This window comes from Pseudorasbora parva, chromosome 6 (genome assembly GCF_024679245.1).
Source record: "Pseudorasbora parva isolate DD20220531a chromosome 6, ASM2467924v1, whole genome shotgun sequence".
In the NCBI taxonomy this organism is placed as follows: Eukaryota; Metazoa; Chordata; class Actinopteri; order Cypriniformes; family Gobionidae; genus Pseudorasbora; species Pseudorasbora parva.
In genome coordinates, this window is record NC_090177.1 from 25,976,087 (window position 1) to 26,120,265 (window position 144,179).

The window sequence follows — 144,179 nt, forward strand, 5'->3', positions numbered from 1 at the left end:
TGCACCGTGGCCCGTGTTAAAAGTTTATTTTCACTAGCAGACGTAAACTTATCTTCCCATCCCCTCAACAATACGCGATTGGCTAAACATTACTACTAAGCTTATTGATTGGCTGCTGCAATAAGTCAGTTATATGAAAATGTTTTCGCTCTACAGTAATTATTTTTTAATAGGGCTGTCAATCGATTAAAATATTTAATCGCTATTAATCGCATGATTGTCATGAGTTAACTCGTGATTAATCGCAATTTAATCGCACATTTTTAGCAATTGTAAATCTAAAATTAAGTTTTTAATACTCTAATCAACATGAGTATGCTATGCATGCTTTATGCAAATGTACATTTATTATTAGTGAAACCATACTTATTCAATAATAATCAATACAGCATGAAGATTAGACGTATCAAAGGTCATAGATGTTTATTTAAGAAATTGTTCATGTCTCTTAAGCCTAAACTTAAAAATTAAGAGTAAGCAGTGATTTTTCTCATTTTAAGAATATAAAGGGAGTCTTTACACTGGCAGTTTAATTCAGAGCAGGGCACAGTTCGTATGAAAAATTGGTAATGTGTACCAGTGAGCGCACCAGATCCACACCATACCTGGAGGAGGTCCATACTCCACGAGTAGGAATATAGTGCGGCCCCTTTAAGAGACGCGCGCTCCCTATTGAACTGCCGGTATTTTGGGTATTTTGCGTGTGCACGCCGAACTGGGCCGCGATTTACGTGGACAGTGTGAAGAACATGGACTCGGGAGCGCGCTTGTTCAGGGAAGTAACCTGTGCATTCGTTTTAGCCGATTGTAATGTATTTAGTTCAATAAAACAGGTGTACTGTAAGCGGTGATGATGTTAATGATTTACCTCAGACATGAGCGAGAGTGAGCTGCAGTGCATCGCGCTCAGACTGCAGAGAATGTGCTCAGTGAAAAAAACGCACTTTTCTTTCTGAAGTCTAATAAAAGTTAAACAAAAAATGTGGTAGCTTAGGCTATGTGGTAGCTTATGTAGGCAATAACTGCACTTTTGGTTTAGAATATTAATGTCAACCCTTTTCTTTCCCTATTAATGTTTGCTGCTGCGTCTGACTGCTCTCACTTTTTCCAACTACGGGCTATGCCACGGATCAAACAGAAAATGCGCGCTGCGTTAATAAATTTAGTCCTGTTAAAATGAATTTGCATTAACGCGTTATTAGCATATTTGACAGATCTATTTTTTAATGAAACTTTTTGTACGTGTTTAAGTGATTTGTGTTGTCACATAGGCATATTATTTTCTGCTATCACAATTTTTTTTTTTTTTTTTTTGTCTGTTCTGATTGGGTGGGCCAGCCGTCAATCTGAGTGGGCCAGTGCCACCCTGGCCCTTATGTAGCCTCGCCCCTGCTACAGATAAGTCATTAGCACATGACTGCACACGCGTGCTGAACGCTCACACTCAACGTGTTGCATTTGAAAACGAGACGCTGCGCAGTAGATGGGAAATGACGTTTAAAAAAAGTTAGACGGTGCATGTACATATAAAAATAACAAAACAGCATAGCGTAGCGGAAAAAAGCCATTCTGTGTAAACCGGCCATTACAGTTCCAGCAGCAGGTGTATGCATGTGTGTGTGTGTAGGCTACGCGACGGCCATTGTTTGTTTATCGCCCAGCTATTGCGCTTACCCATTCATTCCCTTTTGGATTGGCATAAGCATCAGTTTTATAGCTCATCTGCAAGAGCATTAAATAGATTCATGACTGTACTTGTGTTTGTGTGCAGAGAAAGGGGGGCTAGTAGTCCGCGAGCACAATGCAAGGTCATAAGAGAAGCATTTCATGGCCACAGAGAGGGAATATTAGGAATGAGAGATGGAACAAAACGGGAGGGGGGAAAGAGAACAAGACAGCATATTCATATCCATCCCTGTATTTATAGTAAGCCTGCGGGGAGGGGGGCGAAGAGGGCGTGGCTTCGGTTATGACATTCTCTCTGATTGCCTGAGAGCGGAGGAGACAGAGAGAGAGAGAGACAGAGAGAGAGCGAGGGGCTGTGTTTCAGCATGCGCGCGTGGTGTGGTGTGCATGCATGTGTGTGTGAACCAAAGAAGGGGAGCTGTTTTCTAGCTTGCATGCCTGTGTGTTTGTGTGTGTGTATGCGCGCTTCCACCTTATTTTGAATGCACTCCTGAGAGAGAGAGAGAAAGAAAGAGAGAAAGATAGAGTCGTGTGTAGAATGTGTCAGAGGGGGTGAAATCAAGCTGGCTGCATGAAATCTGTGTGACTCAAACGCAGTGTCCAGCGAGAGACAGAACCTAGGAGAATGAGGTGAGACATGGGCTTTCTTTATTATTGATGACTATGTTCACTGTGTATTCCACTCAGCATGACTGCTTGTATGTTCTCCCTCCATCTCCTCACACACGCAGTGGAGGCTCACTGACACGTTTTTGTGTGTATGACAGCGAGTATTTCGTAGTTGCATGCATTATCCCCTCAATAGGATGATTGTGTGTTTTTGGCAGATCCGTCCGAACGCGTCCACGCATAAGCTTCGTTCTTTTGCATACATGGTTGTGCGCATGAATGCCACACAGCGAGAGAAAGACACTAACTGACGGGCTGCTTCCTCTTTCAGGGTGTCTCAGCAGCATTGATTGTTATCAGGCAGTCTGTCCCACCTCTTTGCTTCAAGCTTCCACCTCATCACATCCCCTCTCTCACCTCCTCTACCTCTGTGGTGTTGTCATTTGGCTGAGGGTTTCCCTGTCTGCCTCTCTCTCTCTTTCTCTTCCTCTTGCCTTTCATTTCAAATCACTTCATATCAACCTTAAAGAGATAGTACACCTTGAAATGAAAATTCTGCCATTGTTTAGTCACCCTCATGTTGTTTCAAACCTGTATGATGTTTTTCTTCTGTCACGTAAGGAGATGTTTGGCAGAGTGTTCTGCCCTTTTCTACACAGTGAAATAAAATAATGACCAGGGGTTTTTAGACATCAAGTCTATTTAAACTATAAACATATCATAAAAGTAGTCCATATGACTTGTGCGCTAAAGTCATAACATCATGAGAGCCTTTTGATAAAATCCACGCAACCCTCGCTCTCAAATCTCAGTTATGGGATTTAAATATTCAAATATTAAACACATACAAATATTCAAGTCTTATATTCATATTCAAATTTTCCGTCACAACTTGTTACAAGACACACAAGGCCCAGTTACATTTTGCATCACTGGTGTCAAACCTACATGTACATGAATGAAATTCATGTAGACAGAAAATTCATCTTAAAATTATACTTCTATCTGTTCACCCTCATGTCATTCCAAACCTGTGTGATTTACTTTCTTCTGCAGAACACAAAACAAGATATTTGGATGAATCTCTTGTCCATGCCATCAAAATTAATGGGGTCGAAAATAGCTCTGGATTGTATGGCCTTAAAAAAAGCACTTTTCTAATTATTTTCTTTTGTGTTCCACGGAAGAAAGACAAACTGAAATGACATGCGGGTGTTTTGAGAGCTAAATAATGACTTGTATTTCTGTCTGTTTTTCACACAAGCGATTGTACGATATGTCTTATAAGACACATGAGTCATATGGACCGCTTTTTTGCCATTTTTTGTTGACTTTGACTGTCTCTGGGTATTATTCACTTTCATTTAATGGAAAAGAGAAGTATCATAATTCTGCTAAACTTCTCCTTTTGTGTTCCATTGAATAATGGAAATTATACAGGTTCAGAACAATGTAAGGATGAGTAAACAATGACAGTCGTTATTTTGGGAAGAACTTTAAATGCTGATTTGTAGTTGGGACAGATGCTCCCTAGAAAGGCCGATTGAAGGATAGATGTGTGTGTCTTCAGAGGTAAAACTTGGCAGATAAGCAAGGATGAAATGGAGGGAGATGAGATATTTGTCTTCCTTGACCTGTACCCAAAAAGAACATCACAATGTCAGACTTCAAAGGAAATGCAGGAAAGAATACAGTGACTCGAGCTTCTTAATTTGGGATTAGAGAGACTGTGTGTGTGTGTGTGTGTGTGTGTGTGTGTGTGTGTGTGTGTGTGTGTGTGTGTGTGTCCGTGTGTATTTTTATGTACACATGCTGAAAAGGAGCGACACTGCAGGAAAGGGAATCGTGATTGTCAGATAAGCAGTCTCATCTCAGCATGAACTCTACTCAGCTCCTACATTTACTGCTCTGAGCTGTCCATCAAAGCTCTGCTATCTATCCATTGTGTCTAGAAAAAACTTTTTCAGTTTTACTGTAAGTTTTACAAAACATTTCTATTCCAAATAAATGTTGTTCTTATGAACATTCTCTTCATCTGAGATGTTCAACAAAAATATTAAGCAACATGTTTTCAGCATTGATGATAATAAGAAATGTATCTTTAGCAGTAAATCAGCATGTTAGTATGATTTCTGAAGGATCATGTGAGACTGAAGACTGGAGTAATAATGCTGAAAATTTAGCTTTAAAAGGATAGTTCACCCAAAAATGAAAATTACCCCCCTTACTTACTCACTCTTAAGTCATCCTAGGTATATTTGACATTCTTCTTTCGTATGAATACAATCGGAGTATGTCCTGGCTCTTCCAAGCTTCATAATGGCAGTGAATGCCCAAAATTTGAAGCCCCAAAAAGTGTGTACATCCATTATAAAAGTAATCCACATGCTTTGGGGGTTAATAAAGACCTTCTGAAGTGATTCAATAGGTTTCTTAAAATAAAAATACAGACCGTCTTCCGTATTAAAATTACAAATAAAGCACAACTGTCCCGACGAGGATGTTGCACATAGCGTAGCGTAAGAGTTTTGAACTGTGAGAGGCGCTACATTTTGTCGAAAAGCTGAATTTCTAGAATATGTAAGTTCATAAATAAATAGTTCAGCCAGAAGCTAGATATTTTACTTTGTAGCGTGTTAAATATGGATTTTTTTTATACTAGTTAGTCCAGTTATCCAGTTTCATCCACTGTTTTATAGAGGGATTTATTCAGTAAAGTGTTTCCATTGTATATGTCTTCTTATCAGATAAGAAAATAAATGCGTCTCAATTGAGCACACTTTTTTAATGTTTTTTTTTACGCATCTTAGCATTTCCATCCAGTTTTTTTTTTTTTTTTTTTTGTGATATCCCAAAATGTGCATAAAAATAGGTGGATGGGAACATATTGCAGTGGTCTCTTCTGAATCTCCAAATGGGATTACTGCCAGATAATAATTTTTGGTTTCCAGAACATTCTGGGAATGTTAGTTTCTGGTTCCCAGAACATACATCTGGGAACTCTATTGGTTCTCTATTGGTTTGCCAGGAATTTTTTTCGTTTGGTAAATAGAAAGTTCCCAGTTGGTTTGGAGAATGTTCCCCTAACCTTCCCAGAATGTTCCAGGAACGTTTCCCTAACCTCTTTACTCTGATATCATTTACCCTATAGAGTAATCAGTAATCATCCAGCACTCCCGCATCATAAGCGCCATGGAAGATGGATGACGTCCGTACAAAAACACAACCAATAGAGAATGTTCCCAGAATGTTCTTATTTGCCCCCCCCCCCCTCAAAAAAAAAACAAAACAAACGGCAACAATATGGGGATGTTAGGGGAACGTTCTGTGTTTACTGGGTGGACCCTTTCCTCAGAAAATAATAGGAGAAAGGAGTTCACCCAAAAATGAAAATTCTGTCATTAATTGCTCACCCTCATGTTGTTCCAAACCTGTAAGACCTTCGTTCATCTTCGGAACAAAATTAAAATATTTCTGATGAAATCCGAGAGCTCTCTGACTCCATAGATAGCTGGCTAAAAGGTCCAAAAAGATAGTAAAAACATTGTTAAAATAGTCTATGTGACTCCAGTGATTCAACCTTAATGTTATGAAGCGATGAGTACTCTTTGTGCACAAAATACAAACAAAAATAACTTAAATATAACTAAGAGAAATTTCTTCTCTTCTGTGACAATCTCCTACGCTGTGTAAATACCCTGCAGCGCTCCATCAGCACAGGGGTCTATAAAGATCTATGGAGGGGTCAGAAAGATCTTAAGTAAGATCTTAATTTGTGTTCCGAAGAAGAACCAAGGTCTTACAGGTTAGGAATGACATGAGCGTGAGTAATTCATGACAGAATTAACATTTTTTGGGTGAACTATCCCTTTAATCACATTGCCGACTAGGAGAAACCATTGAGATTCTAAAGATCTCATTTATGAAAATTATGATGTATCGTCCCTAATGGCTGCCATCAGAACAAGGCATATCAATTAACTTATTAGTCTCAGGCCATATTCGCAAATTGCTTTTGCAGAAATGCACTTTATTATAATCCATAACATGTATGTTCAGAATTATGCTCACTTTATTGGTGCTTGGTGCATTTGATATAATTTACTACAATACTCATTTGTAGCTTCACGAGATCATGAGTGGGAAGATTAACTGTGTGACGGATGTGGTATGCATTATCACTGGTCACATCACATGAGTTTCTGTACTGTTGTGTAGGTATGATTTTGTGGTTTACTGTTGTGTAATTAGACATGTCAGTTTGTTGTTTCCATTTTGAGTGGTGTTTAATGTTATGGGCATGGCTTTCACTTCATAGTGTGACTTGAATATGGTGCAGGAAAGCGTTTTTCCCAGTTCTGCTGGGAATATAATGCCATTTTTGTACAAGCTAATATGATTCTTTAGTGTCTAAATGAAAACTTTGTAATATACTTTAATTAAAAATTCTCATTAGTATTGTAAGAAAACACTCATTTACAGCTCTGTTTTCACCAAGCCATTTCAGTGCAAACGGCTTAAAATGACAAATGACCCCGCCCCTCTGTTCTGTTGGCCGGCACGTGGAGCTGTTGCCTTTGACTGTAGAGGCGAAAGAAAGTCTTTGAGGACACATCTGTGCAACTTTATCAATTTTAACCGGAGTAGGTCCCGGAAAAAGATGACAGCTCCAACGAAATTGAACAATTAAGGCTAAATAGGACGTTTCTGAATGGTTGATTAATGTAATGTCACTTTGATCTGTCTTTATGTACTGGCAGGGTAATGTTAGCTTAGTGAGATACTAATGCTATGTGTTTACTGATGTATATGTTAGTTCATTGACATATTGTTACAGCGGTTCGGCTTTAGGAACATCAGAATGACTGCTGTGTTCATTATTACACCCAAGAACAAAACACTACAATCGCTTATACGCTATTCTGCTCCAGCGCATCAACAATGGTGGACTGTGATGATGATGACAGAGCTCGCTCAGAGCGAGTCTGAGGTGAAACGCTGCTGTCAATCAACAATCGTGGGCGGGGCATCTGACCGTGTGACGTCACATGGTCGAACAGCTTGATTTGAGACAGGGGAAAACATATAAGGAGATTGAAAAAAAAACATTGGATGGATTTTTATCATTATAGGATGGTTGTGTACAGGCACTGCCAACACACATTTCCATACAATCAGCTTGTAAAAGTGCATGTACCATATATAGTTAACTTTAACTGTTTCTTTTATATGTCCACAACCTTTCAGTTTTTATGGTCATAGAATTTTTGAGAAAAATGAATGCTTTTTATTCACGTGAATTACTATTCAATTGATCAAAAGTGACAGTACAGAGTTTTGCATCGTAACTAATGATTCTCACCACCATCATGCTTTTTTCCCTTGGAATACAAAATGAGATATTCGGCAGATTGTTGAATCTGCCCTTTTCCATGTTGTCAAAGTGGAGGTCAGATGATTACATAAAAACATAAAAACAAACGAGGACCATTAAACTAGTCTATGCACCTCATATTCTATTAGCAAAGTCTTTTGAAGCCATACTGTAGCTTTGTGTAAGTTGTCTATCTGTCAAGGCAAAATGTGCCTTGAAAGTCATATTTGACAACCATGGTTACCACTTACAAAAAAGCAAAGCATAGACATTCGGAAAGAACGATTTAGAATGAGTGTAAATGTATTTAATCATTCATATTATGCGAGCTATCCCTTAAGATAAATATTGAGTGATCATTACATTCAGCCTTTAATATTTATGCCTTTGTCTGGGGGGCAGGAGCATCACTCCATGGCAATGAGAGAGCACAGCGGTGTGTGTGTCTATGTGTGCGGGGTCCCTGTGGTCCTCTGCTCTGAGAGATAAGACCAGAGCTCAGCTTCTTCCCAGCCTCCACTGGGAGCGTAAAACAGGATTGATCCCATGGATCTCCAATTCCCCTCAGTTTCTTTAACTCAATACCAGCAGACAGATCAAGTTTAAACAGGCACATTCACTCAGTCAGGACACCGGAGTGGTTTCACACAGGCATTCCACTTCTGGATCAATATATATTCTTACTTATGTGTAGCTGACAGATTTCAAGGGGGCCCACTGTAACAACCTGCATTGGGGCCCTGGATACCCCAGCTATGTCCCTGCATAAAGGCCTATATAATAGATTTGCTCAATTGTGAATAACTATGTACAATTTACAATCTGATGACTGGACGACACCATGTTTGTTTTATTTAGTTTTTTTAAAATATATATATAGAAATGCAGCCTTGAATTTTTTTGCGTGAAATATCAGATTAGAGTTAACTATTTAAAATGTTGCAAAATTGAGAAACCACTGCCAAGGGCATATATCAAAAAATCACTGGCATTTGGCAGTGCTGGCATACACTAATGCAATAGAATTCAACCCCATTGTGCACAAATCCGATTCAACTCTTGTGAATCAATAATAGCATTATCATAATGAAGTCTCTGCTGAGCTCTGATTGGCTGGCTTAGGCTTTTGACCTCTAAACACTGAGATGGAGGAAGTGAAGAGCAGACTGTCATGACCGCTCAATGACTGAGAGTGCATGATTTGCCTTTTACATGGAATCAGTTGATGAAGAAATGCGTTGCCTATAAATAATATTATACTATTTGAATTATGGGTAAAGTGCAATATTTATTTATATATTTTTTGCCATTGTTACATAAAAAAAACGCTTTGTGCTCATGTGATAGGGCTAAAAAAAGAAGTGGTTTAGGATTTACTTTGAAACATTTGTAATGATTTGTAATGAAAAGCTAATAATTTATTAAATGATAAAAATATACAATAAAAAAAAGTCAAAGTGAAAAATCAAAGTAAAACATTTGCTAAAAAAGATGAAATATTTTACGTTTACGTGTGTGTCATGCGACCATTAACGACATCGGAGAACTGCGAACATGGAAATTAAATATTAACTTAAAATCTCAAAGGGTACTTCAAACAGTTTGGCTTACAAAGAAGTTTGCAAAAACACCAATGCACACCAACACATCTAAATACATAAATGAGACAAATTACTTCAAATCTTAGAAGGCCCATTTTTTAAAGGTATGTACATTTACTCAAAATGTGCCGAACTGTTCTTTTTACGTTTCTCAGGTTACATGTAAAGAAATTCACAGTGATGTGTGGTACTCTAAATTCTTAATGCACAGTGTTGGAGCTGCACTCCCTGGTCTGACTATGACTGTGTGTGTTTGTGCCGAGAGCCATGATGACTCAGGTCCCTCCACCCTCTCGTAAGACCAACGGCCATCACTGGCGCAACTCACAGGAACCCCTGCGCAGTTCAGGCTGCCATCCTACAGCAAACATTCAGTCACGTAGCTTGTCTTAGCCCGAGTCAGAGCTATGTCAGATCTTCTAAAAAAAATCTGATGTGTTTAAGGCCTTTTAATTTGAGTTATTAGCTCAAGCTTTAGATTAGTGGTTCTCAGCTGGAGGGTCGCGACCGAAAAGTAGGTCACGGGTTTGTCTGATGAGATTGCACACAGCATTCAAGATGCTAAATGCAAAAAATAAAATGCAACTAACCACATAATTGTTCGTAGTTAGGATAGCCAAAAAAACAGGCTTCCAAAAAAAGAAGAAGAAAACAGTTCCTATAATGTTTGTTGTTGATTTCAAAGGCTTTTTGATGCAAACTGATCTGTCTTTGGTGGAAACCGCCAGATTAGGCAGGTGCCAACATGGACAGGATGCATTGTACAAAAATAAATGTTTTTTGGCACTCTGTTGGGTTGACATTGAGATCCAGTACTTTAAAACTTAAGTAGAAAAACCTTCTAAAATGTGTGGATACTTATCTTAGGATTGACAGGATGTGTTCATGTGAGATTCTTTTTGAATCACACACTCTATAGAAGACAAACAGGATGTGGGCAGGTGTGTTCTTTTTGCTTAACCATTTTCGTCTTCTGGAAGTGCCCGTGACACGTCATATTGAACTTGAAGTAACGTTTTTCTGTATCTCTCTTCCTCTCATGCCTCTCTCTTATTGTATTTACTTCCGTATTCCATTTATGGTTTGTTTCTCTCTTGTATATTTGTCACACCTTCTCACCAAACTTCTCTTCCTTCTGTCTCTCTCTCTCACGGTCTCTTCCAGGCAAGGACAATCACATTTAACCACTGTCTCAGGAAACAGAACTGGTTAACTATCAGGCCCCTGCAACGTTCTCTGCTCTAAAAACAAATCTTTAAATGCACAAGCTCAGTGCTGAGAGAGAATTGCTTGGATTGGAACACCCTCCGTGTTCACAAACATACACATGCACACAGAGACTTGCCTGTTCCGTTTCTGCTGAGGATTGAAAAAACCGAAGAGAGTGAAAAGGTTTTTCTTTAGTAGACCAGTATGAACTCAAGACTGAACATGACACGTCTGTCTATAATGGAAATATAAATAATTTTGCTAAATAAAAACGCCAGTCCGGAATTAGAGTGTTTTCTTCGTGAAGAGGAACAAAACCTGTGCATGATCATCCCAAACTGTGAGCCACTGTGAACAAGTCAACAGGAGCGCTACACCACCAAAGGAGGCCATGACGTCACATGGAAAACTGAGAAAGGAAAAGGGGAGTCTGGCGGAGTATGAGACTCAAATTAAAGGTAAAGGAAATCAATTTGATCTCATGCTCTCTTTCTTTCAAGTGCCTAGGTGGTACAGACTAATGTACTTCACAAAATGTAATATGTGGTTTATGTGTGAGATGCAGGCCTGCACTGTGATGTATTTATAGGCAGTATTAGGTATGCTGTCTTCCCTCATCCAATCATCTTTGAGCTCCAGCCCAGAGCCACTAGTGCAGGGGGGGATATAAAATCATTAGTTCATACCTCTTTTTGTGCTGAAAACCATCCATAAATGTTTTCTTTCCCTTCTATATCTTTGCTCAGAGGTGCGTGGTCAGCTATCAGAGCAGCTAAAAATCCTAGATGCGCAGCTGGAGGTCAAGACACAGCAGCTGCAGGATCTAAGCGAGTACCTGCGCAGACGGGGGGAGATTGAGGCAGAATATGCCCGTTCTTTGGAGAAACTCAGTGAGAAGTTCACAGTGAAAACCAAGAGGTACCCACTTTTAGCACTGACGGGTAGATGAATGGATGGATGGATTGTTGGTAGGGCTGTCAAAAACTAAATAAAAATGTATACTTGAATATTACTAATATTTTAATTATATAATCACATTTAAAAGGCGTAATTTCAGTTAGTGGGATAGCGCTTTTGGCTTATCTCCCGGGGCCATAAAAGAGCGTAATGAGCAAATAACATTACTGCCTTTACAAAAAAAAGTGCATAATGTTTAAACTAGCATTTATAAATCAAATATAATTTTGTAAATTGCATAAATAATTATGACCAAAACTGTATCACAGACATAGTTTAAAACAAAGAGCCGAAGTGCCAATCATATACTTTTTTGCGTTTAAAAACATGAGAAGCAGTGGAATGGAAACCCCCCCCATAAAGTCTCAAGAGTTGAACTTGTTGAACTTCTTTCAACTTTTCACGGCTTTTTAAACATGCGGCTCTTGTGAGAGATGTGAGTGCAAAGGTCTGTCTAGTCGGTTTACTTAGAAAAGCAGCACAGAATATGTTCTGTATGAACCGCTTGGGTAACGGATTTGACGCAAACAAGATCTTTTCCGTATTGAGGTTCCCTGTTTGTGCAATGTTTAAAGGAACAATACAGTAGCACCGCATAAAGTGGGTTCAACTAGATAAGAAACTAGATAGAACTAGCTAAGAAAAAACATTCAAATGAAACCAATCTTAAGTTATCATCCCATCTCGTGTGCCACTAATAATGTTGCCTGAAGCACACCTACAATAGAAAAGCACCGTTTTTGCATTTGAATGTTAATTTTTATTTTAAATTTGACAAATATTCAAAATTCGATTTTACAGCCCGGATGGATGGATGGATGGATGGATGGATGGATGGATGGATGGATGGATGGATGGATGGATGGATGGATGGATGGATAGATAGATAGATAGATAGATAGATAGATGATAGATGGATAGATGGATAGAGTGGCTGTTCGTATGAGTGAGTCTATGAAGCATTCATGCAGTTATTTTTTCAAACACACCATTTCATTGAGTAACCAAATAAGTAAATGTGTGAGTGAGTCATTGAATCGTTCTCACCATTTTTTTCCAGAACACTGATCCACTCAGGAACACCACTACTGTGTTGTTGCTCTGAGATGTGTAAAGGCTGCAGCTTCGTTCTGAAATATTTTCTTTGGCATGGCAAAAGTAACTGGCAATATTGTGTCTAAAATGTGAGCTACTCAATACTGACTGTTTGTTTAATTGTGTTCCCATGTAAACGTGCGCTTTATGGACGACTTTGACCATTACGCCATATCTTAAATAACTGTGTATCATTTGTAACCTCTTGATGTTATTTCTGTGTTTTACCATCAGACCCCTGCGTTGTGCGGTGTGTTTTTACGACTACTCCGCTGCATTTTTAAACTCAAGAATGCATTCTATATATAAATATATGCATTACTGTGCAGAAGCCTTAGGCACATTAGTATTTTCAAACAAAAAAAGCCATTCAGTATGAAAATTAGTAACCAAAAATTCCAGACTTTACTTTTGTTATTATTTGTAATAATCCATTGATATGACTTCTGTCTGTATAGCAGACTACTCCAATCATTAGTCCATCTAAAACTGCTCATTTCTAACAATCAACTGCAAGCTCACATTCAGAGCTGCCTTCATTCAATCATCAAGCCACTGATAGAACCAAGTTCCTGCTTTCCCGGCATACTTTTTTTAGTATTTCACATATTGAGACATACTTCGTTTCACACTGAAGTACGTCACAATATGGATGCAAAGGTCTATTGCTAGTTCTTTTAGATTGCGACTTTAACCATCTCTCTGCTCCTGTCTTTTGGTAGGAAGGAGCAGTTAGACCTGTCGGTGGCTCAGTGCTGGTCTGTTCTGCTGACCCAGACCAGACAGGAGAGTAGAGATCACAGTTCACTGAGTGAGCTCTGTGGCAACACACTCACGCAGCGGCTCTCACACTGCATAGAGGACACACACCGCCTGGCAAAGCGGGTACAGAGTCCCCACTATATTACCAGCTACGACATCTAATTTTTCCCTCTTTCTCGTTTCCTGACAAGAAACACTCCCACACGAAACACAGCCAAAAGAATCTTCCTTATTTGACACACTGACTCCTATTCTCTGTTTCAGAGCAAGGAGGTGGGACTCCAGATGCAGGATGAGCTCTTGAAAGTCACCACAGAGATGCAGACGGTAGGTCATAGGCTGTTTTGCTGTGAAAATGCTAAATTTACACTGAGCAGCATGCTCTAGTGAACTGAAATAAAGTCCAAATGGCATCAGCTTTGAATTACATAATCTCACTGCGGCCAAAGACAGCATGATTAAACTTTACTAAATACCACATGATGCACATATTCGCTCATGCATTCACGATCAAATGTGTCTGCATGTCTTTCTATAGACCTTAGTGCATTTTGGTCTATCCTGTAGCCCAAAAAGCCCATGTGCTTCCCCCCTGCTTTACAGAGCTACTTTTTCTAGCTGTGCTTGGGGTCAGAGCTGCAAGATCAAGCCTACTGACCTTGTCTGACAGCAGCTGTGTGCTCTCTACCCTCCAGTAGACAAACAGCTTGCCTACCACAAGTGTCTTGGCTCTGTGATATTTTTTTGTTTGCACGCATGTCTTTTTGCAGTCTTAGAAGGTATTTAATGTCTCTGAAAATAAATGCGCTAAGCTTGATCATAAAAATAAAAATAGGGCTTCATAAGAGTGTGTAAAATGGGACCTAACTGACTGTCACATTGGCAAGCAGTTTTTTTAAATCTTCTTTTATTTATAAATCAAACATTAAGCTTAAAATATATACCCCTGGTTTCATAGACAAGGTTTAAGCCTAGTCTCAGACTAAAATGCATATTTGTGTGCTTTTAGAGCTTGAGCTGTTTTAACTGACAGAAACTTGCACTGGCATATCTTAAAATATGCCCGTGCCATTGTTTTGTCTCAAGATTATAATTTTTTTCTAAGACTCTTTTATAAAAGCTACTTAAATGTCCTAATAACCTAATTGAACTAAGGCTTAATCCTGGCTTAATCTAAGACCTGTCTGTGAAACCGGGCCATGGCTTATTATGTTAAATAATACAAAAAGATTTGCCCATGGAGTAAAAATAATAATTATTATAATTTTCTAATAAAATCTATTTTTATCTATAGATCTAACAATAACCTTCAAATGTCTGGCTTATTATGTTAAAAACAATAACTGCATTTTTATGGCCATGAATAACACAAGATATTATGTTATCTTGTTTTACTCATGAATCTAACAATAAACTTAAAATATCTTGATTATTACATTTAAATCAATAAAAAAAATTGAACATGGATGATTTATTATTATTGTTATTATTATTATTAAATAAAAAAAACAATCTTAAGTTACACTATTTTCTTTCTCAAGTAAGTTGACCTTGTTATAAAGATGTTTAGATATTACTGGAAAATGAGTGACAACAATCTGTATTTTTTTATTTTCTGTACATCTCTTACAGGCTTTGAAAACTTATCACCAGTATCACATCGACTGTCTGGCTGCTGAAGGGAAGCTCAAAGAGGCCACGCGACTGGAGGAGAAACAGACGGGCAAGTCATCTGACCTCGGGCTCAGCCAATCAGGGGGGCAAAGGCGCAGCTCTATGAAAAAAATGGAGAGACTGATGGAGAAGGTAAAAGCGGTGGTTTGTGAAAATGTAACATCCGGAGCTTTGCTCTGTGAAGATGGCACAGGAAGAGCAAGATCTCACATTATCTTTAACCCCCCAGTTTCCACTGTACATGTGTGTTCTTTACAGAGACAAGGGAAGGTACAGGAAACTCAGCTGAAGTGCACTAAAGCTCGTAACGACTACTTGCTCAACTTGGCAGCAGCCAATGCCTCCATGAATAAGTACTATCTACAAGACATTTGCACTCTGATTGATGTGAGTCTAACACACTGCTGTCCCATTACCATCTGTCTAGACACCCTTTAAGACGTGGTTGTATTAGTTCCCTTTTCATTTTGAATTGACCTCTTACCAAAAAATAGCACAGACCATTCTGTCTAATGTATTTACGGTATGCAGAATGTATCCATTGAGAGAACACTAGAGAAACACTAGACACTAGAGAACGTCTACACTACCAGTTAAAAAAAGTATGTACACACTTGACTGATTTATGTTTCTCATGGTCTTTAACAGCTTTTGATCTAAAGATTTATGCTTAAAAGCTTAGGGCCTATAAATTTAACACCTCATGAAGTCACTAGATAATTACCACACTTCCATTTGTATTATTTCATAGTTTCAATGACTTCACTATTGTTCTACTTTTTGATAGCTTGTGTGCATCTTTTGTAGCACTGTTATCTTCAGTTCTCAAGTCAGCTTTGAAATATGTCACATGATTTGTAAATCCCATTGCCTGAGGCACATTGTAGAATATGTGTCGTCAAAAACATCGCAGCAGGTTTAGTCAGTGAGCGTGAATCAGAACATTCATGTTTGCTCAAACAATGACTGTATTTTCCTCTTTTTGTTTGTGTCTTGCAATCTGGCTGATGTTGAATGCAGTGTACAGATCTGGGGTACCACCTGTCTGTGTCCCGGGTCATACGCGGATATCTCTCCAACAGAAACCGAGCCCTCCAGAATATGAAAAATGGCCTTCAGCAACTAGACACAGCAGTGACTGGACTCAACCAGAGCCAGGATAGAGATGCTCTGCTTCAGGCTCACAACACAGCATTTTGTCTGCCCTTCCGCTTTCAGTACCAGCCCCATGAAGGAGACCAGGTAACGCATGGGAATGACTATATGTTTTAGTGCGGCTTTCACTAACTCTTGAATGAATGAAACCCTTCAAAATCCTTTGCTTTGGTAATATAATATATTAAAGGAACACTCCACCAGATATGTGGGCAAATGCATTTTTGTCTCAGTGCATGCATTGTTTTAGTTTGGCAGGGCACCGCTAGCTTAGCTTAGCATAATGAATAGATTCCTATGTTGCCATAGTAAAAGTGATCCAAAAAAGAAAAAACCCACCTTATTACTTCTTGTAGCCTTTGTATTCACGACGAGTACAAATAGCGATGCAGATTAAGACTAGGCGATTTCCTAGGCAGATATTGACTTGGGACTATTTTATGGGGAAGCACAGGCGAAGCACTGCTACTTATCACAGCTCTTATCTTCACGTCCTCTGGCTGTTGAGCAAGCGCAATGTGTTGCGTGATATCTCTGCGCCCAAGTAGCAGTGCTTCGCCTGTGCTTCCCCATAATATAGTCAATATCTGCCTAGGAAATCGCCTAGACTTAATCTGCTTTTTTTGTGATCACTTTTACTCTGGACATGCTAGCTGGCAACATAGGATTCCATTCATTATGCTAAGCTAACCTAGCGGTGCCCTGCCAAACTAAAACAATGAATGCACTTGCATTTGAGACAAAAATGCATTTGTCCACATATCTAAAGGTAGGAAAGAAGTTGAATAAGCCCTATTTCTAAAAACGGTGGAGTGTTCCTTTAAGAAACTAAACTTTAAATCAGGTGTTACTAAGATAAAATAAGCAATATTGTGCTGGTCATGTGGCCATCATGAGGAGCCAGTGTTGTGTAGAATAAAAACATCTGGTGTGTGACAGGTGTGTGAGGTGAGTGCAGAAGGCCAAGTGAGGTATGAGTTTGAGACAAGATTCCAGCAGCTTCAGTCCAGGCTGGCATCTGTTACCTTGGAAACTGATGAGGTAAATTCTATGCCCTGCTCTTTTTTTTATTTTAATGCACTCCTCCAGAGATGCTTATAGCAGCAGTATGCTTATTTCTCACATTGCTGTTTTCATTTATCATGCGGATCTTTGAACAAACCTCTGTGCCACTCGCATATCTCACGCCCGTGAAATTCCTTCAGGTCAGTAAGACACTTAAGACAACACACTCAAACCTTCTGGAGAGCATCTGTGATGATGATTGCAACCCAACTCTGGACGCCTCCGCCACCCCATCAGTGGAGGGCACGGGTGACGGGACGGGAGCCAAACCCAGCCTTGCCAAACGCAGAGCCAATCAACAGGACACGGAGACCTTCTATTTTACAGTAAGATCTCTTCCCAGGGACTTAAGTGCCATATGACCAAAACTACAGGGAGTGCAGAATTATTAGGCAAGTTGTATTTTTGAGGATTAATTTTATTATTGAACAACAACCATGTTCTCAATGAACACAAAAAACTCATTAATATCAAAACTGAATATTTTTGGAAGTTTTAGTTTTTAGTTTTAGCTATTTTAGGGGGATATCTGTGTGTGCAGGTGACTATTACTGTGCATAATTATTAGGCAACTTAACAAAAAACAAATTTATACCCATTTCAATTATTTATTTTTACCAGTGAAACCAATATAACATCTCAACATTCACAAATATACATTTCTGACATTCAAAAACCAAACAAAAACAAATCAGTGACCAATATAGCCACCTTTCTTTGCAAGGACACTCAAAAGCCTGTCATCCATGGATTCTGTCAGTGTTTTGATCTGTTCACCATCAACATTGCATGCAGCAGCAACCACAGCCTCCCAGACACTGTTCAGAGAGGTGTACTGTTTTCCCTCCTTGTAAATCGCACATTTGATGATGGACCACGGATTCTCAATGGGATTCAGATCAGGTGAACAAGGAGGCCATATCATTAGATTTTCCTCCTTTTATACCCTTTCTTGCCAGCCACGCTGTGGAGTACTTGGACGCGTGTGATGCAAGGTTATTTTCGTAAACGAAAACTGAAACTAAGACTAAAACTATTGGTCAAAAAACATTTTCGTAAACTGAAATAAAATTTAAAAATCTGAATAAATAAAAAACTAAAACTAAACGAAACTAACCACTCTTACTAAAAAACTAACTGAAATAAAATAATAATTAGCAAAAATAAATATTCGTTTTCGTTGTTAATAAGCTCTCTTTAATGTGGTGGAAAATCTGACTGTGGCGGTTGAGGGAGTGTCTATTGCGCAACTGCGCGTGAAGTGAGCTGAGGAGATTAACCGCTGTCCTGTGACGGACGCGTGCAGACAGGCAACACATCGCCAGTCCTAAACGGGAGTTCACAAAGAATCAATGCGTCCGTGGCAGTGAAAGGGGAAATAACACAAGGTAATGAGATGCACGTTGAACTTCTTTTAAGCTCACTGTTTTAGAATGCCGTTTCTTACGAGACGAGAGACGCAGGCGCAAAAGTCAGCAACTATAAACGTTACTAGCCTACTGTGCGTTTGAGATTTCATGTTTGCATAATATTGACAGGCTCAAAGGTGTTATCATAATCATTTACTACTAATAATATTATTATCTGTGTGGAGACATTTCCCCACAAAGTAGGGAATGCCAGGACACACACACACACACACACAGGTTTGTTTCACTATATAAGTGAGGACATTGCATGGACTTCCATTGATTTTATATCAGGTTAATGATATTTTAAATCCCCTAACTCAATTCCTATCCCTAAACCTACCCATCCCAAGAACGTGCAAAACAATAGATTTAAATAAAAACATGTTTTGGCCGATTTATAAGCCTTTTTAACTAGTGAGGACCAGCCAAATGTCCTTACTTATCAGTTATCATAATATTTTACTAGATAAGTGAGGACATTGGTCCCCTTTACAATTATAGCACAACAAACACACACACACACACACACGCACGCACGCACGCACGCACACACACATGTCTGGTGCGCTATCTTTGTGGGGACTTGCCATATAGACGGTTTTTATACCATACAAACCATATATTCTATCCCCCTACACTGCCCCTGCCCCTAAACCTACCCATCACAGGAAACTTTCTACATTTTTACATTTTCAAAAGAACTCATTCTGTATGATTTATAAGCTTTTGTACCCATGGGGACCTCAATTTAGGTCCCCACGGTGACACGAGTCCCCATGAGTCTGTGTGCATTCAGTTTGAAGTCCTCACCAGGCTAGAAAAACATGTACACACACACACACACACACACACACACACACACACACACACACACACACACAGAGCAAAACAGTGTGTAGACACTGCTAGCCTACATTGTACTACTGAAGAAATTAAAATAAGCTTTTAATTGTTTAACAATATTTCATCTGTTATGAGTGAGTTTGTCTGGAATTTATAATTTTTACTTTTATATTTTACGTTGCATCTATTTTGTTCTTTAAGATAGATCCTGTATAGGTCATAGTTTGACTCAAGCTTTTTTGCTCAAAGGTGAAGACCCAACTTTATGCATGTTTTGTAAGACCGTCCTGGGTTTAAACAATAATGCTCGTTTATCAAGTTATTTCACTTAAGGATGTTTAGTAAGATTAAACTCTAATCTGTTAATTAAACTTTGCTGAAATTAAAAACCTTGATTTGGTCTCTACACTTCATTATGGTAACTCTGCTAAACTATAATTACTAAAACTAAAACTGAAACTAAATAAATAAAAACTAAATAGAAATGTATTTGCAAAATAAAAACTAAACTAAAACTAGCAAAACCATTTGTAAAACTAACTAAAACTAAACTGAAATTTGTAGCAAAATTGAAAACGATAATAAAATAAAAACTAATTTAAAAAAGCAAAACTATAATAACCTTGGTGTGATGGAGCATTGTCCTGCATGAAAATCATGTTTTTCTTGAAGGATGCAGACTTCTTCCTGTACCACTGCTTGAAGAAGGTGTCTTCCAGAAACTGGCAGTAGGACTGGGAGTTGAGCTTGACTCCATCCTCAACCCGAAAAGGCCCCACAAGCTCATCTTTGATGATACCAGCCCAAACCAGTACTCCACCTCCACCTTGCTGGCGTCTGAGTCGGACTGGAGCTCTCTGCCCTTTACCAATCCAGCCACGGGCCCATCCATCTGGCCCATCAAGACTCACTCTCTTTTCATCAGTCCATAAAACCTTAGAAAAATCAGTCTTGAGATATTTCTTGGCCCAGACTTGACGTTTCAGCTTGTGTGTCTTGTTCAGTGGTGGTCGACTTTCTGCCTTTCTTACCTTGGCCATGTCTCTGAGTATTGCACACCTTGTGCTTTTGGGCACTCCAGTGATGTTGCAGCTCTGAAATATGGCCAAACTGGTGGCAAGTGGCATCTTGGTAGCTGCACGCTTGACTTTTCTCAGTTCACGGGCAGTTATTTTGCGCCTTGTTTTTCCACACGCTTCTTGCGACCCTGTTGACTATTTTGAATGAAACGCTTGATTGTCCGATGATCACGCTTCAGAAGCTTGGCTATTTTAAGACTGCTGCATCCCTCTGCAATATATCTCACTCTTTTTGACTTTTCTGAGCCTGTCAAGTCCTTCTTTTGACCCATTTTGCCAAAGGAAAGGAAGTTGTCTAATAATTATGCGCACCTGATATAGGGTGTTGATGTCATTAGACCACACCCCTTCTCATTACAGAGATGCACATTACCTAATATGCTTAATTGGTAGTAGGCTTTCCAGCCTATACAGCTTGGAGTAAGACAACATGCATAACGAGGATGATGTGGTCAAAATACTCATTTGCCTAATAATTCTGCACTCCCTGTATGTGGACACTTCTAGTTAGCAATGATTTATCAAAAGCCCCCTGAAATCCAAATGTAAGTGATTTAGCTTTTAGTATGAATATGTTAGCCTTAAGTTTATGAATAAGCTAATGTGCATAAAAATGACGACAAAATTCGTATTAAGAAGATATAAGCATTCCAAACGTAGTCTCTCCCTTACGCTAAAATGGATCACATATTTTTATGACATCACCGCGGACTTCAGCTTCTCGTCACATCTTTTGTCCAATCAAATGCTCTCTAGAATTTGAAGCATCGCGCCCCTATATAGACACTGAAGCTGCGAATGAAATCAGTCACTTTTACTATTTTCTGCATGGTGAATGGCACATAGTGCACTATGTAGGGGATAGGGAACGATTCAGACGAATAATTGTATTTAAATTTCTATTTTAAATAATATCAAAATGTCAAAAAAATCTACTATAAAAAATATGAAACTGCATAACATTCATAACTGTTTTCAACATTGATGATAATAAGAAATGTATCTAGAACAGCAAATCATATTAGAATAGTTTCTGAAGGATCATTTGACACCGAAGACTGGTGGAATGATGCTAAAATAATTCAGCTTTGACATCACAAGAATAAATAATATATATTGCAAAATAAATAATATATTGCAATAGAAAAAATGGTATTTTATGTACTGTATTTCGGATCAAATAAACATCTCAGCTGTATACAGCTGTATAATTTTGGCTATATAATATCCACACTAATCTTACAGCAGAAAAGTAAATACCTTGATGACGAACATGGACATGGTCATTGATTTATTCAATGTATTTTTTTTTATTTTAGAAAGTGAAGGAGCATGTAAGCGGCAGCTCTCTGATCTCGAAACTCGAAGCCAAGCACGACCTACTTAAAGAGGCCATACAGAAAGGTAACTAACCACAACTAGTCAGTTCTTTGACTAAAAATGAAAACGGTAAATAAAAGAGGAAAGAAGGAATCGACATGCATGTGTGAAATTGGTTTGTTGCTGTGCCATCATAAAATATAGAGTAAGATGGTGTAAGATGCCTCACCACAATAAAAGTTGCAACAGTTTGGTTGTAGCAACAGTGACTTTAGTAACTATGTATTCTGCCAAAAACTGTGAAGGAGGAACTGTCAACTCTCTATTCTCATTTTCTCTCTCTTTCTCTTTTGCAGCTGAGGCCACTGATAGCGACCCCTCCAGGTACGTCTCCCATCCCATCTGTCTCTCTGTGACTATGTGCTGTTCACACAGTCAAGTGCTGACAACATTGGCCGCAATCCAGCAAACATCTGCTCTTGTTTCCTGGCCGACGGTCTTTGCGTGTTCAGCAGAAATTTAGATGGCTCTATTGAGAAATGTAACGATCAGTGTAAATGACTCGAGTGATCGAACAGAACGCAATCAATTTCATAATGAGGCTAGAACATCTCATTGTGGGATAAATAGAGTGTGTATTGACCCCAGACAGTGTGCATGCTCTAGAGTACATTTCTGTTGTGTTGTCTGTTCTGTGTGAATTACTGTTATGTTAGCATGTTTGCATGAGTACACTGATGCCATAGTGTCACAGTGGAGTGCCGGTGTATATATTTCCCAGAATGCAGCCTGGTAGGGCAGTGCGTGTGCGGAAAGCCAGGCCCTGCTCCCAGTACAACCACAAACTCTTCTCTGGAGACATGCTCTCCTTCATTCAGGTATAGCCCTGCGGCTGACAGCCCTCTGCTCTGTTACAGATAGACTTCTGTAATGTTCTTGCTGTGTTCCTCTAACTCCATTCCCTCCATGGCTTCCTCAACACTTGTGCCTCATTTTTATGTGCTTCCGATCATGTGTGTTGCATTTGTACAGTTCTGATATGGCTTTGAGCATGGCTATCCCTCTGTCTGATTATTGCATCTAGTTTAATGATTACTTGTGAATTTTGGGGTGACCATTTGTAACCGATTTTAAATAATGAGAACATGTATGGAGATAATTTGATCACTTCATGCTCCCCGAGTAATGTTGGAGAAAAAGGTTGGCGCGGTTTGCACGATTGTGTTACCGAATCTTATTTGAAATGACATGCTACGTTATTTCCATAAAGTGACATGACCGCTTATTAAATCGGGTGAGACAAACGCTCTGACAGTTTTCTCTCCAGGCATCTGTGCAGCCAAGCAACCTTAGTTGTTCACCTGTGTGTGTGTGTGAGTGAGTGAAAGCATGCATATTTTAGTGCATGTGTGTGCTTATAAGACCCCCTTGGCTGTTCTCTGAATACTGCATCATTTCAAAAAGTTATCAAAGCCCCTTGCTCAGTGCAGTGTTTCTTGATGCTCGTATTTAATGCCTCTTCCATGTTATTATGGCATATAAAACAACTTGTCTTGCTTCTCATTGAAACTGCTGGCAAAAGTGCACCACAGTGGCTGGCTGTTTTTTAATAGCCTTGGTTCTGGAATTCCTTCCTTGTTTTCTCCATAGGGATTAAAAAATAAAAACAGAGAATGAACTACAATCCCATAAAGCATTATGAATGACCCAATCAAATATAAAATCCACATAGTGTAAATAGAATCTAGTTGCTATTTTCACTAAGTGAAAGATTAGATTCTCTTTACTAAGTGAAAATAGTAATATATTCTATTTACACCATATAAAAGTAGCAGTTCTTTGCCATATAAATAGTAATTACATTTAATGATCATTTATTTTAGCAGACACATACTATTTGCACCTCAGTATTGTTGTACATTAACAGGATGCAATAATAAGTGTAAATTATTATTTTTATTTAAATTATTAAATGAAAATGCCGCCTTAAAGGGACAATAAAAGCCACCCTTACACTTCTCCCTAACCCTACCCAATAAAATTTGAGCTTCAGCTCATGCAGTTCAAACAGCAACGCGCCACTAATAATAACTATGATTGGGACTGTCAACCCTACCCTTTATTATTATTATTATTATTATTAAACATTTTGTTTGGCGCTTTATTTACACATTTAGAACATTTGATTTATTTTTATTTAAAATAGATGCCTTTCTGATGTGATTTGAGATGAGAGAAGAGAGAAGAGCAAGCTTTGCAAAAGGCGGATTTGACGCCGTGTTTGTCGCAAAAAAACGTGATCTATTAGCCATGCATACGCTTTACTGATTTCTCTAATGAGGATGTTGAACTACGGCCGTTTTTTTTAAATGTGGTTTGGCCAGGTATTATTAGCCGGAGCTAGTGCGAATAGCACTTGCCAGCAAGGCACGCTATTTTCACTTGGTGTGAATAGACACTCTGATTAAGATATTGGCAAATTTACATAAATAAATATGTGTATTTATTTATAAATGTGTAAATTCTTAATAGATATATGTAAATGTACATTTAAATGAAGGAAAAATTTGGGGAAAATATGAATATATATTATATATATAATATAATAATATAATATATATTTATCATTATTTGTAAATATAATTAAGTCATTATAATGAATTAAAATAATATAAATTAAATCATTCCATTACTATTATTTATGGTTATTAAATATTCAGATATGTACCAGTTTTGTTTATTTACTTCTTGATTACATCTTACTTATTCTTTGAGTGGGTTGCTTTTCTTGAACTCTTTTGTTGCAATTTCTTTTTCCGTGTGATTGGTGGAGATTTCTGAGTGCTATAGTTCTTAACTGCAAATTCACAAATTAAACGTATTTTATCTAAAAAGGAATTTAAAATGACACTTGTGGCTTCTACAAAAGTATAAATTGCTTTGTTGTCCAAAAATCTATATGGAGAAAACGAATGGGATTTAATTAGCATCATATGATACCTCCTTTGGCTAACTCTCATTTGCTCTGCTGGCTTAGTGTTTTACAAACTGACTCGGTTTCGAGATGTAGTCCTCTGATAGCACTGGGGAGCTCCATACTTAACACGTTTTGAGCTTCTACCCAAGGTGCTACCATAGAGCTCACAACAGCTAGTGTATAATGCCAGCTAAATTCTGCACCATCTAAGAGCTGTCAGTCCTGCTTTCTACCTTATCTGCACTTGATATCCTTATTAGCAGCATCCTAAGGAGACTACCGACACCAGACCCCCCTGCTGAAAAGACCAGCTTAGACCAGCATGCATTTGGGTGGCTGAAAAATAATGTTATTGTTAAAATTTTAACTATTTTTAATCAATATTTAGTCTGCTTTTCACTTAAAAGGGTAGTCCACTCTGAAATGAATGAAAATCATTTACTCAGCCTCAATTTGTTCCAAACCTATATGAGTTTCTTTTTGATCTTTTGAACACAAAAGAAGATATTTTAAAGAATGTTGGTAACCAAACAGCATAATATTTTTTCCCCCATACAATGAAACTCAATGACTACCGCCAACTGTTTGGCCACCAACATTCTTTAAAATATCTGAAAGATGAAAGAAACTCAGGTCTCAGTTTTTGCAGTGTGACAAATCAATTATAAACATACAATATTTCATCTGGTCTCTCAGTTAATATGAGGCCATAATTACTGCTTGATAATTATGTCTACAAATATAGAATGTCTGCTGTCACTGCTTGAACTTTTTTTTGGTGTCAACTTTCCATTTCTAAGCTCAAGGGTGATGTAATGTCGGTCTGAGCATAACAAACATCAAACAGAGGTCAAATTGGTCAACCAGCATGGTCTTTCTGGTGAAGCTGGTCAGCGAGTGTAATCTTGCTGGTTAAATTTAAGAAGCCTATTGGGCAAGCCAGCATCCACCAGACAGCATATGCTGGTGAGCTGTCATGCTAGTGGTTTCAGCAGGGTGCTCTCTATTCCCTGAGATTCCCACCATGTGTTTCTCTGTCCCTCTCTTTTCCTGGGAGCTCAGGCCTGTAGAGCACTGCTCTGCCATCTGGCTCTCTGCACCATGTGAAATGACTTCCTTCTTCCCTAGCTTCCATTCTCACACTTTTATTCTATTGTGGTGAAGTGTCTAATAGTGTCTACTACATCCTGCATTAGCAATGGCTTCTGTATCTCTTCATCTTAAGTGGACAGTAAATCTTTGAGATGTGCACTCTCGTTACACCGCTAATAATTGGATAATGCAGTCAGGGCCACAGAACTGCTTTGCCAACAACACTGTTTTTTTGGCTTTATTGGTTGATCAATGGGTGCAGCCCAGTAAAATGGACATTTTTATTCTGTTAAAGTGGATTGAAATCAGATTTAGGAACATTGTTGGCATCGAGCTATACTGACATGTTGTTTCTGACACTAAAAGACCCCAATGAGCATAGTTTTATGTCCTATATTGATGAATTTCCCATTAAAACAAGATGTTTGGGTGAGATATCTGATTTTTTTATGAGAGGAGACAATAATTAAGGATTTATAGGTGTTATATCTGCTCCTTAAATATTTCTAGATACTTTTTAAATCTGAATTGTTTAGATTTTTAGAACACACATTAGATTATTTTGCATCAACCTTTAGTATTTACAACAGTGCATAAACATTTGGTCCGATACTTGCGTTGATCTGAACCATAGACTGTAAAAAAGGCGCCCCTTCACTTTCGTACATTGGAGAGAAGTGAAGCTGGCATTGTCCGAATATGGGGCTGAAACCTTGCGCTGATTTGGGAGAGAGAAGGAAGTAGTGCCGCGATATCAAAACCCTGCACTGCCGCAGAATCTGTTAGTACAGTTTACTGCAGAACAACTCATTATGTTGGTGTGAAGTCCTGCGCTCAAACTTGGCATCATCAAGCTGTGCCTTTGTTTTGAATAGGCGCCCTCTAGCAGACGGAAACGTTACATAGTGCAGCTTTAAAGCTAATGTTCCAGTCTCTTCCTGAAAATCCAGACAAAAGTATGTTGGTGCCTCAGTGACCACTTCGCTCAGAGAAGCTGTCAGTCACAGCTGTCAATCATGGCGTCACATCCTTGTTTTAATAGCATCAAATCACTAACTAAAACTTATTTTAAAAAATGCTTGAACTCAGCATGATAACTACTTAAAAATTCATTTTAAGTGTAATTTGATTTGTTTAGTTTGTCTCGTCCCATTAGAATGCATGGGTTTATGGGCTATACTGGGACCAACCACCTGGGGGCGATCGGGGCGTTTTGGGTTCACTTTTTAGGACATGTGCAGCACACTAATTGGCAGACAGGTTGAATGAAAATCCACTCAGTAGGTGGCGCTTATGTAATGGCAGAATTAGAGCGATTTACACAAAGCAACTCTGTGCTTTTAAACACTACTTAATTAAAGATGATCTATCATGCTTTTTACATTTCCAACTATCTTTAGTGTGTAATGTTGCTGTTTGAGCATGAAAAATGTCTGTAAAGTTAGCACAAAGTCACTCCAGAGGAAGCTATTCTCTATGTCAGTAAGCAGTAAGCACTGTTTCTGAGCTCCCTGAAATGCCTCAGTTGTAGTCTTGCGTTTTCTTCCGGGAATAAAAACACGCCACAATATTACTCATTTAAATAATTCCTGCCTAAGGTATGCATATAAAATGGGACACGGCCTAGTTGAGTTGTTAGTTGTGTGTTGAAACTTGCGGTTATGGTAAGGGACGTGACATTTCCGAAACGAACGTTAAAACATTTAGATATCTACTAAAAGTGTATTTTGTAAACATCCAGGAGTACAATAGCATATAAATAACAAAACATGAACTAAAATCTAATTTTGATTTCACGCTGCCTTTTTAAGCCTATTACTCTAATCTAGCCAGTTCTACATTAAAACGGAGCATCCTTGACATGTTGCTTTTCATCTAAACGTTCTCTGCTTTTGTCTTTCTCCCTTACCCCAATTTTTCTTCCCTTTTTCTGACGGCTTTTGCTTTTGTTTGCTTTTATGTCATACTCTCCGTATTTTTCACATTACACACTCCTTCTGGTCATGCCAAACAATCTGCTCCTCCTTTATATGTCCCTCCTGTCTCTTTCTTTCCTTGCTTGGCTGGCTGTGACTGTAGAAGAAGGAGGCGGATGTCGAGGACTCAGGTACAGCTGTTTACCCTGTCATGCATGCATCTTGTGTGCATCTGTTTTTGTGGGAAAATATATTTCTGTCCTCTCTGCACTTTTTGTCTCTCTCTTGGCACATTATGTTTGCTATGCTTCACATGCATATTTGTTTTATTTCTTTCATGATTGATTCCTATACAACTCGGTTTCCATCCAGATGTGCATAATTATTATTCCCAATTTCCCTCCATTCTCTTTCTGACAGAGCTCTGGGCAACAGATCCCCCTGGTGGTGGAGAGCTGCATTCGCTTCATCAACCTGCACGGTAAAACTGACAATCCCTTATTATTATATAGTTACACTGTCATTTTTGCTCATTAAATAGGTTTTACACATAACAAAAACAAAAAAATATGTTTGAAATGATTTACAATGAAATATAATGAAGACTATAGGCATATATCAGTAGATTAATAAAAGTGCAAATTATTCATAGCTGACTTCTAATAGTCCATTTACTGAGAGCACTTTTAATTTAGGTACTATTAATGTAAAGGAGAGTGAGTATTTATGTATATGTGAATATAAATGTGATGTTTAACAGGTCTGCATCATGAAGGCATTTTTAGAGTTCCTGGATCACAGACTGAAGTCAATCATATCAGGGATGCCTTTGAAAGAGGTACGGTCATGTTTAAATGGATGACTACAGGTGCATTCAAATAAGAATATAACATTATTTAATGCTCAGTTGACTGGTAAATATTGCAAAATTAAAATAAATCACTCTGACTGTTTATATATCAATAATGACTGGCTGAATGTACACTACCATTCAGATGTTTGTCGTTAGTAAGGATGCATTCATTTGATTAAAATTGACCATGAAGACATCTATGATGTTTCAAAAGATTTATATATTTGAAATATTGTTTTGATATTTTTGTTCATAAAAGAATCCTGTAAAATGTATCATGGATTCCAAAAAAATATTAAGCAGCACAACATTGATTACAATTAGAAGAAATGTTTCTTGAGCAGCAAATCAGTACATTAGAATGATTTTTGAAGGATACTTTGACACTTAAAGGTACAGTGTGTAATATTTATGAGGATCTATTGAGAAAAAAATGCAATATAGTAAATAACTGTTTTTAGTGGTGTATAAAACCTTACATAATGAACCGTTATGTTTTTATTACCTTAGAATGAGCCATTATTATCTACATACACCACGGGTCCCCTTACAGTGAAGTCGCTATTTTGCGGCACCATGTTTCTACAGTAGCCCTAAACGAACAAACTTCTCTCATAGCACTTCTAGTCACTTTCAGATCTTTCAGACGACGACCTTTTTGTCCTGTATCTGCCCCCATAGCTTCTCTGTGTGCTTTGAAAGGGCGGGGTGATTGCAATCCACAACCTCACTGCTAAGATGCTGCTACAATTTACACACTGCATTTTTAAGAAATGATGCTGAAAATTCAGCTTTGACATCACAGGAATAAATTACATTTTGAAATGTATTCATATAACATGAATTATTTTAAACTGTAATAATATTCCCCAATATTTGGTGAACATAAGACACCAAACTTTTGTTAGTGTATATTATCTTATATTTTTATACAAAGATGCCTTTTCGTTCAGTCTCTTGTCTGTATTCTCTTCTCGCTAACGGTTCTTCTCTCCTTTATTTGGTTAAGCAGGAGAGGACCCGCTCACGGACAGTGAGAGTGACATGGATTCAGTGGCTGGGGTTCTGAAGCTGTATTTCAGAGGTCTAGAGAAACCTCTGTTCCCTGAGGAGAGCTTTAGCCGGCTCATGGAGTGTGTCCGTAAGATGCCTTTCATGTTTGCATGTTACCCAAAAAGTATTTGGACATTTACTTTGCATTCGATAACGACATATCCAACCTAGTGGCAAGCAAATGATGTTAGAGCATTTCTCAGAAGAAGTATTTTCTTCTGTGCCATTTTGCAATGAATTTTAACCAAGGTCACAAGGTAGCACCTTTCAAATGTACAAAAGGGTCAGTAAGCATATTCTAATAATACTTTTCAGAAAGAATGCATTTCATTTATCAAAAGTGTCAGTAAAAACCTTTATAATGTTACAGAAATGTTAAGCAGCACAACTGTTTTCAACAGTGATACTTTCTAAAGGATCATGTGACACTTAAGACTTTAGTAAGGATGCTTTGCCTTCACAGGAATAAGTTACATTTAAAATATATTTTAAGAGAAAACGTTTTTTTTTTAAGTATTTATATTTCACAATATTGCTGTTTTAGCTGTATTTTTTAATCAAATTGCAGCATTGATGAGCAGAAGAGACTTCTTTCAAAATCATATAAAAATCAAAAGCTTACTGGCCACAACCTTTTGAATGCTTGTGTATATTGCTTTAAATAGTTAATTTAATAAGTTATTGGGTTTGAAAGTCTTAATTGAGTTGACAATTAACTCTGTGTCTCTTTCAGAGATGGAAAACATGACAGAAAAAGTAGCGCAGATAAAGGCGGTAGTCTCGACCTTCCCTAGACCCGTCGTTATAGTGATGCGTTATCTCTTTGCCTTCCTTCATCAGTGAGTCCTGCTCTCTTTTTCTTAAAGGCCCTCATAATCGTTCCAAACCTGATTATGGTGCACAGTGATACGGTCTGTAACCTATTTTGTTTGTGTCTGTTCAGTGTCTCTCAGTACAGTGATGAGAACATGATGCAGCCGTATAACCTGGCCGTGTGCTTCGGCCCCAGTCTGCTCAGAGGGGTGGAGATGGGGGGTGATGAAGTGACCCTGGCACCTCAGATCAATGACCTTGTCAAGACCATGATCCTCCATCACGAGAACATTTTTCTGGGGCCATCTGAACTCCCGGGCCCCGTCTATGAGAAATGCATGACTCTGGAACAGGAGTACTGGTGAGTATTAAAGGGGTACTTCAGCGCTAGGAAGATGAATCTGTATTTAAACTGAGTCATTAATGTAGTAGAAATGTGAAATTATTTTAGAATTTGGTGCCTTCTAGACTGAGAAAAGACAGAAAATGTATTTTTGTCTCATGGGGATGAAAGACTACAATTCCCAGAATGCTTCGCTGCCCTGTGTGGCCATTCACAAAGCCACCGCTACTGGATTACAGAGACTGAGTTCCTACAATTAAATACTGAACGTGTCTGTTCAATATAACGATCGAGTTGCCGCGTGAGTCTCACAGCACTAGCTCAAATTAGGAGTCAGATTACATTTAACGTCATAAATGAGCTGATGAGCTCTCATGATGAGAGCTGAGGTAATCGCGACCACATTCGCGGCATACGTTCACAACGCATATTTAGTTCATGCCTTTGGAAGCTTAACTTTCATAGAAATTAATTTGAGAAGTTAAAACACTTACATTGCTTAGCATCAGTTTAAATTAATGCCTGTAGCTGAGGTGTGCTGTAAGTGTGATCTCCATTCCCCATGCCAAGTTGAAAACATGAGGAAATGGCTCCCTCTGCTGGCTGTAGTCTTTAGCCTCCGGGCAATCATTCCTCTCGTGACGCAAATATCGTCAATTTGCATCACGAGAGGAATTTTTCCAGAAATAAAATGCATAAATCTCTCGTCTCAGGGGGATATAAGAGGGGGGAGCACGTTCTATGAATATACTCCAGGGTTTCTACTGATACAAAGCCATATGCTAATCGCTGAAGTAACCCTTTAAGGCCCCGATATGCTTATGGCATATTTTCGTTTAGGGGTAAAAAAAAGTTTGAAATGCAGTTAAAGTGTTAGTTCACCCAAAAATGAAAATTCTGTCATTAATTACTTACCCTAATGTCATTCGACACTAGTAAGACCTCCATTCATCTTTGAAACACAAATGAAGATATTTTTGTTGAAAACTGACGGCTCAGACAGGCCTTCATTGAAACCAATGTCACTTCCTCTCTCAAGGCCCATAAAAGAGAGGCTAGTCCGGCTGGCCACCTAGTATATAACTGGCACAGACCAATGGTAGTTTGAAGGTGTTTACCAGACAGAACAAACTTTTCTGGAAAGTTTACTTTGGTAAATGCTTTCAAAGTATGTGGCCTGATTTTGTTTTAAACAACATCACACAAGTATCGCTGGGCCTTTAGAGGAATAGCTCGTTCAAAAATAACAATTGTGTCATCATTTCCTTACCTTCGTGTCTATGTGTGGGTGTCACACAAAAAAATCTTCATTTTTAAAGAGTAGTTAGCAGTTCTTGCCAAGATTTTTCTAGTGTTTCTTACTTTTAAGTAACGCCAACTTCTTTTTCCAGTGAACCCATCACAGAGGAGGGCGAGGGAGAAGTTGAACATCTTCCCAGTGAAGATGGTAAGAAAATACAAAATAAATCATGACAATGTATTTTTAAACCATTGAAGTTTTAAGCAATTGCCTATCTAATGTGTCCATGTGTGTTCTATGTTGGGTTTTTGTGTGCTGTTGTGCATTGTGTACATTCCATGTTGGATTTTGGCATATGTGGCATTTTTGTTGCCATGCTTTGTGTTGTGTGTATGCATTGTATGAGCAGAGAGCGAGGCTGTGGCCATGTTTGATTATGTTGCACGCTCTGCAGCCGAGCTGTCATTCAAGCAGGGCGACCACCTCCTACTACACAGCAAGGTCTCTCCTGATTGGTGGAGAGGGGAACTAGGAGGAGTGAGAGGCCTGATCCCCCATAAGTACATCAGTATGGTAGAGGGGTGAGACCATATTCACCATAAACTACATGAGGTTTACTTTCAAACACTGCATTGATATTGCTATTACAGTAGCTCCGTTTTAAAAACCTAATCTGAGTGACTTGAGTTACACAAACAGCAACCTGACTCAGTAAGGGATTGATTTATAACATAATGTTTTATAGACCGCAACTATGCCCCACACTAGTGTCTCTTATCTTGACTCTTGACTTTTAATAAAGTTTACATCTTGCTAAGCTGAGTCCACAGCTTCCCTTATACACTACCATTCAAACTTTGGGGGCAAGTAATTTAAGCTTTTAGAAAATAACTTCTTTTTAAACATGGATTAATTTAAATTGATCAAAAGTGACAGTAAAAACATTTATAATTTTTCTGTTTCAAATAAATGCTGTTATTTTGAACTTACTAGTTATAATCCTTAAAAAATGTATCACGGTTTTCACAAAAATATAAAGCAACACAACTGTTTTCAATATTTATGATAATAAGAAATGTTTCTTAAGCAGTAAATCAGTATATTAGAATGATTTCTGGATGATCATGTGACACTGAATACTGGAGTAATGATGATGGAAATTCAGCTTTGCCATCACAGGAATAAATTGCATTTTAAAATATATTACATTAAAGCAGGTATTTATTGTAATATTTAAATGGCAAATGTGGTATTTGTGATCATTAAACACTTATCAGCTCCAAAATGTTGATTGGTAGTTTAAACATAAAGACACATAGCACACACAGACATTGGGTAAAATATTACACTGAACAATTTTTGTCAATTATTTCCAGTGTTGAAACAGAGACAATTAATATAATTTCCTAACCAAAATGACTGATTCAAAGCATAGGAAATCTGTTGGTAATGTCACTGATAGACTTTAGTCAGATTAGATGTCATATTTCATTTAGTCACAAACAAAAACAAGACAGAAGTTCAGTCCATTCAATGTCATACTGAAAATAAGGCCCAAAGTTGATCAACTTTCAGGTACATGGACATAATAGGCCTCATTCATAAAATGCAAAAAGAACAAACTTTTACATCCATCTTGCATAAATTGTTGCATTCAGTTCACTGTAACCATTGTAAGAATGGATTTATGAATAATTTACTCATTTGTTCTGCTTGTATTATTTTATGAATGAGACACTTTAAATCCATCCCTCACAGCCTTGTTTTTATTTGCATTAAGTAATATATGGTGTCTAAACTGATTCAAGTCTATGGAAATCATTGCAGAGACTTAAAGTAATAGTTCACCCAAAAATGAAAATGTGATGTTTATCTGCTTACCCTGGCCTAGGGTAACCAAGATGTAGGTGTGTTTGTTTCTTCAGTAGATTTTTAACTCCTGTTTTGAAGAAACAAACACACCTACATCTTGGATGCCCCGGGGGTAAGCAGATAAACATCACATTTTCATTTTGGGGTGAACTATCCCTTTAAAGTAAACAGATAATAAACAAACATATTGCTTTTGTTCTTAAGCGATATCTTGGCCATAACCTTACCATTAGCTTTGGTAACCTCTTCTTGTTGACTTCTCATCCTCAGGGCGGAGCGTAAGGAACGAGGGAAGAAGGAGGACAGCAGAGGAGGAAGCACAGGAAACCTAGCAGAAGAACAGCAGCAGTCTGAACAGAGCACCCGGTACATTCTCTCAGACCACTGGTTTTAATGCGCCATGGATGCTCTACACAGGCCCACTGAGATCTTATCTGTACTGTGTTTGCTGTCATTCCCCAGGATGAGAGTGAACAGTGACAGCGCTTCTTTGCCCTGCCGGCAGAGGACCGGCAGCGGAGGCAGCAGTGGGAATGTGAGCCCCATACGGAAGCTCACCCTACAGGTGCCCGAGGGACGACTCATCCTTCCTCCTCAGTCAACTGCAGTTGGACGGCAATTCTCAGGGTAGGAGAACAGAAGGTGTTGTTTTGATGGTACCAGCTGCTGAAAGTCACATGTGTTAGACGTGATCTGAGTATATGACCACCATTAAACCCCAATGAGCTTATAGAATTAATAAAGAATTATTTCAGAGACAACAATTATGTTTAGAACTTTGGGGTCAGTAGGATTTAAAAAAAAGAAATGAATACTTTTATTCAGCAAGGATGCATTGAATTAGTCAAAAGTGACAGTTAAACCATTTATAATGTTACAAAAAGATGTCTATTTCAAACAAATGCTGTTCTTTTGAACCTTCCAAGATAAAAGAATCCAGAGAAAATGTATCACGATTCCACAAAAATAAAAAAACTGCTCGAATAATAAGAAATGTTTCTTGAGCATCAAATCAGCATTTTAGAATGATTTTTGAAGGATCATGCATCACTGAAGACTCGAGTAATGATGCTGGAAATTCAACTTTGCCATCTCGTGGATATATTATAAAATATTGAAATAGAAAACACTTACTTTAAATGGTAAAAATATTCCACAATATTACAGTTTTCCTGTACTTTTTAATCAAATAATTGTAGCCTTCAGAGACCGATCCCAAAATGTTAAACTGTAGTGTATGTTACAAATAACTGAATATTTGTATTCATTAATAACCTTCATTCTCAATCCCTTCTCTTCAGTCATCAAGAGCGGAGACACACTTTGGACAGTCTGAGGCCAGTAGGAGGAGCGACAGACAGACAGACAGTACATATCGACAAGGTCGGATTCTCATACTGACATTTCATGTAAATTTCTATAATGAAAATTAATGTTTGTAGTTATGATGAGATAAAATATTTGGAAATACTTTACTCAAAGTCTTGGTCTATAATGCATTATAAAGGAATTCTTAATGTATGGTATAATGCATTATATATTTTTATAAGTAATTATAACCAAAGTTAAAATGCATTATAATAGATTCCATGTTACTTGTGAAATTGGTTGTTTGTTATGTTTTAATGCATTACACTTTATAAAAGTGAGTTATAATGTATTATAACTGTGGTCACAATTATTAAGGAGACCAAACAATGAATAAGGTGCATTACAAGGCATAATTAATGCATCAAAAATACTTTTATAATGCATTATACATAAAGGCCTTAAGGAAAGTGTTACCGAGTATTTTATCAGGTAGAAATTGCCTCTGTCATTAATAATAATAATAATAATAATAATAATAATAATAATAGATTTAATTTATAATTCACTTTTCATTCCGAAGAATCTCAAAGTGCAACAATGGAAAAAGGGAAAAATAACAAAAATGAATAAAAAGTAAAAATAAAGAATATTACAATCAATCAACACATAAAAGCCTTACTGAACAGAAAAGTCTTCAGTTCAGCTTTAAACTGGTCCAGGCTCTGTGCAGCTCTCAGCTCATTGGGAAGGTGGTTCCAAAGCAGCGGTGCAGCCGAGCAGAAAGCTCGATCTCCCATGGTACGAAGCCTGGTGGGGACTTGAAGAAGCCGGTGGCCGGAAGATCTGAGGGTGCAGGTGGAGGATTTCAGAGTGATGAGTTCCTGTAGATATGGTGGTGCATTTATGTGAGAAAAGGAGGATTTTGTAGTCGATTCAGGATGAAACAGGGAGTGCAGTGAGTGTAGGATGGGAATTATGTGATCATATTTACGGACTCTCATAAGGACTCTGGCAGCGCTGTTCTGGATGTATTGAAGCATCTGGATATTTCTGCCAGAAATCATGGACGAGTTTCTCTGCATCTGGAAAGGTTAAAAGGGGACGGAGTTTGGAGATGTTTCGAAGGTGGTGGAAGGAAGTTTTACAAATGTGCTTAATGTGGTCATTGAAGGTCAGCTGTGGGTCAAACCGAACCCCTAGGTTTGTGACTGAGGAGGAGAAAATGATGACCTGGCAGTCAAAGATGAGCTGGGATAAGGGAGATGAGTGGATCTGATGAGGGGTGCCAACCAGTAGTGCCTCAGTTTTACTGGAGTTCAGCTGGAGGAAGTTAGTTCACATCCATGCCTTAATCTCCTCAAGACATGTGGTGAGTCGTGACAGAGCTGTGGAGGGGCTCGGGGCAGTTTTGATATAAAGTTGCGTGTCATCAGCATAACAATGAAAAGATAGTCCATGTCTGCTGATGGGAAGGACCGAGGGGAAGCATGTAGAGGATGAATAAGGTTGGACCGAGAACCGATGAACTGCGGAACACCCCATGAAACAGGGTGCATCCATCCTGGAATCACATTCTCCCAAAATAACACGCTCAGTCCTGTCAGAAAGGCAGGACTGAAACCACCGCAGTGCTGCTCCAGATAGTCCAACTGTATTGTGGAGGCGATCCAGGAAGATGGCACGAGGAGAATGAGCAGTGATCCTGATTCAGCTGTCATTAGACGGTCATTGGTCACCCTAAGCAGAGCTGTTTCGGTGCTTTGGGCCGAGTGAAAGCCTGATTAAAATATCTCAAATAAGTTGTTATTTTTTAGATGGTTGTGGAGCGCCGGCTAGAGGTACCAGAAATATCTTGCCTTTGTATATTACTTGGGCAGTGGGGGCCTCAAATGTCAATACAATGTAAAGTATTTGCTCTGGTTCTTGTTTTAAATGATTTTGTCCGGCTCTTGTTGTCATCTGTAGACGTTGTACAAAAATAATGTGGCAGTTGGTCTGTGTTGTATTTGTCCCACCTCTCCTCCACTGTGATTGGACAGCTTTGGATTGGACGGATTGGACCCAAAGTTGAACAGTTTCAATTCTATGCGGCCAGTAAAGAACGCCCAACGCTCAGAGTGAAATAGCCCCTCAGCACCTCATCGCGCTGCTGCCATTTTAAAAACACGCCGCTCATGTTCGTCCATTGAAACCAATTGGAAAAATAAGTTTCGCCTCAGGGAAAAAAACGCTTTGGTGGACAGACAGCCTTAAAATAAAAAAGTCTGAGAACCACTGATTTAAATCTATGAACATGTAAACCCAGCTGAAAATCCTATTGTTTAAATGAACTGTTTTCTCTTTCTCACAGGAGGTCAGTCGCCAGATGAACTCAGTGTTTAAGGAGCTGTTGTCTCGCCAACCTCCTCTGGAAGTCTCGGGTTCGAGCGCCCCTCCCTCCTCTCCCCCTGCATCCGTCGCTTCGGTTCCCTCCGCTGCTGCTCGACCTCCGGTGAAGAAGGGAGGCTTCGGCCTGCGCAGCAGAGGTCTCTTCAAACCCCAAGACCAACAGGACTGAGGGAGAACAAGGGATGATATATGAGTAAATCTGAGTATGAGCTATGTTGGGGGAACAGCAAACTCATCACAGATATGAATATATTTTTCCAGACATACAATATATGGTACTCTTTACGCCTTATTAACTAAACTGTATTCAAAACTATTTCCGTTGACCGTAACTGATTATGGTTTTGTTTCGTGTGAGACCCAGTCATTGATCCTATTATTGGTTGTATTTGTGTTTTACTAGCTTTGACAACAGTGAATCTGGTCCTCGGTCAAGAATTTCCGACTTCCCGTCTAATAATTCATCGCAGTGATGTCCAATGTGTCTGATGTTTTTGACTGTAGTGTAGGCTGTGTTCTTTTGGAGAAACATAACTATCTGCTGATGATTTATTCATGGAGTACTACCATGAAATTCCTCAAAGCACATAGATCCTGATGGGCAAGTGAACTGTGGGAATGACGTCCATGACAGACAGAGTCCACGCTGTTATTTTAGATATAGACGTGTAACCCTGAATGTAGAAAGAGATTTATGAAGGCCAACCTTACACAACGAACCAAGAGTTCTACTTCATTACTGGAGTTGTTCTTACTCAGTTGCTTTTTGCTATTATGCACAGCTCTAGTAGTTCAAGGCACAACATGCTCCAGTATTTCATTTAAGTTTTTTGTTGTTGTTGTATTATTATTATTTTGTTAAATTGCATTACTATTCTTACAATTATTTGCTTTACAATGGATTATTCTTTAAAAAGCATTCTGTCGTAAAGGAACCAGCACATATGCATGCAATGTGCTGGGAAGGTCTCGCGTGGGAACAGGTGGGACGGCCAAAATAAGCACAGCTCTGTAGCCTTTTTTGATCCCACTGGCTCCATATGAAAACTGGAAAGACAACTGTGAAGATAAGTGCCACCAAACACTCAGAGCAGCTCAGGAACTGGAAATGTCCAACGGAAAAGTGATTGGAGAAAAGATTAAACTGTGAAAAGGCACATGTAGGCACAGGAAGTACAGTGGTACTCACTTCCTTTTCGCTGCACATTAACGCCTCTGGTTACTGGTCTCCCTTGACTTCCACCATCACCCATGCATTCCCCTTAGCAGTGTGTGTCTCTGGTAGATGATGTCATCATTGATATGTGGATTACAATATTATCAAAATAAATTATAGATTCTAAAATGCTGTCGGCTTGCTAAATATTTCATGCATAATAATGACTCTTAAAATGTTATAATATTATCTAAGTACTATTATAGCATTTAATTAATGTATTAAATTAGATTTTTTTATATTTTCAATTTTAGTTTAAGTCGTATGTTTTTTGCTTTTTGTCTTTCTTTTTTTAACTTCTTTTAATTCATATTAACACATTTTACAACTTTAACTTTTTATTCTATTTTTTTAATATTATTTTTTCATCTAACACTTATTGTATTTTAGCTTTATTTAATTGTCACTTACCTGTCCAAATATTTTTAGGGCCACTGTATGTTTCCTAACAAATAAAACTCTTTATTTTAAGGTGTCATTGTTACTGTGTAATTATATATTTCAGTACTGAGTTTATTAGGGTTTGGTTGAGGGTTAGTTGCATGTATTACTATGGTAATAAATGTAACGTGTAACAAGGACACTGTAAAATAAAGTGCTACAAAAATAATTATTTATCTAGACCTAAAATTAGATTTCTATGAGAGGAAACTGGCTGTGTGCGAAGGGTTAGCCTGTCTGGTAACCTGACTAGTGGTGCCCTCTCCATTCCTCTCCCCAAAATAACTCTACGCTTTCAGCCTACTAGTGCTTCACTGGTGCACATTTCCACAAACTAGACTATGGCAAAGAACCCAAGGCAGAGAGAGTGAGGTCACACTGCCATACTGTAAGACGTGCCATGCCTTCTGGTGCCCAATGACAATGATATCGGCCATATATTCATAGATTTGGATGACAAGACAGTTTATGGAGATTGGCAGTATCTGTCAAACTGATCAAAATATTCATAAACTACTGCTGAAGTTACTTTGTGGACCTACACGGGATTTTTTTGGGACCAGGACTGAATATTGAATAGGGTAAGTGATAAATATTAAAAATTGCTAAAAATATATTTCCCGTTACATTCATGAGAATTCCATAACTGAATAATCAAACTTATCACAGTTAAGTTACACTGTAAAAATAAATAAAAAATAAATCAGTCCCCTATTGAAATTCTAATTCATTTTTTTGAAATGTTTGATTTTGACATATAGCTACACACCCATATGCCATACAGTACTGATGGGTTCATGAAATTAATCACTTCTCAGTCAGACAAGCATGTAGCCTACACTAGTATGACGTTTAAATATAGTAAGCGTTGTTGTGAGGGTGTCTTGTCTCGCTTGGGTTTGTCACATAGCGTTGCCTGCTGTAGCCTAGTGGTTCCCAAACTGGGGGGCGGTACCCATAGGGGGCCTCGGCACACTTCCAAGATGGCTCAAAATTATTTAAAATAAATTAAGATGTAAGGTGAAAAAATATCTTATCCCTTTCTTTAACAATGCAATTTTTGTTATTAAAGAATTCACGCCATCGTAAGTTCCGTGATTGCATACGTAAAAAATCCTTGATGTCCTCGGTGAGTTCGATTTTTGCAACTTTCTGAGAGCTCGTACTACCGCTACAGATCCTTTTAGGCTGATATGTTGCCATAGGAATGTCACGTGTCTTCAAATTACGGTAATTACCACATGACAATCTGGATTTACCCATGGATTTACCTTACTCTGCCTTCACGTGCTATCGGAAATTTCCTACTTCCCACTTCTGAAGTCGTGATAACGATCTCATCGCATTCAAGTTTTTCCTTGAGAAGGCGATGTCCCATTTTTAACTAGGAAACTTTTTTGTAATAATTATTAATAATTCCTATAGTACGTGAAGGCAGCATTAGGCTACATTATGAGGGACTTTTAAAAGTGTGATTTTTACAAATGTATAGCCTACAAACAAATGTGACATAATAATATACAGGTCAAGCTCTAGCCTATCATTTTATTGGGTAGAAATGACTATTTGTGAAAAATCATGGGGGAAAAAACCCTAGCTGTAACTAATTACAAACTAGAAGTAAATGATAATAATAATAATAATAATAATAGGCTAATAATAATAATAATAATAACTAATCAATTATTCATAGGCTAATCAAAAGGTGCAGTGATTATAAAATGTATTTTATTTTAATTATTTAGCCTATTTAAAAAAATATTATTTGAATATTAGTCTACAGCAGATTTCTTGGTGGGCCTTCAAATATTGCTTTTGACAATGGGGTGCATGCAGGCAAACACTTTAAGAACCGGAGGGGGGTGGGTGGGGTTGGGGGGTATAGGTGAGTCTCTGTACTGTGCTGTTTGGTTCTGCACTGATTTAAGGATGCCCATGATAAATTGCACAAAAACACAAAGTGATCTGCTTTGCAGTCAATGTTGCGAGACGAGTATTTGGTGGAGTGTAATATTGACGACGATGACGAAGATGAAGAAGAAGATGATTATGATGATGATGACTATGATGTGAAGAAGATCCACCCGTCTCCACCTCCACCACCACAGTTCTCCTCCACCCCTTCCCTCGCTCAGGTTGAGACAAGGGATCCCTATGGTGTCAACAAACACCTGAAGGTGAACATTCAGGATGTGTTACATGAAAAAGGCATAACCAGGAACAAAATTCACCTAACTTTCTGTTCATTGTGACACCAGGTGGAGTTTAGCGATGTTTTGGCAGAGCCCGCATCCACACACAGCTACGACCGCGTGTGGGTGTACAGCGGGATCGCCTTCGAGTCCACGCGGCTGTGGGGTTACCGCTGCCTGACAGCAGTGTGTGCGGTTCCCCTCTCTTGCCTCTGTGGCTGTCTCTTTGCTCTACTGGCCTGTATGCACATCTGGTAGGCTCATTTTGTGAATTATTTATGAAAGCTGTTCCATTAAGTAAAGTTTTTAATCAAAAATGCTGTTACTGCTTCTATCCTTCTTCTTGTCATAGGTGCGTGATGCCCTGTATTCAGGTGTGTCATACCTGCCTGCCCTGTGTGAGGTCACTGTGGATGAGTGTGGTTAATATCTTCATCGCTCCATTCTGCACATCTGTGGCTCGCTGTTGCAGTGGCATTTATGTGATGTTCTCCAAAGAGTGATGAAACAATTAAGGAGGAATTTGAGGAAGCTTGTTAAACTGCTTTCCTCTTTATTAAAACATCAAAACATGAATCCCTGAATGGATTTTTTATGCTTTGTTTCTTTCTAAGCATAATACCAAAAAGAGCCCATACACAAAATAGTAGTAGCCTCCTTTTTCATATAATCTGTTTATATTTGTTCTGTTTGATACAATGATCAATTGTCATGTCATTATATATGAAGCCAGATGTCTGTTTTGATGGTTATCATGTCATACATGTATTTGAATAAATAAATAAAAAACGTACATTTGTACATTCAAGTTCTCTTATTTATCAAGTTTTGACTACAACATTTTATATGCAATATGTAAGCTGATCCTTGGGAACAGACCTCTCATAATTGTGCATCCTCTCAATCATGACAATCCTTCCAGTCACTCCGGATAACAAGCACTAAAAACCATTAAATATTTTTTTCTTTCTTTTACTTTTATTTGTGAGGTCAAACTAAAAACGTTTGCATTATGGTATTCATAAAGAACAATGAACAACTGCAACAGTCTGACAAGAGTAGGCTAATAAATACAATAATAACCAACAACTTTTTACATCTTGCAACAAATATATTCTTATACAATTTGTTGCAGTAGGCTACTACATGTGAAAGTGCTGTTAATAGGAATAGTTCATTTAATAGCCCAAACAGAGAAGATGTGGTCATTAATAATAATAATAGGCTATAACAATACATAGCCTAATTGATGTTTTTCAGTAGGCCTAGCAGTCTATGGAATTGTTATTGTGTCAAAACAAATAAAACAATAATAACCTTTTCTGGATATTAGTTATCAGGCAGGTATTGAATCTGTATTGGTTGTAAAACAAACAAACAAACAAACAAACAAACAAACAAACAAACAAACACACAAACAATATTAGGCCTATACGAACACATTTCGAAAATGACTTTAATACATAAAAATAGGTTTAAATCCTCATGTTGTTGAGGTAATAACAAAACGACTCAGATGAAGAAGTTTCCTGTGACTTTTTACTGTAATTTGCCTTCCCATAATTCCACTACCCGGAAACAGCGCACAGTGTGATGAAGCGCGGAAGTATCGCGGGGGAATTCCTCGACAGTCTGCACCTGTCTGAGCTTTTCTGCACTTTTTCATCTGATTTACCTGATCAGCGTCGATTCTGATTGTCCAGCTAGGTGGTGTTGAAGATGTTGGCCGAACTGAACGTCTGTGGTTGACTGTAAACAGGGCCGAGTTTCTTTGGCGGAAGACTGACAGACAGTGGCTCTGTGTTGGCGCAGACGTATAACTGTTATACTGTTAACGGCTTAAAAAAGGTAATAATTACCTTCCTATTACATCCTACGGTATATTTACCACAGCATTTAACTATATATAATGAATCTGAATTGTGTTAGTATGTGGTTTTGAATGTTTTAGGGTTTTAAATGCGCTGATGCTAGTTCGTTAGCTGAACGCGTCTATAACGAGCCTGTAAACAAAACATTGACTCTCGCCTTTCTGAAGACGTAAAAAGTTGTTAAAAATAAACCTGTCGATAAGACCTAAATATCAGCTCATTATAAGACACATTAATGTCTTTGGGGTATGTGTTTGTCTTAAGCATGAAAACCGCACTGAAAAACAGTGAAATTATCTCTCTCTCTTTTTTTTTTTTATATATATATGAAAAGCATCATTCAACTGTCTAGACTGTGCTCTTATTTCAATATGATTTTAGAGTGATCATTTTTTATTTGTTTTTAGGGGAAAAGTGTCAGTGAAAAGCCTAATTAGCTCTTGTTGTAAAGTGAAACTGATTTCATCAACTCTTTAGATTAGATGTCATTGTAAATAATACACATTTAAGTTTGTTAAATATATTGCCATTTAAAAGTACGCATCTACTGTAAACTACCCGTAACTGTAACCAAACCTGGAAATATCAGAGAATGCTAAATGTGCAATTTCCAGCACTGAAAATGTCATGAATGATATTGTAAAACACACACACACAAAAAAACGTTCTGTAATGTATTGTTTCTGTAAATCTATATTGTCTTTATTGGTACAATAAGGTCCTATAACATTAGTTAACAACATTAGTTAGTATGAGCTTACAATGAAAAATACTTAATATATCTATTAATTTCTACATTTATTAATACATTAAGATTTAAAGTTGTATCTGTTAATATTATTTAACAGGTAACTTATGTGCTTATATGAACTAACAATGAACAGTTATGTTTGTATTAACTGTATTATTATTATCTTCATTGACAATATATCAATCAATGAAATGCACAATTACCTTTATAGTCATTTACTCCCGAGTGAGCAGTGGAACATTTTATAGCCCAAAACGGAGGTTAAATTAAATTTGCAATAATTTTGCAAAAATTGAATGACACATACGAATCCTTATTATATATTAATAAATATTCACAATGTATACGTTGAACGATTAAATGAATCTCATATAATTATCAAAAGTTGAATTTTGATATTTGATATTTTCCTCATCCACATCTTCCTCCAAACCAATTATGATCAAGTTGTATACTAGGTACTGTTCAGTTCATAATTTATAGAAAGGTGAAGAACCACCAATATGCCTTCCATGTCAAACTCTAAACATATGTTACTGTACTGCACATTTAAAAAAAATGAAAATATGGACATTTTTACTCAGAGATGTCTAACTGATGTATTTTAAAAAATAAGTAAAATTTCTTTCATTGTTTTTTTTTTTTTTGTAATTTTTTTTCTTCTGCTGACCAGATGTTAAAAATAGATAATTATAAACTGATATATATAATCCTAAAGCCCAATTTATACTTCTGCGTCGTAGGCTGTGTGTAACATGCGTAGCCTATGACGTAGCCTGACGTGCACCTCTCCAAAAATGTAACCCCGTCAATTCTGTGCGGACCATAGGTGCTGTGATTGGTCTGCCAGAACCCCTCCCTGAGGGATTATCATGCTTCCTCTGCATGTGTAGTTGCATGTCAAAATGGACAATGTTAAATGTTTGACGTACACCTCTCCAAAAATGTAACCCCGTCAATTCTGTGCAGACCATAGATGCTGTGATTGGTCTGCCAGAACCCCTCCCTGAGGGATTATCATGCTTCCTCTGCATGTGTAGTTGCATGTCGAAAAGGACAATGACGCAGAAGTATAATTGAAAATCGACATGTAACCAATGGCGTAGAGGCTACAGCGCAGTGTCAGACACAGAAGTATAAATCAGCATTTAGCCATGAATCATAAACAACTGGATAGGTAATGGAGATTTAGAGCTGCTGATGTTTATTATTGAATTGTCTTCTCTCTCTCTCAGGATCATGGTCCAGCCGCAGCCGTCAGGAGGTTGCATACTGCAATGTGAGCTGGCTGGAGAGGAGACCGTGGGTGCGGGAGGTCAAGGGTCACTGATGGCCAGTTCACAGGGGTCTCTGAGGGTCCCTCCTGAATTAGCGGGAAATGAAGTGGTCCATAGACTCATAACAGATAATCATCAGCTACGAGGTGAGATTATGAGATCTATATCAGACTCATTTTCTATTGAATACAATGCATAAACAACTCAAACATTTAACAGAGGCTCTGAAGCGAAGCAACGATGCCCTCAAAGAGAGATGTGAAGAGATGGAGGGGTGGCAGAGAAGGTCGCGGGAGGAGCGAGAGTTCCTGAGCTGTAGATTCCGTGAGGCCAGATCTTTAGTGCAGCGACTGGCGCAAGAAAACCAGAGCCTTATAGGACAGCTCAACCACAGCATCGGTCCATGTGTTGGCATCTCTAAAGAGACTGGAACGCAAGGCCAGGACAAAGAGCTCAAGTGCACCAATGCAGAGAAGAATATCCTCATGGACTCACCAGAAGTAGGTCCTTTTGTAAAGCATTTATACATAAGGAACTCTCAGAAAGTTCTGAGTTCATTGAATTCAAATGAACATCCCTTTTTTGTTTCATCACGCAGGTATTAAATGAAGCTGTACTGACAGACCGAGCTGAAGGAGACACTGAAAGACACACAATGCCTCAAAGTTTGGTAAATTATCATAAATCTCAATATGTGAAATGTAACAATGTGTTAATTTGTACAACAAAGCTTTTGTTTCTACCCTGAGGGATAATCTGCTTTCTTTAGGGTGTGTGGTGTGTTTGTCCTCCTTCTCTTTACTGTGTTAAAGTACAGTACTGGGCTAAAAATAAGGTCTTTTTTTAATAAATATTGCCTATTTGTGCCTTTATCTTTACTAATCTTTATCTCGTTACTCTTCAGCCTGCTGAGGGATCTAATGAATTTCTGAAACTGCTGAAAAGCCACAAAGAGAAGCTGGAGGAAGGGATGAGGGCACTGAGGAGGAGGAATGATGAGCTGGAAAAAGAGAAAGCAGTGAGTGAGAAAGAGAGAGAAAATCTCCTCGCAAGCATGGAGCACTTGCGCTCCAAACTCACTCAGGTAGAGCATTTAGTTTCCACATTTTTATTGCTACAATTAGATGTATCATGCAGGTAGTTGACATAACATGCACAACCCCTTTTTTATTTATATTTTGTCATTGGAGCTTATTTGGAGTTCTGCAGTGTCTTATTAAAAACTGCATGTATAATAATTAGGGCTGTCAATCGATTAAAATATTTAATCGTGATTTATCACATGATTGTCATGAGTTAACTTGCGATTAATTGCACATTTTTTGCAATTGTAAATGTTTAAGTTTAATTTAATACTCTAATCAACATGGGTATGTACAAATATGCATGCTTTATGCAAATGTACATTTATTATTAGTGAAACCTTACTTATTCAATCAATACAGCATGAAGACTAGATGTATCAAAGGTCATAGATGTTTATCTAAGAAATTGTTCATGTCTCTTAAGCCTAAACTTAAAAATTAAGAGTAAGTGGTGATTTCTCTCATTTTAAGAATGTAAAGGGAGTTTTTACACTGGCAGTTTAATTCAGAACAGGGCACAGTTCGTATGAAAAACTGGTAAAGTGTACCTGAGAGCGCACCAGTACCACACCATACCTGGAGGAGGTCCATATTCCACGAGTAGGAATATAGTGCGGCCGCTTTAAGAATTCCGCATTCCCTATTAAACTGCCGGTATTTCGCGTGTGCATGCCGAACTGGGCCGCGATTCACGTGGACAGTGTAAAGAACACGGACTCAGGAGCGCGCTTCTTCAGGAAAGTAACCCGTGCATTCGTTTTAGCCGATTGTAATGTATTTAGTTCAATAAAACACGTGTACTGTAAGCGGGGTGATGGTGTTAATGATTTATCTCAGACATGAGCGAGAGTGAGCTGCAGTGCATCGAGCTCAGACTGCAGAGAATGTGCTCAGTGAAAAACGCACTTTTCTTTCTGGAGTCCAATAAAAGTTAAACAGAAAATATGGTAGGTTATGTAAACTGCACTTTTGGTTTAGAATATTAATGTTAATGTCAACACTTTTCTTTCCCTATTAATGTTTGCTGCAGCATCCTTCGCGTCTCACTGCTCTGGCTTTTTCCAACTACGGGCTATGCCATGGATCAAACAGAAAATGCGCGCTGCGTTAACGCGCGTTAATAAATTTAGTGCCGTTAAAATGAATTTGCGTTACCGCCTTATTAACGCGTTAACTTTGACAGCCCTAATAATAATTATAACTTTTTGTTTTATTTAAAACAATACTAGATGAAACTGTTAAGTTGGGTTTTGAAAGAAATGTCTTATGCTCACCAAGACTGCATTTATTTGATCAAAGGAAAAATAATAATATCACAAAATATCATTACAATTGAAAGTTTTTTTCTGTTTTAATATATTTTAAAATCCAATTTATTCCTGTGATGACAAATCTGAATTTTCAGCGGGCATTACCGTACTCATGTATCTAATATGCTGATTTGGTGCTCACATAAAAATTTATTTTCATCATCAATGAACAAAAACAAAACAAAAATTAGGGCAACATGATGCATATATATTCTTTGATGAATAGAAAGTTAATTTGAACTGCATTTATTTGAAAAATAAATTGTAATTTTTAAAAAAATGTCTTCTGTCAATTTTGATCAAGTTAATGCATCCCTGCTGAACAAAAAAACATCTTACTGTCCCAAACTTTTGAATGGTAATGTATAGCATGTTACACCACAGGAAATAATTGTTACTGGTTTCTTACAGGAGGTAAAATAGCTGCGCTCTGGTTTAGTTTATGAAATAATTAACTGCTATTGATTATTCCTCTCTTTATCAGAATGTTACTGAAGAGTCAGTCCAGCAGACAAGTGCTTTCACCGTTCCTGCAGAAAGGTACTCTCAAATATTCAGTTTACTCTGCTCCCTCTCCCTTTAGCTGACAGTGATGCGCCTTTAACTGCATGCTTGAATTGGATTTTAATTAATCTCAAGGTGCTTCGCTTCCTTTCTTTAATGTGACTGGTTTGGAATCTCTCTTCTCTGTCTTCTGTCTTGATTCATGTGTGTGCTTAGCTCTCACTTGGCTAAACTAACTGAGCAGCTTCAGGCTACACAAGGCAGGTGAGGGGAAAAAATATCTCACTGTATATGTGCATGTCTGCATGAGTGTCCTTCCCCCTCTTTGGTGTAGCAAGAACATGTTGTCTGTGACTGGAATGAGACATGCATTGATTTGGGGTCGGGAGGATTTTTTTAAAAAGGGATCATGAAGGAGACCATGAACTGCATTGTTTTATTGTTTTATAATGTTTCCTGCAGTGCGCTTATAAAATGCTAGATATTTAAATAAAAAATTGTTTAGAAGTTTAGAAGTAAGTCATTTTTCCTTGATTGTAGCCTCTGATTTGAACGCTCTGTTTTAAGGGGCGTGTCTGCTGTGAGACTTCAGTGTAAACGCCCACTGCTATGATTGGCTAACATCTTTGCATAAGAAATAGCTAAGTATTACATGTGGAACGCTCTCAAACTTTTAGCACGTTTTTTTTCTATGACTGCTCACAAGGATAATTAATTGTGAAAAGTGTTCATTATAGCATTATATTTAGATCTATATCATTATATTTAGATTGTGACATGAGAGGTAGCAGTGATGAGCATTGTAGGTGATCACGGATAAAATCTCAATATAACATGAATGGCGCGGTTTCGTCATTGCAACTTGATTTCTGCACTCTCATGAATGATTTTATCATCATAACTAACAGTGCAAACACAATGTAAATAAGAGATCCTTTGATTATAACTAAAGTTTGTGCGAAAGTCCAGGACTCGGTCACTGATAAACTCGCACTGTTTAATTGACAACTCCAGCGATTGTAATGCGAATGCTTTCTGTAGATAATTTATTTAATCACAGTTTAAATAACAGATTATTTTCATCCGCAGTGTTTCCCACACATAGACTAATTTGTGGTGGACTGCCACAGAATCAACACCAGCCGCCACATATTGCTTCGTCATTCATTCATTTTACGCTATTTAAAAGACTCACGCATATTCGTTCAGCTGCATTTCCTTAGTTCTCTCTCCGCCCTTTTGCGCATCTCACTCACTCACTCACTCACACACACTCGGTGCTTTGAATTCGACAATCTTAAACAAGTTTTATTGCATTTTGGCACATTTAGTGTGACATAACTTTGCGACATGCCTTCATCACGCGGCAGCGCCCGTGGTCACGGCTCTCTCAATAGTTGTAAACAAACCAGCGCGGTGTCAAACTGTCAATCAATACATTTGAATAAATGTTTCCCAACCGGGATCCCATGTAAAAGGTGCAGGGATGCACTTGCACCGCGGTTCATCTCACATCTGATGACCATCTTTAATATGGGTTGTAATTTGAGAATAATGCTTTATGTATGTTTCTGTCGATGGATACACGTGCTGGCTCTTCAGTGATAAACTACAACAACAGCGATAATAAAAGAAAAATGTGGGCAAAACAGTCTCTCTTTATAAACTGCGTATGCTGCCGTATGTCCGAATATGACCAGTCATTTTTACCGTCATCAACCGCATGCCGCCAGAATACGCGAATGAGAAGATCTGTCTCTGTGCACTCGTCCCAAAGCGCGCACTCGTCTCACAGCACGCAAATATCGAGTTATCTTTCAAATCCTGTGCTTGAACGGACAAACTGACATCAAATGTATGTTAAAATGTCATAGCCTACTCTGTATATCCCTTAAGTGAACTTTATACAGAAAATACGACGACTATCCTTGCATTAGGTCTTATGGGGCAGTAGCCTTTACTGCTGTCTGTTTAATGTCAAACAAAACATAAAGACATCAATCACTGCTCCTGATTGAATAGCTTTTGAAAGTTTAATAAGGATTATTTTTTCATTTAAATAGTTAAATATGCCGTTATTTTACATTTGATTACTTTACTCCATTTCTCTACCTATAAAATCTAATTTTAGACCTTGCTGAAAAACCTGAAAAAGTATTGCTTAATTTATTCTTATCTTTGCTCAATAGTATTTATTTGTGATGCTGCTTGTATTTAAGTTATTTGTTCTTATTTTCATAGGACAGTAGTCCTTTTTCCCCTGAACATAGTAAATACCGAACAGTACTGAAACCGTGAACCTAAAACCATGATACAAACCGAACTGTGAGCTGTACTGCTACACCTCTAGCGTAATGTATGCGAGGGGGTGCCACAACATTTAAAAAAATTTAAAAGGGTGCTATGACTGAAAAAAGGTTGGGAAACACTGGAATGTGTTTTATGTGACCTTAGCCCGTGGGACTACGGATGGAAATTAGCCCTTGGCTACAATCCGGCAGGTTTACATGCGTGTATTCCATGTTGTGTTCATTAACATGCACTGTCCCAGTCAAATAAATAAATAAATAAATAAGAATAGACAACAGCTTCACTATACAGGTATTTGCAGCAATTTTTGGTAAACAGTACAGCATAGTGTGCATTGATTATTATATCAACCGCATTTACGGTGTCATTTTAAAATGGAGAGTGACGGAGATGCAACATTGTAATGTTATGCTCTTGTATTTAGCCCTGAGATGTAGTTCTGAGATATAGGTTAAAATAGAGAAATCCAATGCAATGAGGCAAATTAGTCATTTTGTGGCCGGAAAAATAATAATTTTCATTTATAATGCCATTACCCACGAAGTGCCTTTATGGCTCTTTAATAAATAATAGTCAAGTTGCTTAAAGTATTGCAGATCATAACTGTGTACTTATTTGTAGGTTTTACACTTGAATACATGTTAGACATGGTCAAAAACTAGATTTCTTCAAATAAGAAATTTTAAAACGTTAATTCCCCCCCGGCCCTCACCTCCACCGCCGCACATTGCTTTCGAATCTGTGGGAAACACTGCATCCTACTGAGAAAAACCATGTGAAGTTAGATGACACATAGACAAAGAAAATCTGAATGTATGTTACGTCCCTTTTTAATTAGATGTGAACTTATCATATTATCAGACATAACACAAGATGATAAGTGTGCTTTTCAGACAGTAGGGGAGCTGCAAAAGAATGACCCAAGAGCAAAGACTTCAATTGAAAAATATTTAATTTCTGATTATGATGAACATAACGTAAAGAAATATGGTGAAAAGTAATAAAGTAGAGAAAATAAAGAGTATTTACAAAATGTACAATTAAAGGTGCACTATGTAGTATTTTTGCAGTAAAATATCCAAAAACAACTAGGCCAGTGTTATATATTTTGTTCAGTTGAGTAATGTTGAGAAAATTGCTATTTTAACTAAGGACTGGGACGTTTCAGCATAGCGTTTGAGGGAGTCGCCTGTCAATCGCGTCATATCTGCGTTACCCTTGGTTTTATTCTGCAGAAGCGCTTTTCTCTTAGCAGTGTGAACATGTCACAGTAGCGCCGCGCGAACGCACAGAGGAACGTCATAACATAATTTTAAACACACTTAAATGTATCTGATATGATAAACAGAGCTGCTTTACCTGACTGGAAAAAGCGGAAGTGCGAGTACCCGGCGACTGTGTCCCGTCCCATCATAATAAAAGTCCCGTTACTCGCAAGCCGTGTGTTTGTATAACAATCGCTCCAGCGGCCGTGATCAGCTCCACAACACTCGGCCCTGCTCTGCTTTACACTACAGTAACTTTAATAACCGCATCCATGAACATTTTCCACCGGCTGTGATGTGAGGAACACATGTCCCAAGATACTGCGCTCAAACTTGACGTCATCAAACTACGCCTTTGTTTAGAAGAGGCGCCCTCCAGTGGATGGAAAGTTGCATAGTGCACTTTTAACAGGAGCAAATTTGCAAACAAACTGGGAGAGAGGCAGGCGCAAACGAGTGGTGCTTAAAAAACCCCACAAAACTTCTAATTGAAATTTAGGAACTAAACTAACTAGCAACCAAAGATGTAGAAAGAAACATCTTCAGCATCCAAAAACGCCATAACTAAACTAACTAACCAAACAAAACATGCATTTTTTGCACCACTGTTAATACATGGGGTGAACTACGTGTGGCCAATGTAGGTCGCGACCTGCTTACCTGACTCTCAACCTCTCTTACCCATTGACACTGTTAGATGATAACTTGAGATGAAGCGTTAGCACAAGCGGTCACAAAACAAGGTCACATATCAGGCAAATTGCACATGCAAACAAACAAACAAGCACAAACACAGAGAACTGATCTAACTGCTAGATCAGTTTTATATATATATATATATATATATATATATATATATATATATATATATATATATATATATATATATATATATATATATAAATATATATATATATCTAGTAATCAAATGTAAAATAACACTGCATGGTTTATCATAAATAGCCTAAATTAATGCTTATTAAAGCTGAATTTATTCATTCAAGAGCTGTGAGTGATTTGCTCTTTGCATTTGGTTGTTTAATTCGCAGTAATTCGTCAGCATGTTTATTTACACTGCTGCCTCTTTAAGACAGATGTGCAGCTATATAGGCGACTGATAATAGGCAGATGCACTACATTTTCTCCTGACTATATCCATAATAACTATGCCATTTTAGACACAAACTGTGTTGTGTTTAAGAGACTCTCCAAGCCGGTCATTTTGATATAGATGTTTGTGTACATTTGATCGTTTAGACGCGAGTGTGAAACCGAAAGTGTGATTTGCTCGTCTCGTTGCGGGCTGTTTCAGAGTGCGTGCGCTGACTTGGGAACAATCTCTTGCGGACATTTTTGTGGTTTTAATCGCTCTTTTTATTATTAAACGCATCCCACAACCAACAGTAGCTAGACTGAATTTTACAACAATCACTGATCGTGCTGATTCTGTCATTACGTTTGAGTTTAAGGGAGAAATGGCAGTGCTGCAAAGGGAATTAAGTTGCGCTAGACATAAATATTATTATTATAATCTTTGGAAGCCAAAATCTAAAATAAAATCAGACTATCACAGATCTAAAGTGTAACCAGGCTATGTTTGAATGTTAACTCTCTCTCTCAGGTCACGTGTATTTTCAAAAGTACCGAGAGCAGAACCGATAACGTCCGAGCTTATCGATACAACGGTCTTTCAAAATTTAGCCCCGGGCCCTGTTTAGTACCGGTTTTCGGTACCCATCCCTACTGACGTCCGTCGGTTCCTTCACTCACGTGTCACATCTGAAACACAGGTTATCACAACACACACACACACACATCAAAAAAGTAAAGTACGTAACACAGTGTACGTAACACTGTACATGAATCATTAAATACATTACATATCAGAAATCACTGGTCACAGATCAGGCATTAGAATTAACACGGTTACTAGCATGTTGTCGCATTACTGTCGACTCCATGGGTGATGTTATTTTTTAGTCCAGTGATCCTGTATCGCTCTTCTTTCCTTGTCATCTCACTAACATGCCAGTGGGCAGAAGCAGTCTTTCACCTATCATAAATAGGCACATTCCACAGCGAGTCGTTCTTTGGGCTTGATTACAATAAAAGCTGATTTTGGACTGTTTCAAAATTTCTCAGTACAAAATAATTACATAGTTTTTAAATTGTAATAATATTTAACAAATTACAGTTTTTACTGTATTTTTTATCAAATCAATGAAGCCAAAGATACGTAAAAAATAAAATAAACCTTAAGAGCTTGTTGTTTTTGCATCTAGGCAAAGGGCAAGTACTTCGAGGAAGTATAAAATCTAAGATTTTGATTTGTTTAACATTTTGGTTGCTAAATTTCCCCCACACTTTTATTTTAATTCATTTAAAAATGTTGAAAATACTGATAATAAGGAATGAATGATGTGTCCAAATACAAATGGTACATTTGGTGGTGAACTGCAGTAAGATGGGTGGTTAATCAGGTTTCTGTCTTTGCTATGATGTAGGTACAGGGAGCTCCAGGAGAAGCTGGACTGTCTTCAGAAGAACTCTGCTCAGAGAGACAGAACTGAGGTTCTTCTCAAACAAAAAGAAAAGGACTTTGTTCAGGTACATAAGCAAAGACACAACCTTTTATTCATTAGGCAGCAAATTTCACTTCTTTCTATGTTGAGGTATGGGAGCAATTGCACTAGTTTGAGATGAGTGATCATAACCTTTGTGTTTGTAGCTGACAAAGGATAGTGAAGCTCTGAGAGCTCAAGTCAAGTCCCTTCTCGGTGAGTTGAATGAACGACAAACCTGGCTGGAGAAAAGTGAAGCAGAGAGAAAAGTATTAGAGGATAAGTGAGTGTATCTCTTTATCCTTGTGCATGTGTTTGATTATTAGAGTCAGCAGCTGTGTGTTCAAGACCTGTTTGATCTCCCAGATTAGGCAAGAAGACCGAACGCCTGCAGACTTTAGAGAGAGACATGGAGCAGCAGAAGAAGCAGCACAGTGTGACAGTGGACAATCTTTTATTGCAGACACAGAACCTAGAAACTGCACTGAAGAATGAGAGGCTCGTCATAGTGGAGGAGAGGTGAGTTTAGCTGGATGGAGAGACCTGTAACTAAAGCAGCTTCCCTTTTTCATGGTTGCAGTTGTAACAGTAACCCACGATTCCTGTTGCTCTTCCTCATCTAGGAGGAAGTTGGCCCAGCTCCAGCATGCATACACATGTCTGTTTCAGGATTACGACAACAAACTTAAAAGTGAAAAGCAAGCCAATCACAGGGTAGGTAGCTGTTGTTTGTGCTCTGTTTGAATTTTCTTCAACATTTAATGTTAAATATGGTTTTCAGTCCAAAAACTTGTGTGTGTATGTGTATATATATATATATATATATATATATATATATATATATATATATATATATATATATATATATATATATATATATATATATATATAATCATACTGCTTCAAAAGTACTGGATGATATCTCTGTCCCTGTGAAAGACATCTGACCCTCAGTCCTTTAGATCGAAAATTACGGTCACCGCAAATCAAGTTTCCTGCCGTATATATATGTATACGTATGTGTATATATGTTTGTATGTATGTATGTGTGTATATGTGTATATATATACACACACACACACACTGGACCATTTTAAATCGTTTTTAAAAATCCGGCTGTGTTTATATTTTTAGTAATAAACATTTATTCATTTAAATTACCTTTTTTTTTAAATTAAATTAATTTAAATCTTATTTTCATTGTTACCTTTTTGTAATTTTATGTGCTTTTGTCATTTTTATTAAGATACATTTTATTTCAGTTTTAGTATTTTTTAATACTTCAACCTAACCTTTTTTATTTGTTAGTTGCCAGAGCTTTTCTTATTTTTCGTTTTTCCCAGTTTTTTTAAATTTAATTTTATATTTAATTTCATTTAATTTTAGCTTTCTTAGTTTTTTAATAGTTTGTTAAAAATAGCACTTTGGTGCAACCAACATACAGCATAAAACGTATCATACAATACCCCTCATGATTGTGTAAGATTCAGTAAATTCAGTAAACCTAAAAACATTTTTACTAATAATTTCTGATATTTGTAGTATACTTTTTTTTAAACTTCAAATGATATTTATATTGATATTATATTTAAAATATATAAATGGTTTTATATACCCATATCTTAAAATGCTTAAAAACTAGAAAACTTGTTTGTGTTAAGCACTTTTGAAAATAGGTCAATGCATGGTTTGTTCTATTTGTGATTGATGGAAAGTGTATGTGTGGTATTTCCATTTCAGAGTGGAGAGGCAGATACTCTAGCTAATAGGTTAGCAGAGGCTGAGAAAGCTCTGGCCCTCAAACAGGATCTCATCGATAAACTCAAGGAGGAAACGGAGCAGCTGAGAGCTACATTAGAAACTATACCAGTGCTGAATGCTCAGGTGAAAGTAACATCTCATGTTACCGAGCTCTCTGCATTCAAATAATCACTTACTTTCTCTTTGATATAAATACTTGTTGAACATGCATGCCACATATAGTAACACTAACACAATCGCACATTTTCTTTTTGCAGGCAGAGATCTATAAGATGGATTTCCTGGCTGAGAGGGAAGCCAGAGAGAAACTCCATCAAAAGAAGGAGGAGTTGCAGGAGGAGCTAAATAAGGCACTTGTTGAGATAGAAAGACTCAAGCAAGAGGGAACCTCACGGTATGAAAAGAGATGGACAGAGTGAACACTACATGATATTTGGATACCATAATGATTATTGACTGATTTAAGAGTTTAGGGCAAGGCAAAAAAATAGATTTTTCAAGTAATATTTTTTTTTAAAATGTGGTCTATTCGATATCCATTCTCAAAAGCCATAAATCAATCTTTTTTCTGCACGTATTAGCGCAAACAATGAACATATCTCATTAATGTGAATCTTATTACTAGTCTTTTCCACTAGATGTCATCCTCTTATTTACAACAAGGAGGCGTAAACATGGAAGTTAAGTTTAATAGAAACTAATTTAGCTTCCACATTTAGCACAACATTTACATTTATGCATTTGGCAGCCGCTTTTATCCGAAAACGACTTACATTGCATTGAAGGTACACATTTTACATTATTGTCAGTTCTTGCTTTCCCAGGTAATCGAACCCATGAGCTTGGCGTTGCTAGCACCACGCTCTACAGGTTGAGCTACAGGAAAGGCTGCACAAACACATAAGCGCACATTTATCTAGGTTAACATTAATAATAGAGCGAGCGGTCATATAAAGTGGCTAATGTCAGGCTACTAATATTATGTTTGAAACGATATGTAATGTTTGATGTGTGGTCATTCGTTACCCTCTAGAAATGTTCCCACAATTTGGATTTCCTGCTCGACATATTACCACATGGACCAGCTATCTGTCACTGCGTGACTTCGCCAATTCCTGTTTTTTTTAAATTTTTATTCTTTGACTAACCAACTGCTTAAAATGATTAACCTAGCCTTTTCTTGTCAACTAACTAGTCAACTATTTTCTAGTCAACTATGAGGCAGCAGCCCTAGTGTTTAATAGTCAGAATATGAGTAATACTGCTCCATTGGGCTGTGATTATGGGGCGTTTTTTAACCGAACCAGGAATGACCTCAATTGGATAGACCTACAACCAATCAGAGCAAGGAAGCAACGCATTGTCAAATGTCAACAGAGCTCAACTGCACTGTGTTGCCAAGTCCGCATTTTTTATGTGATATATAGTCCCATGAGTACGAATTTCAGCAGGCAACCTTGCCAAAATAACACACATTTATCCCCCCAAACGCCATTTTTTTCCGGAGATTTTTTTCCAGAATTTTGTGGGCGGGGCTAAGTTCAGCTGGCATCCAGGCTACATAAAAGGGATAGTTCACCCAAAATTTTTGTTAATTACTCACTTGCATGCCATTCCTAACCCAAAAGATCTTCGTTCATCTTTGGAATACAAATGAAGATATTTTTGATTAAATCCAAGAGCTTTCAGACCTCTCCATAGACAGCAATTTAATGAACAATTTCAAGGCCCAGAAAAATAGTAAAGACATCGTTAAAATCGCCCATGTGACTCCAGTGGTTCAGTCTTAATTCTGGGAAGCGACAAGAGTACTTTTTGTATGCAAAACCCCCCCCACAAAAATAACGATTTTATTCAACAGTTTCTTCACGTCTGTCAGTCACTGTTGACATGGTAAATACAGTCCAGCACTTCCGAGTTACATCAGAGTTACGCTAGAACACTGGTTTACCATTGGCCGCTGCTGTTCACGTGAGCACCACGGCACATGCGTGTGACGCTGGCACTGGCTAACGTAAACTTCGTAGGAGACTTGCACAGACATGAAGACATTTAATTTTTTTGTGCACTAAAATATTCTCGTCACTTCATAACATTAAGGTTGAACCATTGGAGTCACATGTACTATTTTAATGATGTTTTTACTATCTTTCTGGACCTTGAAAGTGTTAATTAAATAGCTGTCTATGGTGGGGTCAGAAAGGATTTCATCAAAAATATCTTAATTTGTGTTCTGAAGATGAATGGAGGTCTTACAACATGAGGGTAAGTAATTAATGACAGAATTATCATTTTTGGGTGAACTAACCGTTTTAAAACATTTTTTAACTTTTTAACTCAATTCAGTACACAATTTTCAAGAGTTACATGTGGTTACATGCTGTTTCTTCACAGAGCTCGCATTGAGGAGATGCAACAAAGACACTTGGAGGATTACAGGCCTCGACCGCCACCTTCAGCAGGTAAAACCCCTTATTCAGAAACGTGCACTCCCTTTCCTTCATTTTAAAAATAGTCCTTGTTAGATTCACTGGCTACATGCCAAATGGAACAATTATCTCTTTTAAATACCCTTGTATTACTTTACCTGAACATGTTTCTGCTTTTGAAGCACCTTTCACAGGAGCAGCCATGTTCAACCCAGCCCAGCCTCCATCTGCACGCAGAAGAGATGATGATCAGGACGAGCAGCCTGATTACCGCTGCCCCAAATGTATGTACAAGGCACCAGATATGGATACCCTGCAGATCCACGTCATGGACTGTATCCAGTGAGAGATGTTCAGGTGTATTCATGACACCTGAATGAACTCTTACAACAACAAAAAACGAGAGGAGAAAATCATGAACATGCTAAAGACAAGAGAAGAACTCTCTGAGGACTTTGAACATTTATTCCTGCTGCAGATTGACTTGAAGTAGACAGATGTTTAGCAGATGTTTTTATCATGTGGCTATAGAGCTGCCACCATGTTCCTGTAATATGTGTGTATATCTTTAAAAAAAAAAAAAAAAAAAGCTCATCTGTACTGCCTTTCTGTGACAGCATAGTGTAATGTACTGCACGTGTGAATGTTTGTCTGCTTTACGTCTGCACACATCTGACAGTCACAATGTTTCCTTTATACCTGTGGTATTTGTTTCTCTGGATATATGCACTCTTGAGGATTCATGCCCGCCTGTGTTAATATTGTGTATTATCAGCCAAAGTGAATATGGAAAAAAAAAACTTTGTACAGAATATTGTTATGGAAAGATTTATTGAAATAAAGGTATGAATATGAAGAGCTACTCTAATTGTTTTTTTTTAAATATATATGTCAAGCACACTGCCCAAAAATATTTTCTGTCAGTTTGTCACTTAAATCTATGAGGTTTTTTAATATTATTATTTGCACTGTCAGATAAAAATGTCAACTGAATTAATTAGATATGCCAATTGATTATGGAAATTTAATCCAATTTAGTGGCATATGTACAAATATTTGCTAATACAATTATATTGCAGTTGTTAAAATATCAAAATGAGAAATTTGATTTATGTTTTGTTATTTTAATGAATACATTTAATTTTAACAACCAAAACATTTCACAAAATTTGAGGTTTTTAATTTATTTTATTTAATGTTAATATTACATTAAACAATGCTTTTTAATGCGTTAAATTAGAATAAAGTATTTGGACACTTGCTGGTTGTGTAAACTTTCATGCTTAAAAGATTTATAAAAAAAAACCTTGACTAGTGCTGTGGAGAAAAATCACCTCTTTCTTGCAAATGAAGCTCAGGAGGCAGAGTTCCAGAAGTCAAAGTGTATTAAACAAAGTCTAAGACGCCTGCAGGACATCTGAACTTGTGTCTGGCCAGGGCACTGTCCTTGTACAGTTTTATTATCTGTGGTCTCACAATGACAAAGCAACTGAATCTTCTTGTAACAGATACCACTCCCGCTTCCCACAATCTCGCCTTTCTCTCTAATTGTGGAATAATGCCAATTGATGGTCAAAACGCTTTCTCAGGGTGATCACAAGCACAAGATGTAACGTTTTCAAAGACACCTTTTCTGTACTGAAAATTCACTGCAAAAACTTCTCAGTGGGCCACAAGACGTTTGCATATCTTTGTAATCATTTCTCACAGCTTCATAATACTTCTGCTGCTTTCTACTGCTTGCTACTTTTGGTTTCTATTGGATGAATAAAATATTTCATCACTAGTTGGTTTAAAGTCATTTTCTTAATAGTTTTAGGCCGTTGTAGATTATCTCAAAAGAATGATGGGATATGAATATTAGAAGCTTCGTGAGGCCCCCTGCTCGATGTTTACCACTGTTGTAGACAAAAGACCTGCAGTACCGGCGGCTTTCACCAGAGGCCGCACTCGATATCATACACGTCAATCTTCCGTTGAGGTGACGTGTCTGTCTGCGTTTCATTGGGTGGACGGACGCTGGCGTTGGTCTTTTTCTCAGGTTTGAGTGAGTAGAGGTGGATTCAACTGCCCAAGGATCAACATGATGCGAATTATAACTGCTATTTTGGCTCTTTGTCTCAGCCTTTGTGCAGGTACTGTGCTATTTATTTCATTTAATGTTACCATTCATTCTCGTCGTGTATTCGCTTATCACTCAAACAGGCTAACAAAATGTCGCAAGCTACAATGAATTGATCAGTTATCCAATATAAATCTTTATAAGTAACTTAACATTAGCGTTTACTTGAATTCATTAAGCGACTAAATTTGCCGTGTAGCTCGTTATTCGTAAAGACTGTAGTGTGACCGGTGTTTTCTCTCCTTAGCTGAGACTTGCACAGACCCAGTCATTTCTCCATCTTCATACACGACCACAGACGCGCTCATCTCCTCTGAGACTGTGTTCATCGTTGAACTAAGTCTGGCGTGTGCAAACGGAGCGCAGGTGAGTGGACTAACTGTGCTTTCCAGTTAACGTTAAATATATGCACGGTTATTGGTACAGAAAAGTGGACTGACCCAGCTTGTGTTTTGTTTTTAGAGTGTTGCCCTGTATGCAGATGTCAATGGCAAACAGTTTCCTGTGACCAGAGGCCAAGATGTTGGTAAATACCAGGTGAGGTTACATAGGTTTTAAAGGGATAATTTACCCTAAAAATGCTTTCATTACTCACTCATGTCATTCCAAGCTTATAAGACTTCCATTCATTGGAACACAAATAATCTTTTTGATTTACTGTCCCTTCACTAGAAATCTATTAAAATTGTTAAACCCAAAGCTTCAAAGGCAGGATTGCTTTATATGATGAACAGATTTAATTTAGAACTTTTATTCACATAAATGCTGGTCATAGTTTTAGGTGATTTTACTTTCAATAGACGGACAAATATCTTCATTGATGATACGAATAAATGAAAGTGTTATAATTTTAAAGTCCCTGTAGAGTCAAAATGATTAAATGTGTTCCGAGTTTGTCACACCACAGACAGATGTTATTAACCACCCAGCCAAATTTGAATCATAAAAAAAAACCAAGTAAATAAAATGGCGTATCAAAATCTTGGGGAAAAAAAGCAGCATTCCCTGCTCTCACGCTGAGTGGCTCCAGTGTGTCATCGAGCCACCGTTTTAGCCCTGCCTAAAAACTCCTGAACATAGCAACAAAAAAAAAACTGTCAGGGTTCGTACGGGTGCTTGAAATCCTTGAAAGTGCTTGAATTTTGATGTTGTGTTTTCAAGGTTTGAAAAGTGCTTGAATTTTGGATAAAGTGCTTAAAAATGCTTGAAATTGTAACTATTTCTTTTACAACAAATACCTATCTGAATAAATAGTTTGTTTATTAAATGTAGAAATAAAATGTGCCTAAAATGAAACCTGCTGTACTCGCGATCTGCCCGTCTATTTCCGTGTGACTCCGCCCCCATGTTGTCGTTTCAATGAACGTTGGCTGAAAGATGCTAAATACGAATTTTGTATCAAACGGACACAAACCCCACGAAGTGCCTCCTGTAAAGTTTGCAAAAATACATGCAGCTTTTCACTATAGGGGCGAGTCTGCTCTTTCGAGTCACATGAAAGGTAGGCTAAGTCATAGACTTTCAAGTAAGCTAACTAAAGTAGTTTACTGTAGCCTAAGTTACACATTATTGCCTATTTGTTTAACTTGCGCTATTAACAGCTAGCTAGGAATTCGCATTAGTGACAGAGTATATGTATAATGTGATAATGTAAGATTAGCATGTCCGTTATGGCATGTTCATTTGTGGAATAGGCAGTGAACGTAACCACAAATTAAAACCTACAAACATTAGCTCAGTGCATAAAAATAGTGTCAGATGATCATAAAAGTAACCATGGGCGTAGATTACGCGGGGGACGTGTCCCCCTCACTTTTAATAAAATGTATTTTCGTCCCCCGCACTTTTACTGGGTCTCACCGATGCTAGTCGACCCGCTCCGAGCGGGATCCGAACCGGCGTTACCTGCGCGGGGGCGGGCAAGTTAACAGGGACGCTAAAAACAGCTCTCTCTAATCTCGGTTGATTGCGCGCATCTTGAGGTCACAGTCAAATGTATTTACATAGAAACCAATGTGAATACATCAAGATTTAAATTCAGAGACAAAAAAATCTATGCATGACCTGTCATTTTATTCGCATCAAATATGAGGAGGCGCTCTCTCACGGAAAGTCCAAAAGTGGATTCGTAATATCCAGTCACGCTGGAGCTGCAGCTGAAGGAAAACAATCGTTATGAGTGATGAAACGTGACGACGACAATCAGACGATTGCGACAATATATATGCTTTATGTGTGTTTTTCAAGCCATCTCAATGTAGGCTATTGATTGACAATAAAGTATAGGCTATCATATGAATAATACAGCTTTTAATGTGTAGTATCTTCTGCTCACCAAGGCTGCATTTATGTAATCAAAAATAGTTCAAACAGTAATATTTTGAAATATTACAAATTAAAACAGTTTTTTTCCTATCTGAATATATAGTAATTTATTCCTGTGATCAAAGCTGAATTTATCATTACTCCAGTCTTCAGTGTGACATGATCCTTCACTAATTATTCTCATATGAGGATTTCATAATCAAGAAACATTTATGATTATTATCTGTGTTGAAAACAGATGTGCTGCCTAAAAATGTTGTGGAAACCATGATAGCCTACATGTTATTTTTCAGGATTCTTTAATGAATAGAAAGTTCAAATGATAGCATTTATTTGCATTCATTAAATAAATTATCATCTTTTGTAATATTAAAAATATCTCTTGTGATCAATTTAATGCATGTCTGATCAACAAAAGTATTAATTTCTCTCTTTTTTAATTTTTCCACAAATGTTTATATGGTTTCCACAAAAATTAAGCAGCACCATGAGCAGCACAACTGATAATAATCATAAATGTGTGTTGATCATCAGATCCTCATCTGAGAATGATTAGTGAAGGATCATGTGACACTGAAGACTGGAGTAATGATGATAAATTCAGCTTTGATCACAGGAATAAATCACACTTTACTATATATTCACACAGAGAACAGCATGGTTTACATTAGAATATATATATATTTTTACATTGCATAAAATCTATGAAGTGTTAATGCACAAGTGTTTGTAGGCTAGTATATAAACCAATTATAAAATTGGCACAAAAAAAGGAGAATAATATTATAGATATTAATTAGTGGTTATTGTTCAGCAGTGTATTTGATATCTTGCCCAATTAAAAGCAAGAGATGCGATAAATTATATTGGTCCAAAAAAATAAATAATTTCTGTCCCCCTCACTTCTGAAAAGATGGCTACGCCCCTGCAAGTAACTTAGTGCTGTCAAAAATATTGATATTTTTTTCGATCGGTCTGAATTTCGCACGGGATTAGACACATAATTCTACAAATTCCTGCAGATTTTGCGCTCATATCTGAAGTGGGCACATACCGTTATAATGCCGACCTCTGACATACAAGTAAATAAAATAAAAAATAGCTCATTTTCCCAGCTTATTAATGGTCAAATACACACAAAAAATTTTACACTGTTCATCTGGGTGTGTATTAACGTAAATACAGTCGTAAACAGTTCAGAAGAATGAGTAACAGGAACAGTGTTTTGATTCCACACTCGCGTCAGGTCTTAAAGGGGCAGCAGTTATTCAAACTACAAAAAGACAAAATATCACCTGCTGCTCTTTACTGATTATCTTGTGTAACTTTAACAGATTAATATGTATTTAATTTTTACAATAAAAATCCAATGTTATTGTAAATTTGATAACTTGTTTATTTTTTTAATTCAGTGTCTCACCTGAATACAGTTAGACCTAGGCCTACCTGATTTATTTGTGCTATTGTTTTTGCTTATTTGTTCTTATTTTATTACTGTTTTCTCTTCTTTTTACCATTTGAAGTCAAGCTTTCTTGTGCTGTATGTAAGCTACTGCAACACAATTACCCCATTGTAGACCACGCACTGTAAGCATATTTGTGAGATAATTGTAATGGTAATTGATCAATGATTATGAAAAAAAAGCTTAAGCTTTATCATATAAAGTGATCTCTTCAAAAGAAATACTTGATTGCCTAGACTTTTAATAGACATACACACACAAAAAAGAAATTAATTAAAAATAGAAAAGGTCAATGAGGTACATGTGATTGACTGTCTACCTCAAAGACGAATGTTTTCATTTTTAAAATGTTCAATAAATGAATTGAAAGTTAAGTGAACCCGTCGAGTGATTTTGTTTAGGCTAATTGTTTTTACAATTACCCCAAAGGCAGGTTAGATAGTAAGCAAAATTTACTTAGACAGTGATACATTTAAAATAAATAAAACTTGTGATTTGTTTAAATATCTGATCCTTCTGCTTTACGAAACATGATTTTGGCTGTTTATATTATCATCTTTTTAATGTGATGATAACACTAAATAATAATTTTGACAATGTATTGGTATGTAATTTACAGCGGTGTTAGGTGCTGGAAAAATCATTAAAATTGACCTTGAAAGTGCTTGAAAAGTGCTTGAATTTGACCTTTGAAAAGGTGTACGAACCCTGAACTGTTTACCGCTCTAACTCCACAATTCACAGTCTTTGTAATGTTTCAGCAATACATTTCTAACATTCTTGGAAACAAATCTCAGAATTTCCTTTACAGGGACATTAAACAGAGCTGTAACTCATAAGATGTTATATTTAACCAGCTGCTCTTAATTTATTTTTGTCCAGGTCTCATGGAGTGTTCCTCATAAGCAGGCCAGCTCTGGCACATATCAGGTCAAATTCTTTGACGAGGAGTCTTACAGCACTCTAAGAAAGGTTGGTGAAATTAAGGAAATGATTGATAAAAAAATATAGTTCTCTTAAATACGATTGTAATTTAGTTACCCTCATGCCATTGTGATATACATGTATGACATTCTTAAATATATTTTGTTCCACAGAAGAAAGTCATACAGGTTGTATGACTGTATTTCTTCTGTGGAACATAAAATATATTTAAGAATTTCAGACATGTATATCACAATGTGTATATAAATCAGTGTATTTTTTACAATACATTTAACATACTTGATGAGACTGTGTGCATTCAATGGTGATGATGAAAAATGTTAATGCTTTCAGGCTCAAAGAAACAATGAAGATATTGATGCTATCAAGCCTTTGTTCTCTGTCAATGTGGATCACAGGGTGAGTATGCATACTAATCTTTGACAACAGCTACCTCATCTGTGTATTGAAGCTTAGACAAATCTATAAACTTGCATTTACAAAAAATAACTCCCACACTTGATATTTTTGCTATTGATTGTTTACTTAATATGATTTGGCTGTTTATTTACCTTTATATGTATGAATTGCAGGGTGCGTGGAGTGGTCCCTGGGTGTCCACTGAGGTCTTGGCTGCTCTGATTGGCATTGTGGTCTACTACCTGGCCTACAGCACAAAAAGTGCTATCCAAGCTTGAGATGAGGAGAAAAGTCTCATTTTCCACCATACTGTTCAAAGTGGTCTTCAGGCATTCCTTCTGCTATTTTAATGTGCAGGGTTTAGTGCCATTGACACATTGGCTGAAACGAGATTGTTTTGATGTACAGCTTGAAAGTATTGATGTGGACATTAATTATAACAGCCAAGGTGGTTTTGTGGTTTTGCTTTTTTTCCTAACAGACACTGTCAAGAATTTAAGACAACATTTTTCATCTATGCTATCAATATTAAAACCGCAAAGGGTCAAAAACTGAGGTGATTTATCTGTGACTCATCATCATAGTCCAGTTATGTATTTTAAAATGTCCCAAATATCGATGAAATTCATTGAGTATGGGAATAAACAACTTTTCAAAAAGTTTGACTGAGTCATTTCATTTTTAATGAAGATACTTCATTTACATTGAGACATCAGCTATTATATATTACACATGTGCATATGTATATACATTCACACCCCATTTGCAGTATTTAGTATATTTTTGAGGAAGCAAAAGAAAGGTCATAATCTGCTTCGGTTACGTAAATTTACGTCTGGGATTTTCTATATATTTGCATTAATAGGTCATCTGATGCACCTTTATGGCAGAACCAGAATAGGCGGGGCTTAGGATAGCAGGCTTTGCGACGTTTATTTTTTAGGGGGGTGATTTGTTACCAGTCAAGTGCAAAAGATGGTAGTGAATCGAGTTTTTTTTTTTTTTTGGAGCAAGATTGATTTTCCTGCACTGTGTTTGTCATGTTAAGTATATTCCAGCAGCAATTTGTCTGTCGATTACGAATTATCTAATTTGTTATATAGTGATAACCAGCTCCCCTCTTCAAGATTAGTTGGTTCAGTCCGCAAGCGTGCCGCGTCCATACTCGTTTCTATGACCAAGCGTGTATGTAAAACACGCTCTCCGTTTCTTTGAAACGACTCACATTTTCTCTCACTTCCCCTCGGTTCACCATCTGAGTGAGGAATTACTACAATTAAGTATAAGTTAACCATGTCAGTTTCCGAGCCACCGTCGGTAGACTGTGGCGGAGCGGGAGGGTATGGAGCTTTTTACCCGGCAGGATACCAGGCGTTGCACCCGGAGGAGCACGGCCTAGACCGCGGCTTCCGACTCACGGCCTTTTCTGATATGAAAGGATGAGGGTGTAAAGTCCCGCAGGAGACTCTGCTCAAACTCCTGCAGGGACTAGAGCCTGACCGCACGCCCGGAGAGGACGGCGGTTCAGGGACGGGTATTGGAGACGAGACCGCTGATTTCGGGCAACTTGTTTCAGTTCCCCAGGGTCCTCGACTAGGTAAAGTATGAGCCGAGCGCTGACCTGTCACATCAAAGCTGTCAAAAAGCGTGCACTGGTTGAGGTTGGTGAACCGATCGTTCGTTTGAGTCGGATCTTTTCAACGAATCGGTTGAACGGTTCCCAAAAACTGTCGTACCCAGAAACCGGAGTTTGTTGATAGCAAGAAAGAAAATTTGAAGTAAACCGAGGATTTGACTGATAGGGTGAAAAGCAAGTTACCTAAATAACTTACTTTTTTATATAAAATGAAACGAGTCAGACTTCCCCATCATTGCCCCCAAACGGATATAATAAAAGCGCTCGATATTTTTGCAAACAGACCGGACTGACAGCAGTTTGATAGTTAACCAACCGGTTTAGCAAATAAATGCTTATTTATTATTGTGAGGTTTTTGCTGTAAAGTTTTAGATCCATAACGTCCGTGTTAGTAAAACTCTTTGTTTAACTTTTGACTTATATCCTTTTAATTAATAACCTCTGAAGGTGTGAACTATGGACCCAGGCTTGCTTGCCACTGAAAATAGATCACAAGTAATTTAACAAAAATGCTTCTTGCAAACTGAATGATTTTTATAATGGTTTAAGTCCTCGTATTATATAATTCAAAGCTTCTATGAACATGCATGCATGGTGAGTGAAAAATAATTTCATTGTTCTTTCTTGACTGCAGGTATTGGAATGGACTCATGTGTGATCCCTCTGAGGCATGGAGGTCTGTCCCTGGTCCAAACCACAGATTTCTTCTACCCTTTAGTGGAGGATCCTTACATGATGGTGGGTGGAATCTATTAATGCTTAAGAAAAATTAGCATGCAACTCGCACAAATAAGTGACTCTCCTGTCCATTGTTTTACAGGGACGAATCGCCTGTGCAAATGTTCTGAGTGATCTGTACGCTATGGGCATCACAGAGTGTGACAACATGCTTATGCTTCTCAGTGTCAGTCAGAAGATGAATGAGAAGGTGTGCGGGAATCTCAGTTTTCTTTCTTTCTGTAGTATTAATTTTTGGTTTTACCTTTTTAAAGCTAATGCAATAAATGTCATTTTCTGTGTATATATGGACTTGTTCAAATGTTTAATATTCTGCATGATATTTTTGCAAAATCATAAAGATGAGCATGAAATGTTTTTTTCTGTACCGTGTGTATGTTCTTTTAGGAGAGAGAGCATGTGATGCCTTTAATGATGAAGGGCTTCCGTGATGCGGCGGAGGAGGGCGGGACTTCAGTAACCGGGGGACAAACAGTCATCAATCCCTGGATCATCGTTGGGGGCGTGGCCTCTGTTGTGTGTCAGCCCAATGATTTCATCATGTGAGTGTTTCTCTCTGATTTCTCATGAATCAAAGGACTTGTATATTTGTTTACTTGGTTCTGAAGGGTTCTTGCCTGACGTGATCCAAACTGCCCGAGCTCAAATGTTGTGGCCGGGGCTGAGTTCGGCTGACATCCAGGCTAGAAGGGTCCAGTTTTTCCTAAACAAACATTTACCACAATTTTTAAAAGGAACTATTCCTTGAGTCTCATTCACTAAGCATGCAATTTGTTTGTGAAATGTGCGTAAGAAGGATTTTACAAATCACGATTCCCTTGAAAAAAAAAAAAAAAAAAAAAAAAAAAATATATATAAATATATATATATATATATATATATATATATATTTTACATTTACAAAAACATGTATGCAACCACATGTATGCAAAAAAAACTTGTATGTTAAGAAGTTAGCTATATTTCATCCTAACATGAATTGGCATGTGCATCATTGAATATATATTGCATTATTTGTATTATATAATTAATACAATTAAATGTAATCTTAAACGGATTCATTATATGCATTTAAAGAATGCAAAAAAAGTTGCATTATAGCTTCAGCTGCGAGGTTTCTCTGAATTACGCAGATACACGCGAGGTTTCTCTGAATTACGCAGATATACGCGAGGTTTCTCTAAATTACGCAGATACACGCGAGGTTTCTCTGAATTACGCAGATACACGCGAGGTTTCTCTGAATTACGCAGATATACGCGAGGTTTCTCTAAATTACGCAGATACACGCGAGGTTTCTCTGAATTACGCAGATACACGCGAGGTTTCTCTGAATTACGCAGATATACGCGAGGTTTCTCTGAATTACGCAGATATACGCGAGGTTTCTCTGAATTACGCAGATATACGCGAGGTTTCTCTGAATTACGCAGTTACACATTAGTTACAGATGTACTAATGGCTAATGGGAGCTCTGTAATCTGGGTCTTTATAAAAGCTGTTTATTGTGAGAAATGTAGAGGGTCTGGCGAGAGCACATCTGACCAGCGACAAGTTTAACCGGTGTGACGAAAGGCTATAAGGAAAGCGTGTGTGGTAAGCCCTTATATGGAGGTGGTTTGGGTATGTTTTATGCAAATGACTAACGTCTTGCACGCGGCCACTCAATTCCAAATTCACTAACATCCGAATAGAGGGTTGAATGCAAATTAATCTGCATACAAATGTTTTGTGAATCAGGCAGAGTTTTTTAGTGAGGAGTTCTGTGCGCATAATTATAAAAGAATCCATGCAATTATTAGTGAACAAGATCCATCGTCTGGCACTTCACTGGTTGTTTCCATTTTGTAAATGCTTGCATATGTCTGTTTATATGCAGGCCTGACAGTGCTGTACCTGGTGACGTGTTAGTTCTCACTAAACCTTTGGGAACTCAAGTAGCAGTGAATGCACATCAGTGGCTGGATATAGTGAGTATACATTTTTATCTTTGGAATGATTGCTTGTGTGGTTCTTTCCTCCCTTCCCCCTTTTTTTGTATGACGTTATGAAGAGATGAAAACCTAATATCATTTCTCTCTGTATCTCTTTTACCTTTATTTGTTTCAGCCTGAGAAATGGAACAAGATAAAGTTGGTGATTTCAAAGGAGGAGGTGGAGCAAGCTTATCAGGAGGCTATGCTCAATATGGCTACCCTCAATCGCACTGGTATGTCATTGCATAAGCATTATTAGTGTGGATTATTTTTAACAATGGGGCCAATATTCATTACACACCTCCTAGTTTTGCAACTTTTTTATTAAATCAGAGGGCCTATATGTGTACTTTCAAATGACACAATAAAATATATTTTGCAGTACTACTAAAGATTCTGGATAAATTCACAGAATCAAGAATCTCAATTTTTCTTTAAGACAGAGAACCCGATTCTTCACTTCTATAACTTATTTGTAACAGAAATATTGATACTGTGATGTTGAAAAGAGTTTATAGCTGTTATGATGTTATGCAGTTTATAGCTATACACAACTGGTTCCAGTGTCATTTAGGAATGAGATTGCGATTTCTTGATGATTTGTGCAGCTCTACTTTGCCGTCTCAGGAATAAATTGCATTTTAAAATGTATTACAATAGAAAACGGTCAAAGTGTAATATTTCATAATATATATTTTTTTTACATGAGACTTTCCAAAACATGAACTAAATCTTACCTTAATATTTTGAATGGTAGTGTGAGGTAATTTTAGCAGTAATTTTGAGCCAAATACAACAGATTTTATATTGTCTTAAAGTTCTCTTTTCTCTTTCCAGCTGCAGCCTTAATGCACAAATTTAATGCACACGCTGCCACGGACATCACAGGCTTTGGGATCATAGGCCACGCACGAAATCTCGCCCAGCAGCAGAGAAATGACGTTGCCTTTGTCATTCACAACCTTCCCATTATTTCTAAAATGGCTGCAATCAGCAAAGCTGGTGGCAACCTGTTTGGGCTTTTACAGGGCACCTCTTCTGAAACATCAGGTGAGAGTCACAGCTCAATGCACAAACACAATCATTTTAAAGTGAATTACACTGTAACAAAGCACTTTTCATCCGTCATTCTCCTTGCATCACCCAAACTTTAAAGTGCAAAGTAATGTTCAAAGATGTCTTTCTCTACATGTTGTAATCAGTAGCAATAAGTGAATATATATATATAGCTGTTTAGTATGATTTTTTTTTTAAAGCTTACTATTAAGGATGCGGCAAATTTTCGGCCACCGAAAATGGCCCAAAAGCGCATTTTCGGCCGAAATGTGATGACGCAAACAGACACCGTGACCTCCACGTGCTTGTCTAAAGCAACATGTCTGCAGTGTCGGACGTATGTGGTTCATCTCGCATCTGATGACGCATCTATTGTATGGGTTGTAACTTGAAAATAATGCTTTGTTTATGTTTCTGTCGATTGATACATGTGATGGCTCCTCTGTGATACACTACAACAGCGATAATAAAAGAAAAACGGGCAAAACGGTCTCTCTTTGTAAACTTTAAACAATGTATGCGAGAGCTGCTGTATGTTCGACTATGACCAGTCGTTTCCGCCGTCAGTACCTGAGTTTAGACTCAGAAGACGTGAATGAGAACTCGTGCGCATGCTGTGAGATCTGTCTCTGTATGGGGTTACTTTTCTGCCACAATTCTGCACGTGTAAGATCATATTTTGAGAGCGCAAAAGGGCATTTCACACGCACGTGAACTGAGTTTTGCGGAGAAATGTTTGTCTCGCAAATAAAGTATTTGGAGCAAACGAAAATTCATTTATTTGGATGTGCGCTGATTATTATATTTCACATGTGCAACGTCTTGTTTGCTTGTGCTCTGATACCCGTTCTGACTGTTCGACTGCTCAACACAACTCAGCGTTACAATATGACATAATCCCAGCCAATCAGAGATGAGACTGATAAATTCTGATAGGCTGGCTTAACCTCTCACAAGACTTCTTGCATTACTCTACAGCTGACAAGGAAATATACATGGTGGAAATATACGCGGAAAATCGAATTTAACACCGTTATAAAGTCTTTGACATTTATTTCCAAGTTCAAATGTTTACCATTTGACAAACACGCATAAGTATCTTATTTGTTCTAAATTAATATCAAATCGTATCAAGTAGATAATAGTTCTTCTTACTGATCTTCAAGTTATTTAGAGAACATTTATTTTCAGAAATAAAACTGGACAGACTTTTCGCCTAAATTAATTAATGAATGTGAACAAAAACGGCCTCTGAATATTCAAAAATAAAAGCCATCAAATAAACATAGCAATGCAATTTAAAACAATAAAATATTAATATACTTCATATCCTTGAATTTATCTAAACTCAGAACAAAACAAAAACATTCATGACAGATGTTCTTTAAAAAAGAGTAATAATTTGATTGTGCTAAAAAGACTGGATTACTCATTTTACATACTATTTAGGATGTATATTGTGTGTGTGTGTGTGTGTGTGTATATATATAAAATATTAAGGGGGGGGGGGGGGGGGGGGGGTGAAATGCTGTTTCATGCATACTGATCTTTTTACACTGTTAAAGACTTGGATTCCCATCCTAAACATAGACAAAGTTTCAAACACTAAGTTGGACGTTTGATGGAGTATTTCTGTGTTAAAAATACTCCTTCCGGTTTCTCACAAGTTTCGGAGAGTTTTTTTCGAGTATGGGTCCGCTTGACGTCGACGTTGACCCTGCCCTTGATAAAACACCAGCAGCTGACATGGCACCCCAGACCACCACAGTCAGTGATGGTCTGGGGTGCCATGTCAGCTGCTGGTGTTGGTCCTCTGGATGTCTCTACTCCAGACTCAGTCCACTGCTTCCGCAGGTCCCCCAAGGTCTGGAATCGGTCCTTCTCCACAATCTTCCTCATGGTCCGGTCACCTCTTCTTCTTTCATGATCTGTATGCCAAAATCATCAGTATTAAAACAATAAAAGACCTGAAATATTTCAGTTGGTGTGCAATGAATTTAAAATATATGAAAGTTTAGTTTTATCATTACATTATGGAAAATAATGAACTTTTATCACACATGCAATTTTTTTGAGAAGGACCTGTATATTTGTCATTCTGAGTATATACATAATGATATGACAAGCATGGACATGCATACGTTTTATACTTCTTCCTTTTATATGAATTTGGAACAAATAAGATACTTATGCGTGTTTGTCAAATGGTAGACATTTGAACTTGGAAATAAATGTCAAAGACTTTATAACGGTGTTAAATTCGATTTTCCGCGTATATTTCCACCATGTATACTTCCTTGTCAGCTGTAGAGTAATGTAGGAAGTCTTGTGAGAGGTTAAGCCAGCCTATCAGAATTTATCAGTCTCATCTCTGATTGGCTGGGATTATGTCATATTGTAACGCTGAGTTGTGTTGAGCAGTCAGACCGGGTATCAGAGCACAAGCAAACGAGACGTTGCACATGTAAAATATGTCGGCGCACATCCAAATAAGATTATTTTAAATGCAAAATGGATTTTCGTTTGCTCAAAATACTTTCTTATTTGCGAGACGAACATTTCTCCGTGAAATTCAGTTCACGCCTGCACGAAATGCCCTTTTGCGTGCACAAAATATGCTTTAACTTTAATATACTTTAAACAGTTAAATATGCAGTTATTTTACATTTGATTACTTTATTACATTTCTGTACCTTTCTGTAGGCCAGTAGGCCTTTACATTATTTAATGTACACATGAGTGAGGTCAAGTTAAACATTTTAGTTAGAATTTTATTTTAGTCTGTGCATTGTTGCAATGTGCTAAATAAATGTATGGATAATTTGTTATTGATTTATTTGAAACTTTAATATTAATTTATGCAATTGCAATGCCTTTTTTTACATTTATTTTTTTAGTAAAGTTACACAGTCATAGCCATAAATGCAATGGGTACTATTGGTTACAATTACTAATAATTAGCTTAATTTATTTCGGTTTTTCGGCCTTGGTTTCCTCTTTTTCTGTTTCGGCCAAGAATTTTTATTTCGGTGCATCTCTACTTACTATTAAAATAGTCCACTAACAATATTGATATTCACATTTGCTAAAATGCACATGATATCCACGGACCTCCGCAGGTTTTATTAATCAATTAATCATTTATCAATTCTTGAAAATAAACGTTCCTGGTTAGTAGTTAGTTTCTGTAAGCTCTTAGGTAGATAATGCATATTTTTCCTGTCTCTCTCAGGTGGTCTGTTGATTTGCTTGCCACGGGAGCAGGCAGCCCGGTTTTGCGCCGAAATGAAATCCAGTCGTATGGGTTTGTCTGGAGCGGTGGGGCAGGATGGAGGGGTGGGTGATGGGCAACAGGCTTGGATTATTGGCATCGTGGAGAAGGGCAATCGCTGCGCCCGCATCATCGACAAACCTCGGATCATAGAGGTCCCTTACCGTGGCTCTGTGGTCAATGCGCAGGAGGGGAGCAACAATAATGCCAGTCCTCCTGAGGTGCAGCAGACGTAACAACTCAACGACCCGCACAGACGGTCTCTGTGATCATTGTTCTTTACCCCTGACCCTTACTATGTCCTCAGTCGGAATGATTGATAGATTTGAATGTGTGTGTGTGTGTGTGTGTGTGTTAATAACAGACATAGTGTTTGTGAAGGACGGTATGTGTGGTTACTCTTGCTGTCCATTCCCTCCCCCTGTTCAACCAAAGGGTTGAGAGCAACAGACCAAAAATATTTTAACTGACCTGGTGGGAGATGGAATGGACAGCAAGCAAACTTATTTTCATCTCTCATTCTTTCAAACCCACACACTTCTTTGGAATCCCCCCCATGTTTACCAGCTATTAAAAGGATGTGAGCCAAACCATAAAAGCTAACTTTAGTAATTAACCCCTATGTTGCTTTAAACCTGAGAGCTTTTTTATTTCTGTGGAACGTAGAAGTAGGAATTTTAGGCAGACAGTTTTCTATAAAAACATCATGAAAGTCCTTCTGCACCATATTCAAGGTCTTTTCAAGCTACTTTAAAAGTGATTTTCTTGCTCTGTATAGCTTATCTTCCAGTAAAAATATCTAATCATTCTTAAGTTAAGAACATTTTTGAGAAGCAAAATGACATCTTGTTTATGGAAAAATTATGAAAATGAAGTGAGGTTTATAAACTTTTTTTTTTTTAATGGGATAAGAAAAATAACTGTTTTCCCTTAATAAGAGAAATAAGGGTTTTTCTTACCCTATTGGCAGATACATCTCTTGTTTTAAGTTTAAACACTTACTTTTGATGCATTTTTTCAGAAAACCGGACATAATCCAATATTTGGTCCTCCCAAGTCAAGTGTATGAACGCTTGCATATTTGTACTGGACAGAGTAAGAAAGTTATCATGCAAAATTTGTTACCCTGTTAACTCAAGATTAAGTGAGTAACTGTAGTTATTTGGAAAATGACTCTTAATTCTGCTTTTGTGTTCCTCTGGAAACAGCATTCAGGTTTGGAACAAGTTTAGAAAAAGATTGACCGAAGTTTTTTTTTTTTTTTTTCTTGCGGAAATGAGTATGAAACGCATCCAGAGCTTAATTTTTTCTGCTTGCTGAGGCTTTGAGACATCACATTAAAATGAAGCCGGGTTTACGAAGAACACATTCCAATGAGTTCCTGATCAATCAGACAATTTGAATAGCAAATATCGTAAGTGACAATCAAACGTGTTTTCTTTTAAGCCATCCGACAAACACATGTCGAAGCTGAACACTATCACACCAATGTATAAAGGAGCCTGAGTAATCCCAAATGTTGGCTTAGTTGAGATATTTAATGAAACCATCGATATTTATTTTTGTCAAAGATTTAAATGCAATTATCCAAATTTCGAATGTTTTTTTTGTTGTTGTTTATCTTGTATCCAATCAGTCTGATTCATCTACCTGTTTTAATAGGGCATTCTTGTAACATTGCCATATGTCTGGTAAAATTAGGTTATAATGTTCTTTCTTGTGGGGTGTTTTCCTGAATAGAGTGACCTTACTCTGGTTAAAGTAGGTTAGAACGGTTCTTCATTCATAAAAATATGGACATGTGTAAAGGTTTTAGGGGCAGCAGTTAATTATTAATGATTTTGGTGAGATTTTGAACAGAAGATAAGGTAGTCTGGTTCTCCCTCATGTATCTGAGAAAGGGTTGAGCAGCTTTCTCTGGTCCAGCGGTTGAGCCCAGAATACCAGTTGTGCTGTTTGAATGGCTGAGACAGAACAGCAGTGTCCACAGTCCTCTTTATGACACCTCTCTCTTTAACCCCAGTTCATGGGACAGGTGAGGTTGATGTTAGATAGGAAGGGATAGGCTAATCTGCTATGTCCATTCACCTGGCACTGGTTTTGTCTTCACAGTTTTCATTAAACCATTGAGACTCAATAAACTTGTAATTTCTCTAAACGGACTCTTAATCCTTGAAGCTTGTTTCAGATATCTGCTATTGATAGTCTAGATGTGTTGTACGTAGTTCACCACCATGTGTCAGCAAAGTGCAACACTGTAAGGAAGCCAACAGATTCTTTGCTCAAATCTCTTATTGGCTTGTCTCAACATTGTCATGCTGCTTCAGATGACCTCTTTAAACTTGAATTCAGTATTTGACAGCTGAATTGAGTGTTTGATAAACAAAGCATTTTTTAAGCGTATGGCAATTGTTTTTTTGAATGATGGGATACTAAAAAAACTGAATGAACATAGTGGTCAGAAACATATTTTTTTTCATCTTCTGCCAGAAGGCTGGTTGAAACATTTATGACTTTCATCAGATTTGAGATAATATGAAAGTTTTCATTTGATTGGAAAGTAAATAAATATGAATTTCATTAGTGGAAAGTAAACATCACTTGATTGCATTTGCTGTTAGGTTCATGCAGAGAAAAGCAGAGTGCTCAGCTAGATAATACATTTTATCCATAAAGAGGAAAATGTCTTAATTCTCCATTTGTCCTCTTTCCCTCAGACTAATACAGGCAGTTTCAGTATGTGTATCAACTCAATATGAAAATATAAAGGAATATGTGAATTCATATCCTCCCATTTCTACCCTGTTCTTTCACTTTTAGATGTTGTCTTGTTCTCCTTTTCCACTCTTTTATACATCACTATTATATACAGGGTGTTTCTCAAACTAAAGGATGCATCCTAGTGACAGTGTGTCCATCCTAGTCCAGTTCTTCTGCGGCTTTTAGGCTAGTGTCCTCCTCAGCAACTCTAGACCAAGGATCCTCAAATCTGGCCCACAAGATCCACTTTCCTGCAGAGTTTAGCTCTATCCCTAATCAAACGCACCTGAAATGCTAATTAATAGCTGCATCCGAAAACCTAGACTGCCGACTTGTTGCTTTGCTGACTTATGAGACAATGGCTTGTAAGGCAGTGTTTTGTGAATGAAGAAACCTCATGAAACTGATTTTGGACAGACTTCTAAGGTATGGTAACAGTTTAATGATCTACAGCAAAATAGAGAGAGCTTTGGTGAGAATTTGGCTAAAAAATATTGGTAAAAAACACAAACTGACCCTCAAATGTAACTTTCGATGCCATCTTTTTCCCCCAGCTCAACTGTCACTGAATAGAAAGCACAGGATTGTGGGATATCAAAGGCAGTGAAGGATACATGTATGCTGCCTTCAAAAATCGATCAGATGAAGGTATCTGAGGAGACAGGAAGTGAATCAAACAATAGATTCAGACGTGGCTTGATGCCTTCCTGCCTTAAAATGTGTCCTCTGAAGGCAGCATTTTCCAGGTTTTGAATGCAGCAAAAGGCTGCGTCCGAAAACCTAGGCTTCTGACGTGTTGCCTCGCTGCCTTATGAGACAATGGCTTGTAAGGCAGTGTTTTGTGAATGAAGGAACCTCGTGAAACTGATTTTGGACAGACTTCTAAGGCATGGTAACAGTTCAATGATCTACAGCAAAATAGAGCTTTGGTGAGAGCTAAACAAAAATTGAATTACTACATTAGTAATTTCTAACTGGAAATGACATCAGAAGTGGACAATATTGGTGAAAAAACATACATTTACACATAAACTGACCAGCAAATGCAACTTTCGGACGCCATCTTTTTTCCCCCAGTTCAACTGTCACTGAATGGAAAGCACAGGATTGTGGGATATCAAAGGCAACGAAGGATACATGCTGCCTTCAACAATCGATCAAATTAAGGTGTATCAGGAGACAGGAAGTAAAGCAAACATTAGATTCAGATGCGGCTTGATGCCTTCCTGCTTTGAAATGTGTCGTCCGAAGGCAGCCTTTTCCAAGTTTCGGACGCTGCCAATGTCTTCAGGATCATTAGAAAATCACAGGTGGGTGTGTTTGATCAGTGTTGGAACTAAACTCTGCAGCGCATTGGTCCTCCAGGGCAAGATTTGAGGAACCCTGCTCTAGACAGTGCATAGCTACGTGAAGCATGTTCCCGCCCCCGCGGTCACAAAGCAAAAAATATTATTAAAACTTAATTTTGGAAAAATACTTTGTGTTACAAATATTTATATTAACTTGCTTTCTCTTAATGCAATACAGTGAATGACAGCCGTCTGCAGTCTCCCAGTTTTGCATTTGTGATTAATTTACAGCAACACAAAAGATAACATCTATGCTTTAATGTCCGATAACTTTACTTTATTTGATGATACGCTCAGACAAGCTCACCAACTTATTTTCTGTAAATTTGCGCAAAGGATTTTGGGTGATTTAAGGCTTTCGAATACGCCTGAAAAGAGTGCTGCCTTCCTTTAAATCAATCGTTTAAATTGAGATGGCCTTCTGTGACATTCGATGACGTGATGGCAGAGATATACAGCCTTCCGTTTGAAAAACACCCATAATCATTTCTCTTTTCATCGACCCAAAACATTTTGTTTGCCAGCTTTTCTCCAGCTATCATCTGGTTTGCTTTTGATTAGTGGAGGGAGAGATTCATAATCGCTCACTATGGGCATATTTTGTTTTTCCTTCTCACATTCTGCAACCCCTCTTTTCTCTTACATAATATCCTTTTTGGTGCAGAGTCTGATCTCATTGAGGAAATAGTTGAACAGCTTCTGATTCCACTCATTTTCTGTTCACTGACTCTGACAATGTGCCCAGTCTAATCCTGTTCAGCAGAAAACTTGCTGCACTGTCCATTGATTCTCTCTGTGCAGCAGAGCATTGTGTTTGTGCTTATCAATGATTATTCCATTTTTTTTATGATTAGAGATGGTATATTATTTTGAAAGCTTCCCTGCTGCTGAATTTATGTTGTCGCTGCTAAATCTTTAGCCCCACAGTGAAACAAATCTAATTTTACCTGAGTTTTGAATTTGTCTGTAATAAAACATGGTACACTGCAAGATAATGTCAAGAAACATCTTACAGTTGTATGCAAAAACAAACATACAATGCAACAAATGTGGTTGGAATAACAAACTAATGACTGATGTAAAGGTCCTTCTCAAAAAATAAGCATATGTGATAAAAGTTCATTATTTTCCATAATGTAATGATAAAAATTAAACTTTCATATATTTTAAATTCATTGCACACCAACTGAAATATTTCAGGTCTTTTATTGTTTTAATACTGATGATTTTGGCATACAGCTCATGAAAACCCAAAATTTCTGTCTCAAATAATTAGCTATTACAGACATATGTACTTTTAAAAAAGTGTTTTTAATACAAAAAAAGTCAACCATCAAATAATTATGTTCAGTTATGCACTCAATACTTGGTCAGGAATCATTTTGCAGAAATGACTTCTTCAATGTGGCGTGGCATGGAGGCGATCAGCCTGTGGCACTGCTGAGGTTTTATGGAGGCCCAGGATGCTTCGATAGCGGCCTTAAGCTCATCCAGAGTGTTGGGTCTTGCGTCTCAACTTTCTCTTCACAATATCCCACAGATTCTCTGGGGTTCAGGTCAGGAGAGTTGGCAGGCCAATTGAGCACAGTAATACCATGGTCAGTAAACCATTTACCAGTGGTTTTGGCACTGTGAGCAGGAGCCAGGTCGTGCTGAAAAAAAAAGTCTTCATCTTCATAAAGCTTTTCAGCAGATGGAAGCATGAAGTGCTCCAAAATCTCCTGATAGCTAGCTGCATTGACCCTGCCCTTGATAAAACACAGTGGACCAACACCAGCAGCTGACATGGCCCAGACCATCACTGACTGTGGGTACTTGACACTGGACTTCAGGCATTTTGGCATTTCCTTTTCCCCAGTCTTCCTCCAGACCCTGGCATCTTGATTTCCGAATGACATGCAAAATTTGCTTTCATCCGAAAAAAGTACTTTGGACCACTGAGCAACAGTCCAGTGCTGCTTCTCTTTAGCCCAAAAGTGTCTTGACCTGAGGAATGCGGCACCTGTAGCCCATTTCCTGCACACGCCTGTGCACGGTGGCTCTGGATGTTTCTACTCCAGATTCAGTCCACTGCTTCCGCAGGTCCTCCAAGGTCTGGAATCTGTCCTTCTCCACAATCTTCCTCAGGGTCCGGTCACCTCTTCTCGTTGTGTAGCGTTTTTTGCCACACTTTTTCCTTCCCACAGACTTCCCACTGAGGTGCCTTGATACAGCACTCTGGGAACAGACTATTCGTTCAGAAATGTCTTTCTGTGTCTTACCCTCCCGCTTGAGGGTGTCAATGATGGCCTTCTGGACAGGGTCAGGTCGGCAGTCTTACCCATGAATGTGGTTTTGAGTAATGAACCAGGCTGGGAGTTTTTAAGAGCCTCAGGAATCTTTTGCAGGTGTTTAGCCCTTTAACTGTCACCCCCGTGTTTGAGAATAGTCATGAAAATGCACTATCCAAACTTAAAAGGCTGTAATTCAAGAATGTTTTGGAATATAGACTTAAGTTTGGTCTTGATTTAAAGAAGACAATCAGCAGATTATTGCTGAAGTGAAAGCATTTCAAAATATGAAAGAATGAAAAAGTTATGGAAGTTTAAATTTACTGAAAATGAAAAATACAGTACTAAATATTTTTTATTTTATATAAAATATATATTTAAAAAAAAATGTTTTACTCTAAAATTACTATAAAATCAAAGGCATATGTCTAACCAAGTTGTGTTCCAAATTTGAAGTTGATATCACAAAAATTGAAGTCCCCATGAGATTTTGTTTAGGCGCTATACCAAAAATAGCCACCGGGTGTCATTCAATTTCCATTGATTGTTTTTTTTGATGCATTTTCCTGTAAATTTCTGTCCAAATATCACTTCCATCACAAAACAGTCACCACATTTGGAACCTTGAGACTCAGACCTTTCCAATGATATGTGTTTTGTCAAGATTAGAAAAGATTTTGATTATAAAGTAGTTAAAATACATTTCGTAATATGAACACTGCCCACTAGGGGAGGAACCCGCTAGAAGAAATTAGAGTACCGTTTCCATGGTAACGCAACGTCTGATTTCAAAACGGTTTTCACAGGATGAATTTTGAGTTCGTAAGCTTTCGAATGATACCTAATTTATGATAATTACTAAAATATATGATACGAAAAAAAGGCAATCAAAAAAAGAGCGCCAAGCGTCCCACCTGTGGGACGGTGACAGTTAAAGGGTTAGAGTTAATAAGTTGATTCAGATGATTAGGTTAATAGCTCGTTTAGAGAACCTTTTCATGATATGCTAATTTTTTGAGATTTCATGATGAGATTTTGAGATTTTTTGGGTTTTCATGAGCTGTATGCCAAAATCATCAGTATTAAAATAATAAAGGACCTGAAATATTTCAGTTGGTGTGCAATGAATCTAAAATATATGAAAGTTTAATTTTTATCATTACATTATGGAAAATAATGAACTTTTATCACATATGCTAATTTTTTGAGAAGGACCTGTGTAACATAATTTTGACCTTATTCCTCATAATGTAATTGATTTACCAAAGCATTGAGCATGAGCCGGTTTGTCCCAACATGCATCAAGGCCTCTATCATCATCCCTGTGTCAAAAAAGTCCACTCAATGACTACCTGCCTGTCGCACTCACACCCATGGTCATGAGGTGCTTCAAGAGGTTTGTCTTGAGCCTCAAACTCTCAACAGACAACCCCATCGTCGCCATCCTCCACTCTTACCTTGACAATAAGGACATATGTAAGAATGTTCTTGTTAGACTTCAGTTCAGCATTCAACACAGTTATTCCTCAGCACCTGATTGGAAAACTGACCATGCTGGGCCTGATCCAAGGATCCAAGAACTTCTTGTCTGAGAGACCTTAGATAATCTGCACACTGAACACAGGAGCCCCTCAGGTCTGTGTGCTTAGTCCATTGCTGTTCACTCAGCTGACTCATTAATCACGATGCTCAGGTCGAAACACATCATCAAATTCGCAGATGACACGATCTGGTAGTGGGTCTGATCACTAAAGACAATGAGTTAACAGAGAGGCAGTGCATCGGCTAACAGACTGCTGCAAAGTCAACAACCTGTCCCTGAATGTGGACAAAACTAAAGTGATGGTTTTTGACTTTAGGAGAGCAGGTAACAACCACTTTCTGCTTGATGTCCACGTGGCGGAGAACTTTACTTGATCTCTTCACACCAGCTCATCATGGCGAAGAAAGCCCAGCAGCGTCTCTACCTTTTTACAAAGGCTGAAGAAATCCTCGACCTCACCACTTTTTACACAGGGACTGTTGAGAGCATTCTGAGCAGCTGCATCACTCTCTAGTTCGGGAAATGCACCATCTCAGATGGCAAGACCTTGCAGCAGATCGTGAGGACAGCTGAGAAGATTATCAGGATTGCTCTTTCCTCCATCACAGACGTTTACACCACACACTGTATCTGTAAAACACACACACACACACACACACACACACACACACACACACACACACACACACACACACACACACACACACACACACACACACACACACACACACACACAAACACACTGCCCCTGCCTCTAAACCTACCTGTCACACGAAACATTCTGCATTTTCAACATTTTACATTTTCAAAAAAACATAATTTAGTATGTTCATAAATCCATTTACCTTGTGGACACACACACACACACACACACACACACACACACACACACACACACACACACACACACACGCACACACACATTTTTAACTCTTAATTTAAACTCTTCCCTAAACCTACCCATTTGTCTATTATAAAACACAGGATATAACAGGCAGATACGACTACAGGCACAATTTATTTAGAAAGTACAAATATCCCAAGTGTTCCGAGTGCATGTGTGTTCTGTTCACAAAGGGGCACGATCATTTCAACGACTAAAACATTAAGATCAACTCTGTTCTTCACATGAAGATATCGTAAGACTTCACTTTTATACTTTTTTTGGTCAGTTTTTGCAATAAATACGTGTAGCTGTACATTTATTTGCCTGTTATGTGTTTTATATTGTTGATAATGGGTAGGTTTAGGGAAGAAGTGGAGTTAGTGGCTCCAAAATATAAAATTAGGCTATAATTATTCATAAAATCATGTCTACTTGATGATTCAGATGCCACGGATGCTGTTTGTCATTGTCTTATGGCATCACTTCCATGGACCCATCACAGAATTTTCGGTGATTCCGTGAAACTACCACGGATTTTGAGTTAAGGGTCTGTGTTCATTTCACGGAATTCTGTGAGATCAGGTTGGCGGAATCACATGGCGTAGACACATAGAATTGTATTCTATTTTAATCAAATGTGACATGACATTAGTAATGTTAGAAAAGATTTGAATATTTAAAATAAATGCTTTTCATTAAAAAAAAAATTATCAAAAATATTAAGCATCACAACTGTTTTTAGCATTAACAAGTAATTATTATGCACCAAATCAGCATATTTGAGTGATTTCCTAATTGGCCTTAAATTAGGCCTACGTTTTAAAATCAAAATAGAAAACAGTTATTTTATATCAGAAAGATATTAGATTTTTTTATTTCTATTTTGATCAAATACATGCAGTTTTCCTGAGTATAAGATACAGAAAAATTGTATATTGTAAATGTATATGCAGTTAAAAGACTGTATCAGTGCTGCACATTCAGCATTCAGTAAGTTGTACATCATTCTGAATGTATCCAGTCTCTGTTTCAGTCTATGCTCTCCCATCCCATCTGACCCTTTATGTTTTGACCCCATATGCTTGAATGACCACTTAAGAGTTAATCTTTTCTTTCTAAGTGGACTCTTATGATGATGATCGCATTAGGCGTCTTGCAGTAGCACTCAAACTGACATTTCAGGTTAAGAGAGAAACGGTAGAATCTTCTAATTCAACAGCTACATTTCCCCTTAAACACATGTGGCTCTTCTTATGCAGTCACCCTGAGAAAGTATGATTTTCTCTGTGATGCAGTGGCAAAAATAGACTGTCATGTCATGTCATGTTTTTTTTTTTTTTTTTGTGTGCAGTTTCTTTGCATAAAGGAAAGAGACATGCAGCCGCCACTTTTGACCCCAGGCCTGGCACCTGTCTGCCTGTCATCTCCCAGTCAGCAGAGGCAGGGTAGACTGAAAGCAAATCCACAAACATATGGTCGCATTGGAAATCCATATCAAATGCATTCTGTTTCATGAGCTCTATTGTTTTATAAGCCCCTTCAACAACACATTTCATTGTCATTCACATGCCACAAAATATCCAGTATAAGTAGCAGTAGAGGCTGACACGAGAGCCAGACTAGACTATTCATAGAATTATAGCTGTGCAACTAATGTCAAATAATGTTTGCAATGTATTTGCTCTTCTTTGTATCCTTATCTCAAGTTTAATTCACCAAGCAAGTCTTTGATGAGATAAATTAAATAAACTCAACACATGTGGCTTTGTTAAACAATTCTCTACGAATACCAAAGGTCTACTTGCGTCCAATCTCAGACACTGTCCTTCTCTTGCCTTCATAGATAGATGATCACATGTCGCCACCCGTCCCGTGAAATACGGAATTGTCCCGTATTTTCAGGAAAAATGACGCGTCCCGTATCAAAGAAATACGGGATGCGATTTGTCCCGTATTTTACATAGGTCCACCTGCATTGTGTGCAAGGGGGTAATCTAGCGCTCGGAAAGCGTTCCACCCCTAGGGGCTGCCATTGCTAACCAAGCCATCACCTGCTGTTAGCATCCCATTGACCCCATTCATTTTTGAGTCACTTTGACAGTGAATAACTTTACATCTGAGACGTTTAAAGACTCCATTTGTCCATTGTTTATTTCTAAAGAAACACGACAATGCATAAAAGGCTCCGTTACCTTGTATCTAACACTATCGCCCCGCAGAAGCTGTTTTTGTAAAAATAGGCTAACGATTGCGTCATAACCAACGCGACTCTGTCGCACAGTTGAGAAATTACCGTATAGACCTGAGGAGACGCTCGCAGGCAATCTTTTACTGTCTATGAGACAGTCGGGGGGACGTGGAGACATAAAGTCTGATAAAGTCAAGGGGGAAGAATGGGGAGAAGCCCATAGTGAGCCAAAAGCAACGGGAGAAAATATTTAAACAACGTGATTCAGCTTTCACTTTTCACATCTACTAGAAGACCTACAGCTGTCAGACAGGAGGCTTACGTCACATCTACGTCGTCAAGCTCAGTCTGAGCCTGCGCAGTTCGCTCAGCCATCAGGAAGTGAATGCCTCTAGGTTGACTTCATTTTATCGCCGTTGACGTCAATGGGATCGCTCTGTCCATTTCTTTTACTGTCTATAGCCCCTTTCACACTGCGATTCCGGCAAATACACGGATAATGCGACCCGCATTTGTTCCCGGGTCGCTAGATTTGGTCCATTCACACTGCCAGCGAAATACTGTAATATGTGCACTTTTCACACACAACCCGTAACGGTCTCGGGTCGACACATGACATCCTGATGTGACGTTTAATGGCAAGCGATCTCAGCTTCAGCGCGTATAGTAAGGAGCTCCGTGGTCTCGACTTGCGTCCAGTTTGCGCACATTTCTGCTTGTTTAATTTTAGTTTATTTTGTATACGAACACTCTCTGCGTTTAAAACACCGACTGGCTCTTCTGGCACTGCAGGGTTGTATTATTGAAAAAACAAGCTCTATGAGTCGCACGATAACTACGTACACGTTGCGACATTAGTTTCGGCTTTTGTTCACACAGCGCTCGTCCCGGGTCGAATACCGCAATATTACTAGGTCCTCGACCCGGGTCGAATTCGGTAATCAATCCCGGGACGTGGTTGCTTTCACACAGAAGGCGACCCGGCAATGTTCCGGGAATATTGCGGGTCCAACGTGCAGTGTGAAAGGGGCTTATGATTGTGTGCCCCTAATTGGGTCGCTGCCATCGTTGGTTTGTTTGATTGCTTTGTTTCAGGTTCACGGGCCGTGAATCACGGCCAATCAGAGTCAGAAGAGGAGGGGACCCCGCCTCGCCGGTTCTTTCCTGGGCAGAATCTATTTGAAACGATGGCCGAGGCAGGTCCAAATATCCTATATCAAAATATTTTTTTGATTGATAACGTTAGATTTCATATGCTGCCTATTAAGAAGTAATGTTAATAATGTAGGCTACATTAATGATGTTATGGTATGATTTGTTTATTAAGGTTAAGTTGTACAGTCAGACACAAGCATTAGGCTACTTTAATAAGAGATTATATATATATATATATATATATATATATATATATATATATATATATATATATATATATAATCAAAATAGGAGCTTTTAGGAATAAAATAAACAACTATTTAACTAATTTAAATAATTGGATCATCCAATACTATAGAATTAACAATAGACTATATAAAAACGGAATAATACATAAATATATTTACTTAACTTACCAAAAAGAAAAATGTTGTTAAGTGTTTTATTAAAATAAGAAATGATTGTAGATATTATATCATTTACAGTTATTTAGGTGTGGTTTCACTGTTTGGATGGTGTTACTGCAAACAATGACAAATATTTTAGTCAAAATCTTTGTTCACAACACTATAAAATTACTCGAGTTAATTAGCAATTTCTTATCCTACTCCCCTCTAGGTTACAGCAGCTGAGTTTGTTTTTTATTGTCATAGCTGTGTATTATACTGAGTGTGCACATGTATGTTTGAGTGTGTTTTAAGTATAATTACAAAGGAATTCATTGGTTTTGTTTAACTCTGAAACAATTTTCGAGTTGCGTTGTGGTAAAAATAGCTACGGGTAATGCCAGCTGATTGAGGAGTTCAACCACTCTACGTCATCAACCTAGAACGCAAACAAAATGGCGCCGCCCATGGTCCAAATATAAAATCGATTTTTAAAATAACGTAGATCTTTCATGGGTTTTCTACTACATAATTCAGTAAGAGACATCATTTATGTTACATTAAGCCATACAAGTCTCAACACCAGGGGATCCCTTTAAGAACATTGTTGTTAATTGAAGTTGAAACTATGAAGAAAACGTGTTGTGTTTGGAGTTACGCTGCCAGATATACAGCAAAAGGTGTAGGATTGTATTGATTTCCTTCAGAAAAAGTAAATATATCCAGCAAAACCTGTGGGTGAGGAGGCTAAGGCGAGGCAACGTCGTTAAAAGAGCGCTACAGAAGTATTCTCAAAACGGTCCATCTACAAAATCATAGCAGAGCATAATTATCTTCAGCTGGGGAAATTCAAGACTAATATTAATATACTTTAGATCTCTTTTAAAGATCGAACTCATTGCCAGTCAGTCATTGCCTGAAGTAAAAGTAGGAAGAGACCCGACTTCTAGTGTCATGTAGGCTGTCAATGGAAGAAATAGGAAACGCAAAACATAGTTGTAGGCTGATGGATGATTGATGCGTGTATCACATTGGTTTCTTCATCACCGCGAGTTTAGTTTGAGTGAATGCCTAACGTTAGCGGAGTAGGGCTAGTCTACAGCACATATCCTTTTGAACATAAGATGCTCACGTCTGTGCCATCTGATCCGACCCCGACAGAGCAACAGAAAACCATCATAGCCTTTTGAGTTATATAACAGGGAAATAGACCATCTATGATAGCCTAACATATTGTAAGTCAAACAGCAACAGTCACTAAAATAACTACTCAATGGTAGTTTGAGGCTCATTTAAAAATTATGGAATTAGACTAGCGCTACATCTACTGGAGCAAGGTTAGGCATTTCATGTATTGCTATCTCCTGAATTAGTTAATCAGTCCCGGACCCTCAATAATCACAATCCCAAGCAATTTACTAGCGTTGGCATAGGAACGCTTCGGCTTTTGCCACCCGGAAGATTGTTTATTACTGTTGTGACATCATGGTGAATTGTCGTATTGATTCCAATGCCTAGTCATGTTGCTTTCTTTGAAAAATGGTTGCCATAGTAACATTCCAAAACAGTTAATTGCATCATTTAAAGTTAGTTCAACACAGAAGAAACTTGAAGCAGCCATTCATCTTATGATCCTCTGTAGAAAGCATTGTCTGTAAGTTTATGATTCATTTGTATTTTATTTCTTATATTTACTATATATAAAGCTATGTAGTGCAGAATATTAGACATTTAAGAACTATATACAATTCATGTATATTACTGTTGTTGGAGATAACCAAGCAGCTCCATCATTTACATTTCCTTTCTGTAGTTTCACTCTGTTTCAACATTTTCATTGTGGTGTGGAATAAAGCAGCATTCTCCCACAATCCTACGTGTTGAAAGAGTTTATCTATCTGTCTAACACCCACACTCTAAAAACTAATACTATGATTTACTCAATTTTTTTGGTGAAACATTTTTACACTAAAAAAATTGAGTAAATTTTAAAGCAGTGAAATCAATTATAGACACCATAAGAACTGAGTAAATGTAAGTAAAAAAATTAAGTAGATCTGAGTAACGGCATTTGTTACATTAACAAATTCAATTGAGTAGAAAAAATTGGGTAAAAAGCATTTAAAAACCAATATTTATGACTAATATGAACTGTTTTTACTTATGAGTATTACTAACTTGTATAGTATAACTTTAATTTCCTCTAAACCTTTGTAAAATACTCCACAGTCCACACAAACACATACATGACATGGCCTTTATTGTCGATGAGTAAGTTACAGCAATAACGTTACAGCATATACTGTTTTGACATGTTAAGAATAACAGTTATTTTACAACATTTAAACTCATGTAACAGACATTTTAGATGTAAAAATGAAACATTTAAAAGTAATTCAAGTGTAATCAACCGGTCTGTTATCCCATTTCCACCGTATCAGCGCTGTTTCTCGAGCCTGAGATGGACTAACGTTAGCGGTCTGCGGGTGGACTTTGAACTTGAGACCGCTGTCCTGCGTTTCATTCGTAGCTGAAAGATGCTGCGAGGCCCGACTCCATAACCTGACAATAAACAAACAGTGCCCAGTTTAAATAAGATTTTATCATCCAAATTCATTATATTCATTATCTTTACGAATAAAGTTGTGTGTTTTGAGCAACACAGCAGTCGTTTCAAAGACCAACGCCACACGTTAACTTAAGGTGACTCACACTGCGTCCCTAGATGTTGTTTTGAATTAAACAAAATGCCTTTTAGCACAGTAATGATTATATAGATAAAACAAAACATACAAACCTGAATTTCACAGAGGAAATGCCCCAATTCTGTGACGCTGAGAAGAAGAAACTGCTCTGGTGACTGAGGAGAATTCAAATATCCGCACTCACTCAACCGTCGAGCTGTCGTCACGTCAGAGGGTGGGGGAGGGGTGCATCGTTTTAATCGAGTAAACTTACTCAATTTCTTCAGTGTGTGTTAAATATTAATAATCTTGATTTTAATTAAGAAATATTTGTGGTTCTTAAAACATATCGGTTAAATTCTCCATTCTCAAATATTTTGAAATAAATTTCACAAATGTATTAAGTATATTTAAAATAAATAATTGGTTATTTGAATACTAAATTATTTTAGTGAAAAAAACTTAAATATAACTATACATTTTGGACAAAATTAACTGTTGGATTTTTAGTCAATTATTTTGGTATGTTTAACCAAAACCATCAAGTAAATGATATTGAGAGATTTTATTAAGTTAATAAAGTTAATTATTATTGTGATATTTACTAAGCCACTGAATTATTTTTTAGAGTGCATTTGAGGGCAGAATAGTGAACATTTTGCCCTGAAAATTGATGTGTTAGAAGCAGGGAAAATGGTCAAATAAGGATTTAGGCCAGTTTGACAAGGGCCAAATTGTGATGTCTCTGAACTGCAGCTCCTGTGGGGTGTTCCTGATCTGCAGTGGTCAGTATCTATCAAAAGTACTCCAAGGAAGGAACAGTGTTCAACAGGAGACAGGGTCATGGGTGGCCGAGATTGATCAAGGCTCATTGATGCACGTGGGGAGCGAAGGCTGGCCTGTGTGCTCTGATCAAACAGATGAGCTACTTTAACTCAAATTCTTCAAGAAGTCAAGGCTGGTTCTGATAGAAAGGTGTCAGAATATGCAGTGCATCACAGTTTGTTGCGTTTGGGGCTGCATAAACGCGGACCAGTCAGTGCCCATGCTGACCCCTGTCCACCAGCGAAAGTAACAACAGTGGGCTTGTGAGCATCAGAACTGGACCACGGAGCAATGGAAGAAGTTGGCCGGGTCTGATGAATCACATGTGACTTCATGTGATTGGCTGGGTGCTTGTTCTTCACTTAACTGGGAAACACATGGCACCAGGATGCACTATGGGAAGATGGCAACCTGGCAGAGGTTGTGTGATGCTTTGGACAATGTTTTGCTGGGAAACCTTGGGTCCTGCCATCCATTTGGATGTTACTTTAACACGTACCACCTACCTAAGCACTGTTGCTGACCATGTAAACTTTTTCATGAAAACGGTACTCCCTGGTGCCTGTGGCGTCTTTCAGCAGGATAATGCACAAAGCAAAAATCGTTCAGGAATGGTTTGAAGAGCACCACAACGAGTTTGAGGTGTCGACTACCCAGTCTCAATCCAATCGAGCATCTGTGGGATGTGCTGAACAAACCAGTCCGATCCATTAAGGCCCCACCTCGCTAACTTAGATGACCTTAAGGGATCTGCTGCTAACATCTTGGTGCCAGATACCACAGCACACCTTCAGGGGTCTAGTGGAGTCCATGCCTCAACAGGTCAGGGCTGTTTGGTAGCAAAACACATTATTAAGAACGTGGTCATGATGTTATGTCTGATATATCATGTTACTCTATGAAGATGAAGCAATTAAGAAGTACATCAATAAAGGACAACAAAGTAATATAAAAAAAATAATTTATTACATTTTTAATCATATTTGCACATTTTATTGATCAAATATGTGATTTCATGTTTATTAATCCTTATGCATTGATGATAACAAAAAGGTCAGTAGCTGTTAGTTTTCTCAGAATCTTTCCAATATGATTACTATTCTTCTATTCATCTAATGGTAAGTAGTTTAGAGTTAATCAAGGACATTGATATACTCTTAGACAATGTATATCATGGAAAGAAACAGTACATTTATACCAATCAAAGGTGATTGTTCATGGAAATTAAATGATATCAATTTCTTTCTGTTAAATGGGGAAATACGTAATAATGCTTATGCTTTTAATAATAATAATAATTTCTGATTTCAATACCTCTGTCATCCATCAGGAAACGTGATAGGCCAATATATTTGAAAATTACCAAAAAGGGTCCCTATAATGGGAGTTCCTCTTTTTCCTAAGCTATGTAGACATGAGGAAGGCTTTTCTAAAGAGTGAGGTTTAGACTTTCAGAATCATTTGTGAAATGCTTGAAATGTGTGTTTCTAATAATTACTTGCAGGGGTGAGATTAGCACTCAAAAGTGTGAGATTAAACTAGTCCTAGAACTACCACAATACTACTGAATTCCTAATTGCACTAACCAAGTACCTCAAGAATCTGTGCGTTACAAACATACATGTATATAATACTTTTTTATATTAAGGCGCTTAAGTTGCAGTGTAGAAATTTTTCTTAATTTGTCTACACTTCTTTATTATAATGTTAATATTTTCTGTACAAATAAGTTACTCTGAAGCATGTGAATGGTGCCCTGATTCCAAACGAGAAAACAACATTTTAACACAAAATCAAACAAAGACCAGAGGTAGAGCTAATAGAGTGACACACTTGTGGGTAAAACTAAAATTGGTATGATTTTTTTTTTTTTTTACATATGTACATAATGTAGAGATTTCAACTGTAGCAGTTGCTTTTGAAATATTGCTACCTACCTACATACCTACTGATAATTTACAATTACCCTGTTTCCTGTAGCGGTAAAACTTTCCACTGCAGCACTTCTAATTATTTAGCTAATACACAAATTCTGTTTTAGACCAATTCGATTCACAGTGGGTTTGTAACATTTTTGCTGGTGGTGGAAATGTTCCCCTAAAATTCTGAGGCTCTAATTTGCAGCATCTTGCCGCTGTTATATTCAGATAACCTTTTGTCCATTCTGTATGCATTGTTCACATGCCTTTTTTCTCTAGCCACTATTGCATTTTCCAATCTTACTTTGTACTGCAAAGGCTGATATAATCCTGTGATGCTAATCTATGAAAACGCTCAGTTGAGGCATGAAAGAAAAATGGAGAACAATGGAGGACCTCCGATCCTTCGCTTCCTAACACATCCCCCTCCTCTTCCTCTTGATTCATCACTCCGGTCTGCTTTCATGTGACTAAATGGACAGCTGTCTGTAAAATGCACTGGGCATGGCAATGTGGTTTTGTCTTTCAAACTGATGTATGTTGTTATTAATGGATCAGTATCTGCTGTTCATATTGTGTAATCTAAAATTCTGTGACAAGGAGCTAGCACAAGGAGCATGTGTGGACATTAACCCAGTCCTGCATCTAACGGCGCACTTCATGATCAGTTGTGGAACTGGAACATGCCTGTGAAGTTCATGAGATCCTCTCATTTGTCATTTTATAATACTAAAAAGCTGCTCACAAGCCCAAACGTGCCATTTGGCCTTACTGCCTGACAGTTTATGCTCCACTATGTCACCAAAATGTGGGCAATTTGAGACAGGGTGTAGCCCATCACATCAGTGGTGTGTTTGCCATGTGCTGGTGTGTGCGTGTGTGGTAGAGTCAGGCCAGAGGTCAGTATATGGAGTCCTTGGTGTTGGTTGACGTGTGAGTTGTGGTGGAGTCGTCCGGCAGGGAACCTCGGCGTGGGGATCCGGTTTGGCAGCGCAGCAGTGTGAGCAGCTCACGGGACACACTGCTGGAGAAGGCCGTGTAGATCCATGGGTTAGTGCAGGAGTTTAGACTGGCTAGAAGCATCAGGATAGTGAAAGCAGCCCCTGTATGAGAGATAAAGGTCAATTCAAAGCCATTCGCGTGAATTACTGCATATCTTTGTAATCTGTGATCTGTATCTGTGCAAGTCTATATCTACCAGGGGAAAATCTTAATATTACTTAAAAGTATATATAAGTATTTAATAAGTATTTTATGAGTAATATTAAACTTAATATTACTTATAAAAGTAATAGCTTTAAAGGAACACTCCACCGTTTTTAGCTTAGCATAATGAATGGAATCCTATGTTACCAGCTAGCATGTCCCGAGTAAAAGTGATAAAAAAACAAAAAAAACCCCACCTAATTACTTCTTGTGGCTTGCATATTCACTCTATTATGGGGAAGCACAGGCGAAGCACTGGTACTTGGGCGCAGAGATATCACGCAACACATTGCGATTGCTCAACAGCCGGAGGACGTAAAGATGAGAGCTGTAATATCTCTTCGCCCAAGAAGCAGTGCTTCGCCTGTGCTTCCCCATAATATAGTCCCAAGTCAATATCTGCCTAGGAAATCGCCTAGTCTTAATCTGCATCGCTATTTGTACTTGTTGTGAATACGAAGGCCATGAGAAGTAATTAGGTGTGTTTTTTTTCCCATCACTTTTACTCAGGCCATGCTAGCTGGCAACATAGGATTCCATTCATTACGCTAAGCTAAGCTAGCGGCGACCCTGCCAAACTAAAACAATGCATGAACTGAGACAAAAATGCATTTGCCCACATATCTAAATGTAGGAATGAAGTTGAATAAGCCCTATTTCTAAAAATGGTAGAGTGTTCCTTTAAGTACAAAAGCAAATAGTAATGCCATATTCATATATTACTGTGCAGGTCGATGTTAAAGCTTTGAATGGGTGATGTCATGATTTGCCGAACTGAATTGTGGGTTCCGTTGTGTCACATCACTGGTGGAGCTTGCCGCAGAAGTGGAAAAATTGTAAACATTTCAAGCTACACAGCTGTCAGCCAGTCAGATTGCCTATGCAAATACCCTAGCACTAGCACTCACATTAAAAGTATTGTGATTGGCTGTAGTCACTATAACACTTGCATCAGCACCAAGTTTTAGACACGCCCTCTGACACCCCATGTGAATACATTTATGTTATGACTTTGACAATAACTGTAGCAGCTTGGACAGAAACTGTAGTTACCAAGATACTTTTTTGCAAGGAAGAGGGCCTGTAGCAACTCATAATGTAAAAAATGGCACATAATGTATTAAGTTTTGTATTAGTATTGTAATAAAATGTTCACAATGTAATAATCTTCTTAAAACATAATAATAATAATAATAATAATAAAAAAATCCATTATAAACTCACCACAAATCCTTGTCATATTGTCATAATTGTAATGGCTTGTATTTATTTATTTATTTAAAATATTAGTATTCCCATACAGCACATTTTTAAAAACCTAAATCCAGTATAAATCCACCTAATTACTGATACTACTACTATTAAGTTGCTATTGAGCAATGGCTGCATGTATTTGCCCAATAATACACTAAAAACACTAATATTGTGAAATATTATTATAATAAAAGTGTAATTTATTCTTGTGATGGCAAACTGAATTTTCAGCATTATTATTCCATTCTTCAGTCTCACATGATCCTTCATAAATCATTCTTAAATTTTGTGCAAGAAACATTGTCTTATTATTATAAATGTTTAAAACAGTTTAATAATTATTTGAATAGAAAGTTCAAATTTCTATTTGTAATGGAAGTCGTTTGTAACATTAATGTCTTTATTGTCACTTGTATAATCTAATTGAAAAACAAGGCAGTGGGGTTGGGGAATATAAGCCATATAGAACTTTAAAATACTCACTTTTTAACTAAAAGACCTAAATACATCTATAGGAGTTACATTGTGCTGATTGTCATAGTGATTTTGATGCCAGATGGCTGGTCAAACTGTGCAGAAAGTCCAGTATAATACAGAGGTGTAAACACCAATGAGATTACCCAACACTCAGGTGAGTGAGTAAGTGTTTGTCTGTTTATGTGTTAAAGGAAAAAAAAGCAGGGGATACTTAAAAAAAGAAAAGGAAAGGAAATAGGGTTATCGAAAACAAGACAGATTATTCCTGCTTTTGGAGATTTCCCCTTTTAGACTTTAGTTCCAGCCAAGCTCTAGCACACCTGACTGCAATTTCCCATTGAACTTGAAGACCCTGACGAACTGATTCATGTGTTTTTGATTTTACTTTACTAAACTCTGCTGGAAAGTAGATTTCCAAAGTAGATTTCCAAGAACAAATCTATTGTGTGATTGTACAGGTCATGCATCTACAGGTAGTTGCTTAAAGCCTGACCTTGGTTTGGTGGGTTGGGGTCCCAGGCTGCCCATAACTGAACGATGAAGAAGGGAGACCAGCAGATGGTGTAGACCAGCACAATGACAAGAGTCATCCTCACTGTCTTAGACATGGCCTTGGTCACACCTGGGAGAGGTGGCGGGTGCGAGTACTCTGTCGGAATGGGAAAAGCATCTGGAAGCACATCTGGCCACAGTTCGGAAGCTCCAGAGCTGTTTGGGTGTCTAGCTAATGCACAAACGCTATTGGCTGATAATGACTGAGCGTGGGAGGGGTCTGAGAGACGGTTGGGGGTGTTTTGCAGGTGAGTTGTGATGGAAGGGGTGGAGCTGTCTGAAGAGGGGCGGGGCCCGCAGCAGGGCTCACAGATAGAGTTCCTGCAGGGTAAAGTCTGAGAGTAGTCACATAGGCTTGAGGAGGACTCTCCCTCTCTGGCATGATGTGAGGGACTGCAGTGAGCTTGACTGAAACTGCTGTCACCATGGGAAGTGTGTCTGCTCTGTCTGTTTCTCTCCCTGCTCCTTCTCCTGCCCCCATCCCGCTGAGCGAAGTGGAAGAAGACAGAGTTCCTCTTAAATTCTGCCGTCACCACCCGCTCCGACTTCAGGTAAATATTGTCATGGATTTCTCTGAAGATGCGAACCTGAGGAAAAAAAAGAGACACATCAATGTAAAAATAGCCTTACCATGGTCCAGAGTTGTGTGCCAGTCTTTGAAATTTGCATAGTATACACTTCTTATTCTTAGACAAGAAATGTCAAAGCCATATATTTAATTGAAGACGAAAAAAACAGTAGGGAGTGAGAGATTGAGAAGGAAAGAGAATGAGCTAGAGATACCTGACAGACGGTGATGATTAAGGCTGGTAGTACGAACACTGCCACAGTCATCCAGGTGACGTATGCTTTAAGACCCCATGGCTCAGCAAAGTGGCCCCAGCATTCAAACACCCCAGGGGACACCTCTGACCGTGAGAAGATAAACATCTACACATAAACGAGCAGAGAATCATGAGCTTGAACAACTTATTTGTTTTACCAATTCAAAATCAGTAAGGAATAATATGAGATTTATTCTTCACCTGTGGTAAACTGAGCACAAGTGCCAGGCCCCACGCAACCATAATAGGGGTGTTCCAGCGAGAGGGCGCGCCCCCGCGATACGCCTGCAGGGGGCAGCAGATGGCATAGTGCCGATCCACAGTCATGGCCACAATCATATAGGAGGATGCAAACATCCCGACAATCTGCAAATATTTGACAGAGCGGCACAGAGCGTCAGGGCCTTGGAAGTGCTCAGTGATGTCCCACACCAACTGTGGCAGCACCTAGGGACAAAATAAAAACATATATCTAGAATTTACTACATGGCACAGGCTGATTCTGCAGCCAACGAGATCGCTTGCACAACATTTAAATAGTTCAGTTCAGTGTTCGCTGTAAGCTGGTCGTGCGCTATTAGAGTTCCTCTGAAACCCTCCACCTCCACCAGCTCCACCTGTCTAGAAATATGAAGGGATTTATGTCTATTCATGCAGCAGCAGCATATCTTACATGCTCACTTGCTCTAAAGCTGCGTTTAGCAGATCTTGTTCACCAAGACCAAATACATTAACATTTATCATATCGATTAACATGCTATTTTACCATGACATGCATATTATTTGCCACATTCGAAAATAATAACTAGGGATTTACGATTTTGAAAATTGTTTTTTTTTTTTATTAATAAATGTATAATAATACATTTATTTTACAGTAAACTGTAAAATTACTATACTAATAGAGTGGTGCAGGTATGATATCATTTTATAGGCCAAAACGCAGAAACGAGTTTCACTTTATTATGTTTCGCATTTTAGCACTTCCGGTTCCATCGTCCCGAAGTCAATAGGTTTTTTGAATGACTTTTTAGTTCAAAAACTTGTTTTGAAGCTGTTATGTGTCTTGAAAAAGGCAGTTGACAACAAATGGCTAAACAGGACTACAGAGGCTGTTGAGGAGATTAAACGTCATCAGTCGAACAGGTACACTCATTTCACTTTTAAAGCCTCATTATGGTTATAATTGTGCTCTTATAAACGGCAACTTTCTGGGAAAATGTATTTAGGTAAAAACCTGAAGAGTTTTCGGAAGGTTAGTGATGGTGATGTTGAAGTCGTGGGACCGTGGCGTAGTCAGTGTAAAGCCTACCTTTAGCCTTTTATTTCTGGCAGCTGCATTAAAACTTCAAAATGTATAAAAGTTGTGTTAATCTATGAAAGTTATCTTTATGGACAAAACGTGTAAGTATCATAAACTTTTGTTGATCACAGAGCTTGTTTTTTTTTGCGATAATCCAAAAGCCTATGCAGAAATCCTATAGGGTTTTTGTCGAGGGAACCAGTGTGATGTTAACTGCTGTTGGCCTACAAAGGGACGTTACACATGCAACACTCTATACTATCTTCATTTTTTTTAAAACTATAAATCTTTTAAAAAAACATAGTGCCTCACTTTACTTGCATGCAGCACATTTATTTATTTAAATAAATGTAGGCCTTTTCACAAAAGCCATATGATGATTATTCCGATTAATTTTAATTCTACAACTACTCTGCTGACACATCATTACTTCCACACCTGATACTGCATTTTAATAAATGTTGTCTCACTATATGTTTCCACTCAGGTCAATGATTACTGAACCAGACTGCTAATTTCTCCACACTCATCATTTTAATAGTTTGAAGAGGTTGTTACCTGAAAGAAGGCCACTACCAGGTCAGCCACGCACAGATTGACCATGAAGAGGTGCATGGGAGCATGTTTCTTCCTACGCAGCAGCACCCACAACACAAATCCGTTACCCAGAGCGGTGAGAGCAAGCACCAGTCCCAGCACCCCAATCTCCACCTGGGCCAAGGTTTGGTCCCGTACCCGTGCAGGGGCAACTGGCTGCATCGTGGGCATCATGGTGGTCCATGTGATGTTCTCTGATGGAAACAGCCAGAGGAAAGACCCCGTGCTCCCATAACTGCTGCTGAGATTGAAGAGAGAGCTGGACAGGTCCGGTTGCCCCTCCATTTCCAGCACAGAGCGATTGGGCTGACCCAAATTCTCTTCCCAAGAGGCCATCCTCATGACCTACAACAAGAAGGACAGACTTGACAGGCGAAACCAAAACGTTCTAATACTGATCCCTCGCTGGCCTAAATTTGTAAACAAACAGTAAATCATTTTAATAAAATTAGGTCAAATGAATTTCATTTTGTTGGCTATTTCTGTAACTCTTCTACACGAGTAATGGAATGGTGGCGTCTAAATCAAATGCGATCATTAGGAGGATGTCTTCCATATCGTCTCAAATTAAATTCTCCATCTCTACTTCTGTTTTTGGGGAGGCTTTAGAGAAAGCTCTTAAAACATATTAAATCATTGTGAAAGAAACTCATTATACATGTACTCAAACTTTTGAGGGTTGTTTTGAAGTTTAAGAGAAAGAGGAAATCAAATGAGAAAACATAAATAATACAATTTGTTCATGAATTTATTAAATACAGTTGTTTACAGGGTTGAATCATTGTCTTTTAATTCCGGGCACTGCAATCTCTTCATAAAACATTCAGAAACCCCCTCCATTCTCTTGTATCTGCCTCATTAAGATGCTGCATGTTATGGCCAGCTGCTAAAACACATTTAAGCAAATTTATTTAGCAAATATCTGAAAGGCAAATTGGAGAGACTCTTGGAATTTACTCATCCTCATCCAGACACAGGAAAAAAAAAATTTGCGGTGACAAAACAAATGAAGTAGATATGGGAACACATGGTTTTAATCCTCTTTCGGATACACAGCATATGACTGAGGCATGGATAGGAGAGGGTGGAGGGATGAGTTAGGAAGGCTTTCAGGAACTAAATAGAGAAGAAAGCAGACTTTATAATTATTATGTGCCGACATACAGTGTATAACTAAAATGAAAAGTAAGTTTTGTGTAAATGTTTGCTTTTACTTTCATTAAACTTCATTTTTGCCTGATTTACACTCATAAATGTCACGCTTTTAAAGGAGCTTCAAGCTATTAACCTTACATGCATACTGGTATTAAGGAAATAGGAAATCAAATTGGAGCGAAGGAGTGGAAGTGTAAAAGCATTTAAGAAACATGGGATAATAAAGGTGTCCCTCAGTGTGAGTTATCGTGAAGAGTGCTGCCACAATAAATTAGGAGAAAATATGCGTCTGAAAATCAATAATTCTTATAAAAGCTGATTCGACTACCAGTTACAAAATATTTATTTTGAACTTTCTATTCATCAAAGAATCCTGAAAACATATCACTGTTTCAACAAAAATATTGAGCAGCACAACTATTTTAATAATATTTTACAATATTATTAAACAATATCACTTTTTTTCCCCTGTATTTTTGATTACACAAAGGCAGCCTTAGCGAGCATAAGAGACTTCTTTCAAAAACATCTTAATGACTTGAAACTTGTGAATGGTAGTACAGTCTTAATCCTTTGAAATGTAAATTAAATGTACAAGTCGTTGATTTTTTTGTGCAATTGTTTCCTGTGATTCTTTCTTTCATTCTTCTGGTGTTAGCTCATGTGTGCTGTTTAGTCTTCCATGAGTGTATTCATGTCGCTTTGTTTGATTTAGGTGTGGATTACCGAGAATGGAACCAGAAAGCTCTCGTGAGACCCGCAATATTTCATTCACTTCATTCATTCATTCTCCCTCACTCACTAACTTACTCCTCCTGCTCCCACTCTCTCCATCTGGAGTGGTGCTTTTCATCTTGTGTTTGCATAATCAATTCATAACAGAAATAGCCTCTTCAGAGCTGGAATCCTAATGAAATGAATAAAAGTCTTCCTTTGACGTCGCCTGCCGAAAACCTGCCAGTTGCTCTTGCTGTCTGCTTTGTCGTCTGTTCGCACTCTTTGGATGTCTTGACTACTTTCCATTACCTACTTTGATACCTCCTGGGAAATTACAAAAAGAGCCTCCTCGTGTGCTCTGGGTCTTTAAATGTTTCTGAAGCACGCACGCTTGGCACTGGCTATTCATCAGGAGGCTGAAAGCGGCTCTGTGATGTACCCCTGCTGGGCATGTGTGTATGAATCGCTCAGCCAAGTCTGCCCTTCGGAGAGATACATCACAAAAATCAGATCTCTAATATCTCAATTGTTTCTCCTATACAGCAGTGCGATTACATGGAGAGTCTCCTGCATCTCAGATTATGTCTCCTTTTTTGGTCAAATCGATTAATCATGATTAATTGCATCCAAAATAAAATATTATATACATATTTACAGGTATATTTATATATATATATACACCTGTATATATGTACATGTTATATTTATAGACTTATCTAAAGGATTTTTAGGAACACCTGTTAAATTTCTCATTAATAAAATTATCTAATCAACCAATCACATGGCAGTTGCTTCAATGCATTTAGGGGTGTGGTCCTGGTCAAGACAATCTCCTGAACTCCAAACTGAATGTCAGAATGGGAAAGAAAGGCGTTTTAAGCAATTTTGAGTGTGGCATGGTTGTTGGTCCCAGACGGGCCGGTCTGAGTATTTCACAATCTGCTCAGTTACTGGGATTTTCACACACAACCATTTCTAGGGTTTACAAAGAATGGTGTGAAAAGAGAAAAACATCCAGTGTGCAGCAGTCCTGTGGGCAAAAATGCCTTGTTGATGCTAGAGGTCAGAGGAGAATGGGCCGACTGATTCAAGCTGATAGAAGAGCAACTTTGACTGAAATAACCACTCGTTGTGACCGAGGTATGCAGTTAAAAGCATTTGTGAAGCCACAACACGCACAAACTTGAGGCGGATGGGCTACAATAGCAGAAGACCCCACTGGGTACAACTCATCTCCACTACAAATAGGAAAAAGAGGCTACAATTTGCACAAGCTCACCAAAATTGGACAGTTGAAGACATTGAAATTTCTGTTGAGACATTCAGATGGTAGAGTCAGAATCTGGCGAAAACAGAATGAGAGCATGGATCCATCATACCTTGTTACTACTGTGCAGGCTGGTGGTGGTGGTGTAATGGTGTGGGGGATGTTTTCTTGGCACACTTAAGGGCCCCTTAGTGCCAATTGGGCATCGTTTAAATGTCACGGCCTACCTGAGCATTGTTTCCAACCATGTCCATCCCTTTATGACCACCATCTACCCGTCCTCTGATGGCTAATTCCAGCAGGATAATGCACCATGTCACAAAGCTCGAATCATTTCAAATTGGTTTCTTGAACATGACAATGAGTTAACTGTACTAAAATGGCCCCCACAGTCTGCAGATCTCAACCCAATAGAGCATCTTTGAGATTTGGTGGAACGGGAGCTTCGTGCCCTGGATGTGCATCCCACAAATCTCCATCAACTGCAAGATGCTCTCCTATCAATATGGGCCAACATTTCTAAAGAATGCTTTCAGCACCTTGTTGAATCAATGCCACGTAGAATTAAGGCAGTTCTGAAGGTGAAAGGGGGTCAAACAAAGTATTAGTATGGTGCTCCTAATAATCCTTTAGGTGAGTGTATATATTTAATATGTACATACATGTGTGTGTTTATATATATATACAATTATACACAGTATACACACACACACACACACACACACACACACACACACACACACACACACACACACACACACACACACACACACACACACACACACACACACACACACACACACACACACACACACACACACACACATTATGTAAACGAAAACTTTTATTTTGGATGGAATTAATGGATTTGACAGCACTAATAACTACTCATAGTAATTTTCCCCATCCAGTGATTGAGGACTAATTTATGTGAGCTTTGCTATCTGCATGGATTTCATAGCTCCAAACAAATGTCTCATGTTTTCTTAGTTCTCCTAAATATTTAAGAAGAAACATCTTAGACAAGTCGCCTGAGCTTTGAAAGAGCGACTTCTGAGCAATCAAAGAATCAGATTAAAAAAACACCAAAGTCAACAGATACATGTTCTCTGTCTGTCCATCCTTCATCTGGTGGTTATCAGGCGAAAACTAAAAATATTTCACATTTCCCGTTGTGCTCTGCTTGGAGGTCAAGGGGGCAGATAGAAAAGAGCGGAGGATGTGAAAGCCAACTGTGGTGAGCAGCAGTGCACTCATCCATCTTTCTCACTCCTTTGCTCCTCTCTCAGTTTGTATCATCTCTCTGTTCACCTCTGCTGTTCACAGTATCTGATTTTTACGTAAGTATCATCCTTTCAGCAGATCAAGTTGTCCTTGATAGCTCCTAACCTATTCCAGCAACTACACAGTAACAGTTTTAGTAAATACATCTTGGCTCTTTACTTCATTGAAAGCTGAGCTTCAGATGTAAGCAGTACCTTTTGGATGCTGAAAGTAGCTCAATGGATAAAGAGTCATTTTAAAAGGGATGCTTCCCTGCCCTGTTGCCAGTCCAGGGTCATTTGAGAGGAGGAAAGGACATTCATGGCACAGCTGGGGTGCACTGGGACTTGAGCACATGACCCCTTCACAGCGCTTTCTAAAGGTGCCTTTTTTTATCAAATAAATAAATAGAGGTAAAAATACTAGAAGACATGGACAGAAATTGAAGAGAGTGGGAATACATACTTGTTTTATTTTTTTATTTTTTACAATTAATTTTACAATTAAGTAACAAAATTATATGAAACCCCACGTGTATGATCCAGATGTTTATGTGACAAATATAAACATTTAGTTATAAATTAAGTGTTAAAGGTGCACTATGTAGTATTTTTGCAGTAAAATATCCAAAAAACACCAAGCCAGTGTTATATATTTTGTTCAGTTGAGTTCTACAATATCCCAAATGTTTCCAACTATTTGTAAACTGTGAGAAAATTGCTATTTTAACCAATAAACCGGGACGTCTGAGGGAGTCGGCTGTCAATTGCGTCCTATCCACGTTACCCTCCGTTTTATTCTGCAGAAGCGCTTTACTCTTAGCAGTGTGCAACAAGTGTCACAGCAGCCGCTGAGAGAACACAGAGAGAAACGTCATAACATCATTTTAAACACACTCAGATGTGTATAATATGATAAACAGAGCTGGTTACCTTATAAGCGTGACCAGAAAAGAAGAAATAGGTGACTGTGTCCTGTCTAATAAAAGTCCCGCTGCTTGCAAGGTGTGTGTTGCGCTTCAATCGCTCCAGCGGCCTTGCTCAGCTCCTTCAACACTAGGTCGCTGTGAGGGGAAAACCACATGTCCCAAGATTCTGAGCTCAAACTTGGTGTCATCAATCTATGCCTTTGTTTTGAATAGGCGACCTCTAGTGGACGGAAGAGTTACATAGTGCAGCCTTAATATTAACATAGTGGCTGCGTCCAAAAACCTAGGCAGCTGACTTGTTGCCTCGCTGCCTTATCAGGCAATGGCTTGAAAGGCAGCGTTTGTGCACGAAGGCACCTCACAAAACTAATTTCGGACAGACTTCTAAGGCAGTGTATCAGTTTAATGATCTACAGCAAAATAGAGCGAGCTTTGGTCAGAACTAAACACATATTTAATTACTACATTAGTAATTTCTTGGTAGAAATGACATCAGAAGTGGAAAATATTGGTAAAAAACATACATTTACAGACAAACTGACCACCAAACGCAACTTTCGGACGGCATCTTTTTTCCCTAGCTCAGCTGTCACTGAATAGAAAGCACAGGATTGTGGGATATCAAAGGCAGCAAAGGATACATGTGTGCTGCCTTCAAAAATCGATCAGATGAAGGTCTCTCAGGAGACAGGAAGTAAAGCAAACAATAGATTCAGACATGGCTTGATACCTTCCTGCCTTCAAATGTGTCCTCCAAAGGCAGCATTTTCCAGGTTTCAGACGCAGCCATTATATTATATCAAGGGCAGGGCACTCTTTTTTTATTGTAGCCTGCCACTCGTTAAACTACTAGAATACTAAAAACAGATTTTTGTTGCACACAAAATAAACAGCTCATACCCATAAATATTAGCCTGACGTCGTCATATTCAGATTCTAGTCAGAATATGAGTCTGATACTGTTTCAACCGAACCAGGAAAAAAATGCCTCTGGACTCAATTGGATAGACCTACAACCAATCAGAGCAATGGAGCGATGCATAGTTGTCAACAGAACTCAACTGCATGCACGTTGGAAGAAGTAGAAGAGGAAGATGAGTGTAAACGACGGGTGTGTCTCAATCAAGCAGCAACTTCCCGCGATCTCTCTTGAAGCCAATACAGAAGTAATGTAAATGCATTGACTTATAATTTGATCACTGCCCTGAATGAACTAGGGAGCTGATTGAGACGTACGCAATCTTTGCCGGTGAATTTTTGAGTGAAATAGTAAAGCTGAATGCATATATGAACAATTTCTCCGTTTAGGATTAGAACAAATTAAATGGTGGTGCATTGAACTTCCTGTTCTGATGATGGGCAGCTGAGAAGGCCATTCTTTGTGTTCTTTTTGAATAATTTTCGGAGCCTGGTGAAATTGGTATAAAAACACTCCTGAACAAAATCTTAAGACCAGGGGATGCATTGCAAGTTTTACACATTTCAGACTTGTGGATCATAACCGTGTTGTAAGTGCTGCTTCAAAATGCCAAAAGAAGAAACAGGAGCAAGAGACAAAAAATAGAGAGTAGGCAATTTATTGAAAACTGCATTTAAACTCAAACAGCCCGTTCATCAGCTGATCAAAAGTTTAAGATCATAGCCCAAAAATAAATGCACAACAGTACTAAAAGTGTCAAGAAAGGACTCAGTAGTGAGTAGCCCCACCGTTCTTGTTGATCACTTCAAAAACTTGTTTCGGCATGCTTGATGCGACTGTTTCCAGGAGGCTGGTGGGAAACGTTAGCCTGACAAGCCAGACCCACATCAAGATGTTTGGTCTGGAAACTCACCATAGACAGGGCTCAATCCGAGGGGCGGGATAAACGGTTGTCTTTCAAACTCCCTCTGCACGTGATAGCGCTACACCAACCAGAGCAACGAAGGTGAAGCAGAACTCGCTGACTGATTAAACATTCGCCGTATCCTGTTGGCTAAACTCCGAACACATCTTCCCTTTTTAAGAATGACTTCAGTGCCACTCTTTGTTCTTTTCTCAGAGAAAAGCTTAACTCCAAGTCTTCCAGAGTCGCGGTCAGAGCTGATTCGAAAGACCGCCGCCGTTCGCCAGTTTCTGTTTACTAGAAGCATGCAAACGAAACTCGGCCGTCGTCATTATGGCCCCGCCTTCCGACTCTATACACGATGTGATTGGGCCGTCCAGATTCTGAGGAATACAGCTCAGATGGGTATTGAGAGTTCCTAGACGACACTTGCGGGCAAATTAAATTTGCTGCCGCTTGGGTGCGTCTAGATTTCTAGGCTAGGGAAACGTTGCTCCATGTGGTGAAGAAGGCTTCACGAAGGGTATCCACGGTCTGGAACTGACGTTCATTTTTGTAAACTTCCCTTACGATCCATTCCCAAATGTTCTCAATGAGATTTAGATCAGGGCACACGCAGGATGGTCCAAAAGAGCAACGTTATTCTCCTGGAAGAAGTCCTTCGTCAGACAGGCTTTGTGAATTGCAGCATTCCTGTTGAAAGACCCAGTCATTACCGCACAGATGGCCCCGGGGCCCTCGGTCAAGAGGGATGCCCGCTGCAACAGATCCACATTGCCAGTCGCCGTTTGACGGCCCTGCACAACCTGAAGCTCCATTTTCCCATTGAAGGAAAAAGCACCCCAGATCATGATGGAGCCTCCTCCACTGTGCTGCGTAGAAAACATCTCAGGTGGGATCTCCTTGTCATGTCAGTAACGTTGGAAGCCATCAGGACCGTCCAGGTTAAATTTTTTCTTGTCAGAGAATAAAACTTTCTTTCACTTTTCAATGTCCCAAGTTTGGCTCTCCCTTGCAAATTCTAAACGGGCAAGTTTTTGTTGTGGGAGGAGACGTGGCCTTTGAAGACGTTTTTTGTTCTTGAAGCCCTTCTCTAGCAGATGACGTCTTATGGTTATTGGGCTGCAGTCAGCATCAGTAAGGGCCTTAATTTGGGTTGAGGATCGACCTGCGTCTTCACGGACAACCCGTCGGATCCTGTGGCTCAGTGCAGGTGAAATCTTTTTGGGTCTACCACTTGACTTTTTTGTCCCATAATTTTCAGGAAGTAGCTACATGTTATAACATATTTGCATTTGAAGGTCTACAGTAAATCTATTTTAAATTTGAAAAACATATTTTCTAAAACCACACTGTTTAAGACATATTTGAAATACATTTTGGCTAGAATGTTATTATTAATTGTATTATTATTATTATTATTATTTGCCATATGGAAATAAGTCACCGTGTTTCCCAGCAAATGTTGGTCTGACAATGTCGTGTCCCTGGCCAAAAATAGTCGCAATAGGACAGCATAAATTGTTAAAAATATGTAACACAGAACAGTTCCTAAAAATGCATTCAGATACCAGATTTTCAGATACAGTCATTAAATGTCCAAATGCTTGGTTCTTACTCAGGGTTTGTGTTTAGCGATATCTAGTGGGTTGCACTATCTTTTCTATTGTCAATTTATGGTCCTTTATATTTCAAGGTACCTTATGTCACTGGTCAAAACTGATCAGACAAATCATCCTGACTGAGAAAATAGCAGATAACATAGCTAAGAAATGGTAAGGAGCTATAGTAATCTCACAATAACAACCTAACAGTGAAAGTAAAGCAATAATTTATTCAAGTTATGAGTCACTATGACTTAATAAGGTAAATGTACAACTTAATTGTTGAGTTAATTATTCTACAGTAAATTGTGAAGCTTGTGGGAAATGTCTCATAATGCTAAGGGGAAAAATACATTTTATTATGTTGAAAATAGAAAATTGTCTTTGAAGGTTGGATTCAGGATGGTTTCTTTTAATGATCCTTCTGCCACTGAGTATGTGTGGACCAATCTCACACTGAGCAGATAAGGAATTTATCAATGTGCGTCAGCACATCAGAGCAGTGTATTATGTGGCTACACTGGAATCTGTGTGCGTGCATGTCTGGTGAACTAGGCGAAAAAGATGTGTATGGAAAGTAATCCCTAATTTATGAACACCTCACAGGAATGCATCACAGCAGGAGAAGCTACTGTATAGTGCAGCATCCAAATCTGGAAAGGAAAAGCATGATGGACAGAGGGAATTATGGAAATGTGGCAATTAACCACAGTGGATCTTTTTTAATATAAGTAACTTAATTAGTAACAAAGTCTGAAACCATATTAAAACGTTTGATTTTTAAGGATGGAATATTAAAAAGTTTAGGATTTTGAAAAATTAACAATATTAATGTATAATTATTAAGAAATATTTTTTCTTTTGGATTCAACTGTACACATATCTTTCTTTGACAAAAAAAGTCATTCAACAGTTTTGGCTGTTTCCAAGAAAAAAACACTTGCAATCTTGGTCATTCTTTATTATTTTTTCACGTCTTTGTCAATCCCAGGAAAACAGCCACACCACAGGAAGGATGACTGAGTGATCCACCTATTTACATCTTTTAACTCTGTTGTTTGTCTAACCTATTTCCGCTGTCTGTTTGTCCTTTCATGTTTCAACTCTGTTCCGTGCTTGGGTCAGAACTCTAGAGTCCTGCCCAAGAACACACCCGCATTCCTTTAACACTGAAAGACATTTTACAATAGTATAGTATACAGGTCCTTCTAAAAAAATTAGCATATGTGATAAAAGTTCATTATTTTCCATAATGTAATGATAAAAATTTAACTTTCCTATATTTTAGATTCATTGCACACCAACTGAAATATTTCAGTAATTTCACAGTAATACCATGGTCAGTAAACCATTTACCAGTGTTTTTGGCACTGTGAGCAGGAGCAAGGTCGTGCTGAAAAACAAAATCTTCATCTCCATAAAGCTTTTCAGCAGATGGAAGCATGAAGTGCTCCAAAATCTCCTGATAGCTAGCTGCATTGACCCTGCCCTTGATAAAACACAGTGGACCAACACCAGCAGCTGACATGGCCCAGACCATCACTGACTGTGGGTACTTGACACTGGACTTCAGGCATTTTGGCATTTCCTTTTCCCCAGTCTTCCTCCAGACTCTGGCATCTTGATTTCCGAATGACATGCAAAATTTGCTTTCATCCGAAAAAAGTACTTTGGACCACTGAGCAACAGTCCAGTGCTGCTTCTCTGTACCCCAAAAGTGGCTTGACCTGGGGAATGCGGCACCTGTAGCCCATTTCCTGCACACGCCTGTGCACGGTGGCTCTGGATGTCTCTACTCCAGACTCAGTCCACTGCTTCCGCAGGTCCCCCAAGGTCTGGAATCGGTCCTTCTCCACAATCTTCCTCAGGGTCCGGTCACCTCTTCTCGTTGTGCAGCGTTTTTTGCCACACTTTTTCCTTCCCACTGAGGTGCCTTGATACAGCACTCTGGGAACAGCCTATTCGTTCAGAAATTTCTTTCTGTGGCTTACCCTCTCACTTGAGGGTGTCAATGATGGCCTTCTGGACAGGGTCGGGTCAGCAGTCTTACCCATGATTGCGGTTTTGAGTAATGAACCAGGCTGGGAGTTTTTAAAAGCCTCAGGACTCTTTTTCTGGTGTTTAGAGTTAATTAGTAGATTCAGATGATTAGGTTAATAGCTCGTTTAGAGAACCTTTTCATGATATGCTAATGTTTTTTTTTCATGAGCTGTATGCCAAAATCATCAATATTAAAACAATAAAAGACCTGAAATATTTCAGTTGGTGTGCAATGATTCTAAAATATATGAAAGTTTAATTTTTATCATTACATTATGGAAAATAATGAACTTTTATCACATATGCTAATTTTTTGAGAAGGACCTGTAGTATAGTATAGTATAGTATAGTATAGTATAGTATAGTATAGTATAGTATAGTACTAGTGACAACATTTTTTGCAAATATATTATTTACAGTTTTTCAGGTACATTTACAATGTAAATATGACAAATGGGTGAGTGTAAACGAGGACATGGAGATCTTGGAAACACCTTCATGCACTACTGGCTGGTCTACATATATGTACTCATTAACTCATTACATATATCCCTGTTTAAACAGATCACAGAGTAGCCGTCTTTACAGTCCCATTGAAACCTTAAAATACAATCAAAACTACTAAAACAATATGAGCAAACAGTCCATACCCTTTTATCCTTTTTTATTGTGCATAGTCTGGGCCATACACAAGGGAATCATACATATATACATGATGGTACACAAGTAAAACAGACATTGATGGACTTTGACACCTCTCAGAGGTTTTGTGTTTGTTTACTTATAAAAGGATTCTCTCCATGATTTCAAAGTTCTTTGTGAGGCACATTAACTTTTAGGCTTGAACCCAGCCTAGTGGAACCTAGTGGAGGATTTTTTTAATGTATTGAGTAATATAGAATTGCCAACTGTATTCAAAGGATGCAGTCAAATAGTAGTATTAAAACTGAACATTCTCCAGCATCCTCTGCCATCTGAAAATAATTTGTCACCAGAGCTGGTACAAACATATCCAAAGCATTATGATCAGATGATATTTACATATTCATCTAACTGTTGCTCTCAGCAGCGTGGACGGCGTCTGGGTGTTTGTTAAAAGTATATCGCTGCAAAGGTATCTACGACTTATTTCTACTTCTAAGCAAAGAACGACAAATAAATAAGTAGCCAAATTCATTGGTCATTACTGCAAATAGGTAATTCTGATACATGCAATGACTATCCATTATGACATTTTTTATGTACACAATAATAATATTTTACATTGCTAAACTTTTTTTATTTTTACTATTTTGCATTGTTTGTGTGCAGCTGCATGTCCCTGTGTGTGTAATAAGCAGTGGGTATGCCCATTATGGACCGCCTATAGGTGCATATTACCAATGGCCCCTTTAAATAACAACAAAAATACTTTGCTATTGACTCTAGGTTTTTGTTGGTCAATGGCGCAGACATTTTCAGTTGCATCAAAATAGCACCATGCCACCAATGCGCCTTTACACATCTCATTTTCAGACCAGCGCAACCGTGGGTGCGAGTGCACAGGCTTTTTAAACAATTTACAAAATAGCACAGGCTATTTTCTGTAACACAGATTTGTCACATCCATAATGCGAATCTCCCGTTCCACCACATCCCAAAGGGGCTCTATTGGATTGAGATATGGAGACTGTGGAGACCATTTGACTGATTTGAGTGTATAGTGAAATCATTGTCATGTGCAATAAACCAGTTTGAGATGATCTGAGCTTATTATCCTGCTGGAAGTAACCATCAGAAGATGGGAACACTGTGGTCATAAAGGGATAGAAATGATTAGCAAAAATACTCAGTTGGCACTAAGGGGCCCAAAGTGTTCCAAGAAAATATCCCCCACACCGTAACACGACCAGCAGCGGCCTGAACCGTTGATACAAGGCAGGATGGATCCATGTTTTTATGTTGTTTACACCAAATTCTGACCATCTGAATGACGCAGCAGAAATTGAGAAACAATTTTCCAATCTTCTAATGTCCAATTTTGGTGAGCCTGCTTGAATTGTAGCTTGAGTTTCCTGTTCTTACCTGACAGGAGTGGCACAGGTGTGGTCTTCTGCTTCAAAGTTCAATGTGTCATGCGTTCAGAGATGCTCTTCTGCATTCTTTGGTTGAGTGATTATTTGAGCTATGTTGCCTTTCTATCAGCTCGAACCAGAATGGTTATTCTCTTCTGGCATCAGGCATCAACAAGACACTTTTGCCAATGAAGAACTGTTGCTCATTGGATATTTTCCCTTTCTTGGACCATTCTCTGTAAACCCTAGAAATCTTTGTGCATGAATACGCAGTTGATCAGCAGTTTCTGAAATGCTCGGACCAGCCCATCAAAGTCACTTAGATACCCTTTGTTTACCCCATTCTGAAGCTCTTAAGCAGATTGTCTTGACCATGTCTACATGCCTACATGCCTAAATGCATGAAGTTGCTGCCATGTTATTGGCTGATTAGATATTTGTGTTACCAAGCAGTTGAACGGCTGTATGAAAATGAAAACATTTGAAATCCTATTATAGCCTAACATGAATTTCTCATGAGATAAGCCCAAATTCCAGTTCACAAAATCATTTAAAAGGCAATCATGATTGCCTCACGTTATCACAATAACCAAATGTCCATCGAATTATTGGGCGCTCATGGATAAAGTGTTTAATGAAAGACTGTAACCCATTTTAGAGTCTTAATTAGGAGAAAACTAAAAAGCATCAAGTGCAATTAGCGCCACTCTGACACACACACACACAAACCCTGTGTGTGTGCATGAGGATGATGGATGTACAGCGACCTTTCCAGCTGACCTCAGTCATAAAATTCCAAATGCACAGAGTGTGTGTTTACCTCAAAATGCGATGAAGCAAATTAATTTCATGAATACTTTGTATGAAGTACTGTTCACGCTGTGTTTTACAAGTTAATTATTTCAACATTGTACTGTAGATGACACTGAACTGACAACTGAACTGTAATTTAACCTGAATCCAGTGGGCTGCTGCACCCATGCGCTTTATTGTTATAAAACAGAAACTATTCTGCCCATATTCTGCACAGTAAAAGAATTCTGTATAGTCAAAAACTGGGAGCTCTGTATGGTTGCCAGCAATTCACAAATAATGATGGCAGTGTTTCAGGCATATTTTACATTAAATGAAATACATTTAATATATCAATCTACTTGAATTATCAAAACATTACATGATAAAACAATGCTCATAAAGTTTAAATTCTCTATGAGCATTTACTATGCTAATATGTAAAGGGAATGCACAATATTACCCACACAAACACAAACGCGTGACATATAAACACATAATACATTATATATTAACTAGATTATGTAGGCTACTTTTTTTTAAACAATAATATGTTGTAATAGATTATAAGGTAGTTAATTTTATAATGTCACATATAGTTAGTGTAACCTAGGCTAGTTAACGAATTCACTTCTTTACTGTTGTATTTTGCATTTTTAAAATGATGGATATTTCTAATGGATTATTTATAATTTTGAAAGCCATAAAGTGCTCTTACTCCACGTTTAGAATGTTATCTTGTTTATACTGCACATATACACATCATTTAATGTTCCTTTATCTTTTTTTGTATCTATGTAAGAAAAGCTACCTTTTTGAGTTTATCCAGTTAAAAATGTATTTGAGATCCACTTTGTTGGTCCTCAGATTGGCTAACCTTCAGATAATTAAAAAAAGATTATAGTTTTATAAAGGCTTTCATTTGCTTTTTTTTTTTTTTTTTTGTATTATTCTTTAAACATTGTGAACAGCAAGAACACAATTTATCCCAGTGACTGGATACTCAATACGAAATCCTAACCAAATATTCGTATTTAACATTAAACTCATGTTTGACATTGTAGTGCCTGAAGAGAGCACGTGAGTGACACAGTTTAGTGGTGCGCGCGAACAGAACGCGCTATGTGGTCGCTGATTGATTAGCTGCACTTACCTTCAGCCAGCTCCGTTTCTTCACTGTAAGTATTCCACTTTGCGATATAATCCACAGTTTTCTTCACGAACTAAACCATGTATTGCTCCGTCCATGCCACGTCCACGCCTTCTATCTTGACACTGAATATGTTTTAGATATCCAACGTTTACCATTGTGACTTCTTTGCTTAGGAATTATGTAAAATAATTTAAGTTAAATTTTCTCCCGCCCGTCCAGTTTTCAGACAGGAAAGCAAAGTGCGTATATATGTATTTCTCATGCTCTATCAGTCTCAGTTATGTCTCAGTATATACTCTGATCTAGTGAGAGCACTAAACGTAATTTGCTTGGGCTACTTGTTCCTCCTCCTGTCTCCCTCTCTCCATGAACTCCTCCCCTCATTAGCCTTCATCCACACTCCAGCTTTAATCATATACAGATTATTGCCATCTAGAATATAGGGAAATTATACTGTAGACCCAATAAAATTATGGCAACAGATTACAAGCAACATTATCAATTAAAATAAGCTCTTTAAAATGAATCATTCAAAATGAGTCACTGTAAATATCATACTAACTGAATTCCACTGAACCACTGTTTCTAAATGGCAGTGCTACATCCTGTAAGTAATAATAAAATATTTGTTTATGTGCGTCATCTCAATAAAAGTACAACTTTATGCAGAAGAACAAACTCATCAAGAGAAGGTAACACTTTAATTTACAGTGTCTTTGTTAGTTACATGTTATACTTACCGTAATAATAACAACAACAGTAAATTATGCATAACTGGATGCATCTAGCCCTCAACCAAACCCTAATCCTACCCCAGTAAGTGCATGTAGTTAATTAATATTACTCAGTACATACATATATAATTACACTAACAATGACACCGTAAAATAAAGTGTAACCCGAGACAATAATGCGACAAAAATAAAGTGTAATCCGAGACAATAATGTGACAAAAATAACAACAGTGTAAATAAAACTTGCAAGTGGTCAAACATACAACCATATTAATTATTCATGCCCCAGTGCATGCTGGGATGAGACTGAATGCGAAATGCCTTTACATTTAAAACAGCTTGTTTGTTGGAGTCACTTAGTAATTTCTCATTTTTGTTCATTATATCTAACAAAAAAAGAATCTATTTTTCTTCCGGACATATTTAAGTGCCTTTAAATTAGCCCAAATAGTAGGCCTAGTCAGAATGCATTTTAACATAGTTCCTGTTAGTGTTCACTTTCACAAAGTATACAGAAGCACAGAATATACAAATAAATCAGTTAATAATCTTATTTGTGAGAATTAATTTTCACACAGAAGAACTAAAGAAGGGAATTTTGTGTATCTTTTAATGTTAGACAAAAAAAGAAAAGAAATACAAACTGATATTGCAGCTGACTTAAAAAGATTAGGAGCAGGCTTTTTTGTTTAACTGAGGCTGTTTGATTGCCTCTGTAACTGGTTTGGACATGGAGTTATGTCACTGAAGTAATCACAAGTCCTTTGTGTATCCTGTTTCTTGGAATTGTAAAGTCTATTGCAGAATCACAGGAGTGAATGATGACTCTGAAACGTAACACTCTTCATCCATCTTGATAATGTATGTGTGTGCAAACAGCACAGAACAAGAAATCCCATGTTTTTCTTTTCCCTGCAGGAGGACTAAATTAGACCTGGCAGGCTCATTATACTATGAAATTAATCACATTAAAGGACTGATTAAAACATGGAAGAGATTACACACTTACACTGAATACATAAACATGAATGTGCTCAGCCTCCAAGCGTTTCCAACACCTGCTCCTCTGAAAGGGCTTAAATGAAAGTTTGAGCAAATGACCGTCTCTCTTTTCCCTGCCTATTTAAATGAGCTCAGAACTCCATCCTCAGCAGTCTCTGTGCTTGAGTCAGCCAAAAAATAAAGAATGACATAAATCCCTTCCCCCCTTTTCAGCTCTCCCTCAGACCTGCCTAATCATTTTTCCTGATGACAGAACAATGGATAGATATATTAAATGGAACAATTGATATAGAAGAAGTAAGACTGGAGCTGAGTTGAAAACTGTTTAGAAAGTCATTAATTGGGTAAATGAAATAGATCCACAGAGCTGATTCATGGCTCAGTGAGCAATGACCCTCTGTGCGATTGTTTTGCTCTCAGAGAAACAGAGGCTGTGTGCAGTCAGTGCGAAATATTCTGTTCAATCTCCCTGCAGAGGAAGCGTGAGTGTCCGCACATACGCTAGCAGCACTGAAAAGTGGAGAACACTACATGGCGATCACTTAAAGTGTGTGTCGGAGCGAGAGTATTCCTTCCACAGACCAAATCAAGTTTCAAACCTATTACAACTTGTCCCAAACAAGCAGGTCTATTATAGCTGAGGAAAGTTTTCTGTTAGTGTTGCCATTCACGGCAATTGTAGTGGCACAGAAACCGCGGAAAGTATTGTAATTTGAAATCTGCCATATTTGTTCATGTGGATTCAGCGTTGGCCAATCACTTGAGCCGAAAATGCCATGCGTTTTTGAGCTGGAGGAAAATGGCATCATAATAATGCTGATTGACTTATTATTTAAAGCCTTTCACTAGCGACTGTCGCTGTGATGTCAAAGGCAGTAGAACAAAAATAAATAGAAAAATAAATAAAATCCATTCCATGCTCCAGCCTAGTCCTTAAAAATGTTGTCTTCTTTATTGATATTGCACTACAGATTGTTTCAAAGCAGTTTTACAGTGAAAAACAAGAAAATAATGATTCAATGATGCCAACAGAATTCAGTTGTGTAAAGCTGCTCTAAATTCTGTTGAAATTGTTCAGTGTTGATTCATCCATCCATCCATCCATCCATCATCTTCCGCTTATCCGGGGCCGGGTCGCGGGGGCAACAGTCTAAGCAGAGACGCCCAGACTTCCTTCTCTCTGGCCACTTCCTCCAGCTCCTCCGGGGGTACCCCGAGGCGTTCCCAGGCCAGCCTGGAGACATAATCCCTCCAGCGTGTCCTGGGTCTTCCCCGGGGCCTCCTCCCGGTGGGATGTGCCCGGAACACCTCCTCGGGAAGGCGTCCGGGAGATATCCGAAAAAGATGCCCGAGCCACCTCAGCTGGCTCCTCTCGATGTGAAGGAGCAACGGCTCTACTCTGAGCTCCTCCCGAGTGACCGAGCTTCTCACCCTATCTCTAAGGGAGCGCCCAGCCACCCTGCGGAGAAAGCTCATTTCAGCCGCCTGTATCCGGGATCTTGTCCTTTCGGTCATGACCCACAGCTCATGACCATAGGTGAGAGTAGGAACGTAGATTGACCGGTAAATCGAGAGCTTTGCCTTACGGCTCAGCTCCTTCTTCACCACAACAGACCGGTACATCGCCCGCATTACTGCAGATGCTGCACCGATCCGTCTGTCAATCTCCCGTTCCATCCTTCCCTCACTCGTGAACAAGACCCCAAGATACTTAAACTCCTCCACTTGAGGCAAGAACTCTCCACCAACCTGAAGTGAGCAAGCTACCCTTTTCCGACTGAGAACCATGGCCTCGGACTTGGAGGTGCTGATTCTCATCCCCGCCGCTTCACACTCGGCTGCAAACCGTCCCAGTGCATGTTGAAGGTCCCGGTCTGAGGTTGCCAACACGACAACATCATCTGCAAAGAGCAGCAATGAAATCGCGTGGTCCCCAAACCGGACACTCTCCGGCCCTTGGCTGCGTCTAGAAATTCTGTCCATAAAAATTATGAACAGAACCGGTGACAAAGGGCAGCCCTGCCGGAGACCAACATGCACCGGGAACAAATTTGACCTACTGCCGGCAATGCGAACCAAGCTTCTGCTCTGGTTGTAAAGGGACCGTACTGCCCTAAGCAAGGGGCCCCGGACCCCATACTCCCAGAGCACCCCCCACAGGGTGCCACGGGGAACACAGTCGAATGCCTTCTCCAAATCCACAAAGCACATGTGGACTGGTTGGGCAAACTCCCATGAACCCTCCAGCACCCTGTGAAGGATATAGAGCTGGTCCAGCGTTCCACGACCGGGACGAAAACCACACTGCTCCTCCTGAATCCGAGGTTCCACTATCGGCCGAATTCTCCTCTCCAGTACCCTGGCATAGACTTTCCCAGGGAGGCTGAGGAGTGTGATCCCCCTGTAGTTGGAACACACTCTCCGGTCCCCCTTCTTGAAAAGAGGGACCACCACCCCGGTCTGCCAGTCCATAGGCACTGTCCCCAACCGCCACGCGATGCTGCAGAGGCGCGTCAGCCAAGACAGCCCCACAACATCCAGAGACTTAAGGTACTCAGGGCGAATCTCATCCACCCCCGGCGCCTTGCCACCGAGGAGCTTATTAACTACCTCGATGACTTCAGCCCGGGTGATGGACGAGTCCCCCTCCGAGCCCTCAGCCTCTGCTTCCTCAAAGGAAGACGTGTTGGTGGGATTGAGGAGATCCTCGAAGTATTCCTTCCACCGTTCAACAATATCCCCAGTTGAGGTCAGCAGCTGCCCATCTCCACTGTAGACAGTGTTGGTGGGGCACTGCTTCCCCCTCCTGAGGCGTCGAACGGTTTGCCAGAATCTCTTCGAGGCCAACCGATAGTCTTTCTCCATGGCCTCACCGAACTCCTCCCAGGCCCGAGTTTTTGCCTCCACAACCGCCCGGGCTGCCGTCCGCTTGGCCTGCCGGTACCTGTCCGCTGCCTCAGGAGCCCCACAAGCCAGCCAGGCCTGATAGGACTCCTTCTTCAGCTTGACAGCATTCCTTACTTCCGGTGTCCACCACCGGGTTCGGGGATTACCGCCTCGACAGGCACCGGAGACCTTACGGCCACAGCTCCGAGCGGCCGCGTCGACAATGGAGGTGGAGAACATGGTCCACTCGGACTCAATATCTCCAGACTCCCTCGGGATCTGGTCGAAGCTCTGCCGGAGGTGGGAGTTGAAGAGTCTGGGAGGTGGGAGTCTTCAACTCCCACCAGTGTTGATTCAGTTCTGTTCAATTAAAGTAAATCAATGATAGAATGAGTTAAATTCATCTATAAAGAAGCTCTGTAGAAATAATGATTCAAGAGGGATTCATCCAATAGTGTCAGTGCAGTCAAGTCAATAATATTGCAGAATAATAAAGGGGTGAAGAATTAAGATATCAACTTTCCCTTGAGCTTTTGATATATAAAAGGTCATAGTGATATTAGAATATCCTGTAAGTTTCAGAGCTGAAAACTTCCTCATTAGTCAAAGAAAAGCTTTTATAGACACCAGGCTCAGCAAACGATCGATCTCAGAATATGCCTCACCTTGACGTCATTGTGTGGTGAAGCACTAGCCTGACAAGCCAGACCCACATCAAGATGTTTGGTCTGGAAACTCACCATAGACAGGGCTCAATCCGAGGGGCGGGATAAACGGTTGTCTTTCAAACTCCCTCTGCACGCGATAGGATAGCGCTACACCAACCAGAGCAACGAAGGTGAAGCAGAGCTCGCTGACTGATTAAACATTCGCAGTATCTGGTTGGCTAAACTACGAACACATCTTCCCTTTTTAAGAATGACTTCAGTGCCGTCCTTTGTTCTTTTCTCAGAGAAAAGCTTAACTCCAAGTCTTCCAGAGTCGCGGTCAAAGCTGATTCCAAAGACCGCCGCCGTTCGCCAGTTTCTGTGTTTACTAGAAGCACGCAAACGCAACTCAGCCGATTTTGAGGAACACAGCTCAGAATGGTATTGAGAGTTCCTAGACGACACTTGTGGGCAAATTAAATTTGCTGCCGCTGGGTATGTCTAGATTTCTAGGCTATTTCTGTAGCTCCGCCCACCATCTCATGCCACGCATGACATAGGCCTACATAGAGATAAACTGCGTCAAATTTATATCTAAACAGTAAAGATACCAGACGTTTTATTCAGATTCTAATATTATGAATGCATGGATGAACTTTACTTTTAATGAATATCATGGGAAAGACATTGCGCCAGTTCCTTCATTTTACCATGGATTTGTTTGTAAACTAGAGACTGGGTTTGCAGACAGGATGAGATTACATGAATGAATGAAGCAACACACTAAGGTGAGTAAAAAAAATTTTTTTTTTTAATATGTGACAGTATTGCATTGTTACAGACAGTATTGTTTATGTGTACATGTCTAACTGAATATACCTAGGCTGGAGAATCCAGTAGGAGTTTACTTCCAGGTTTTCAGTTTTCAGTATACGGCACGCCCATTCAAACTGAATGTTTCTTGAGAGAGCCTCAAAACCAGGGCAAAAAATAGCCTATTACTTATTCATAATGATGTTTTTAAATGTATAAACCACACAAGCGTCATAAATTGACCTCAGACAACAGTATATTTTTTTTAAAAAGCCAGTTCATGACAGCTTTAAGGGCCCTTTAATACACCCGGCACAATGCGATGCCAGGTACGATGCAAGTGGGGTTTTTTGGGGCTAGTTTTAGACCATTTTTGGATTTGGACACACCCTAAGTGCACCTGCGCCACACAGTTGAGACCATGCACTCAGGTAGTTAAAATAGGACCCTAAGTGTCCCCAACTAAGCTAAAATGAGAACCCTAACTCTGTTGGTGACAGAAATGAATAAATAAACCTTTGGATGAAACCAGGCTCAGTCGAGGGGCCAGTTCTCCTCTTACCAGAAGATGGTGTGGTTTAATCCCAGGCTGCATCACAAATCAGATTGTGGATTGATGTCATTCAGAATATTTATTCCAATTCTTTCTGCTTGAAGATTGGGGTCCATCACACAGGTACATGGAGAGAGTTGAAGCTAGAGGTCTGTGCAGAGGGCTTGTCAGATTCTCGTGGTCGTCTTCACTGAGGATCTGCTGATGACTCTAGTCGACAAGGTCTTCACAGGTAAACTGTCCCTAAAGCTCACCTAGTTGTCATGTTCTCCACTGACATTCAGGGCTGTTGTGGTCATCTCTAGGTGCAGGTCCACCATCTGTCAAAGGTAACAACATCTCTAATGTAATGAATTGTGATTTAAAAGTTGCCATCAATGGAGAAAGATGCAGCAGAACTAAAACTAATCTATGCTAACTGGCCAAACCAGTGGAGTTAACTGTGACACGTACATTTTTTACACAAGTTAACTGTGACACGTACACTAAGTTTACATTTAGTGCTGAACGATTCTAAATGAATTGAGAATCACAATTTTTTTTACTTTCAAATTTTGATTTTTCCATAATTCTGAAAAAGAAAACGTAGTTTACTAGAGGTTCTGACAAATGTTAATTACTGCAGTATATTGAAAATGTTGAATTAATTTGAATTAATTATTTAAAAATACCATTTTGAATGAATGATTCATTATATACTTCACTTGATTCATTACTGGATGAATCAGCTTTTTAGAATGAATCACTTGAATGAGGGGGTGCTAGTGAGCACTCAATGGAGTAAGACGTGCATAGCTTAGCTCCTGTCTAGCGTTCTTTAAAATGATTATTTTGGCTGAATTTATTGTGGACGCCATTTTCTAATATTCGTGACACTCCTCTGAACAACTACCACCCGTATTAGTCTCTGCAATGGCGTCTAACCTGCGTAAATATAAATACAGCAGCCCTGCGAGCACCAGGCCGGAGACAACCTCGACGCAAGCTAGTGCCGTCCCCGCTGTTTTGCCTCCTATTTCACAGTCAAAGTCGGTGACGGACACGGATTGGAAAGCAGATATTCTTACATCTCTGAGAGAAGATATCTCTGTCTTCATCCGTGCAGAACTTAAAGATGCTCTTTCTAAATCTCTTGAATAAAGATTCAATGACATACATTTTAAGTCACTTGTAGCGATGTAATTGATACAATTGCTATTTGAAGTACCAAGTTAATTTCACATTTTTTTTGCTCTATTTTCTATCCACATTATAGTATTTCTGTGGTAATTAGAATATTTTTAACACAGAAATAAAACGGTGACCATGTTGAAAAGACTGTGAAGCTGTTACATATTATAACTGCTTTCTCTTGGGTCAGTGGCACCGCAAACACAGATTTGAATGCTCCGTTGTGATTTTGTTAAAGGTTAAGCTGAGGTGAATCATTGTCATTTAGGCATGAGACTGGATGGGTTTTACAGTCTTTTAATGATTAATCGTGCAGTTTACATGCAGTCTGATAATTGGTTTATAATTGGATTGATGGCTAAATTTAACTGAAAAGCAAAATGAAATCTGACTGAGTTTCATCCATAGTACATTTTACTGTGATTGAAATTTGACTGGAAAATGTTATCCCTATAATGCTTGAATATGACTGCTTCATCAATCGGATTCAGTAAAACCTTTTGCACATGCAGTGACTTGATGTGTAGTCCTATAAACTTGAATAGGTTTATTTATGTCTCTTACACACTGGTAAATGGAGACATAATAGTTGCTAAAAAGGCTTATCTGACAAAAATGGAGTAGCTCTGGTAACAATCTGGCAGTGAATTTCTGTGTTTCTGGGCACTGCACATGTCCCAAAATGATCTATGTTTAGAATAGATGCAAAACATGTAAACTGTAAATGGGATAGCAAAGTTCAGGATTTATATACACCAAACTTTTAAAATCGGAAATCGGATTGGATTCATTTGAACTGACAATTAGTGTATCTAAACATACCTAATGAGATATTACTGGGGGCGGAGCTATGTGAGTGACAGCTGTTTAAGACACAGACTTACATGGGTGTTAAGGCCCGTTCACAACTATAATGATAAATTTAAATATAAATATAAATATTTCTGAGAATAGGTAAGTCCACACTACAGCTATAATGATAATGACAGAGAGGTTAATGAAACAGAGTTTCTTTTCCAGCTGATGAACGATAAAAAAACATCGACAGCCATTTAGAATCTACTCGAGCATTTAAAGCGGCAGCATGCCTATAAGAAACAGAATAGCATCTGTTGGTGTGGGTGCCAATATAGTTATCGTTATAGTTATTTTTATCATTATTTTTTATCGTTATTCTTGGTATGAACAGGCCAATTCTGCAGTCCCATTTTTGCTAGTCTGAAGCTGAGTGAAACTCATTTTTGTTTCCTATTGGCTTGCAGACCGATATCCAGCTTCTTGCTGCAATCTCACCATGTGATAAGAATTCAAATCAAGCGTGGTCAGAGGTGAGACTAAGGTATATCAGCTCCCTTCACCATAAAATGCTGCTCTTTGCGAAGAATAAGACGCATATTATGAAGCTTTGAGTGGTGAGCTATTAGGAAGCATTTGGTGCACACATGGACTAGGTGTGAGTTGATTCTCTCAAGGAGGGGAAGCTTGTCTGTCTTTACAGTGGACTTGGATCAAAACCTCAAAACTTTCCCTCGTTCTTGATTTCATCCCAAACTACTTTTGTGTCCTTGTAGACTCTATGCTGGAGACCATCTTTGGCTCTCTCCTAAAGTTTCAGATTCCCATTCTAGTGCCCAAGGATGTGTTAATAAGAGCTTTTTCTACGAGCACTGCTGTAAGAAAGTGTTTTACGATAAATTGATCTTTTGGGAACTTTGGTGTGTGAAAGCCCAGGGGTTTATCAAGGACCAGATTTGTTTTCATGAAACCCAAAACACAGCCAAACACGTATGAGCTGATGTGAGAGAAAACCAGAAAATCTTGTTTTTCTTATCTTATCTTCTGTTTTCTATTTCAGTCACTTTTTCTCCTTCCCCTTTATATTTTCCATAAAACAATGCCTTTCAGCGGTTATATTTTGAAATAAATTTTTCATCACCCCGGTCTTACTTTTTTTTTTTTTACCACTGACCAAAAAAGAAACAACAAAATATAAGGACTGCTGGGCTTGCCAGTGCAGGCAGCATTACAAGTTAATTTATATAATTAACTTGTATTAATTTAATACAAGTTAAGGCTTTTCTAATTGAAAGCTGTCCCAAGAAAAAGACAAATCGCACATGAAATATTTAATTTAATTCCCCTATATAGAGCAATGAGTCTCCTCAGATTTTTCTCTGGACAAAAACATTTAACAGTATGTACGATTTTTAATTATTATTCTTTTTAAATGTAATTACGTCATTACTGAATTAATTTTAAAAAATGTGTGCAGAACTAGACACTGAGAGAGAAAAATACAGTAGTAAATTTCACAAAATAATTACAGAATGGTCAATAATAAATTTAGCGAAACATGATGTTTAGAAGTAATAGTATTTTCTTGTAAAACATACTCACTTTTTATTTTATTTACAACTTTTAAAAAGCCTTTGTACAGTGTAGTATTAGTTACTTATAAATTATCAGCCATAACAAGAAATTCATTCTAAGTTTATTGTCAATAATTTTAATATTGCATCAAGTTTATCCAAACTCTACTTTCCACATTAAAGGAACGCGCCGACTTTTTTGGGACTTTAGCTTATTTACTGTAACCCCCAGAGTAAGATACGTCCATAAATACCTTTTTCATCTCAAAGTGTGCCATAACTCTGTCTGACGCACCCACCGCTAGCCTAGCTTAGCACAAAGACTGGGGTGGCTCCAGCTAGCCTATGCTCAATAAGTGACAAAATAAGGGCAACATTTTCCTGTTTACATGTTGTGTATAGTTACTTTGTGTACTAAGACTGACAGAAAATTAAAAGTTTTATTTTTTTAGACCGATATAGGAACTATACTCTCATTCCTGCGTAGTAATCCAGGAACTTTGCTGCCGTATCATCGGTGCAGCTACACAATGATATTATGCTTTCTTATTAACTTCTGTCAACATAACTAACGTGCATGCACAGAGAGCGTGCTGGGGACTATTTTCAGGCACTGCGTAATATCATTGCGTCGCTCAACCATGGTATGGCAGCAAAGTTCCTGGATTATTACGCAGGAATGAGAGTATAGTTCCATATTGGTCTAGAAAATCACAAATTTTAATTTTCTGTGTGTGTGTTTTTTACCATGCAATACTCCACATGACAGAAGGCCTTTTCATAATAATCCATTACTGAAACTAAGCACAAGAATCCTCACACACAATATGCTATCATTCATTGTGCCTAATGGTTTATGACCGTCCTCAAACAGACATGAAGCGTCTATCTTAAAGACGAGGGGCCCTTAAACACACATGAATAGCTATGCTCATGAGAACAATGGTGGTTATGAGCATTGGTCCTGTAATATGTACAGAGTACATAGGTTAGGGTGAAAGGTTCAGTTCAGGGGGTGCTTACGTCATTAGATGCAAATTCAGGGCTTTAAGGTTATTGCACAAGTTGAGGTCACACATGTAACTACATAAACAAGAAGGTTTGATTGACAGAGAGAAAGGATGACTGCATCTGGATCTGGATTACTGCAAGTGATTCTGATTAAGTTCTGAATCCTTTGAGGAAGGTATTTGGGGGAGAAAAACACTTGGAACGGGATTCTAGAGTTGGGTGCCAAGTTAAACGTCTATCACAAATCCAGCTGCAGGCCACAACCTATCAAGCTTTTTACTGGGCAACTCATTTAAATAAACATAGCATATTACACACATTAATGCACATCAAAGCGGCTGCTCTAAGACAGACTTCAAAGTTAAAGTTAGATGAAGCATCAAATTCTATAAATTCATGACACACTGACTGTAATGAAAAAAAAAAAACCAGAGCATTTTATTCATTCTGTCCTGTATCGAGAAATGCATAAACATAATGTATAAACATATACAATACAGTTCAAAACTTTGGGGTATTATTATTGAACAATAAAGCTAGTCAAGTTTCCACTACTAAAAATGTGAGATTACACAATATTTTTAAGTTAATTTAGCTTTATTAAAAATGATCTTACTCTTAATATTTATACTTAATATTTCAGGTTCAGAGCAATTAAAATGTGTGATTACAAAATAAAATCTGTAAGTTCTGCTTACTTAAACTTTAAGTAACTTTATTGCCTCAATATTTTTGAGGTTTGCCAACTTATTTGGGTTTACAGTGTGACAGTAAATACATTTAGATATAATGCAACAAAATATTTATTTTTTAAATAAATGCTGGTCTTTTGAACAATTCATCAAACAATTCTGGAAAAAATGCATTATGGTTTCCTAAAAATTATTAATCAGCAAAAGTGTTTTTAGCATTGTTAATAATAAATCAGAAAATAATCATATTAGAATGATTCCTAAAGGAATATATTTTCAAAATATATTAAAATAGAAAACAATTATTTTAAATTGTGGTATTTCACAATATTATGTAATACTTAGGGCCAGATTTACTAACGCAAACCCTCTTTTGGCATCAAAAACTATTGTCAGGATTTTTTAAAGACACGCACTGAAAAATTAGTACTGAAAAGGCTTGGCCACAGTTGCATTTGTAGGAGTTTCCCTTTCAGGCACAAAATTTATGGGAGGAGAGCATTGGGATCATGCAAGGTGTTTTACTAGGTTTGCACTAGTCAATTTACTGGTATTTGCGCCATTTTTTACCGGCCAAAAAAAACATGTCTTCAACCAGACCCTTATTTGCGCTGTTTCTATTTGATTGCATTGGTCATTATGGAAATGATTCAGCTACACAGCTGTGCTCTTTAATTTGCACATTGTCAGTAGATCACACTCAGAACTTTATACTTTTATAATTTGCAATATTTGCACTCAGTAGATTGTAGAACAATTGCCACCTGTGGTCTCTAAGATCAACTTAGCTCATGATTCTTTTGAAATACGCATCCCTAGTAAATCTTACCCTTAATAAGCTAGCTACATCATTCTTTCATAAACATTTAAAAGATCTTACTGACCCCACACCGTAAGTAAATATGACAACCCATACTATTACACATACTCTTATGTGATTTATCCCAGTATTTTAAAATAAATCCTTTACTTCCTTCTATTATTTGTCACTGACAAAATCCACAGGTAATATTACATGAACTGATGTCATCTATGTCCTCTAGCCTCCTTCCTATCCTCTTAAACCTGCTCTTACAATATCCACACATATTCACACCCACCACTTTCCTTTTTCTTTAATGAAAGATGGATGTAGGTATATCCCAGAACAGCTCTCAGTGAGGTGCATTAGTCATGCTTTGATTAATCGTCATTATACAGCTTAATTAAAAGGAGCAGAGTGTAAGTGAGCAATTACATCAGACCGTTCATCCTCAGACTGTCATCTTTACCATTCACTCACCACCTCACAATACCCTACGATGGTTCCACGTTTGGCCATTTCCTTCTCTCCCCGGATAACTTATTCTGTTTTCCTCAGTCAGTGCTGTGGGAACTGCAGAAGCAGCTTTTACCCAGGCCATTCTGAGATTATATGACAGTGCGCTAAAGGGTCAAAGATGAAGAAGGGCCTGGACATTTGTCAGGCCCCCATGGCATGGGAGAAGGGTTCCTAATATTTGGCAACTGGCCTGCTATAGCTTTGTGTTTTTAAACGTCACATAAGCAAAAAGAAAGTAATATAATTATAAAGTGGAGAAAAACTGTTTTAAATAAATATATAGGTTCAGATCTCTGAATAATTAGTGAAATTCAGTTAATGAAACTGACCTAACATTTCCAGGGTTGATTGCCATGGTGAAAAAAAACAAGATGGCTTACATGGAATGGTCTTTGGCTAGTTTACTGATACAATAACTAGTTTTTGAAGTACTAATTAAAGGTTTTAGGTGAGTTATTATACTTTGCAGATACCTTTTCAAATAAATGCTGTTCTTTTGAATCTTCTATTAATCAAAGAATCCTAAAAAATGTTTTACGGTTCCACACTGTGTTACAACATTAGCTCACCTAAAAATTCTGTCATCAAACCTCACACAAACCTGTTTGACTTTCTTCCTTCTTTGGAACACAAAATATTTTAAAGAACATTGGACCCCATAAGAGGCGATTCATGGATTTTTAAAATAGAGAAGGCACATTAATTGTAGTGGTCTGGGAATCCTCTCTCAATGATTTATTATTATTTTAAAAATGTAAAAATATTTAGCATATATAGTCTTATGTAATTTACCTCTCTATAATGATTGGTTGATATACCAATGGAGGCTAGCTTCCTCTGCGTTGTACTATTTCTCAACCCTCTAACCACTGAAATTGAAATACTCGATAGTGATTGGCTAAAAAATTTTAACCAACAGAAGCAAAAGTCTCTGGTTATGAATTTGCCTCCCCCTCTCTATTCCTTCAGACTTGCCTATTCACAGTTTTTATTCACAGTCTATTCACAGCTTAATCTGCTGTTTGTAAAAAAAACAGTGAATAGGCAAGTTCGGGGAACAGTGGTGGTGTTCCGACTTCAGTAATATTTTATGTTTTTTTCAGTGTTACAATACTAAAGTTACAAACAAGAAATTCACATTCTGCGATAAAATAAATAACTGGGCATTTTATTAACATTAAATTGTTCTTCTCATATTTTCCACCTTAAAATTTTGTGTAAGCTCCTGGGTGCCTCCCCTGACCCTTACGAAAAGGAAAATATATTTACCAATATATTACTTGAAATATATTATAATATATTGTAAATACATGGAATAATACATTGATGAAATTAGAGGGTGAACCATCTTTTAAAATAAATAAAACATTTTGTTTAAATTTGCCACTAACTAGACCAGCTCCAAACCAGTACTAACCAGTAGAAACCAGTCCAGACCAACATGGAAATTACAAATGTGTGAATCACAGTGGCCGTTCATTATCGCAGAAATGTACAGTATGGATTCTGTTGTCATGTTACATAAGCAGAATCCATATAGCTATTGTTAAATGTGCTGTTTAATAAAGGGAAGCTGAGAAAATACTGCGTAACTGGTTTAAGTTGTTCGGTGCCGTCTCATGTAGTGAAGAAGTAATGATGTGGGGAATACAGTTGTCCACAAGGATTTAGCGCAAGTGAGTGGAATGATAAAAGAAGCAGATGGCTCACACTGCAGGTGCATGAGCCGTGGAAAACATAAAGGTTAGCGAAAAGAGAAGGAGAGGAGAGAGAGAAGTGATCATGATGAATGGAGCAGGCCGTAAAGGAGGACACTCCTGAACCAAGGAGAATCTATTCTGATGCATCTCAGGTCTCCAGACTGCTTTTCTCACATACACCACTAAATTAAAAAACACTGAGGTGGAGCGAAACCAACATTTATAAGCATAGCGCATGCAGCTTCAGGTGTAAGATAAGAGAGGGTGATAAAAACTCTTTCGGTTTTTGGATGGGCAGTGTGGAGTACATTTCAGCTGATAGGGCTAATTAATTGCCATTCATTTAGCATCATTAGCATACGTGTGGGTGAGGGCCCATGCTAATCATTCAGTTCCTTGCATATCTCGGTGGACTTAACCAAATGACTCTCTCCATGAAGAGTTTTGTTTTTATCGAGTTATTTGCTCCTGGGTCGACATGAGCATGAAAAGCGCCTCATTAAGGCAGTTCAATGTTTTCTGTCTTCAATTTCCTTTGCTTTGTCCTCGTCTGTCGCATCCTATTTACTGTCGGTCTAAACCACAGATTTTTGTATTTGCATTCAACAGCTTCTATCAGGTTACCATCAGTGTGTGAGTAGGCAGTGAGGCCTCTAGCAGATAGTAAAAGCTTTATTAAGGACTCCACTTTGCATTTATCCTTATAATCTGCAATTATGTTGTCAGGGCAACTGTTATTGTGAAGTGGAACGTCGAAGGATACGTGTGGAGCGTTCCTGTCATAGGCCTGTTGGTGGGAAGGTCATTACAGATCACATGGGGTGAAGCATCCATGCAAAAAAAAAGACGTATTCTAAACGTATCATGCAGTACTCTGCCAAGTTTAGTGAGGCCTAATTATGTTTCCAGCTGTAGGATTATAAAAGCAGTGCACCTGGTGATCATGTTGAACGTGACAAAGGAATGTGGCAGTGTGGAAGAAATGGACAGATGGTGGAAGACATTCTTAGAAAGATTAGGAAAGACAGGAAACAATAGATAGATGAATAGACAGTCAGACAGTAAATGGATGGATGGATGGATGGATGGATGTGTAGCCCTATGGAATTTAATTTGGTTATTTTCATTGTAATATACATTTCACTTTGACACAGGTGTTTATATTATGTTTTATATGTGTTAACATATTAAGTTGTTTGAAAATGCACTTACCCATGAGAGTGTCTAATCAGAAGCGGGGTGAGAGGTAATGAGGAAGAGAGACGAAGAGACGAGATGGAGACACGTGAAGATTATGCTGTGACAGATACCAGTTAGAAGTCGGTAAAACACCAAGTTTTAATAGTTGTTATCATAAGTGACATTGTATACTGCGCAAAGAGTGAGGTACAGACACTTTATGTTACAGTGCGATCGTTCATATCGTGGACTTTGCAGTTATAGTTAGCCCCATAGGAGAAAGTGTGGACGGCTAATTATCTCACACGAGGAAAAAAAAGAAGGGGATATTAAAGTGAGGGTTAATTTTAATTAGCATGTGAGATAGACAGGTAAGGCAAGGCAAGGCAAGGCAAGGCAAGTTTATTTGTATAGCACATTTCATACCCAATGGCAATTCAAAGTGCTTTACATAGAAATGAATTAAAACAGTGGTAACATGCATGAGAAGAAAGAATACCATGTGGATGAATAAAAAATTAAAAACAAACATAGTTAAAACAGTTGTAAAGATAATAATAATATAATAAAATAAATTAAAATGGTCAGATCCACAATAATGGTCTGATATAAAAATAAAATATTCTTCAGTTTACAGCCTACATACATGTAACATCTTTATTAGAACACCTCTCCTTCATTTCTTTCTCAAACACGTTCATAACATCAATTTGAATCACTATTCCCTGATTTTTACTCAGGAACCTTCTTGTTAAACCCATTCTCACTCATCATACCCTCCACAGATTTAAACATACTCAAACCTTATTGTCAAACTTACTATTTCCATCAAACCCAGTTTTCACTCATCATATTTAACTCAAATGAACATATAAAATAACAATAACCAAAGATAAGAACAAAGGTAAACTAAAACAATTATAAAAAGAATAAAGAGATAAGATAGGGTGCAATCAGTCGGACATACAGTGGCACAGTGCTCATTCAGTAAATGCTCAGAGCTCATTCAGTAAATGCTCAGCTAAACAGGTGTGTTTTGAGTCTGGATTTGAATGTGGCTACTGTTGGAGCACATCTGGATCTGTTCGGGAAGCTGGTTCCAACTGCGGCTGGCATAATAGCTAAAAGCAGACTCTCCTTGCTTTGAGTGAACTCTTGGTATTTCTAACTGATTTGATCCTGCTGATCTGAGTAATCTGTTGGGTTTGTATTTAATCAGCATATCGGCAATGTATTGAGGTCCTAGCTCATTGAGTGATTTATAAACAAGTAGTGGAACTTTAAAATCGATCCTAGATGTAACTGGAAGCCAGTGTAAAGACCTAAGAACTGGTGTGATATGGTCATATTTTCTGGTTCTGCTCACAATCCTGGCAGCAGCGTTCTGTATGAGCTGTAGCTGTCTAATGGTCTTTTTGGTAAGGCCGGTGAGAAGGCCATTACAATAGTCCACCCTACTGGTGATGAAAGCATGAACCAGTTTCTCTAAGTCTTGCCTGGAGACAAAACATCTAATTCTTGCAATATTTTTCAGATGATAGTATGCGGATTTAGTTATTGCTTTGACATAACTACTGAAACTCAGGTCTGACTCCAGAATCACTCCAAGATTCCTGACTTGATTTTTTGTTATCAGACCTTTCACCTCAAGATATGTGTTCACCTTGAGAATTTCATCTTTGTTTCCAAATGTAGTGATTTGGGTTTTGTCTTTGTTTAACTGAAGATAGTTTTGGCACATCCAGTTGTTAACTTCATCAATGCATTTGCACAGGGAGTCAATGGGGCTTTAGTCATTAGGTGATAGTGCTAGGTAGATCTGGGTATGGTCAGCATAGCTGTGGTAAGCAATATTGTTCTTTTTCACTATTTGGCTCAGTGGCAGCATATACAGGTTAAACAGGAGTGGTGCAAGAATTGACCCTTGTGGGACTCCGCATGTTATGGATGTCCACTCAGACTTATGGTCTCCTATACTCGCATAATAACCTCTCCCTTCTAAGTATGACCTGAACCATTTGAGGACCATCCCAGAAAACCCGACCCAGTTTTCCAGCCTGTCTAGAAGTATGTTGTGGTCAACAGTGAATGCAGCACTGAGGTCCAGTTGTACCAGAATTAATGTTTTGCCTGTATCAGTATTTAAGCGAATATCATTTATATATATCTTTATGAGAGCTGTCTCTGTACTGTGATGTGGACGGAAACCAGATTGAAAATTTGCCAAAATATCCATTTGAGCTTAAGAATTTGTTCAGCTGATTGAAAACAACTTTTTCAATGATTTTGCCTATGAAGGGGAGATTTGAGATTGGTCTGTAGTTGCTCAGTATGGAGTTATCCAGATTTCTCTTTTTCAGAAGAGGCTTAACTATTGCAGTTTTAAGGGAGTTTGGAAAAGTCCCATAGAGAAGTGAGGAGTTCACCACTTCTAGGAGATCTGCTTCCAACCAGTTAAACACACTTTTGAAAAAAGAAGTGGGGAGTGTGTCAAGGGCACAGGTTGATGTTTTAAGATGCTGTACTGTTTCTTCTAAAATTTTGCCGTCAATTGCTTTGAAATCTGACATGGTAATTTTCCAAGGGTTTGGTCTGATCTGACTGACCCCAGAGCAACTCGAGGATGTGCTGATCGGCTTTCTGATATTATCAGAAAGTAGGAAGCAAACTCACTGCATTTACTGTCTGAGAGCATTTCACTAGGAGTGTAACTCGAGGGGTTTGTTAGTCTCTCGACAGTAGCAAAAAGAGTGCGCGTGTTGTTTATGTTTCTGTTTATAATATTTGAGAAGAAGGTCTGTCTAGATTTGCCTAGTTCAACATTGAAAGCATGAAGGGTGTCTTTATAGATGTTATAATGGACTACAAGTTTTGTCTTCCGCCACATGCGTTCAGATTTTCTGCATTGTCTTTTCATTATTTGTATTGCTGTTGAGTTTCTTCAAGGTGCTTTTTGTTTGGTAACTACCTTCAAATATTGGTAGTTAATATTTTAATTTATTTTAGCTATACAGACATTAGCCCTCATTTATCAAAAGTGCGTACACCAAATTTCCAGCGTACACCTTGCGTACACCCAAACCCACGGTGACTTTGAGATTAATCAATATGGACGTTGGCGTACGGCATGCTCAAATCCTATGCCAGCTCAGGTGGTGGTGTACGCACGTTTGAGTTAGTGCGACAATGCGCAGAAAAACAATTCCTAACACCACAAATAGCACTGATAAAGATATGCTATATTATGACCCACTGTAAAAAACAACAACAACAACATAATAATTATACATTTCGGTGTTTATTTTTGTGCAACATGGACTTCAATGTTTAATTTGTGTAATACAAAAGCATTTAATTTTTAGGCATGTATTCCTCCAGTTGTGAGCCTGTGTGCTTTACCTGATGGTTCAGGCCCGACAGCTGCGCACGGACTGGGACTAAAAATAATTCCGACTGACAAAATAATAAAAATGACATTCTTCTTCTTTTAAATAATACTAATAATAAAATAAATAACAACGACCTTCTTTTTCCAAATAACAATAAGCGTCATTAATAATAAAAATCATAATAATAATAAGAATCTTACAAATTGTCATGCAATTATTAATGTGAATGAATGGTAGGCTACTCCACATCACATCATCATCACTATCGTACACCCCAATACATGTGCCGTGATACGGAATTATATGCTAATTGTTTCAAAACATGTTCTGTAAAATAATGCATTGATAATTTCTCATCCAAACAGCTATTTAAACTGCTGGAGTGTGCTTCTCAACCCCCACACTATTAACAGTACTCGTAATTTAGGTCCACATTTTGTTTTTGTGGGTGCCTTTAATCTCACTCCCTGGTGATGGTCTTGATGGGCGCGTCTCAATCATCTCACTAGTTCAGTAGTCAGGGCACTGATCAGGGAGTCAGCCTATTGACTTATGTCCTAACCAGTGCCCTGACTAGTGGACTAGTAAAATGATTGAGACACTCCCGATCTCCACGTCGGAGAAGTTTCACTTCTTTGCCGTCTTCCGTGTATTCATGGTGTAAAATGAGGGCGTGCGGGAGGCGGAGACTTGAATATATAGGGGCGTGTTATTCTAATGACGATCGTTTTCAGCCGCTGCATTTATCAAGGGCAAGTATTGTGTACACCTGGATTGCAGAGGTGCGCACAGCTTCATAAATCAGGCGGTGAGAGGAGTGTAAGCATAATCTTACGCCAACATATACGCCCGTTTCTATGCAAGATTGATAAATGAGGGCCAATGTTTGTTTATTATAAAGTAAGTGACTCTTAGCGATAAAAGGGAACACATAGTAAAAACATTAATAATTTACATTGGTGCGTTAATTAAGAACAGAAAGAGAGATCTTTCACCAAGTAGGAATTCGGGGAGCGCACTTCAATCAAACAAAAGCTAAGACACGCTAAGGGGGGCGCTACAGACGGACGGACGGACGGACGGACGGACGGACGGACGGATAGATAGATAGATAGATAGATAGATAGATAGATAGATAGATAGATAGATAGATAGATAGATAGATAGATAGATAGATAGATAGATAGATAGATAGATAGATAGATAGATTCTTTGTGTGTAAAGACTCACAGTCCTTTTTAATATTTCTTAGCAAAGAATGCTTAAGCATGATAAAAGCCAAGAAAGACATATCCAATGTTGTGGTAAAACAAAGAGGGATAAAAAAATGGAGGTGGAGAGGTGTGGATAGATGGATGGATTTGTTGGTTCCATGTGTGATTCAATAACATTTAATTCCTTTGAAGCAAACCATTCCCTGAAGCTTATGAAAACCATGTGAGCTATATTGATAATTTCTTCTTCTTTTAAAATTGAGACATTACATCAGCTATTCGTTTTCAGCTCATAAAGAAAGCCTTGTTTATTACTCTCTCTCTGGTTTTATTTAGGCAGTGTGTGTCTCACTGCTTTTGGTGCCAAATACAGATTCAGACAGGCGACTGGAGCAGTCGATATCCTGTCTGCTGCCATATGAATGGGGAGGCTGCTCAGGGTAAAGCAGGTCATTTGAGGGCAAGAGATGGTTTGAGTGCATGCCTGTGCGTGAATGTGCAGAATGAAAGAGAAAAAGAGAGAGAATACACTACAGCTGAGCACATATTAATATTATAGACAATTGTTTGGGTAAATGATTGAATGAATCACTCACTCAGAAAGGCAGTCACTGAATTTACCGTAACAAATATGACAGGAATGGTAAGAGTTTTAAGCTAGTATGTGGTTCAGAATTTAGGAACTCACTTGTTTAGCTCCTGAATGAATCTATGCATTTGAATGAATGTGTTGAGTGAATAAATTGAATGACACATGAAGACAGATGTGTTCGACTTGAAGAGGTGCTGCACAATCCAAACGGTCTATGACAAAGTACCAAGACAGCAATTCGAAAGCATACAAAGCCATCTCACTCTCATGGTATTTTGATGTCATACAGATCAGTCTGTGCAACGCCGCTTTATGTTGAATACAGAGTCACTTGCTGCAGCTTGTTGAAAAAGACACTAAAAATCTTAACCACAAAAACAACAAAAAACAAAACAAAACAAAAAACACCAGCACAGACAAGCACAGTTATACAATCAGTGAAAAGTTCCAGTACTGTTGTCGGACTGTTTCAGCAGCACTATAAGAATGCTGCTCAGCCAATCAAATTTGAGGACCAGAACTAACTATTGTATAATGCTGCACTAGCACTTATATAAAACAATTATGGCAGATTTACTTGCTGTGGTTGGGAACTCTCCCATAAAGGCCAATGCACCGTTTACCTAAGAATCTTCTGTAACTCTAAACACATGCATAGTCCACATACAGTACATGCACCCAGTGAGCACAACATTCAAAGTGACATAACAGTCAGATGTCTGCCAAACATATGTTTAGAGATGATCACAGATTCCAAGGGCGTCATGCAGGACATGCAACGGTGGGTGGTTGTAATGAAAGTGCATAATAATGAAGATACTGAAATAGCGCCTTAATCCAAGACTCAAAACAATACACAGGATAATTGCTCAAAGGAAACAACCATGAAGACTCTGACTTTAAACAACAACAATGCAAGACAAGGACAAAACTGAAACAGAAGGCTTTTATTCACAGAAAACGAACAAGCTAATAAACTAGCCAAAGCATGATGGTCAGCAATTCACTTTCTGGGCTGGGCTCTGCAGCTGGAGTGGATTTAGAGGCTTTTGCTGACACTGGAGTGGACTCAGGGGTTGAAACCAGGGCTGGACTGGTAATCTGGCATACCAGGCATTTGCCCGGTGGGCCGACGCACTTTGTGGTTTTATTTTTTTTATTTTTTTACCACTGACAACATGCAGGAACAGCGGCCCATTGGTTTGTCTTCTGAATTGACAAGCCGAAGCAAGAGAGATCTCCCCTCCATATTAGGCGCTTTTTTCTATTTATTTATTTATTAGTATTTGAGCGCATGAAACTGAAAAAGGCGGATATCCGCACAGCGCCGGATGTTCTGGGTATGCCAGAGCCGAATTTTAGCCCCAGTCCAGCCCTGGTTGAAACCGACACTGGACTGTGCTCAGGGGCTGGTGTGGATGTGATCCAGAATGTTAGAATGTTACTATTATGAACAGTGCAATTCTCTCTGGGTTGGGATTTCCCTCACTGGAACAGACTCAGGAATTTGTTTATATGAAATGGACTCTGGAACATTACTAACTGGAACGGTCTCAGGGGTACCAGGGGCGGCAGTGGCTCAGTGCGGGGCGGCAGTGGCTCAGTGGTTCATGTAGATTGTCTACAAACCAGGAGGTTGGTGGTTCGATCCCCGGTTCCACCTGACCAAGTGTCGAGGTGTCCATGAGCAAGACACCTAACCCCAGCTGCTCCCGACGAGCTGGATGGTGCCTTACATGGCTGACATCGCCGTCGGTGTATGAATGGGTGAATGTGAGGCGATATGTAAAGCGCTTTGGATGGCCATAGGGTCTGTTGAAAGCGCTATATAAATGCAGTCCATTTACCATTTACCACTCAGTTGACGCATTTTGACTAGTGTTGAAGTTCTCGAGATCGGTCTTGGTCCCGGTCAGTTTTTAAAGGTCTTGGTCTCGTCTTGGAATCGACTGCATTTTTACTCGTCTTGGTCTTGGAGGTAGATGACTCTGGATTTTATCTCAAGACTGGTCAAGATCACAGCTGAGGGCATATAAAGAGCAGAGAACTCAACCCCTTTGAGTCCTCTCTCTGTCTTTAAAATAAGCACCTTCTTTTCTCTTTCATATTTTACATATTAATCAAAATTTAAAAGTTTGGAAGACTTTGACGTTTAACGTGACGTTTAAATGCCACGGAGAGTGACTTTTCGGCCAGAGTGACTGCGGTTACGCCCACTAAGTGAAAAAAAAACCCCTGAGAGGTAGCATTGGTTTTCAGCATGTATCACACACAAAACCTTTGCCTCTCCTTGAACACTCAAACCACTACCGTCTGCTGCTTCTGCTACTGATTGATTTAAGAGGGAAAAGCTGGCAATAACTGCTGGTCTAGTCTTCATAATAATAGTATATTATTAGCGAAAAAGAGTTTCAGAGAATATCTGTATTTGCGCTCGTCAAATGATTACATTTTGATGTCGCTTCGGTGAGTAATGTAGCCAATCACAGGCAGGTTTGTTGATTTCTTGAATGCAATGGCCAATCACAGGTGTTAAAGTTAGAATCCACTGACCACTTAATTTTTTTCCAGTGCACAGTTTTAAGTGATTATAAAGGAAGGATTCATTGTGTGCTGTCTAGGAGATATACAAATAATAATAAGCCAATAATATATTCCGAATTTTAATAAAACTTTAGTTTTCCTTTTTTGACAACCAGCCAAATACTCGCTTCAATACATATAGGCCCAACCGCATATAAATGCGGGATTCACTCTCGAAATTGTAATGACTGACAGTGATAAATATTTATGTATTTATTTATGCAATCAGGTTCATATAAATGTAAGTAAATAAGATTCTTGGCTGCATGTCAATATCTATGGATCCCTGGACTATATTGAGTCCAAACTTTAGTTTACTCACATTTTAATCCCTATTAACTCCAGTCATGTAGCAGCACTTCTGCAACTTCCTCCTGGCTGAGGGGCGTGTTCTGGCGGGGAAGAGATGTTGCTTTATACCCTCTATACACAGAAAACCAAGGACCTAATAAACAAGACACAACTAAACTGAGGACTAATCAATCTGTAACCTAGAAAAACGAGACAAACTGGCAGGGGACGGAGGAGAACTGACATTATTAACAAACTGGAAAGCTAACTTAAGCCTGGCGCACAATGTATGATTCATAATAGTCCTTTATGATTTTTGCTGGTCAGACTGTATGAACATAATCATTATTGTAAATCTGTACAACAGTCAAGTTGCGTTAAAAATGTAATTGAGCATGAAAACTTGCCTGGAGTTTTACATCATCAATATATTCACATTTTGTGACTGTAAGCCGCATTACATGCGGGACTGAAATGGTGGCCAACAGAAATCTCTATCCTATAATTTTGATCATGGATTGTCTTGAAAAACAAGTCAATTTGATTGTCGTCTCAAGAGAAGTTAAACGGCTGTTGGTGAACATGAAAATTTGTCTCAGACTACCAAGTCATGGCTAAAACCATACATTGTGAACCCGGCTTTAGAAACACCAACATGAACAGAACAGTAAAACAGATCAAAAACAAACTCTAAACATGACAGGGCTGGCTTTCTTCTAAAGCTGATTTTCCTCTCCATTTTAATGGGAACTTCTGATGTATCATGTCTGTCTCTCATTGTTTCTCTCTGTTTTGCTGCCCTGCAGATATGTGGTTCGACAGGTGTCAGCTAACAGCTGCCAGTATGAAACTAAAGCGCCTGATATCTGACCCAACTAATGATTCACAACATCTTTCATTACACTAAACACTCACGCACACATTTTGAGTTCCCTCCTTTGAAATACCCATATAGACTGACTCTTAAAAATGATTCAACTCTGCATTAAAACATTAACTAAAATGAAATGAATGTTAAACAGAAGCACTGTCAGGAGGATGCGGTCATCTGTGAATGAGTGAGTGAGTCACAAATCACACCTCTGCAGGTTCTAAGGGATCCAAATCTGTTTCCAGCCATAGGATTATAAGAGCAGTGCACCTGGTGAGGCTGATGATGGGGACAGAGGAACGGTTTGGAAAAACAGACAGATGGTGGCAGACATTCTTAGAGAGAGTGGGAAAGGCAGGAAGCCGTGAAAGGAGGGGTAGGGGGATTGGAAAAACAGCAGCTGTTTGGCACTGAGGAACCGGACAACATGCTAAAATGAAAGCGCACCACCTATGCAATGTTCTTAGATAGCAGATCTCACAGTAAGGTCTGTTTCTCACCGCATGCAAACTTGACAGGCTCATACTAAAATTAAAGGTGTCATGAACTGGCTTTTTAATTGTTATCATGAACTGGCTTTTTAATTGTTATCATGAACTGGCTTTTTAATTGTTTTATACTGTTGTCTAAGGTCAACTAATGATGTTTGTGTGTTTTTTATTTAGTCAAAATCATCATAACTAATAAGCAATAGGCTATTTTCTACACTGGTTTGAAGCTCTTTCTTAAACGGTCGGTTTTGATGGGTGTGCCGACGATTGGATAAGATTTGCATATTTAATGAGCTTCATCTCCCCTGTCAGTTCAATTCACATCAGGGAGGGATTGTTTGATTGTTTTGAAAGCCGCAGCCAGACTGATTCTCTCGACCACAGGGCTCATAAATTCTTTATCAAGCAAACACAACGATTTATTTCTCAACCACCTGCGATTGATTGGAATATAGTTTTTGTATTACTTGGCCCGTCCGATCAGTGGATATAAGCGCAAACACATGAATGCACGCACGCGCACACACACATACACACAACATTATGGTCATTAATGACATAATTTTCATTTTTTGGGTGAACTAACCCTTTAATGCAGTACACTTTTAAAGGTGCCCTAGAATGAGTTGAAACAATATGTTAAATTGTTCCCTGATATCTACATAGAGGGTATGTGGCTTATTTAAGGGCAAAAATTGTCCAGATACAGTTTTACAGGTCCATTTACAACCCTATAAATTGTCCCTATGCTCTGTTTTTGCCTTATTTGGAAGAGTCATGAATATTAATGTTGAGCTCTGCTCTGATTGGCTTATTTTAGCAGCTCACAGCTCAACAGTTCAGCTGTTCAGCTCGTGAGTCCTGATCATCCTGACAGAACACAGATCGACTGAATGACACTTTAAGCAAAAATCTCAAATGAAGATTGATAAAATGCAGCTTACTTGTTTATTGCTGTTTTCAGATCATCCGCGCGTGAGAAAGAGCTCGCGTTCTTGCAGTTGCCAGATTTCAGTCATTTAAATCCCCCAAACAGAGCTTTTCTGTGAAAAGCACACATCCGGTGTTTTACCTAAACTTGTCCAATCTGGCAACCATATACACGCGAGTGATCTGAAAACACCAATAAACAAGTAAACTGCATTTCGGCAATCTCCATTGACTATCGTTATAACTTATATGGTGGACAAGGTGATGTTTGCTAGAAGGATCGAGTGAACGGTATCTACGGTTGTATATTGTAATACAAAATAATATTAACCTTTGTCATTAGACACACTATTTAGTTTTGTATGGTACTTGGAGTTTCCTATTGTTATTGTATTAGCATCTTGCGTTATCTAGACAATGCGGTCTCTCTAAGAAACTTTCAATTTAATCAGAAATTGTTTAAACAGTCAATAAGTGGATAAATCACTACTTACTGCTTGCAGGAATACAGTTGCCCCTTTCTTCAGTTTAAGATGCTGAGCGAAGCTTGCTTGAAATGGGACGAACAAACAAACGATTTTTATAAACCTCAACCATGACTGTTGACATATGAAAAGTCCTCACGTCCCTTGCACAGCCTGAACATGACGTGTGTCAAGAGAGTAGCCATTTTTGCTATCTTCGAGTTAGGGCTGAAACGATTCATCGAGTAACTCGAATTAATCGAATCAAAAAAATCCTCGAGGCAAAATCATCTGCCTCGATGCTTCGCTTAGTCCATTTAACTACACACAGATATTGCAGAAAGACATTTTTTGTGTAAGGACTCGGAGTATGAGCGGATTGCGGTTATATCCGCGGTTCAGGTGCGTAAACATCCCAAAAATTGCAGGTGGATGAGAGAAATCGTTAATATGTTGATTTTAATAAAGACGCGGAACTCTGATATCACGCTAAAACGCAATGAATGCGCGTCGTTCTTTAACTTTCGTTTTCAGCTCATGTCGAGATCAAAGACCGCAATGCGAGAGAGAGAGCGCGGGCGGGCATCAGCACTGGTAATATTGTAATAAACCCCGTCGCCACTAAGGGGCGCTATGGAGCTATCTTGTGGATTTGCACTTACGCTGCCACCACCTTTAATTTTAACCCGGTTTGGTCCGGGAGGAGCACTCAATGCACACAAGAGCCACCTGATCAAGGAAGTATACACTTTATTAACAATAATAGCAGCCTTCTGGCATTGTCACATTTGGCTATCCTGAATACATACACTGGTCATTTCATTTCATTCTACAGTGCACACACTTTAAAAATGGACACCCAATACACACTCAAACTTCACAGCAACCAATAAATAGTGGACAATATCATAAACACAGCACACTAAAACCCTCTTAATATAATAACCAGTACACATATTCAGCCTACAGCATTTAACGGGGCATGCGCACACACAGCTGACCAGGACAGACAATACACAAATGAAATGGATAGATAAAATAGTTTTGGACTTCCCTGTCCGTGCCTGACGACACCCCGCCGTCACTGAGAAGACACGCCCTTCTCCTCCGCAGCAATATTAGGGGACGTCTTTCCTGAGTGAAGCCTGTCGGGGTCCACCTATGTTCCCTTTCCTCTCTACCTATATGTTCCCCCACTGTCTACCTCCGGGCCAATAAGTGGTACCCCGGTGTTCTTCAGCGCCGGTGGTGCTAGCCAGCCACGAACGCCACAAAACGGCCCCTCTTTCCCCGTAGACCCTCCAAGCTTGAAACACTCACGTCCGTATTCAACAATACATTGTCACAAGAAGCCCGTGTATTCTTCCCCTCCCCCCCTTTTTAAAACCACACAACAATTATAAATTGTCCGCAGGTGTGCTCATCCAGCTTGTCCCTTCTCCCGTGTTTGTCACTCTGGATGACGTCACATCCCAAACGTGCGAATCATTACACTACCCCCTCTCTTGAAAACATGGACTCGTCCTCGAGTCCTTACTCGGTTCCAGCATAATCTTTGAACCACACAGGGGGTCTCCGTGTCCGTACAGGTCGGCCCCCCTCTATATTCTGGGCTCTTGCGCATTCAGGCATCCCAGAGTCTAACACAATTGGCAGGGAAGTTTCTTCCGCCATAGACAAGGTTGGCGAGTCCAATTGCCCCAATGCCACAGACCCTTCACTCCTCGTTGTAGCAGATAAGGAGGGCTCCCCATCTGTATCAGGAACCCCAAGGGAACAAGGCTCCTTAATGTCTGAAATTACAGCAGGGGGATGAGACCCTACAGCCTCAACAGGGAGCTGTACAGTTTGAGAGCCCCCAACAGTAGTAGGCGACACGGATGGAACAGATCCTCCAACTGGAGAAGACGAAACCCCTGGATGAGCCCTCTCAGTGGCCCTAGACCAAGCAGGTGGATGGAAATCAACCGCAGGGATATCAGGTGGCCGTGACCGTCGGAACACCCAGCTAGACCCAAAGCGTGGACCCTTTTCTTTTCTCCAAGTAGTCTGGCTAGGTATAGTCTCCTGGTCAGTTCCGGTCCTTTGGCCACCCCAAGACTCTGCAACCATAGAAGGAACATGAGGTTTTAGTTGATTAAAATGCACCACATGATCAGCGCCTCCTGCTTCAAGCTGTATTCTGTACAGAACTTCTGATACCCTTTCCAAAATTCTATATGGACCCTTAAACCGTTTCTGTAATTTTGGGCTCACCCCCTTCTTTCTAGCCTTATTCTTTAACCACACCAACTCACCTACTGAGTAATACTGAAATCTGGCTTTAAAATCAAAATGTAGCTTTTGATGTTCAGAAGCTCTAGCCTGATGATGTTTCACTGATTGTACCACTGTAGAGAGACTTTCAGCTACCCTCTCCACATACTCATTTACAGTTGTAAATCTCTCCTGACCATCTACACCCATCATTATATCAATGGGCAGAACCATTTCTTGGCCAAACAGAACTTTATAGGGGGTAAAACCTGTGCTGGAATGGACACTACTCCGATATGCCATCATCACATAAGGCAACAGAACATCCCAGTTCTGCTGATTATCGTTTACATAAAAAGATAGCATAGAAAGCAGAGTACGATTAAATCTCTCAATCATTCCATCTGACTGAGGCTGGTATGGAGAGGTCCTTGTCTTGTTAATATCCAGCAACCGGCACAGTTCCCCAAACAAATTTGATTCAAAGTTCCTACCTTGATCAGAATGTAGGCTTCTAGGGGTTCCATAGTGACACACCCACTCCTCTACCAAAACTCTAGCTACTGTTTTTGCCTCCTGGTTAGGGAGTGGATATGCCTCGGTCCATTTTGAAAAATAATCCCCCACCACCAAAACATATTTGTTTTTAAGGGTCGTTTCAGGCAGGGGGCCTAGTATATCAAGTGCCACTCGTTCAAAGGGGCGAAATGTCACAGAAGGAACGAGGGGGGCACGAGGGGCAGGACCAGTCTCTTTACGAACCGCACACTCAGGACATTCCTGACACCAACGCTTCACATCTCTATGCCACCCCGGCCAATAAAAACGATCTCCCACCTTTCCCTGCAACTTCTGCACTCCCAAATGAGCCCCAGTAGTTACATTATGCAACAGTCCTAAAATTTCTGGCACCATAGACTGTGGAATAACAACTTGGGTCTTAGCCCTCAAACCTGGTTTTGCAGGTAACACCCTGACTAACCTCTGCCCTTGGACCTGTAGCTGTTCCCAGACCAAGGCATACTTTTTAAGGGATGGATAAGCGTTCATACTCTCCTGTCTACTCCCACCCTGATTCTTCAATTTTAACAGCAAACTCAGCTCCGAATCACTCTGCTGGGCTCTTGTCAGTTTAGTCTCTTCTTCTCCCTCCCTTATTCCCTGCTCCAATATCACGCCCTGCTCCAAGGCACAAACTTGAACTACAGGTTCAATTTCTAACTGGTTAACAGGGCTAATGATGGCATCCCCTAAATACGCAGGCAACCTTGACAATGCATCTGCATTAGTATGATCCTTACCAGGTCGATGAACAATCTTATATTGAAAGGCAGCCAATTGTTCCAACCAGCGGGCCAGTTGGCCTTCCACCCCCTGAAAATTATGCAGCCACCGGAGAGAATTATGGTCTGTTCGCAACAAAAACTCTTTCCCCAAAAGGAA

The 144,179-nt window shown here is 38.6% G+C and overlaps 6 protein-coding genes across 10 annotated transcripts; 5 read left to right on the forward strand and 1 right to left on the reverse strand.

Annotated features, from left to right (window-relative positions):
• Positions 1-2,013: 2,013 nt before the first annotated feature.
• Positions 2,014-39,047, forward strand: arhgap4b (Rho GTPase activating protein 4b). Of its 3 annotated transcripts, none has more exons than XM_067446473.1 (24): positions 2,014-2,316; positions 10,435-10,937; positions 11,226-11,397; positions 13,254-13,416; positions 13,558-13,620; positions 14,926-15,099; positions 15,226-15,354; positions 15,988-16,209; positions 17,062-17,163; positions 17,328-17,513; positions 21,841-21,925; positions 22,198-22,225; positions 22,623-22,719; positions 28,247-28,307; positions 28,587-28,664; positions 29,692-29,820; positions 30,466-30,571; positions 30,676-30,906; positions 32,280-32,335; positions 32,538-32,709; positions 34,271-34,366; positions 34,463-34,627; positions 35,302-35,383; positions 37,662-39,047. In XM_067446473.1, exons 2-24 carry the CDS (start codon positions 10,871-10,873, stop codon positions 37,866-37,868), a joined length of 2,871 nt encoding a protein of 956 aa, XP_067302574.1. In that variant the 5' UTR covers positions 2,014-2,316; positions 10,435-10,870; the 3' UTR covers positions 37,869-39,047. The 3 variants fall into 3 exon arrangements, with proteins under 3 accessions (XP_067302574.1, XP_067302575.1, XP_067302577.1); XM_067446474.1 differs by having other exon boundaries at positions 32,583-32,709; XM_067446476.1 differs by lacking the exon at positions 22,623-22,719 and adding an exon at positions 27,990-28,017.
• Positions 39,048-39,165: 118 nt separating this feature from the next.
• On the forward strand, positions 39,166-42,335 carry cav4b (caveolin 4b). The gene is made up of 4 exons (XM_067446477.1): positions 39,166-39,937; positions 41,333-41,533; positions 41,615-41,802; positions 41,901-42,335. Exons 2-4 carry the CDS (start codon positions 41,336-41,338, stop codon positions 42,049-42,051), a joined length of 537 nt encoding a protein of 178 aa, XP_067302578.1. The 5' UTR covers positions 39,166-39,937; positions 41,333-41,335; the 3' UTR covers positions 42,052-42,335.
• A 791-nt stretch (positions 42,336-43,126) lies between these two features.
• On the forward strand, positions 43,127-59,528 carry ikbkg (inhibitor of nuclear factor kappa B kinase regulatory subunit gamma). Of its 2 annotated transcripts, XM_067446478.1 has the most exons (15): positions 43,127-43,396; positions 45,406-45,593; positions 45,667-45,947; positions 46,046-46,117; positions 46,352-46,531; positions 48,327-48,382; positions 48,563-48,610; positions 54,426-54,528; positions 54,650-54,765; positions 54,849-55,001; positions 55,106-55,196; positions 56,223-56,366; positions 56,501-56,637; positions 58,638-58,705; positions 58,855-59,528. In XM_067446478.1, the coding sequence occupies exons 2-15, from the start codon at positions 45,410-45,412 to the stop codon at positions 59,016-59,018; spliced, it is 1,797 nt and encodes a 598-aa protein (XP_067302579.1). In that variant the 5' UTR covers positions 43,127-43,396; positions 45,406-45,409; the 3' UTR covers positions 59,019-59,528. The 2 variants fall into 2 exon arrangements, with proteins under 2 accessions (XP_067302579.1, XP_067302580.1); XM_067446479.1 differs by lacking the exon at positions 48,563-48,610.
• A 1,119-nt stretch (positions 59,529-60,647) lies between these two features.
• Positions 60,648-66,588, forward strand: ssr4 (signal sequence receptor, delta). Its single transcript, XM_067446481.1, has 6 exons — positions 60,648-60,807; positions 61,042-61,160; positions 61,257-61,331; positions 65,465-65,554; positions 65,861-65,926; positions 66,100-66,588. The coding sequence occupies exons 1-6, from the start codon at positions 60,756-60,758 to the stop codon at positions 66,202-66,204; spliced, it is 507 nt and encodes a 168-aa protein (XP_067302582.1). The 5' UTR covers positions 60,648-60,755; the 3' UTR covers positions 66,205-66,588.
• A 474-nt stretch (positions 66,589-67,062) lies between these two features.
• On the forward strand, positions 67,063-75,722 carry sephs3 (selenophosphate synthetase 3). The gene is made up of 8 exons (XM_067446480.1): positions 67,063-67,523; positions 68,198-68,301; positions 68,384-68,491; positions 68,689-68,843; positions 70,181-70,271; positions 70,411-70,510; positions 71,115-71,327; positions 74,566-75,722. Exons 1-8 carry the CDS (start codon positions 67,220-67,222, stop codon positions 74,838-74,840), a joined length of 1,350 nt encoding a protein of 449 aa, XP_067302581.1. The 5' UTR covers positions 67,063-67,219; the 3' UTR covers positions 74,841-75,722.
• Positions 75,723-91,640: 15,918 nt separating this feature from the next.
• avpr2ab (arginine vasopressin receptor 2a, duplicate b) lies at positions 91,641-113,903 on the reverse strand. 2 transcript variants are annotated; one of them, XM_067446482.1, is made up of 6 exons: positions 113,579-113,903; positions 98,744-99,127; positions 97,084-97,329; positions 96,842-96,988; positions 96,000-96,645; positions 91,641-93,672 (listed from the first exon to the last, which is right to left on the reverse strand). In XM_067446482.1, exons 2-6 carry the CDS (start codon positions 99,122-99,124, stop codon positions 93,470-93,472), a joined length of 1,623 nt encoding a protein of 540 aa, XP_067302583.1. In that variant the 5' UTR covers positions 99,125-99,127; positions 113,579-113,903; the 3' UTR covers positions 91,641-93,469. The 2 variants fall into 2 exon arrangements, with proteins under 2 accessions (XP_067302583.1, XP_067302584.1); XM_067446483.1 differs by lacking the exon at positions 113,579-113,903 and having other exon boundaries at positions 98,744-99,705.
• Positions 113,904-144,179: the final 30,276 nt, after the last annotated feature.

Bases quoted from the DNA above. Each gene is read 5' to 3' on its own strand.
- arhgap4b (XM_067446473.1), top strand. From the start codon at position 10,871: ATGACGTCACATGGAAAACTGAGAAAGGAAAAGGGGAGTCTGGCGGAG. The intron at 17,164-17,327 runs GTAAATTCTATG...AAATTCCTTCAG, and splicing joins TTACCTTGGAAACTGATGAG to GTCAGTAAGACACTTAAGAC. The intron at 32,336-32,537 runs GTAAGAAAATAC...TTGTATGAGCAG, and splicing joins ACATCTTCCCAGTGAAGATG to AGAGCGAGGCTGTGGCCATG.
- cav4b (XM_067446477.1), top strand. From the start codon at position 41,336: ATGTTGCGAGACGAGTATTTGGTGGAGTGTAATATTGACGACGATGAC. The intron at 41,534-41,614 runs GTGAACATTCAG...TTGTGACACCAG, and splicing joins GTGTCAACAAACACCTGAAG to GTGGAGTTTAGCGATGTTTT. The intron at 41,803-41,900 runs GTAGGCTCATTT...TTCTTGTCATAG, and splicing joins CTGGCCTGTATGCACATCTG to GTGCGTGATGCCCTGTATTC.
- ikbkg (XM_067446478.1), top strand. From the start codon at position 45,410: ATGGTCCAGCCGCAGCCGTCAGGAGGTTGCATACTGCAATGTGAGCTG. The intron at 46,118-46,351 runs GTAAATTATCAT...GTTACTCTTCAG, and splicing joins ACACAATGCCTCAAAGTTTG to CCTGCTGAGGGATCTAATGA. The intron at 58,706-58,854 runs GTAAAACCCCTT...CTGCTTTTGAAG, and splicing joins TCGACCGCCACCTTCAGCAG to CACCTTTCACAGGAGCAGCC.
- ssr4 (XM_067446481.1), top strand. From the start codon at position 60,756: ATGATGCGAATTATAACTGCTATTTTGGCTCTTTGTCTCAGCCTTTGT. The intron at 60,808-61,041 runs GTACTGTGCTAT...TTCTCTCCTTAG, and splicing joins TTGTCTCAGCCTTTGTGCAG to CTGAGACTTGCACAGACCCA. The intron at 65,927-66,099 runs GTGAGTATGCAT...TATGAATTGCAG, and splicing joins CTGTCAATGTGGATCACAGG to GGTGCGTGGAGTGGTCCCTG.
- avpr2ab (XM_067446482.1), bottom strand. From the start codon at position 99,124: ATGAGGATGGCCTCTTGGGAAGAGAATTTGGGTCAGCCCAATCGCTCT. The intron at 97,330-98,743 runs GTAACAACCTCT...TTTTGTCCCTAG, and splicing joins TGGTAGTGGCCTTCTTTCAG to GTGCTGCCACAGTTGGTGTG. The intron at 96,646-96,841 runs GTATCTCTAGCT...TTTTTTCCTCAG, and splicing joins TAATCATCACCGTCTGTCAG to GTTCGCATCTTCAGAGAAAT.